The following is a 121,896-nucleotide window of genomic DNA, read 5'->3' on the forward strand; positions in this document are numbered from 1 at the left end:
GTATTTAACGCAATATAAATCACACCACAATTCATTTAATGAAACATACTCGTGATGCAAGAGTCAATTATTTATATATAACATAGAAACAGAATGCTGTTTTGCTGCAGCTGAACTCCATCTCCACCATTAACATTGTTTATTCTATTGTTCTATTCTTGCTTTTAAACTCATTTCATTTATCAGAAACACAAATCCCCACAGTGAAATATAAACACATCTACATCTCAGTTGAAATCAACAAAGCTTTCTGAACTCTATAAATATTTAAACAGTACTACAGTGTTGGTCACCGTCAGCCTTTTTACACACTTTCTCAGCTCATAAAAGTGCCACCGTGGCAAATTAGCCTAAAATATTCAGATATGCTGGAGTAAGGGTTTCGGAATTTGACACCGGTCCCTTCAAGGCTCAGCGGGCTGAAACCGTACAAAGGAACCGGGTGCTGCTTAGTAGAAGAAAGCTTCACCGGGTTTGGACCTTCCTGAAGGGTGGTGCTGCACTTCGGAGACCCGGAGAGCTCAGAAGGCACCACGTGAGTGAGACGCTATGGAGCAGGACTAAAGTGGCTATTATGCCTAAGGTCCTAAAGCAGCACAAAGGTTGTTGAGCTGCCTGGAAAATCTCGTATTAAGCTTAGTTTAGAAATAAAGGAAGGCTTTGGATGTGGAGAGACCATTTTAACAAGCTCATGTTTAAAAAAGATTGGAAACACACAGAAATGTGCTGGCACCGGTATTGAGATTTGAGCAACATCCAGCTTTAACATTTGGCCAAATGCTGCAAGTCTCGAGTCTCGTTAAAATACCCACATTTGAGCGTTAGGCTCCTCAGATTCAAGTATGTGTCTGCATATGTGTGAGTATTTGGGAAATGATCAGCAAACTAGAAAGTGGTTTTTTTTTTTTTTTTGTAAATGTCAGGATTGGAAACACGTATAACTCAACTTGATGCTTTGGGATCATTGCGTCAAATTCACAGGACATTGTTTGACTGTGTGTGATTTTGACACCATTCGCTACAAGCGACAATGTCCCCCGGTGGAGACAGAACTTGGACGTACCGTGCCGAAAAGTGCCCGCAGGCCGTAAACCCACTTAAAGGGACTGAAATCCCTGTTAGTTAAACCTCAGGACAGGGCTGCCTGGTGCAAACTGCCTTCTAATTGCATCCCTTTGCATTTGCTCCAAAGTGAATTAGCACGGGGTCACAGGAAATAGCAACTGACCACATGGCTCAGCTCTCAAGTAGGACAGATGGGAGTGCAGCTGGACAAACATGGGAAGGAGGAGAAAAATTTGTCCTTCATTCTGTATTTAGCAGTTTTTTTCTCAACATACTTAAACCTATCTGCTCCTAAAGCTGATAAGTAATGACCAGGGCCACAGGAAGACAGCAATACCTTGTCGCACACCTGTCTGATTGTCTACTGTACCTCTGCAGCTTTAAGTGATCTGTCAAAGGCAGAACCTCAGGTTTTAGTATGATATTCATTGGTTTGTGTGGCATGGCGGCACAGTGAGCAATGTTGTTGTCTCATAGTGCCTGCGTGGTACAGGAGGAGGTGGGTTCGATCTCTGCTTAGTCTGTGTGGAGTTTGCATGTTTGCCCGTTGTCCATGTGTGCTTCCTCTGGGTGCTCTGGTTTCCTCCCACAGTCCAAAGACATGCTGTTCAGGTTCCCTCACAGTGTGTGAGTGATGGAAAGAGTGTGTTACACTGATTTATGGATGAGTGACCCATTGTAAGTAGTGTATCTAGCAGTGTAAGTCACCTTGGTGAATAAGGTGTGTGGGCTGGTAACACTGTGTAGAGTTCGTTGGAAGTTGCTTCAGAGAAAAGCATCTGCTAAATAAATAAATGTAATTCAGTTAATGCTTTCCTCCAAAATGACTTAGAATGTGAGGTTTGTTTAATCTGTTATTTACACAGCTATCTAATATTAAATTTAGAGCAAGTATCTTGATCAACATGCTGCTGATTAGAAGGAAATATAAGATCTTGCATTTACATGTACATTTATTCATTTAGCAGACGTTTTTCTCCAAAGCAACATACATCTCAGAGAAAATACAATTAGTGCATTAGGAGAAAGACAGGCATAGTTGCAGAGATCTTTCTGCAGAGAGAATTCTTAAGTAAACCTAGTTAGTTTCTTTCCGCTTTATGCACCGATGTTCATTGCACGAGTAGGTGCACAAAACTCAGGATAGACTAATCTTGATCACTTTTCTACAATTTTCTTTAAAAGGTACACAAACAACCATTTACATACAATACAGGAGTAGCAGCTGTGTAAAGGCTTATCTGCGGATAATCATGAAGTTACGGTGCATGAACATTTACACCTCACATGAGCTTAAGAGATCATGGGTGAAGTGAGTCTGGAAGAGGTGAATTTTAAGACCCTTTTTAAAGCTGGACAGAGATTCAGCAGTTCTGAGTGAGAGGGGAAGGTCATTCCACCACAATGGAGCTAGAACTGAGAACCTCCGTGCTTTACTCTTCCTGCGCAGGACCACCAAGCAAGCAGAAGTAGATGAGCGAAGCAATCTGGTTGGGGTGTAGCAGTTGATCTAGTCTTGTAAATAGCTGTGGGCGGTTCTGTTGATGCATTTGTAGACAATGACCAGGGTCTTGAATTTGATCCGGGCAGCTGAGTTCAGTGATTAATTTCATCAGCAATGAGTAGGGCAGCTATAGGAAGCCAGTGCAGAGAAACAAGCAGAGGAGATAATGGGAAGACATCTTTCCTGTTGTCAAATCTGAATGCAGAATGAAGTCCAGAAAAAAAAAGATCAAGACAATCCTTGAATCCTTTTCCAGGCATGGGCAAGGACAAAAAAGTCACTACTGTGTGAATGTCACCCTGGCAGCACTTAAAATGTTTAATAAGAAAGAGATTTTACACATTGATCAGAAGCTTTTAATCCTTTATTCATTTGCTAAATCTTTTTATACACTTCAGTAAGCGTACATCTAAAGGGAGTGTGACATGAAATGTGGAGCTGTCTCTTACATTTGCCATTTCATGTTTTCACCAGTCTTCCAAAACCAACGCAGATGCATGTGCATAATTAATGACTACCAGATTTGAAATTTTTCATTTTAATTTCTCAGGCTTCGTCTCTGACGGGGATGTCTGTCGATAATGATAATAAAAAATATAATAAACAGAACTAGATTTAAAATTATGATTTAGTGTAACTGGTACCACTGGATATATCCTGCTGTACAGTTGTGAAGTACTGTGATTTAAAGTGTTGCGCAGATCTCTGAATAATAAAGACAACAAAAATGACCACAACTAAAACACTATTAATCCAATTTTTGTAGAACATGTCCTATACTTATTTGGCGTAGATGTAACCAGGCATAATTCCTGGCACTGATATAATATCACCAAAGTACCAATACCTGGTGAACTCATTGCATCATTTTGCACAGTAAAAACTCAGCTCTGTTGCGACCAGTGCTATCGAAAAATCAAATACGAGAGGTTGGTTGTTCTTTAATATTTCTAATAAAGATGGTCATTTATTTTTGATTCCATATTTAATTTTCACCGCTTTGACATTGCCAAAATAGCTTTATTCATTGTATTTAAATACAAATGCATAGATAATAGAATGTTAACATCAGCCCATTGTCCATACAAGATTTATGAGTAATCAAAGCGGTAAAATTGATGAAGAGCACAAATATTTGGGTTATACCTGCACTGACCCTCATAAAAATAAATACTGAATACGGATAAATACTGAATTTGCTTTTCTACATTTTTAAGGCTGAAATCGGCCTTGTTCATACGCGGTTACAGACTTGACATTGGCGAGCAGGCCTGCGCAGCTGTTGTGAGAGAATGCCAGTGATAGGAGAGTGTGTGGGTTGCAGGCTCTCGACTGCTCACAGAATGGAGCGAATCAGTGCAGCTGATCTGATAAGAAGGTAACAAGCACATATACTACATATACTAGCTGAGTTGGGTTCCAACGAGGCCCTGCTTTTACAGAGGCGAGGAATCAAAGAAACATCACAACTACATTCAAATTTTTCTCGTTCTTCAGAAAAAAATTACGATTTTCATCTCTTGGAAGTGCTATGCTTTGTTCAACGTTATAATAACATTCGGTCACAGGCAAACCATCATTTTTGGATATAACAAAGGCCAGCAGACAGCAAGTCTAAAGGGTTTAGATTCATTTAGCAGACACTTTTTTCCAAAGCAACTCCTAATGAACTCTATGTAGTATAATCAGGCCACACACCTTATTCACTGCGGTGACTTACACTGCTAGATACACTACTTACAATGGGTCACTCATCCAGACATCAGTGGAACACACACACTCTCTCTGTCACACACACACTATGGGGAACCTGACTAGCATGTCTTTGGACTGTGGGAGGAAACCAGAGCACCCGGGGGAAACCCATGCACACACGGGGAGAACATGCAAACAGGCGGTGTGAGAAAGCAGCGTTACTCGCTGTGCCATCATACTGCCTCATGAACTCTCAAATGAAATATTTCCATGTGTTTAGGAAGGAAGGAGCCTACATCAAAACACTCAGAATAGTGAGTTTATGCATTATGCAAGATGCATAACTTTATGCATGTGTGGGGAAAGGAACTATTTCCAGAATTATCAAATGTAGTGAGATTTAAAAGGACCTGTCGTCTCTTTTCCGACGACACAGTAACACCAATAATTCAGTGCTTTGTTTATCAGGCAGCAAGCCTAAATGAGGCTGAAAACACAGCCATTCAGCTGATAAAATCCAATAAATAAGATGAAATTTAATACCATGCCATTAAGATGTCATTTGAAAACCTCTCTTCCCTGACACAGCTGCTGCCACTGATCTAGAAAGTTCTGAGGTCCAGTTATTATGGTAGGATCACTGGGTTTTTGAAATTATATGGTTTATGACATATAATGATTAATTAATTTTTGTAGATGAATTAATCATTTTCACTGCTTCACCCTTGTGATGGATCAAGATCTATGATGAGCATAGCAAAGTGTGTAAGGACACAGCAATACACATACACAAACACAAAAGTGAAATCCTGTACAAATTTGACCATAATTCCGTCAAAACCTTGTTTTCAAAAAACCAAGTTTATTTCAGTACAGTTCATCATGCTGAGATGGCTGGTGATGAGATAAGCTTGTCATTATGGCTTACTTGTCAGCTGTTCTGGGACAAGTGAAAACTTTGTTTCTAAATACCATGGACAGTGGTTGGAAAATCATTTGCAATAACTTGTTCTGATTCTTACTAGAAACCTACACACGCATTGTCTGAAGCCACTTGTCCCAAGGGGGGTCACAGTGTGCTGGAGCCTAACCCAGCAACAAAGGGCACAAGGCTGGAGGGGGAGGAGACACACCCAGGACAGGATGCCAGTCCATCACAAGGCACCCCAAGCAGGACTCAAACCCCAGACCCACCGGAGAGCAGGACCTGGCTAAACCCGCTGCGCCACTGCGCCCCCCCCATACTAGAAACCTTAATTCTGAATTAGAAATCAAAGCATAATTTTGTATGCTTTCTATTTTCCTGAAATGGAAAAAAAACTAGTCATGTTAAAAACATGGAAAGATCATTATAACAACTTCATTTCATTTTTACCTGGGTAGCTGGTAGTGTACTGGTTAGAGCTGCTGTTTTTGGACCCAAAAACCGCAGGTTCAACTCCTATCTCTAGCTGTAGTACTCTTGAGCAATGTACCCTAAACTGCTCCAGTACAATTACCCAGCTGTATAAATGGGTAAATAATTCTAAGTAACTTAATTGTATAAGTCACTTTTAAAAAAGTGTCATGTAAATTCTGCAAAAAAAGAAAGTTTATTGGAAGCATTGATGCTATACTGAAATAGAGAGTTGACAGAATCTATGGCAGAATACACTAGAAAAATCTGAAATGTCTAATTCAAGTGTTTTGAATTGAATGGGTAAATAATTGTAAGTAGATTGACACTGTAACTTGCTTTGGAGAAAAGCATCAGCTAAATGAAAAAAAAAAAATCAGTGTATCTCATTACTACTGTTGAATTTCATAAAATATGTTACGCAATGAGACATATGTTCACCACACTGTGTTTTTCTTTTTCCAAAGCAAATTTTGCTAATTGTCATGACGTTGTCACAATGCTGCCAGAACCTCCATCCCTAAACACGTTACATTTCCTCTTCTGTTGCTAAAAGTTATTAGGCAAAGAAAAACACCTGAGTGCCTGAAGCGCATATTACGGCGTATCTGTTTCTAATTCGTGACTACTTGATGAAAGCTCTGTACACTTTCTATCATGAAACATGATAGTAAAATCTAGCACCAATGAACATGCCTGACACAGTGACATTGCATGTCACTTCTTCCTCTTTTATTTTAATGGCCAGTGTTGTTATACCAGAAGATGGGGTGTATAAAGAGGCCATGGACCACCAACTGCCTCAGGCTATACGGTTTGTTTAACAAAGTAAGAGTCACGTTTTTTACGGTCCTGTATCCAGGGAGGCTTCTGAGCCCTCATACTAGAATATGGAAGGTCTAATTCTAATATTGCTTCACTTTATTGGTACACTGATATTCATACGCAATTTTCTGAAACTGACATGGAAAGCGATGTTGGAAAAAAATTATGCAAGAAAAATCAGTTGTTTAAATCTACAAAAATCCAGTTTATTTTGTCACATTCTAATAGGTTTAACATAACAGAAGCAGTGCCCGTTTAGTTTCAGAAACTGACTGTTGAAAGAGTTCTTCTTGAGAAATAAGCTGTTCTATGACTTTGGAGAACAGTTGAATTTTCCAAACATAGATTACACTAATGCTTACAGATGGCAACTTCATAAAATGAAGATTAATGAGAGATATATCTAATACAAGCATGGGTGTGGTGAACATATGTCTCATTGCATAACATATTTTATGAAATGCAACAGTAGTAATGAGAGACACAGATTTTTTTTTTTTAATTTAGCTGATGCTTTTCTCCAAATAATGTGCTCTCTGATATTGCAATACGTATTTAATTAATCTCAGTTTTTTAGATAACATCAACGACTTGTAAAACAAAGTAGCTGAAATACATACATGCTAAAATAAGGAAAAAGTATATAATGATAAAAATGTAATAATAATTAAATGAAATGAACAAAATGATAGTCTACATGCTTGCATTCCCGAACCAAGATCCAGGGCACTGGGTATAATTTTGGAGTGAGCTAAAGTGATTTCCTCCCTCCTTTTATTAACACAGCAATAAAGAGTGTGTTGCCAGGAGGTCTTTCAGTGATTAAAGAGGGACAAAGCAATTGCCTGGTCTCTCCGTTGTACTCCCATTTCACCATATCTTACATCTTGGGATGCTCTTCAGTGGCAAGGAGTATAAATGGGATAATTCTGAGTTCTCGCTCAGCTATATTCCCCAGATATATGAGAAACGCTGGCAACTATATCAACACTTTCCTTGGATGTGTTGGGTGTTTGTTTGATCACGATTATTTTCAAGAGCTGCACCACTCCTCTGATGGGTGTTTAAACTGTTCGGCATGAGGAATAGCCGGACTTGTCCGCTAGTATATATTGGGGTGGCGAATACGTGCACCCTCGGGGATTTAGATCACAATGAGCATCTCAACAGAAAGAACATGTCACATCGACAGAAACCACCTGCAAGAGTCTGACCTTTAAGTCTTGGAGGTAAACTTTGTCATCAGCACAAAATCGGAGGAATTATAGGAGGCTTTAAAGCAAACAAATATCACATAAGCAAGCAAGGATAATGTTTTCAAGGAGATTAAAACAGCCAGACATGGTACCAAATGGTCATACCCACATTGAAAACCTCATAACGATGGATTATTCACCTGTTTTAACTGTATCATCCTGACTTAAAAATGCCGGGCCTCACGCAGGGATGAGCTCTGCCATCACAGCCGCAGACAAATCTGAGAAGAACCCGGTCGTTTTTCAGTTTCCCGAAGTCTGGAAAAATCACGTAGGTTTTAAATGGAAACCGGGTTTATTGTTTGCCTCTCCCTATGCAGGCAGCCTTCTTATAGTGAGGCAAAACCCAAAAGCAATTATTACTTATTCTTATACTGCTGTCTATTTTTTGTTTATTACGAATTATCATGCTGTCATTCCTTAACTGATGTTTTAATCCCCTTAATATAACTCCATATTTTATAACAATAGTTTTAGCTTAAAAGATAACTGGGCTTTGTTAAAACACATGTCTGATGTTTCAGAAATATTCTTTCAGGAGGGTTCAGACACTGGACCTCTCTTCCTGATGCTCCCCAGCAGTCCAGTTCAGTACACAGTCCTCTGTGAACAGTAAAGAATTACACAGAGTGGCATATATTTTTTCAAATTCAAAAAAGGCCAGTGAGATGATTTCAATACACTGAAGAATAAGTGGCGTGATTTACGGTATCCAAATAATGTTCTTAGGCACGTACCCATTTCTGAGACAATGCCCAAAGGATTCCAAATGTCACCATGGAATCGTCAACTGCTGTCATGTGACAGCTGCTTGTCCTTACAACCACTGGCATGATGGAAGCCTGAAGAAATGCCACGGGAAGAGATTTCAGATGAAAAATAGTTTGAAAAGTTCTTATTGCTGTAACTGTAGCATAATGTGAGTCATGTACAAAATGCGATTTACTCTTCTACTGAAATAGGTGACTGTGAGCCAGTAGTGTTTCCGTCAGGATCTTGCCATGTGTATTTTTAGTAATTGTTGTTTAAAAGAAATATACACACACACACACACAGTGTCTGAAACCACTTGTCCCAAACAGGGTCGCAGTGAACCAGAGCCTAACCCAGCAACACAGGGCACAAGGCTGGAAGGGGAGGGGACGCACCCAGGACGGGACGCCAGTCCACCACAAGGCACCCCAAACAGGACTCGAACCCCAGACCCACCGGAGAGCAGGACCCGGTCAAACCTGCTGCACCACCACACCCCCATTTTAAAGGAAATAGAATATCAAAATATTTACCACATTTTTCTTATATTTGATTGCAGTGAAGGTTTCAAAGAACACAGAATTCGAAACCTGTGCAACACTATGTATAAGTCTATAAAGTGTAATAAACTCTGAATGGTATAACACTGGTACTGGGATCAGTCCTGCTGAGCAAACCATCTTTCACTGCAGTGAGAACAACATTTCGAGTTTTTCAAATGGACGAAAATTGCTTTAGGCTCTTTCTGTAAAACGTCACATTTAACGTACAAATGCGCAAATAGCTAAATTAAATTGAACTAACAAGCAAAGCTGACAACCAACAGGACTGGTTCTTAGATTAAATCCTCTTAGTATTAAATCACTACAGATTGAGTTAGCAGGTTAGAGTGAGGTCTGTTTACCATGAAATCTGCCTTGCAGATGAACTGGCAAGGCGCTCGCCCTGGGTGCTTTTCAGAGTTTGTGTCGGTGTAAGAAGGCCACGTGGTGACCCCGCTGCTTCCCGTGACTCACTACGCCCGTGACGGCAAAGCCGAGCAGTTTATTACTTTACAAGGGATGACTAGATCAGATCAAGGTGATATTTCCTTTCTCATTCATATAACAAGCAATGCGCTCCTTCAGAATCATTTCAAACAGAGACCCTCCGTTGGTTTTCGGCAAACCACTCTGCTAGTCCAGCGTTTCCACGTGCTCGTTGCAATCCTACGAGAGCACGTATGCTACATTTGTGCAATTTATTGAGGTGAGATCAACGAATGGGCCGGTATTGCCTTACCTTAAGCGAGTGAGAGAAGAAAGTGTATCCAGTGTAGAGTAACTTTCCACTTCCAAATGTAAAAGCACAGATATTCTATGTCCATCCATTACAGTTACACTCAAACGTGATTTAGTGAGGAGCTGGCGCCACAAACAATTTGAAGGCTCTATGTAATTGGATTGTAGAGGCTGGAAAATACACGAAGTGAATTTGTTCTTCTCCCTCAATGTCTACGTCCACTTCCCAGTGGTAGATGTGTCTTATAAATAAAACAGCATCAAAAGTTCTGAAGGGTTATTTTGATGGCACTTAAACTTTGATTAATCTCTCAGAAAAGATGTGTGTGCGGAGGGTGCGGGTAGGAGGGAGAGGGGTACTTTAGAAAGTTTGCAGAAATAATTGATGGTGAGTGCATTAGCCGGGATGTGAGAATATCTCTTTCAGGCCCAGGCCGATGGACAATCACTCAAACGTCAGGTCTAAATTGTGCTTACAGGAAGATGTTACCTTTTCTCTTGGCAAACAGCCAACGTGCCATTTTAACATTTAAATATTTTATTACATTTATGGTAATGGCGGCGTTATGTTCTTTAGAACGTAATGCGCTTTAGAAGCGCTTTACACTGAAACTACTCTTCTGAGAGTGTATGGCAGTTTCACACCGAACTATTTACAAGCGTACGGATCTAATTCAATTAAACAAAATGATGTCGCAGAGGTCTTCTTTGTGGGAAGTGAGATATACAGAAAAATAAACATTTTATGAATAACCATGCACTTTAAAAAAAGACATTATTCGCCACGTTAGTGAAAGCAGCAGATTCCTGAATTCATTGTAATTTTGGCAGTAAATGATTATTATTACTTTCTGGCTGCGAAAAGTCTTTATGTAAGTTAATGATATCAAACAGCAGATGTATTACTCATCATTTGTCTCATATTAATTTAGTTGGGCTTTCATTATCATGTCCTGTGACTATTCTAGATCCTTTGCAATGTGGGCTGAACGTGATTTCGAAACTGAATATTAAACCGTTTGCATTTTCCAAGATTACAAACAGATCATTTAACTGGTAATCTATGTAGCACATCTGAATGCATATGCTGACACTGCACAATCGTTCGCCCAGTATTTGCACATTAAATATTTTTTGCTGCATTTCATTGACTGCGTATGAAATTGCTGTATTTGATTGACTGTAATATGAATTTATTCTTGACATCATGCATTTGTCTTAAACACAACAGCTGGATTTGTCAATAGTAATTTTCTGAGTGCTGAAGAAAAGTTTACGAAGTTCAGCCTGGTCTTTTGTCTTCTTTTTCTGTCTCCCTCTAAATAGGCCTCCTGTGCTCCGGAAGCGTGCTTAGGAAAAGAGCAAAAATACATCTAATGTAGGACTTGAGGCAGTTTCCATAGCAATTATCACACTGGGTTAGGTTTCTCTTCGAATGGATATAAACACAAAGATGTGAAATACCATTTCCAGTTCAGTGAAGAGGAAACCCCTGCAGCTCTACGGAACCCAGATCAATGTGTTTTTCATGGGGCTAAATTTAGACTGATGGCCAAAGCGCAGAAATACAGTCATCTTTCGCCTGTCACATGAATTCATTAAAGGTTTTACGTATTCGAGGGGCACTGAGCTATTTTAACAGACACATGCTTAGGAGTAAATATTTCAATGAGGTTTCAGAAAAAGAATGAAGTCAAGTTTTTATGAACATTGTACAGTATAATGCTCTACAGAGTGGTCTAATTTCTATCTACATCCTGTATAGCATATGGATTATATGAATTGAAGTACTGCTCTCATCTGCTGACCCTCGAGAAAATTGCAATAAAATATCTCTCATTGTGTGTGAGCCTTGAGGGTTATTGAGTGAATGAACAACACACTTTAGCATATATGGCCATTCAAAGTGATTCTACTGAATTGAACTCAAAAGCGTGGCATCCTAGTGCTCACCGTGAAATACCTCAGTGAGGAGGCGGAGTGTTGGGCAGGTCTGGGTGACCGTCAAATCTGAAGTTGAATTTCAGCACCACGGATAGCAGTCTGTTTACATGTATTCATTTAGCAGATGCTTTTCTCCAAAGCGACATACATCTCATAGAAAATACAATGTGTTCATTACATTAGTAGGAAGAGAGACATAATTGCAGATGTGTGATTTTTCAGTGCAGTTAGTTCTTACTTTCCGCCATTTCTGACTAACCGGGCGGCACGGTGGCACAGTGAGTTGCGCTGCTGTCTCACAGCCCTTGGCTGGTGTCAGAGGGTGTGGGTTTGAGCTCCACTCAGTCTGTGTGGAGTTTCCATGTTCTCCCTGTGACTGTGTGGGTTTCCTCTGGGTGCTCTGGTTTCCTCCCACACTCCAAAGACATGCTGTTCAGGTTCCCCCATAGTGTGTGTGTTCCACTGATGTATGGATGAGTGACCCGGTGTAGGTAGTGTATCTAGCAGTGTAAGTCACCTTGATGAATAAGGTGTGTGGGCTGATAACACTACATAGAGTTTGTTGGAAGTTGCTTTGGAGAGAAGTGTCTGCTAAATAAATGTAGATGTTATCCATGTCCATGATGCCTGAAATGCAGATCTGCAGTCTCCAAAGAGAACTACATACACTGGCTGAAAGCACTTGTCCTGAGGGGGGTTGTGATGAACCAGAGCCTCACCTGGCAAAGGAGGATGCAATGCTGGAGGGGAAGGGACACACCCAGGATGGGATGCCAGTCTGTTGCAAGGCACCCCAAGCAGGACTTGAGCCCCTGGCCAAGTCCAGTGTGCCACTGCATCCTCCCCCCCAAAAAGAACAAAGTGCTGGAAAATTCACAGTGATGATCAGAGTATTTTATAATTGCTTGATTTTCCTTCCTGCTCATAGTATAGTTGTCATTGGAAATTACAGCAGATGTCGATTATTTTAGTTGTTATCATTTTTATCCGTTGCACTGCAGGGAATATACAATTTAGCAATACAAGCGCAGGGGGTATGAGAATTCATCTAAGACAAAACTGGAATTGTAGAATAGTTTAAGCACTTTAAGAAAGCAGAACGTAAGAGCATTTTGAAAACAGTAGTATTAGTCCACAGTAAAATGAATATAAACAGGCTGTGTCACAGAATATTTAATACTGAATAATAAAAGTGGCACATTCATTTTCACTGTGCAAATAGTACAGCATAATATTGGGGTATCACACATGTGCGCAGCCCCTAGGCCAAAAAAAATGAGCCGCCTTCTCAAAAGTATGAAAAGTGGAGGTATCTGGGACAATTATGGCAATACTTATCTCCTAATAATTATAATTGCAGACATCCCATCTTTCTGAAACTTCCAGGTAAACCCATCTCATCCACCCCTCCTGAAACAATTTTTTCTTTTTCTACAGCAAGCCAGTGGAATGTAGTTTACGGTTCACCAGAACTGACTGACGTTGCTGACATTTAGCTTGACTCCACAATTTATAACAACGAGCGACTGTTAATTTATGATGTTTATGATGTTCTCCTTGAATTATGTTTTCAACAGAACGTGTACATGCTCATTTTTCCCTTCATAAATGCAGCTGTCTCTGCAGCACAAACATGGAACAACATTTATCTCTTCTTCTGTGAAAGAGCAAAACAAGAAAAAAAAAACGAAAAAGTGAGCAAACGGACGAAATGACAATTTGAAGCACTGTTGCAAGGATATCTTAGCCAAGAAAACAACCACACAAAGGGCACGGCAACATGCGCAACTCGTGGGCAATTTTGTCTCTGTGCTCTTGGTGTAGGTGAGACTGAGCTCAGGTGCATCGGGGCCGCTGCCAGATGCCTCTGCTGTCAAAACAAAAAATCACAGGACACCTGCTGCTGACATCTGCAAGAGCTTGGATTCTTCTCCCCTGACACTCAGCTTGGTTGGTTATGTAAAAAGACATAGTTAATGTGAAAACAAAAAATAATAACTGTGCACAGTAGACTAGGCTGTAAAGTACTGTCTACTGCATATCATATATATATTTATTTAACAGATGCTTTTTTCCAAAGCAACTTCCAATGAACTCTATGTGGTGTTATCAGCCCACACACCTTATTCACCACAGTGACTTACACTGCTAGATACACTACTTATAATGGGTCATTCATCCATACATCAGTGGAACACACTCAACCTGAACAGCATGTCTTTGGACTGTGGGAGGAAACCAGAGTACCCAGAGGAAGCTCACGGAGACATGAGGAGAACAAGCAAACTCTACACAGACTGAGCAGGGATCGAAGCCATGTCCTTTTGCGTCACCTAGGCGCTGTGAGACAGCAACACAACTCGCTGTGACACCATGTCGTCTTACACTTAGGGTATATGGCAGCATGGAGTGAACACATGCAGTATGGTGGTGCAGAGGGAAGCGCTGGACGTGGGTTCGGATGGTGCTTCAAATCCAGCTCACTCTGTTTGCATGTTCTCCCTTGTCCTAGTTGGTATCTTCTCAGTACTCCTGTTTCTAATATCAAAAAACAGAATATGCACTCAACTTGGTGTAAGAAGGAAGTTAACGGCTTGGATGCTCAGAACCCCCTGGTATATATGAAATTTTGGCAATGATGTACACCCAAGCTTACCAAAATTGTTTTATTTTTCATGATGAGATGGATGCATTTTTGGCAGGATTCCTTCACCTATCATACCTGTGCATTTTGCAAGCAATGGCTATGGTCAAATCTGAGATTATATAGCAGGAAGAAATATCATCGCTTTTAATTATTTTATCAGTTAAGATGGCAGATATGTTGCAGTAAAAAGTCTACAAACCAGCGTTGTGCAGTTTGTGGCATAGCTGATCCCTTCTCACCTCCCAGCTCTTTACACACTGTAATGTGTGAAATGAAAAGCTGTGACATTTATCACAACCTAGAGCAAACTGGAGCATTCAGAAAAAATGGGATCAGAAATAGTCCCTCGAGAGATGTTTAAGAGAAGCGCATGTATCAACAAACAGAAATAATCTATGTGGCACATGTCTTTATTTGTAAATTAGAACATAAACAAACAAGATTAAGCATTTAGTGCCAAAAGTAAATTCAATATTTTTTTTTAATCGCAGAAACTACATCTAAACCAAGCTGTCTATGTACCTATCTACAAGACGTGATCATCAGCTACACCCCAACCAGACCACTACATTCTTCCACAATTGCCTGCTTGGTGGTCCAATGCACAAAAGGTAAAGCACGTAGGTTCTCAGTTCTGTCTCCATTGTGGTGGAATGACCTCCGCCCATCACTCAGAACTGCTGAAACTCTCTCTACATTCAAGAAGGGTCTTTAAACTCACCTTAAGTTCATGTAAGGTGTGACTGTTCATGCTCTATGACTTGAAAAGCATGCCCAGATAAACCTTTTCACCGTTACTCCTGTAATGTAACGTAAATGTGTATATACACACATTTTCAGAACCGCTTGTCCCTTACGGGGTCACGGGGAACCGGAGCCTACCCGGCAACACAGGGCGTAAGGCCGGAGAGGGAAGGGGACACACCCAGGACGGGACGCCAGTCCGTCGCAAGGCACCCTAAGCGGGACTCGAACCCCAGACCCACCGGAGAGCAGGACTGCGGTCCAACCCACTGCGCCACCGCACCCCCTATGTGTATATACAGTATATATTAAAAAAATATTACTAGGAAGGTGATCAAGAATTCTGATAAAGTTTTATGCAGCTACTCGTGTGATGAACGTTGGTTCATATGGTGGAAAGAAACTAACTGCACTTGTAATCACACATCTGCATTTAAGTGTCTCTTTCTGCTAATGTAATGAACACATTATATTTTCTATGAGATGTACGTCGCTTTGGAGAAAAGTGCCTGCTAAATGGACACATCTAAATGTATATGAAGTTTAATCCAAAGTCAGACTGCCGTATGAGCCCCATCTGTTGGTCTACAGCCCAAAGATACATTTTCTGCTTGCTCAAGCAAAATGCTTAATATAGTCTCTCCATATTGCATAAGTATTTCTTAGGTATGCAGAAGTTTCTTCATGACAGAAGTTTCTGTCATGTTTCGAATGGTAAAGGCTTAAAAAGACGAAGATTAATAGAGTATAGTTTCAACAGAGTTAAATTTGCATATTTGCATATTAAATTTGCATATTCCATATCTGCATGTTAATTTAGCTAGTTCAGGAAGACCAGGGTGTGAACCAATATATATTTTTAATTGAGAAACTACATAATGTTAACAAACACAACGGGAAATTGTATACAGGCACACATTTATATTGCCTCCTTCCTGTCGCTAAAACTGAGTGCTTTTCACAGAAATTAAACACAAGGAAGTGTGGATCCACAACGATGTATTTCCCAAGACTTCCTCCAGTTAACAAACATCACAAAGTAACAATAGTACTCTTAAACCAATTCCTCTTTTTTGTACTCTCTCACAACAGGCTAAACCTTCAACCATTCCATTCATAAGATTAAAAACTAACAATTTAAAAAAATAAATTTGAAAAAAAAAAACCAAAATGCTTCCGTTAAGCACAAGACAGTAACGAAACAAACAAGAAATATTTTACAAAGACACAGTACTTTTTATTTTTTTTTATTTAATCCACTTTTATCCAATTTTTTTTTTTTTTAATTTTATCCAAATCAAAAATAAGAAGCTCCCACCATGGGCGGTAAAGAAGTCAAACTCCCATGAGAGGTTTTTGCCATCATTCCAGTCATGCTGCAATCTTGTCTCCAAGTAAAGTGTGTGCGGTTTCTTTCTTTAATACCAAATACATTTACTGTTACCATGTACACATTCTTACGAACAATACGTTTATTCATTTAGCTGACACTTTCCTCCAAAGCAATTTACAATCTTAAGGTTACAGTTATTACAAGCACACAATTACTTACTCATTTATACAGCTGAATAACTTTACTGGAGCAATTTAGGGTAAGTACCTTGCTCAAGGGTACTACAGCCAAAGGTGGGGATCAAACCTGCAACCTTCAGAGCTAAAGAGAGTAGCTCTAACCACTACGCTTCCAGCACATTTTCTACAACCATTCAAAGTCACTGTATAAATATTCTTACGACTATTTTTATCTTACTATCTCCATTTACATGCAACTGTTCCATCACAGTAGACATCAGATTACCCTTCAGCGAGCGTTTTGAAATAGAAAGGGTAAAACAAGCCCATTCGATTTTTAAGAGTCAATAAATTGTGAAAAAATGTTAAATCAGTATTAGAGGGGCTTTAAGAGTCCCTTCCCAGTGGCTGACAGGCTGTGTCCAATGGCTCTATAGCCATAGGCCCTGCCATTCTGTGCCAGTGAATTTCAGATCTATCAGGCGTAAAATCCTCCTAATTCACCGCAAACCACTTCAATTTGCAAATGGATGCCATCTGCTTTAGTGGGGCCACTTAAATTTTCCCATCATTGCATTTAACGATCCATTCCACCGGTCTGGTAATAAGGTGTCTCTCACTAATGTGGTTTACTCTAGTATTCATGTACATACAGTTCACCCTGTTTGCTCCAAGCATGACTGACGTTAAGCCTCTCGGAACGAAAACTTCAACATTAATATAAAGCTCTGCTAAATGTAAAATTAAGTAATGCAATAAAATGAAGACACTGGGGTAGCCAGGAAAATAGGAAATGGAAAGCAAACCAGCATCTGCCCTTCATTATAAGCAGCGGAAAAAATATTGTTGCTGTAAGATGCTTTCCATGGTGTCATACTGCTTCCTACGTCTAAAGGGTATTTAGTATCGATGTTTTCTTCCTGGTGGCGCAGTGGGTTGGACCGCAGTCCTGCTCTTTGGTGGGTCTGGGGTTCGAGTCCCGCTTGGGGTGCCTTGCGACGGACTGGCGTCCCGTCCTGGGTGTGTCCCCTTCCCCCTCCGGCCTTACGCCCTGTGTTGTCGGGTAGGCTCCGGTTTCCCGTGACCCCGTGAGGGACAAGCGGTTCTGAAAGTGTGTGTGTGTGTGTTTTCTTCCTGCCCTTTTATTGGCAAACAAATAAAATTAGAAATGACTTTCTGATCTGTCATAACTGTCTTTATATTACGACAAACTGTGACACAATGTAGCTCCTGTCATAACATGCGTCAATGAAAAGTGCCGCTCTAAATCATCCTGTTGTGTTCAGACAGGCATGACTCTTCATTAACACTGAAAACTTTCCATGTCTAATACTGGCCGCTGAATGTTATTGTTTCAGGCTTGAGCATTCCAGCATGTAAGTATGGAATACAAGGGATTTGAAACAGCTCAAATGGCAACATTCAAGAAGAAAAAATATGAGTGCTAAATAAATAAATAATAAAGGGTGGCACAGTGAGTAGTGCTGCTGTCTCACAGTGCCTGGGTGGTGCGGAAGGACATGGGTTCAATCCCCATTCTGTCTGTGTGGAATTTGCATGTTCTCTGCAAGGGTTTCCTCTGGGTGCTCTGGTTTCCTCCCACTGTCCAAAGACATGCTGTTCAGGCTCCCCCATAGTGTGTGTGTGTGTGTGTGTGTGTGTGTGTGTGTGTGTGTGTGTGTGTGTGTGTGTGTGTGTGTTCCACTGATGTATGAATGAGTGACCCAGTGGAAGTAGGGTATCTAGCAGCGTAAGTCACCATGGTGAATGAGGAGTGTGGGCTGATAACACCACATAGACTTCATTGGAAGTTGCTTTGGAAAAAAGAGTCTGCTAAACAAATAAAAGCTATTATAATGCACATGTTTACCTTTCTGCAGCTGCTGTGGCGAATTACTTCCTGGAGGGGTCATAAGGTCCCGCAGGGACGGCTGAGAGATGGCCAAGGGAGAGTCAACTGCTTCCTCAGATGGAGTCTTATCACTTCCTGGAGTGGTTTCTCTTTGTCTTTGTGTGTCGAATCCAAGCAATGAGAACGAGGCACCCGGGGTACACCTGCCTCAATGAATGTTCCACACCGTGTGGTTCACAAGCATAATCCTGGGCTTGCTTATCGCTCTACTTACAGCTGTATTTTTATATATATTTCTTTGCTTTTCTGTTTGTTACACATTAGCCTTGCAATCTACTTGATGTAATAAAGCTGCGGTCATGCTTTGTAGTGAACTGTGGCTGCTGCTACCATCCAATTATTTAAATGATACTATACACTAAGAATAGGAAGAGGGTGATGGATGGATATCACTGGCGCAGTAGTTATAACCAGCAATGTTGCAGTGATATCTGTACGGTAGGCCGTCTGTACTACTGTATGTGACCCGAGGACTTACATTATAATGCATGTTGTAACCACCAAATCTCTGCCTCTGCATTATTCTAAAAGTCACGGAAAGATAACAACGACAACCCCGTGGCCTAAGATCACTCCTTGGTCAAAGAGAGCTCCTGTCAAACTGAATAATTTGTGTTTCTCCACACTTTAACAGAGTTCAGTGTTTGATTCAACAGATCACTGATTTTCTTGGACAACAACAGACAGTCCTTTCCTTGGAAAGAATTACTAGTTTGTTAGGAAAGTACCATACTTCAGGAGTACTTTAATTATTCACTGGTCTGTGACAAAGTCCCGGAGGTCCATGTTTGGCCTGCTGCTCTCAAGGATATTAAAAATGGTTAGAAACGGTCAAGTTGATTTGCAGTGCAGTGTCTGGGATGCACTTTGTACCATTTCAGAAATACACAGATCTTTAAAATCAATTTAGTTCACAGACATACTATAAATGTCTGGAAATTGCAGAACTTTGTAGAGTTCTGATAAGACATAGGTGAGGGGCTCTATCTGCCTCCAGAAAGTTGCATAATTTAAATGGCCAGCAATCAGAGATGAAAGTATCCAGATAGGATCTGTGCCGGCATTTTAAAATTCTTTTTTATTTGTACAAATAAATGTCTTCAGTTATTTGCGACAGCTTGGTTTTTTTAGACATCTGGCACTGAAAGTAAGTGCAAGGAATAGCTTCAGCCACATTATAATAAATGATTATTGTCCAGTCACTGAAGCCAAACAGGAAGCTTTATCCTAACAAACATTTGTATCAGGACTGTTTTGGCAGAACATGGGAGAAAATTATCAACAAATGTCTTTTCTATGGCTGTGTAATTTTGTGTTCGGTTTAGAGTTACCACCTCTTAGCAGTATGTAACATTGGACTTTGTTTCTATGAGCCGTGTTCCAATTGGGCCCTTAGAGAGAATGTGTCTTGAGTCGCTTACAGACCCTAACTTGCTTACAACACTGAAGTACACAAAGTAAATAAGAGTCTTGGAGGAAATATCAGACACTAAGTGATTGAGCCCCAACAAGGCGCCATACTCGGGTTAATGAATCACCCATTTAGAAACAAAAAACAGCTGTTTTATTTCAGCCTCATTTCACAGTGGTTTTGAATGAGGCTAAATTTTAATCAAAAAAATTTTGATGGCATTTGTTTTAAAAAGCCAGTGGCGTCACTAGGGTTGGTGTCACCCAGTGCGGTAACTCATGGTGTCACTGCCCCCCATGGACCTCCTCCCGTACCAGACCAAATAGAATCCTTAGAAATGTTTTTTCTACTAATGTTACTCGTAAATCGTAATTTCCGTATATCACTCAATGTAGTGACAATAATAGTGACATCAACAACTAGTAAAATTAAAATTAAACCTTTAAATTACAATATCATATGCGCAGCCTAAATGTATTTACATTTGTATAGTTTCATGTGGTTAAAGTGAAAATTCAATAAGAAAACGATAGAATTCGAAGTAAAAACGTTTAAGAACGTAATTCAAAATTACGTTTATTTTAATGTTATTGATATAGGTTCACAAATACTAATGACCAGAATATTGTAGCTAAAACACCAGAAAATGTGACAAAATCAGCGACTATAAAAACAGCTGCGGCGATGAAAACAAGAGCACGTGTTTGTAGCGCGTGGAGACGAAACCACGTGATTCAAAGCGTCACTGTAATTGGGTAATAATAAGAGCCTTGAGTGGAGCACATTGGAAGGTTCGAAAAGTAAATGAGCACAGTTTTATCCTTGTAGGTATATTGATATATGTCAGCTGGGCTTTATTATGAAATTTCTTACGAAAAATGTTTCTGTTCTTATAACTAACTACAGGGATATTTTTATAAAAATAATACATTCCTGCTGAAACACTGCACAAAAATTTTGGTGTCACCTCCTCTGATGGTGTCACCCGGTACGGTCCGCACCCCTTGCACCCCCACAGTGACGCCACTGAGCACAGCTCTTGTTAATAGTTCAATGCTTATTCACTGGTATGTATTGTATGAGAACCACAATTAACTAGAAAAACTTGCATTACAACGACAACTTCCAGAAACTTCTTGAAAGGATATGTCACTGCTCCTGTTAGTACACAGCGATGAACACCATGCTTTGAAATTATCGGCAGAAAAAAGCAAAAACATCAACATTACCAAGATTTCTTCTGAAATCACTCCTTCTCTATGCTGACGTCTATTTTTTTTTTTTACTTTGCTTTAACCCCCAAACACAGGATCAATTAACACCCTTGAAATCCCATGTGCATGATGATATGATTTCTTGTTTTTAAAAGCCCCTTTAAAACATATGTCAGATTTACTAGGTCACCAGCGGTTTGCTGGGTAAGCTCTCTTCATGGTTGAACGAGCTTCGAGAGTCGGGAATCCAGGTGAGCGCTGAGACTTTGGCATGGAGCCCAACACCGAGTGCTGGCAAGGGAACCCGGGTTACAACAGAGAGGCACAAGGGGGATTTCCTTGCAGCCCTGTTTAACAAGCAGAGGTATTGCGCTTCATATCTGAATCATTTCAGCTGTGGTTAATGTCTTATTGTTATGTGGCCCCACCACCCTGGGAAAGTGCGTCTCACGCTCTCACTCCCTGGTGCAGGTGCAACGGCAAGGCTACCACATAGAAAAGACGTTTTATTCCTAGGAGAAGGTTTTCAGATGTAGCAGCAGTGGGTGTTTCTTTAGAACTTGTTCAATCACTGCCTGAAATACTGGACCCTGAAGTAAACAGTTTATTCCAAAGTAAAATATATAAGGCTATAAAAAGTGTAATTGTAACATATCGCTGAAGCTGTTGCTCGATTTCCATGCTTTTCAGAAGCAGAATTAATGTAATTATTGTCCTATAGCAAGTGAGGTTAATAAAGAGTAATTCGGAGAGGGCAAAAGCTCTGTAAGATCCATCTTCTTTCTCACTGCATTTTACCCTGCTGTGTATAGTTATTTAACGCTGTTGCACAAATCACACAAAAGGAAGCTGTGCAACATTCCCGAGCAATAAATTATGGACAATGTGGATAAAATATTTTTTAACATCAAACTGGAGAATGACAGATAGGTATGTTTACAGAAGACTTGAGCCAGGTGATGCCAAAGGAGTAACGATAGAAGATGTTTCAGGCCGCACTCTGGCAGTTACGGGTTCTGAGAATACTTAAATTACCTTGAGGCTCTAAGGCGAGATACCCTTTGTGAGATATTTTTCTCACTACCTGTAAGAGGTGCGGTGTGTAAAAAACTGGGAAACGTGATCTCACGAGAGTCGCACTGGGCCCACAGTCCGGGATTGCAGGGAACGAAGCGATTCTGACAGCGTGTTCCCCGGCTGTACTCGCCACAGCTCACCACTTTCCTCCTGTACCACAGAGTCGGATCGATGCGATGGGTGACGAGCCCTAGCGTTGCTGACAATGAAAGAGACAGGAAGGAATGTGGTCAAAGCCAAACCACTGGTTTAAGGCTTGTCCTGCAAAACTGAAAGCATGGTGTGCCAACACCAAGAACCATTTCCACCACAGGCACCGCAAGAGAAGCTCCGCAGCAGTGTTCCGGAAAATTGCGTGTGAACATTGCAAGGTCACGGGTTTACTTTAGGCTTCACCTGACCCAGAAAGACACAGCATAGTCTATCTATTTGAAGGGCACCATATAGTCAACCAAGGAGATGTGCAGAGAAAATGACAATAGTGGCCTTAAAGCAGGAGATCATGACCCCTCGTGAAAAATGTACACGTAATAAATCTAACCTTTTATTTACACAGAAGACCTTTCTTGCCTTAAAACAGGAATTTTATGTCTCGTGTTTCCAAAAAATAAAAACAATGGCCTGCTTGTTTCACTGCTGCAGGTGCTGTGCAATGTCAGTATAGAACCTTATTTTGTATCACATACATTTTTTTGATACTTGGAAATTTTTAGTTTTCCTCCAAAGTTTTTGTTTTTTGCCACAATGAAACATGTCACTGTAAACACCCTAACTGGTATCTCACACCGAGCCTCAGTGTGCACCCACTAGGGGGCAATGCTTTTTGCAGCCGGGGGCTCAGTGCCAGAATTCTTGTGTGTGATGCCTATAGGGCATAGTGTGCAATCTTTCATAAAATATAATGAAACTAATAATAAAATATTCACCCAGAACACGGTGATAAATTACCATTACCCTCTCCGATTTGTTCCTGCCTAAAGTAGAATTGACGCAGAGAATAATGGCCATAGTAACAGTGTGTTTTTGGAGCAGAACATGTATCAATCTAAATTTAAATAATGATCTTTTACCATTTCATCTCCCTGCATTTCTAAAACAATATCGCTCAGCAATACGGTGTAAATGTTCATGCACCGTAACTTCGCGAGCATCACCAGATAAAGCCTTTAATCAGCTACTACTCCGGCATTCTATTTGCTTGCTTGTGTATCTCATAATATTTTAAAAAAAAAAGAAAAAATTGGTCGGAGGGTATCAGGATTTGTCTATCCTGTGTCTTATGCACCTGTTTGAACGATGAACCTCGGTGCAGCAAGTGGTAGGGAACAAACTAGGTTTGCTTGAGACTTTCATGTCTGCAGCTATGTCTCCTTCCCTCAATTTAATGCATAAATTGTACTTTTGCTGAAATGTATGTCGCTTTGGACAAAAGCGTCTGCTAAATGAATAAATGTAAATGTCGATCCATACATCAGTGGAACACGCTCTCTCTGTCACTCGCATACTATGGGGGAATCTGAACAGCATGTCTTTGGACTGCGGGAGGAAACCAGAGCACCCGGAGACAGGCACCCACACAGACACAGGGAGGACATGCAAACTCCACACAGACTGTAAATGTAAATGCAATACAGAGACGCAAAGAACAGGAATCACATTAAAACTCTGTAGTAAATAGAGTATGTGAACCATGGGTTCACTCTAATTCCTTTAAACAGGACATTAAGAATGTTCTTCTGTGAGTGTCATTCCACTTAAAGGGTCTTATCTCTCAAAGGATGGAAAATCATAAATCAGCAGATCTGACAGTGTCCTCATTGTGCAGGGATGAACTGTGTTCAGCAGTGTGTGCCAAGGGGTTGGGACCTTATTGCAATGGCAAGGAAGTCCCCTTTGGCTTCCTCCAAACTTTTGTTTTCCCAGGGATGTTGCATTCCTGCAAGGCCAGTCTGGGCATGACATGAGGCCAACTTACTGGAAGCGGAAGGAAAGACATATAAAGTACAATTAAGTGCTTACCAACTATTATACGTCTTCCAGCCCTTCCCAACAGTAGTCGGAACTCTGCTGCTTGCTTAATGCTGCTCTGCTGTTTTCTCGGGGCAAAGCTCAGGTGCTCACGGTGAACAGGTGAATGGAGCACTGGCCTCAGACCCAGAATATAAACACATTTGACACTGCCAAGCCAAGCTTATTAGGGCTTCAGGTAACAAAGTGCTTGGAGAGGGATCTCATCAAAATTGCTTTAGTAAGAATGTTCACCACTATTCATAAAATGTAATTTTTTGATCAGCTACCAAGTGAGGAGAGTTTCCCTCAATTTTTTACATTTACATTTATTAATTTAATAGATGCTTTTATCGAAAGTGGTGTGAAATTCAACGAAAACAAAAGTGCATTTCACCAACGGACAGAGAGACATTACTGCAGACACATGATTCTCTAAGTGCAGTCAGTTTGTGTGATATTAAACTGGCTTACATTGTATGGGCATCTAAATGTAAAATTGCTAGAGTACAAATTCTTAAAACAGGTAACATTAATTAGTAGTATATGGAGCTGATACCAAGTACAAAGGTGGTTGTGTCAAAAGTCATAATGTAAATTCTTGTAGTAGATAAGTGATATGGAGAGAAGTGACTCTGAAAGAGATGTGTTTTGAGAAACTTCTTGAATGTTGAGAGGGATTCAGCAATTCTGAGGGAAAGTAGAAGATCAATTCACCACATGGGAGGCAGAACCAAGAAACCACGCTGTTGATTTTGTGCCTCTTGCACATATGACCACCAAGTAGCCAGAGACTGAGAAGCACAGCAAGCAATTAAATCCTGTAGGTGTTGGAGAGTTGATCCATTCAATGTCTTCTAGGCCATAACGAGAGTCTTGAACTTGATATAAGTAGCTACAGAAAGCCAATGGAGGAAGGCAAGGGGGGGAGACACATGGGAATACTTTTTTATGTCAAACACAACTCATGCTCCAGCATTTTGTACCAACTACTTTTGATGGCAGATGCCAGAAGACCAGGAAGGAGAGAGTTGCAGTAGAAGCTGTGTAGAGTTTGTTGCACGATAAGGGTGGATCTGGCGGATGTTATGCAGGACATGCTTGCAGAGCCAGGTAATGACATCAATGTGTTGAGCGATGCTGCGGATCCTTACTCCCAGGTCCTTAACTGAAACAGGTAAAGCAAGCTTGATTACCAGATTTATGGACAACACCCTATGTTGTGGTCAGCAAGTAGTGTAGTGGTTACAGCTGCCTCCTTGCATTCCAAGGACTGAGGTTTGGATCCTGTGAGGGTATGGACGACAGATGGAAGCAGCAGTGGAGAATTGTAGTAGTGGACCAAAAGGTTTATTTTCCTTTACTAAAAAGTATTCTTCAAAACACATTAACCCTCAACCAAGTACAAAACAAACATTGTTATAAAAAAAAAAACATGAGGCCTATGAGCCATGGGCTTAACCCCTTATATCAACATTAATGCATAACTCTCCTATTCACTGCATGAGAGTGTCTACATAAGTTTGCATCAATCTCCCTCACTAGTGCCCTAATACAAACCTATATAGTAATAGCTCCGCCCCCTGATTATACCATAACAGCCTCAATTTCTTTCAAAATACATACACACACACACACACACACACACACACACACACACACACACACACACACTTTCAGAACCGCTTGTCCCATACGGGGTCACGGGGAACCGGAGCCTAACCCGGCAACTCAGGGCGTAAGGTCAGAAGGGGAGGGGACACACCCAGGACGGGACGCCAGTCCGTCGCAAGGCACCCCAAGCGGGACTCGAACCCCAGACCCACCGAAGAACAGGACAGCGGTCCAACCCACTGCGCCACCGCACCCCCTCCTTTCAAAATACATTTCCCCCAAAATTACATCTAAAATAAATACTAAAACATACAAACAATACTAAACATTTTTTACTATAAAAATCCCTACATACATCTTATAAAAACATTTCACACTACACAGTAAAACACCCCTACCTAGTTGGTTGTGCCCAAGGACTCCCCCCTAGATATACCCCAAATAGTTGACTCCATCGGCTTTACAACACAAGGCACCAAACACAACAGAACACCAGACAGCTACATGGTAAGGAAAAGTCTACAGAAATGTTCTTCTAAAAACAATAAATACATTCACTCTCCACACAGTTACATATACCTGCCATATCTTTATAAAAGAAATATTAGTTAATGACAACCAGACAGATACCGGTAGGCCTTTCCCGGCACCCAATCTAGTTCAAACAAACAGTGTTAAATGGAATACGAAACCAGAACAAACAATATAACAATACAAGATAAAATGCATGCGACAGGCAACAGCAACAAGGTTCAGCGTTACATTGATGGTACTTTGCCGGCATCTTGCTGATTCCTTGGAACCAACTTGCCTGTCACAGCTCAGTCTGTGACAGATCCCATCTGCTGCTGCTGTAGCACCCTTGATTAAGGTGCTTATCCTGAACTGACACAGTAAAAACTACCCTTCTGTAGAAATGGGTAAATCACTGAAAGCACCTAAAAATGTCAGTGATACAGCCAGAGTGGGAACTGTGACCTAAACCACAGTGACCAGCCTGTATTCATTGCTCTTATGCCAACTGAGCCACTTCTCAACTTCTACTGGACATGAAAAAAATATGTAGACTGCTCCACTAAGTGCAGATGCTCAAAGACTGCAGAATTCAAATGTACATTGAATATCTTAAAATTGTTTAAAGCATTAAATGCAACAACTCTATATTCATTGATAAACCATTTGTCCAGTGTAGGGTCAAGCCTATCCCAGATACATAGAGGATGAGGTTGGTAAGTGCGACTCACGCGGAGTCTCAGTGGAGTTCGCCTAGCATTCAGTGAGTCTGGGTTAGGGTTATACTCCCTGAACTACTGTCGCCTTGACAAGGTCAAGCAGTTGCAGAAAGTGGGTGAATGGTCATAAAGCTGTTCAGTTGTCTGACATTTAGCATAGTGTTTGGAGGTGCTGCAAGCACTTGAAAAGACCAAGGTTTGAACCCACCTGAAGCTGTTGCACCCTTGAGCAAGGTACTTAGCCTCAATTGCTCCAGTAAAAGTTGCCCAGCAGTTTAAATGAGGAAATAACTGCAAGTCCTTTCAGAAGAAAAAAAAGCATATGTAAACTTAACAAATGCAAAGCTGCTCATGTAACATTTTCAATTGGTTTGAGTGAAGTAGTCAGTTAAATGAAGGTTAATATTGATAACAAGCAGCCAGCAATAAGTTCTTAGGACTGTAGATGCTTTGCCTGAAGGACTCCTACCCAGTTTCGAGTGAAGAAGTGGTATCTATGTAATTTCACAAGAATTCTGATAGTTATCAATTGTGTAGAGTTTTCTGGAAAAATCTCCAGCAGCAGTTGCCTAACCAGATTGGCAGTAAGCAACAGTAAAACTTGACATAGCCAGTTATGAGAATATCAGATGAGCCCATTAAGCCAATAACAGTAAAGCAGAAATTCAGACTTGACTGACACTGGTATCTGATGATACAATCTACCTATAGATCTGATGATGATTCTCATGCAGATAATAATGATTTTTATTATCGACTTCTAGTGTTCTTGATCGTAAAACACTGCCTAGTTTCCAAACATATAGACAAAAGCAAAGATAAGGAGCAGCTGTGGAAAACAATAGGAGTGTGACAAGTTTGATTTATGCAACAATAAAAAAATGAATAAACATTAAAAGAAAGGTTTCTGTAAAGCGTGTTGTTCCTCCTAGACAAGATGAGGCATGTTCTTCTCACTGTCACAAAGGTTTCAGTGAAAGCTGGAAAGTACCCACCAGCACTGCGTAAAATGTTGATAAGAAGCAGAACTTTACCCTTGACATACTTCTGCACTAGAAGGGGACTCCAATATCTGAACACATAGCAACACAGAAATGCACACGCCTCTGAGTTTGGTTATGCAAAAAGCAGGAAAGCAAAACTTTCAACTCCAACTCCAGTAATCCAGTAATTGCTTCCAACTCCGACTCCACAGCACTGCCCAAAAGTTGCACATTGTTTTAGGGGTAGACTGATCCGGCGAATATAGGCCTCAACCTATATTACACCTCTAATTTTTGGGCGTTGACTTTTATGCCTCATATACGGTGCATTTAGTCGGAGTTGGTAGATTTTTACCAACTCCGGCTCCAGTAACCCAATAATTGCTTCCGATTTTGAATCCGACTCCACGAATCCGACTCCAGTAACCCAATAACTGCTTCCGACTCCACCGCACTGCCGAAAAGTTGCACATTACTTTGTGGGTTGACTCATCCAGCAAATACGGGCCTAAACCTATAGTACATCAACATTTTTTGGGGTCAACTTCTACGCTAGATTGACTTATATGCCATTTAGTTGGAGTTGGTACTTTTTTACCGACTCCAGTAACCCAATAATTGCTTCCGACTCCGACCCTACAGCACCGTCCAAAAGTTGCACATTATTTTGGGGGTTGACTTATCCGGCGAATATAGGCCTCAACCTCAACTGGGGGTCTACTTATAGGCCAGATCGACTTATACATCAGAAAATACGGTACACTTAGTCAGAGTTGGAGTCGGTAAATTTTTAGTTACTTACTCCAGCAATAGCTGCTTCCGACTCCGACTCCACGACTCCAACTCCACATCTGCAAAAAAGAAAAAAAAAAAATTGATTTAAGTATGAAAGAAAAAACAGGTGGTGGGGAGAGTTCTGGGATTTGTTTTATTTGTCCTTTATCTCACCGATGACAAACATTTGGAGGAAATATAAAAGATAACCAAAGGTGAGGTGCACATAGCCAACTACAGACGACATAATCACAAAGTTGATTGCGAGTGGATTATTCCCATATCGTTGCAAAACCACAGAGCCATACTGACAAGGCTAGATAATGTCAGGGTTTTTCCTCGGTTCTGCCTGGACAAAGACAAGGTGAAAATGCACAGGCAATAGTTTTGTTTTGACTGCTTAAAGCACAAAATTACACCAGTGTTAATCTGCTAAGGAATATTTACCAGAGGTAAGAATTATAGGTCTTATTTTTGAACCACCCATCTTAGGGACTGGTTTCTCAGAAGAAATAATGCGCATTTCTCCAAGGAAATCTGCTGTAAGAATTTCTTTGCGAGTTTTGCTCACCTCTTTTCATCTACAAAGGAAATAGGATTATGACATTTGCCTTGGGAAGAGAAGGGAGCCAGCAACTAGAACACAGATTGCTAGACTTTCCGTAAAGAGGATGACAACTGAAGCCCCTGTACTCCTAGAGGAGTCCCAGCAGTGTCCAAGAGTTATCTTTGTTATGATGAGGGGCTTCCCGCCTCGGTCTTCAACCCCAGGCAATTTCCCAGATCATAAAGCTCAGGCGACCGGGTCTGGAGTTTTCAAGGTCTGTGCCAGGTGACCTCTGGCCCGGAGCTTTAGAGTGATATGAAATATGGCCTTGCTGTGTGTTAGAAAGACAAGAGGGGAATTCCACACATTTGAGCCACGTGACCATCAGCAGCACCATGTGAAATCGTGGACCTCAATGACATGTCGCAAGAAAAAAAAAAAGATCGTTTTTCAGGGGTATTGGCAAACAACCTGTAAGTGGTAAGCTGCTAGACATGTCAGTCTGACAAATTATGAAGGCAAAGAAAATTAGAATCGCAACACAAGCCTTAGATAGTATAAGAATTTTACAGTAGCATTACTTTTGCTTTCATTAATGTGGCTGATGCTTTTCTCTAATATGACTTGTAGTGTTCTGCTACTCACAATGATTTACCTATTCATACAGTTGGTAACTTATGGCATCTAATGTGTAGTGTTTTTTGTGTGTATCTATTTTGTCTTCTGTTACAGGTCAGCACAGTGGGTAGCGCCTGGCGCATCCCACTCCGTGTGGAGTTTGCATGTTACCACTGTGTCTGCAGGAGTTTCCTGTGGGTCCTCTGGTGTCCTCCCAGAGTCCATAGATGTGTTCCTGGGGTAGCACAGTGGTACAACGAGTAGCGCTACTGTCTTACAGCGCCTGGGTGGTGCGAGAGGAAGTGGGTTTGATCCCCACTCAGTCAGTGTGGAGTTCTCATATTCTCCCCATGTCCGCCTGGGTTTCCTCCGGGTGCTCTGGTTTCCTCCCACACTCTAAAGACAAGCTGCTGAGGTTCACCCATAGTGTGTGAGTGACAGAGAGAAAGTGTGTGTTCCACTGATGTATGGATGAGTGACTCAGTGTAAGTAGTGTATCTAGCAGTGTAAGTCACTGCGGTGAATAAGGTGTGTGGGCTGATAACACTACATAGAGTTCGTTGGAAGTCTCATTGGAGAAAAATGTCTGCTACATACATAAATGCAAATGTTTCATATGAATCAGCAACTTTAAAGTGTGTGTGTGTGTGTGTGCCTACCCTGTCATGGACTGTTGTCCCAACCAGGATATACTCCTCCTAGCCTAGAGCTTAGTGATTTCAGGATAGGCTCCAAACCACTGTGACCCACACACACACACATTCTCAGAACTGCTTGTCCCATACAGGGTCGCGGGGAACCGGAGCCTATCCGGTAACACAGGGCATAAGGCCAGAGGGGGAGGGGACACACCCAGGACGGGACGCCAGTCCACCGCAAGGCACCCCAAGCGGGACTCGAACCCCAGACCCACTGGAAAGCAGGACCCAGTCCAACCCACTGCACCACCGCGCCCCCTTATCACTGCAACCCAGTTAAAGAAAAGTAGTCAGTGAAATTAAATGAGTGTTTTATCTGCTATTATATTGTTTTTATCACTTCATCTGAGTGTGACACAATCTTCTGCATTTTGTCTTTTAGTACTGCAGCCACCCTACAGCTGAATGAAATGATCAAATGACATGTGCAGTGAGGACGTGACTTCGCACAGGACATCGTCACAGTGGTTAAGTTGCTGTCCTAGCTTTAGATGACAGGTAAGGCACAGTGCAGATGAATTCCCACACCTCGCTGCATTCTTGTTCGTGCCGCTACATTTACACACGTGGCTCCCTCTCTCTGGAGACTCCGACCAGGGAAGACCTGCTTAGCCACTCTGAGACTTCAGTGTGAGGTAGCAAGGTTGAATTACACCAGCAACCAAAGGGAATGGGAATGGCAGTAAAGACAACTACCACATATTCACACCAAGAGGGACCTGTGGGGCCGAGATGCTTCAGCACAACCAGGGTATCTTAAGTGGCTGCTGTAAAAGAATCCGCGGTTGTAAACAACTCGTCTTCATGTTCGTAGATTCTGAGTACAATAATTTCCTTAACTGAGTGTTTTAGTAATTGGGGAAATCTGGTACTTTACTAGACTAATCTACAGGTGGTATGGACCTGATTTTAAGAATTACAGGATACATCGAGCTCAGTTTAAATAGCATTTTCCCCAGGAAAGCTTTCTGACGGCATTTAATTTTACGATCTCATGAGAAATGTACTGAGAAGATGTAAACAGCATTAACAATAATAATGGACAGGCACAAAAGCCATTTCAAAATGTTAGGGCGCAAATACCGTGTATTAGTCTTCTTGTGGGATCTATTTCACTCGAGTTTCTGACCTGCCTCAAGATTTCAGTTAAAAGTGACATGGAGTTGGCCTGTCATACGAAATGAACTTAAAAATGATTAGAAGGTGAGTGGTACATCCAGCAAATGTAGATCCTGTTGCTGAAGGACAGGGGTATCCATCAGTTGATCAGGGTATCTCAGGTAGCCTTGGCACTTGCAGGTTCTCGGGTGTCAGAAAAGGCAGTTATGTTACTCCTTCTGATGGTAATTTACCCTCCTCCTCGAAGAGTTTGCCAAGTAGCATGACAAGAAAGCGAGTGAATTTGTGGGGAGAGTGTTTTAGGAGTGTACCCAGCACCTTCAGGGAATTCAGTGAGAAGCGCTTGGGGGCAGAGCGAGGTGTGGCAGCCAGCCAGGCCTAATGTGAACGGCGGGGTGGGGTGGTGGGGGTGGTGGGGGTGGTGGGGGTGGCAAGTTCAAACAAGTGTAAACAGATCAGATGAGCAATAGGGATATCCTTATTTAAGAGGTTCACTGAATATCTGGCATACATCCATTTCAAGCATTATGTTATTTTCAGATTAATTGAGCAAATCATTATTTTTCAAGGATGTGCCCCACTGCTGAAGTGAGGGCTCTACTTTCACGCTGAAATGACGGCATTATGGTGTCATTGTCATTATTATTATTGTTTTAAATTTACATTTACATGTATTCATTTAGCAGGGGGTGCGGTGGCGCAGTGGGTTGAACCACAGTCCTGCTCTCCGGTGGGTCTGGGGTTCGAGTCCTGCTTGGGGTGCCTTGTGATGGACTGGTGTCCCGTCCTGGGTATGTCCCCTCCCCCTCTGGCCTTATGCCCTGTGTTACCGGGTTAGGCTCTGGTTCCCTGTGACCCTGTATGGGACAAGTGGTTCTGAAAATGTGTGTGTGTGTGTGTGTGTATTCATTTAGCAGAAGCTTTTCTCCAAAGCGACGCACATCTCCTAGAAAATACACACACACACACACACACACACACACACACACACACACACACACACATTTTCTGAACCGCTTGTCCCATACGGGGTCGCGGGGAACCGGAGCCTACCCGGTAACACAGGGCGTAAGGCCAGAGGGGGAGGGGACACACCCAGGACGGGACGCCAGTCCATCGCAGGGCACCCCAAGCGGGACTCGAACCCCAGACCCACTGGAGAGCAGGACCCGGTCCAACCCACTGCGCCACCGCGCCCCCTATTCTAGAAAATACAATTTGTGCATTACATTGGCAGGAAGAGACACTTAGATGCAGACGTGTGATACCTAAGTGCATGTATTTTCTTTCCACCATATGAACAAATGTTCATCACATGAGTAGCTGCATAGAACTTTATCAGAATATCCACGATTCCTGATCACCTTCCTAGTAATATATTTTTTTTTAAATACATATAAACATTTGCGCTACATTACAGGAGTAGCTGTGTAAAGGTTTATCAAGGCATGATCTTAGTTATTGCACATGAACATTTACACCTTACACGAACTTAAGAGATCATTGGCGAGGTGAGTCTGGAAGATGTGAGTTTTCAGGCCCTTTTTAAATGTGGGCAAAGATTCAGCAGTTCTGAGTGAGAGGGGGAGGCTTTTTTTTATGAAGAATAATACACACACACACACATTTTCTGAACCGCTTGTCCCATACGGGGTCACGGGGAACCAGAGCCTACCCGGCAACACAGGGCATAAGGCCGGAGGGGGAGGGGACACACCCAGGACGGGACGCCAGTCCGTCACAAGGCACCCAAGCGGGACTCGAACCCCAGACCCACTGGAGAGCAGGACCCGCTCCAACCCACTGAAGAATAATAAATAACTTCTAAAAAAATATTATTATTATTATTGTTATTTTTATTATTATTATTATTATTGTTGCAAATGAAGAAGAAGCAAAGGTAATAAAATCAGTGGGGACAGTGAAAAATATATGACAACATCTGTCAATACCACCTTATTAATTATTTCTTGTTGATGTCATTGAGTGAAACCTGACCCATAGTGACCACCCATGTGGTTTTCATGGTAGGTGAAGAAGAAAGGATGGTTGCTAGTGCCGTTGTCTGTGTGTGGGGGGAAGCACACGGAGCTGTCGGACACCCCGAGCAGGACTTGAACCCCATACCTGCCAAACAGTGAGGTATGGGTGAAACCCACCACGCTGCCATGCCACCACACCCCCCCCCCCCCACCTTACTAATTTAGCAGCTAAAAAGTAGTTGGGCAATAAAAATGCACAAATGGCAGTTTCTCCCACCCTCTTGAGTAGTTGCAGCTGTGTGGTGGGTAATTCCTGGCAGAAACATCATCAGTTTCAGATCTGTGGGAAGATTTGGCTGAGATTTGTACCATACTCATAAACTGTGAGCCAATTTTACAACAGCCTTCATGCACTCTGTCAGCGTGTGGGAAAAGAAACAAATTAATCAGGAAAAAGGGCCATCTGCACTCATAGCACATGTTTCATATCTATGTACTGCCTCAGAAAGCATCATGGAAAATTAGGAAAGACTTCAAAGGGAACTGTCAGTGCAGAAGGCAGGGGACTGGGGAGTTGGTGTGGACCCAATCGTATGATCTTTACTGGAGACACACCAGGAGCAGGCAAGAGACGCGGTCGGGGACAGGCGTGGGTCGGTCGAGGAGCGCACGTTGCTTTCGGGGCTAAACTGGAGACGAGGTCGAAGAAGCGAAGCCGGAGTCGGGAATCGTGGACATCTGGGACAAGGAACGAGGGACGGGCAAGGACTAAGGTCGGGGACAGACGGGTAGGCAGGTAATGGTCTTCTTCAGAGCGCAGGCAAAGCAGGTGTTCCGGATGAGATTCCGCAACGAGGGGTGCTGGAACAACTTCTTTATACCCTGCTGCTCTGATTTGGGGCAGGCATGGGTGGTTGGAGCGAGGTCGTGGGCGTGACAGGAACCCTGAGATTGCGGTAACCAAGAGATGAGGTAAGAAAGCTGGCATTTTGGACTCGCGCATTAGACACGAAGGGCCCATTCGTGACCGAAGAAAAAAGTACACAGATTCTACTGACGTTGTCATTGATTCCCTTAAACCAGCTGGCTTGGAACTACAGCTCTTGTGTTCTAGGTTATACTGGCCTTTTTGATATTAGTTGAGTTTAACCCGATATGAAGCATGTGTTCAATTATGAATTTTGTCAAATGTAATTAATTGCTTGCACAAGAACTGTCTTCTGTATAAATTAGTGATTGTGCTTGGGACTGGTATAAGCCATGCACATATTCCTGTGTGAGCTGAGCTTGTGTTTCAATACATACTTCCTATTTCCAAGCTTCTTCCAAACTTCCAGTTTCCCAGCTCTTGCATCATCAGCTCTTGCGCAAAAGTCAGCCAAAAAAAACAGTTTCCAAACTGATAAATCCACTATGCATTATCTCATGGTATCCATGTCATTAGAATCATTTAATGTACCAGTTAGCACAGGCTGCAGAGGGAAAAGCTTTCAGAAACAAAAGCATCAACTAAATATGAGATCTGTCTGTCAGCAGAGACTGCAGCGCTTTTAGTGGGGACCTTTCTTTTTGTTAATCTAAGGATTTATGGCAAAATGAAGCCGTATGGGTTTAGAGGGCTGTCGTGCCAGTACCACACCCCCGGCACCTGATCCCACTCAGCCCAACCAGGTATAAAGCGAGCTTCTCCACCACTGTGTCTTTGCAGAAACTCATTTGAAACAACCGTCCCCTCTGTGCCAACGATACCACCGTGTTCCATGTCCCGTTTCCCTTTGCCCTCGCATCCTGTTCTTCATTTCCTGGCTCCCGATCACTCGCCTCGTCTCCCGACCTCGACTTCGGATCCTTGATCTCATCCTGAGTGCAGATCGCCTGACCATTCGCCTGTCCCCCACTACGATTTCCCGCCCTGCCCTTCAGATTCTAATAAAGAAACCTGCACTTGCGTCCAGCCGCCGTTGTGTCCTCTGTTCAGCCTGACAAGGGCACATAACATCTGCAAGGGCTTTGTTTATTTTATGTGCAGCACACATGGATGTTTTCGTTCATAGTCTATTCCCAGCAACATATATACAGTACGGCCAGAAGATCACTAGATCTTCACTAGACTCATGCACTTGCTCGAAACCACACTTTCTTAGGCCAAAATCATGGAAACTGGAGAAAAGCAGAAGTCAGTCTTATTGACTGATGAGTGAAAATTTAACATATTTATGAACTTATCCAGGATTGAGAGTTGGTTCATTATTCGATGAATTCATAAGTGGAATGTGACATGGAATGAGTGAAGGGATCCTCATCAGTTCTACATGTACATACTCATGTTATGTGGCAGAAATGGTGGTATTGGACTAAGTGGCTGTACTTCAAGGATTGTGTGTCTGCTAAATGAATAAATGTCAAGAGCCTGGTAAGCTCCATTACAGAATAAACTACAGGGTTTTTCAGATGGGAAGAGAGCAGCACAACCCAAAGTTTGACTCTTTTTCTCAGCCTGGATGGCTTGTGCAGAACCCTGAGTGTTTTGGTTCCCCCGGCAGGAGTATTTACAACATGTTGTAAATAAGAAAGGACGATATAGAGAGGTGCCAAGAGCTAAACCAGATTGTTGGTGTTTATCTGCCACTCCAGCATCCCTCTATGACCGCACACATCAAAAGAAATTTGCTAATACCCAGTACAAACGTAATAATAAGAAACAGAAGCATTGTTACAAGAAATTTAAAAAACAGCATAAATTGTGTGTCATTTATTTTGAAGTTCAGACAACAATTGTGCACCAACTCAGAGCTGGAGGCACCACATGGAGGTGGAGGGTGGCAGGGTGCTGGCACTTCATTGACAGCTCAAAACTAGTTGATGTAGAAGCCATAGGATCATCTACAGCTTGTTCACCTTCTGTTTGTTTCCCTATTCCTTTGAAAAACGCAAGGCAGTGTTTACCGTTCATGACCGTTTACTGGCACATGATTTCAATTGGTATATTTGTTCTCTATGAAAATAAATGCAGAATACTTCTCCTGAAAAGTTTGTACTTGTAAGAAGTTTGCTACTTCAATGTTTATAACACCCACTGGACTCAGGGGCTAGATACTTGTAAGAGCAAGAGTTGATGAGTGCATGAGTGTCTGTGTGGTTCGTGCTGTCCAGCATGGAAGAGCCAGTGTCATGGTCTGGGGTTGCTTTGCTGGTCGTAGTGTTGGTGATCTTTGCCAACTCCATAGCATTCTCACCTACCATTGCTGTCATAGCAAACTTCGTAGGCATCCCATTCCACCGGGGTTAGAGTTAGTCGGGCAGTCCTTCATTCTTCAGCATGAAAAGAACTCAGAACACACCTCAAAGCTGTGCAAAAGCTCTCTGGCAAAAAGGGAGTATGGAGGACAAGTGAAACTAATAACCTGGACTTAAGAAGTTGCCAGTTATGAGAAAAACTAGTTTTCAAAACTAGTTTTAGGCTTTTGACTGGCAATAATTACTAACTGAGAGAGGTTAAGAGCTCAGCTGGTGTCCTGTGGCCCAAAGCTGGTAACATCCATCCATCTATTGTCAACAGCCGCTTGTCCTGAGTTGGGCCGCAGCAAGCCGGAGCCTACGCTTTGATTGACAAGTGAAGATGTCCGTGTGTAAAACTTTTGTAAAAAAAAGAGAAATTTGTTGTGCTCTGGTTTTTTTTCGTGCATTGTGGTCTTTCCAAATTGTTTGTAGTAGGAGTGTGTTCTGCACATATGGATTATAATGCTGAGAATCGGTGTGAACCTGCTTGTTCCTGGCTCAGTTCAGTTTTTGCTCCAGTACAAGCTTCCAGTTTCCCAGCCCTTACCTCATCAGCCCTTGTACTGAAATCAGCCAGAAGCAGTATTTCCCAACGGGTTAATTGGCTATTTAGTGTTTCATTGTGCCAACGTCATTATCGTCATTTAGGTTATCTGTCGGAACAGGCTGGAGAGCGAAAAGCTGTTGGAGATGAAGAACCATGAAAAGGAGATGTGTGCCAGGACAGTAGTGGTGAAGGTGAAGAGAACGTGTGACACCCCTGGGCACCTTCTTCAACGTATTAGAAATGCACACGCTTCCACGCACACTGAAAAACAGGCTGAGTCATTCACCGCGGTAGAGTGCATAACGGGAACGTGGAGACACATATAAGGGAATGTGCCAGTAACATCTCACACAAACTCTGTGTGATGAACTCAAGTGCTGCTTTAACATTTCCAAGAAATGTAACTCTTTTATTCCATAAATGATGCTTCGCACATTCCCTTCAGGCACCGCAATTCAGATACGCGCTGCCGGCATTAGAACAACCTTTAACCTTGGAAATGTTATCTATCAACAGGCATCTCGAGGTTTCTCTCAGGACTGTTATTTGAGGGAAAGAGAAGCGTGATCCAGTGTTATACAAACTCATACAGCACAAATCCTATGAGCTGTGAATATTACACACATTTCAGTAACATTAGATCTGTTTTTTTTCAACAAAATGAATTTTATCCCATTAAATCTGTTATGTAGAGCTACGTAATGTAAAGGCTGCACATGCAATGCCTGCTTGATGAGCTGTGATATTAAACCTTGCATACTTGTTCAAAAGTAACACCTAGGTAATGCTTAACATTATGGGATAAGCTTTAGCATGGGGGGAGCTGAGAGTGTAGTGTTTAGAGCTGCTGGCGTTAGATCCACACATCGCAGGATTGAATCCCACCTCCAGTTGTTTTGTGATGCAGTACCCTTGAGCAAGGTACTTACCATAAATTGCTGCAGTAAAATTTCCCAGCTGTACAGATGGGCAAATAATTGTAAGCAGTACAGCTGTAAGTCCCTTTGACAAAAAAGTGCCGGCTAAAGATGTCAACACCTTCTCGTACATGACTCCTCTGGCCTCCATCGTGTCAGACCATTAACGCTGTCGCTGACACTTGTTATTGACGTTGCAATAAGCGTGAATACATCTTTCAATTTCCCAAAACCTCTGCAGGTTGCTGCAACCGATAAGAGAGGCAGAAAAGTTTTGCGGTCATTATCGCGGGTTATCGGCATGCCGCAGGGAAAGTATGCTTTTATCTCCTCTGATCCCTGGAAAAACAATAAAGCACAGGTGAAATGTGACACAATAATGTATGCTGGGGGAGTGTTTTTACGGGAGCAGGCAGTGGCAGCTTGTTTTATGACTCACCGTGAAAGTGAAAGTGTCGCACGTAGGTATATATACCTGTGCTGCCGACCTGGGTCTGGCAGGTGTGAAGACCTGCAAAGAAGGCAAGAGAGCAGAGCAGAGCAGAGCAGAGCAAAGCAGAGCAGAGCAGAGGAACAGCGGAACAGCATGGCACTCAAAATTGCATCTCTCCTCCTGTTGGCTTTGGTCCTGTGCAGCTACGCTTCAGGTAAGCCTGGGTACGAACGGGAGCTGTGTTGCGGGCGGATGTTTCAGCACCTCTTGCGTGTCGTCTTTAAAGACGAGGCATGGCCAGCTGAAGCCCGCAAGGCGTGCAACCGTTATTCATTTATAACACGGCCACTGACAGAGATGAAAGATGCGATCATATGCACGGGGAACGTGCGTCTTTGCAGGCCTGGCAAGCCAGACAGGAAACCATTAGTCCGTGTTTCCTCGCAACCAGCGGGACGGAACATAATGAGGCCTCATTGGGTCGATCGCATCTGGGATTAAAACTCTGCCTCTCTTTGTTTGTGTTTCAAAGCCTTTACAGAAGAAGCCGTGGACTGCTGCCTGACAACCAGCAACAAGCAAATCCCCCGCAAAGTCGTGAAGGCCTACCGCGAGCAGACGACAAACGGCGGTTGCGCAATAGCGGCCACTCAGTAAGCGTCCTTAATCGGGGACAGGGGGCTCGAAAACGGACGCACACCAGTCGCTCGTTCATGCAAACGTGATGAAAGCCAGATGTTTCCATCAGGCGTCTATCCTTGGCGTATCGCTGGCGACTAAACCAATATAACTTTGTCTGCAGATTCATCACTGTGAAGGACAAGACGCTGTGCGCGCCTCCTCCGGGCCGTAATGACTGGGTTGCCAAACTCATCAGACGACTGAAGACGAAGGGACAAGAGTAAAGAAGGCCGAGGTGCGGGTAGACCCCGTCTCGTCGTGCGTTTCACGCGTGTTTCAGCAACACCACCGGAGTCACAATTCATCCATCAGTCCTCAAATGACCACAGTCAGTGATAAAAAAAACAAGTGAGAATTACTGCTGTACTTTCCCAGCTTTACGAAACACAACGACCTTCCTGTAACATTTGCGTGAGACACAGGGAAGCGATCCATAACATCTGTGCCCGATGTCTGTTTCCCAACAGGAGGCAATAAAAAAAACACTAAACTCATTAAAGTGCATCGAGGAGCTGGAAATGGAGAAGATGTGGAATCGGTCTGATATGGATCATCCAGCTGCAGACACTGCTGTTGTTAATGTCCCACTTTTCTGTCCAATAACTTAAAATCGACGTTATGCTTATTCTGGACCGTAAAAAAAATCCCCGTTTTGGTTGCTCTCATTTCCCTTTTGTTTGCATTAAATTAGACAGTGATCACTTCACCTTTTTGTACAGGATTTTGAACATCACAATGGTTTGTTACTGAAAAACTGTATATATTGTACATAATGAGGTTCACCAGTGTTACAACAGTTGTTATCAATAAAACATTAAAATCAATCAGTGTCGCTTTAATATGTCAATAAGTAGATGCCTGGGATGACCGTAAAAGACAGTTTTTGTCTCATACTGTAACAGATCAATATGAATTTACAAAATACTTCCAAAAAAACTGCGTGTTACTCAGTGAACTTCAGTGATTTAATATTCATGCTAATATCTGTATTCAATTTGAAAAACAATATAAAACTGGGCACTGAGTCAAGATTTTGGTTTTTCACTTGCCACGGTTAGCAAGAGTGCTCCTGGGGCTGCTGCCTCACAGCGCCTGGGTGGTGTGAGGGGACGTGGGTTCGATCCCCGCTCAGTCTGTGCGGAGTTTGCATGTTCTCTGCGTGAGTTTCCTCCGGGTGCTCTGGTTTCCTCCCACAGTCCAAAGACATGCTGTTGAGGTCCCCCCATAGTGTGTGAGTGACAGATAGAGTGTGTGTGTTCCACTGATGTGTGGATGAGTGACCCAGTGTATCTAGCAGTGTAAGTCACCACGGTGAATAAGGTGTGTGGGTTGATAACACTACATAGAGTTCATTGGAGGTCGCTTTGGAGAAAAGTGTCTCCTAGATAAATAAAGGTAAACGCAATGATCCTGAGACTGACTGCTGTGAGTGTGCTTCGTAACACACACCTTCCAGAGACACGTTACGTCCTCGCCCAGCGAACACACTCCTTCCACCTCCGCGTGATAGTAAAAACAGCTGTAAAGTTCGCTACCTTTGAGATGAGTCTACGTGTGAACACCAAGAGCACACTTTACAGTGCGGAAAAGGCTGTTTCCTCTCCAACGCGTGTAAATGCGGCATCGGCATCGGCACCTGCACACGCTCGCGCGCAATGCTGGACTCGGGGCTGCGTCCGTACCTTCTCGGACTACGTGACAATTTCGGGACGGTTGCACCTCCAAACCACGGAGCGAAACCAGACAACCCAAGAAACGCTCTCGAGGTCAGAGCTGCTCGCCGGAGGCATCTTAAAACATTTTCATACGCATGTTGAGTGAGAAAGTGAGTCGGTTCGGCAGAGGCTGCAGGACGTGGTGAGAATGGCAGCGGCACACGTGAGGCCCCCCCGACTTTCTGACAACAGGAAGTGCTTTTGGCAGAAGCAGTGAGACCCGCAGGCTCGTATGGAAAGCCCCTGGCTCGACTTCAGCTTATATAAGCATGTTTCTCTCTTTTTTCTTTTGTTTGTTTTTTTTTTTATGTCAGTTCAGTATATTGACCATTCCAGAGGAGTGTTGCGAGATACGTTTTCAGACATCGTTTGCTGAAAAACACCCCGCATCACAATGTTGTCATTGTACCTACTAGCAGGAAGTTATTAAAATATAATAGTTTATTCCAGTAAGTGCTGAAGAAGCATGGGTGGGGGGTGGGGGGTGGAATGAGACCTACGTATCATTTCGTAAAATGCAACCTTCATAGTTCTTGTCCCAGGAAAAGGAAACTTAACAAGCAGCTTTAAGAGGTCTTCCTCTTAGCCTAGGTATGAATATCTTTCTATTTATGATGTATGATCGTGCAATATTGTGTGAATAAGTGGATCCAGCCTCTGCAATATATAGCAATAAGAGCTGTAAAAATGCAGTAACAAAAACCGTCATAAACCACACCGGAATCGATGCCTCACAATGTGTTTGCGGAGGAGAAAAGGCAAAGCCGTAGCGGTAACATCAGCAAGCGTAATGTTGTGTCGTAGATCCCTCTTCCGTACGAGGTCGCAGCTGGGGGGCAGGGGGCGCCGAGGCGATGCGGTCGAGTCACGCCGGCACCTCGCAGGTCCCGGCCTGCGGCTCGATCCCAGCCGAGGTTCCAGATGCATGGAATCTGCATGCTGCCTCTGTGTTTTCTGGGTTTCCTCCCACAGTTTCAAGAAACCGTGGTTCAGCGGAACCGATGAGTAAATTGTTCTTGGGATTGTGTTGCATATGTAAGAGAGCTTCTAGGAGCTTGCTGGGATCCGTGCCAGCCTGTACGATGCCTTGTAGAGGGCACTTTTGCGGAAGCACCTCAAGGTCACCAGATTACTGCTGGGACAAGAGCAGACCCCCCACCGGCCCGTGATTTGCGACTCCCCCGCGCTTGCAGAGCTGAGCTGAAACACAGCAAAAATCACCGTAGATGTCTGTTAATGCGTTCCAAATGCTCCAAAAGCAACACTGGGCCTCTTTCTCAACTCCTGTACTCCCACTGCGTGTCGTGCGTTTCGTGTTTATTGCAGCGGGCTTAACTTTTTGTTCGTCTCGGAGAGTAGCGCGCGGCGTCCATCCAAAAACGGTGTCGAAAACTTCATAAGGCGCGAGGCCACCTGAAGGAATAAATGAAAGGAGCTCAACGAAGAACCAAGACGAGAATGATATGATGATGACGATGTGGAACAACGCACTGTAATATTTGTTTTGTATCAGCGCACAACATCTGCATTACAATGGGGCAGCCGTCGTCCCCGAGCGCTTCTTGCACGTGCGTGTTACACATGGAGTCATCTTCCTCGGAGACCACCTGTAGGACTTTTTTTTTTGAAATTTGTGGGATTTGTGGGAACTGAAACCGTCTTCTGAGACTCAGAGTTTGGACTGTGTCCACTCCTCCGTCGGGGGCAGTGCAGGGTGCGAATGAGCGAAAGTGAAACTGAGACGTGTGTGTGTATAAAGACGGTGCCGGTGCGCCGGAGCCGCAGAGCCACCGAGCAGGTTCCAAGAAAGAGCGGGAGCAAGAGAACCAGCATCAGCAGCACACTTAGAAAGGAGCCTCCAGCACAGACACTGAGTGGCAACATGACTTCTGGAAACATCCTCACCCTCTGCCTGTGGATCTGCCTCCTCTACTGCTGCTACACAGGTACGCTCCACCTATACACGCCGAACTTAGAGCTCTCTTTCCGTACGCACGTTTTATATATGCATAACACACACATCATTAGTACATTTACATCTATTCATTTAGCTGACACTTTTCTTCAACAATTATTTACCCGTTTATATAGTTGAGTATTTTACTGGAGGACTTCAGAAGCAGTTGGGCGGCTCATAATGTAGTGATCAGTCACTGTAATTGGACCTGAAGGTTACAGGTTTGAACCTCACCCACTGCTGCAAGGCACTTTCCCTAAATTGCTCCAGTAAAGTTACCAAGCCGTATAAACGTGCAAATAATTGCGAGATGCTCTGGAGAAAAGTGTCGGCGAAAGGAGTAAATGTAGGGTAAGTACTTCTCTCGAGGTTTGCTTCAGGCAGAGGTGGGATGTTGAGCTGTGGGTCCAAAGGCAGGGGCTCTGAGCAATATGCTGCCAGCTGCCTCTACAGATATATAGAATATCCCACATATTAATAGTGCCTCTATTTGTCGGTCGGTACCCGTACGTGAATTTTCTTGTCACTTGCACTGGTAAAGAGCACAGAAATGCTGGGTGTCTCATGTAATTACTTACACTTACATTACAAGCACTTGCATTGCTTTACCGCGAAATCTCAACAAGTGAAGCTCGTCCATCAGCTGGATACCAAACCTTTAATTCATACCTTGCTGTCTTATCTTACACACACACACACACACACACACACACTCAGACAATATGTTCAAGGCATGTGCAGCACTAGAAGGGCACACTGAGACAGAATGAATATTAACATTGAAAAACTGTTTAAAAAAAAAAAAACCATACATACATTCAGTTGTTGATTTAAAAAAAAAAAAAGAAAACAAAAATGTTATTTATGTTTCTGGATCTTCGGTGTTTCTCACCGCACTGGTCTTCGGAGTTCCTTCCTCCTCAGCCGCAGCTTCTGGCTTTTCTCCCCCCAAACACGGCAGGCTCAGAGGACCGCAGACCTGCCGCCAGCGTGCGCCGTGTCTTAGGAAGACAATAAAACACAGCTGCCCTTCGCTGCGCCTCATTTGAGTCCCCCAGCCGCACGAGCCTCTGCTCCGCAGCATCCCGTAGTTGCGCATTCTCACCACAAGAGATCACAAGCGATCCAGCACCGGGCCGCTGTCCAAGTCGCCCACACGGCCCGCCATCGCGCGTCCCGAGAAACGGCCTCGATGCGAACGCACGCAGCCCTTCGGCACCGCGTGTGGACGCTCAACCTCCCCCGGTTACTCTGACCAAGCGAAATCCTTTCTTTCAGTGACTCAGGGGGAGCTGGCGGTGGACTGCTGCTTGTCGGTGAGCTACAAACCAATACCTGCGCAAGTGGTGAGAGGCTACATGCGACAGGATAAGGGCAACGGGTGCGACCACAGCGCCGTTGTGTGAGTACCTCCTTCGCTCGTTGTGCGTCTGAGGAGAAGGTGACGCTACATGCGAGAAGCAACAGGATGGTTGCGGGCGAAGCCCAGGAGACCGCAGCACTGGGTGGCAAACTGAAAATTATCTGCAAAGCAGAGGAAAGCAAGAAGGGGCAGCTGGTATCATACTGCTTAGAGCCGCAGCCTTGTACGGAGAGGTTCGAATCCCACCTCCAGCTGTAGTGCCCTTGAGCAAGGTACTTGCTCTAAAACTGCTCCAGTAAAAAACACCCAGTGTATAAATATGGGATCAATAGTTATTGATCAACGGATCTGTTATAATTGTGAGAAACAACACTGTCGGTTAGATGAGGAAATGTAAGAAAAAATCCAGACGTCGTAATGTAGGTTGAAGTGTCAAGTGCGAAAGTTCCCACCGAGACGCGGAATGAAGTCACTGTTACGATCCTGTAGGAACTGTGTTCTAACAGGAGGCGGTTGTGTGTGTGTTTCAGCTTCATCACCAGGAAGAACATCAGACTGTGCGCCCCCCCTGAAGCAGCCTGGGTCAAGAACCTCATAAGCAACCTGAACAACCTGCTGAAGAAATGCAAAGCCAAAAAATTCCAGGTCAGTCCCTGTACATTTCAGTCCCCGGGATGGCTGGTAGCGTAGTGGTTCGAGCTGCTGCCTTTGGATCCAAAGGTTGTAGATTTGATCCCCGCCTCTGGCTGTAGAAGCTTTGAGCAAGGTACTTACCCTAAATTGCTCCAGTATTTACCCAGCTGTATAAATGGGTAAATAACTGTAACCCTAATACTGTAAATTGCTTTGGAGAAAAGCATCAGCTAAATGAATAAATGAACGGCTGCGCCGAACCCGGATCGCTTGAGCAGTAGGGAAGATGCAAACTTGGTGCCTTGAAGAAGCTTCCTGTAGGATTCCTGTTATGCTAACACACGTTTCTTTGCCTTCACAGGGACGGAAGTGTGACGAGCTGAAATCCGTCATGTTCGGGAACAGCGTGCAGTGAAGAGGCCTTTCCGTGCCCCTCTGTGCACGTGACGCGGATGCGACGTGGGCTCCTTGGCCACGATAGAAATCCTTGTTTCTGGTCTGTTACTCCTAACGGCTCTCATTCAACTTTCTGCTCTCAGTGCTTTGCACCATCCTCAAGGGACAATACTGGACATCTCACAATGGGTCTGTGTGTGTCTACTAGTGTGCTTATAAGTCATAGCGCAACTGATTTCTCAACAATCCATCAGTATGTAAACACTCTGTAACTCGTTTGCTGAATGAGGAAACACACTGATGGCTATTTCAAAACTCTTTTTTTGATATAACCTCGAAAGCAGGGAAACTTTTTTAAAATAGGTATTTTTTTAACAAAATATTCATGTGCTGCAATGCCGGTGGAAAAACATAACAGTAAGGAATTGTAATGTGTTTTAAGTGAATGCTGAACAATATAGTTTAGCTAATCAGAATTTGAAGGATTAACTTGATCTAACTGTACAATGGGAGAGTGTCGTGTGCTGCATACAATCTGTATGGCTGCAGTTTACATCGTCAAATAAAGGTGGTGAAGAAAGACATTACGGGAGTAAATCACTGCGTTCCATTGCAAAACACAGCAGCTTGGACTGCAGCGACATCCCATCTGTCACTTCGGAGGGAGGTGTGTGTTAACACCTGAGCCGTGGGATCCGGTGCGTGGGTTTGCTGCCCGTTCAGTCCGTGTGGGGGACGCCGCGTTTTCCGATCCCCCGGTCCAAACTGCATCTCCGATGGATCCGTGACCGAATCGCTCGACCCGTGTCTCTGTGTGACATCTGCCCTCTGACAGAGACGCAAAAACCCAAACGAGGCTTTTCGTGGAGGATATATATTTTTTATAAATGTTTGCAAATTATACAACAAAAGACAAGACATATCTCAGCTGTGTTCACATGAGCACCTCGTTATAAATAATCTTATTACATAGCTATGGTCACCCACATCATAGAGCATGAAAAAGACTTCGGCGCCACTTGAAGTATGTACAGTACAAGCAGGGGTAAGAAGAGTACAGCTGGATCTGAGCAACATAATAAGAGCAACGCACTGCAAAACAGCCCGACTCTCTGCGCCCCCCCCCCCCCCACGCGCCCCCTCCAGACACACGTTTGTTCCCCCTTCGCACTTCTCGCCCCCTCACTCCTCCCGCACAGACAAACGGTAACTGTACAGTATTAATACCTCCTGGCAAACCTTCAAAGAATAAATAAGTAAATACACCGAGCGTAACTGAAAGGTGGCTGCGGGCGCAAGGAAGAGATCGGAGCGTCTCTGGAAGTCGCACCTCGGCCAAAAGGAAAGGGGACACTTTGTGAACTCCGTCACCACGAGGCGTGTGGCTGCGACGCACAGTGTCGAATGCCGTTTCCTTCTGTTCACGCTGCTCGGCGCCACCGGAAGAAAAAGCACGAAGCGCCACAGTCGATAAGCACCGACGAGGGAGCCCGCGGACTTGGACCGGACTCCGTAATGAACTGTCAGCCCCCTCCCCCCAGTAAGACCACCTCTGGGAAGTGCAACATGCATGGCAAGCCGGCACGGAAAATAACGCAATTATGTTTTTCCTCGTGAACATGTTAACTGCGAAAAATTAACACATTCCTTTCAGATCCCCTCTTCCTCCAAGTGCAATTAAATAAACTAAATATATATACACGTTTTTGTTAATAAAATATTAAATTATTTAGTCTTTACACCAAAATGATATCAAAAATAATGTAGTTCTACAACCTGCTGGAAAAAAAAAATTAAACACAATACATAAAAAAAAAAAAAAAACAACAACAAAAAAAAACACTGGCAGAGGTTTCCCACACAAAGTGAGTAAAATAAAATCAAGTGTTTCTGCTCGAAATCATATACCTTCATAGTTACCGTCAATCAAAGTTCACCTTCACAGGGCACGGAGTCAGCGTCCTCTCTTAAAAACACCACTTGGTTTAAAGGTACCTGTCGTGGATCGTGGACGGTTCCAGAAACACAAGGAAAGCACGCAGCGTCTGCTCTCCACCCGGACTCCGAAAATCAAGCGTCACTTATACTGCAATCCAGCAGCTTCCTCATCAAATATCCAGACGCAGCAGTCGAACCTGCCGCCGCACAAGAACTCAGCCCCGCGTCATTTTGAGGCCGTCACCAAATGCGGAGAGTACCAAAGGTCAGCATCGAAAACTAGGCCTACTGCATCCACTGCCGAAAAGTGAGTTTCCCGCGCTTACGATTTGGCACCAGAAAGCAGTGCATCGCGCCAACTCAGTTTTTGTGCAAGGGCTCGGAGGGAGCACTCATGGTACGGGCGTGTGCCGCACGGTCCACGCGGAGACGGAGACGGGAAGGACTGGACCGATCCGGCTGTGTGCGGTGAACCCTGCCCTCCCGCCCGCCTCTCCCCCCACACATCCACGCTCCTTTCACAAGCCCATGAAGCAAAGCGTCGTACCCTTACTAAACAGCAAGACAACATGCAACCGCGAAGGATAAATAGCAATAATCGTCAGCAGATTAACTGAGCAACGCGTAATTTAAATACGCGCGTGATCGTGGCTCGCTCGCGCGTGTTCTTTTGGGTGCTGAGGGCACCGGGCGCGCACGACAAGAGGAGGAGCGGCGCGTGGGTGAAGGACGGGAGCGCTCGACCCCGGAACACGTGCGGTGACGGCGGCCGTCTGCTTCCCCCTCTGCGACGAGCCCCCTCCCGGCTGGCCGGCCAGGAACGACGCTGCGGCAGCAGGGGGCGGTCAAGGGACACGAGGCAGGACTCGCGGGTCACTCTCTCTTCCCACACACGCTTGGTTTTGCCAAACGCACACGTCTATGTCCACATTTACTTTCACAGCCCAAGAACAAAGGGGCTCCGAGAGTCCAAAACGGGCCGGTGCGAAACAAAGGTAGAGTCAGGGTGCTCTTTGAACAAGTCTACGGGAAATCTGGCCCAGGCCTCTTTCACTCACATACACACACACACACTCTTTCAGCTACACTCAGCTCGTTCCTGACGACTTTTCAAACTTGAGAGACTCAAAAACTGCCTTCATTATAGTGGGATGTTATCAGGAGCCACGAAAGCAGCTGTGTTTTCAATAAATACAGACGTGACTAAACCGCTACCCTGTAAAACCCTGCAAAAAGTCCATCGAAGAGATCAATGTACATAGAGGAGGAGTGAAGAGTTGGCACTGCGGAGAAACCCCCCGACTAAAAAACTAGATACTGACGGTACAGATACACACAGACATATATTTCGAGTGTTTGCCTCACGTTCATAGTGTTAGTTAGCCATCACCGTGAACTAACCAGTAGTCCAGACCGCCTGGCCTCGTGCACACTGCCACTAAATCCGTGGCCAGCTCTCCGTCTCAGCTTGGCTTTTTCTGAGTTGGTCTTGTGCTTTCTTTCTACAGATTTCACCAGAGAAACTCATCAGGATGTTAAAAGCACAAGAAAACACGGCAAAGAATGTGTACCTCTTACCAGCACACGGTAAACCACGGTAAGAGTCATATCCCTTTACTGGTATAGTACAGGTGTCCCTTTCCAGTTGCCCTGTTCTTGTCCTGGCATCTTGATGCTCATGCGCTGTAATAACAAACACAAAGACCCTGGCAGACTGCACACCGTTGGACCGAACTGTGGATTTTCGTATCTGTGAACACGTGTTTATATGCGTTTTGTACGAGGATGTTTGACTCTCCGAGCCGTAGAGACAACGGGCCCTGTAAGACCAGCGGGATTTAATTTTTCCCATCATACTTAAGGTAGCTTTACTTCTTTTTTAAACAACTAATTGTTCAAAAAATGTTTGGTTCAATTTCATAGCAAAACTGAAGGCAAAGGCTGAGAGTTTGCAAGTTGATGATTGAGGGCCTTGGATTCGTTGTTTGTGTGGGATTCTCTCTGTGTGTGTGTGTGTGTGTGTGTGTGTGTGTGTGTGTGTGTGCCTGTGCCTGTCAGTTTGTACATCGGTCTGTCCGTGCATTCAGTGGGGCCTCTGGGGCCCCTGCGGGTCCTCGATCAGCGTGACGTAGATAATGGGCACCAGACCAGCGAGGTCTCCCAGAGCGCAGCGCAGCCAGTCGGGTTCGGCGCGGCCCAGCACCTGCAGCACGTCCCCTTTGTTGAAGCTCAGGTGTCCAGGTTCGGTGGCAATATGGTGACACAGGGCGCGCACCTCCCTGGGACCCCAAGCAAGACAGAGACAAAGAGGAAGCAGCTGTTTGAGCAGGAGGAATCACTGAGTCTCCTCCCCACAGACACAAAAAAACACCAACACCTGTATTCACTACTAACTCACACTTTTCTCAAAAGCAACGTATGACGTTTTATACATCTCGAATTGTATTAACTGGAATAACTGATTCAAACTACTGTCCTCCACATGGAAGGCAGTAGCTATAACCACTACAGTACATCTTGCATTTCACACACCCCTGGTTATACTATTTGTGTTACTACACACACACACACTGTCTGAACCGCCTGTACCATACGGGGTCGCGGGGAGCCGGAGCCTAACCCAGCAACAGAAGGCAAAAGGCTAGAGAGGGAGGGGATGCACCTAGGACAGGATGCCAGTTTGTCGCAAGGCACCCCAAGCGGGACTCAAACCCAGACCCACCGGAGAGTAGGATCCGGTCCAACTCACTGCGCCACCGCATCCCCTGCCAGTTGCGTTACTACATTATCCTTATACTATGTACCACAACAGGTGAGGGTGGAAGGAAGCGTTGCGATTAAGGAATCAAAACTGAGATTAAGTCTGCCAGCAAGAGGGATCTTTGATCGTCCCCTTACACACAGAGCCAGGATGTGGACTGTCCCTTCAGACATTTTCATTTAATTCTTTTAGCTGACGCTTTCCCCAAAGCGACTTATACTTTAAGGCTACAATTATTTACCCATTTATACTGCTGGGTAATTTTACTGGAGCAATTTAAGGTTAAGTACCTTGCTCAAGGGTACTACAGCCGGAGCCGGGGAGCGAACCTGCATCCGAAGGCAGTACGGACCAGGGAACTTAACACGAATTGCTCCATTAAAGAATACTGTTATCGGCTTAACAAAGTGATAACAACCATGAAGTGTGCTGCTGAGTGGCGGCTGCTTGCGTCTCTTGCACCGTGGAGACGAGGCGGGTCTGAGAAGCGGGAGGGGCGTCTGGACGCCTGGCAGCCCCCACAGTCTGAGCCATGAGGCCCAGCACTGATTTGTCCAGACTCAGCCACCCTGATGGCAACCTGGAAGGAACAAGCACAGCGGGTCACGTTTAAGTAAAAGCACACGTTGACATTACAGTCGAAAGTAACAACAGTTTTTTACCTATTCTTTGCAGATCTGCTGAATCCCGGCTCTTCCTTGTCTGTCCTGACAGCGTTTCCCACGGTGGCTCCAAACAGCCTGCCCCATCGCATTGCCGGTGAAGGCCCCTCGTCCGGTCCTCCTGGGGCAGCAGACCGACGCTCCGGCTCCTTAAGCTCATTCCCCCTTGACTCTGCGTGACCTCCCATCGACGAAGGCCTCCCTTTGGCCTTGCAGTCACCTCCTTTACTACAGCGCTCACCATCAGCTTCCTTCGGCACATCTTCCGCCTGGCTGGCTTCCGCCCCCTCCACCACACCCTCTCTTGGCGGAGGCTGGCTGAACCTGCACCTTGCCTCTGCGTCCTCGGCTCCATTTCCCGGGGCCCTGGCTGTAGACTTCTTCCTCTTCTCCCATTTGACAAACTTTGAGCCTTCGGTGGAGTTGTCGATGTAAACTTGGGAGCTCTGCATCAGCTGGTACCACCAGCCCGCCTGCCTGTCCTTCAGCTTGGGCCCTTCCGCTCTCTGTGGCTCCCCGCTCTTCCTGCCATCCTTTTCCTGGGGGCCTTCTGCCTGCTGAAGCTCCCCGTTGGTCCCGATGTCTGACTTACCCTCCCCATCCAGATCTACTCTGGCACCAGTCACCCTCAGCACTTCACCACCACCCACTGCTCTTTCTTCCACACCACATTCAGCTGACTGTCTAGCTTCTGCCCCAGCCACTTTTAATTCTTTGTCCCTCCCCTCGCTCTGTGTCCGCACAGGGTGTTCCAGTCCCTCTCTGCTATCCTTCGATGTTTCATCCTCCAGTAACACATCTCCCTGACGTTGCTTGATTTTCAGTTGGTTCAGTCCCAGCTCCTCTGCTTTCGTGTCTGCCTCCTCTCTCTTGGTGGCTGTCCCACCTTTGCTAAACCCCCTCATCAGCTGGAACGTGGATCGTGCAGAATGCTCGAGGCGCAGTCCAGCAGAACACAGCTGCTCTTTGCGGCGGATATGTTCTTGACCCTTCTGCAGAAGACGGGGCTCGAACAGAAGGTCTAGATCAAAGGGCAGCAACGATAGGGGTTGCAGCAGCAGAAGAAGCTCCTCAAACAGAGGTCTGCATGCTCCTTGGGACAGGGGAAGGAAGCCCCAAGGATGGTAGTGCGCTGAAACAATGTCTACGGACAGCGAGAAGTGAAGCTCCATTAGCACTAGCAGGTTTAACGGGGACTGGAGAACCGGAACATGCATTGTTCATGCTTTTAACGTGCTCATACCTTCATGAGTAAAGAGGTGATTGAACCAAAATTCCAGGGATCGTGAACTACAGGAGAGAGAACAAGCCTGTCATTTTCTCCACTGTGCTCAAGGCAGAATTACAGCTAAGAAAAAAACAGCAGCTCTTGAAACCAAATACTTGAAATGTGATGACAGCCGTTGTTATGAGACACTAGACAATAAGTAGCAGAAGCAGTCCTCCGCAATAATGCAATAGTTGCTTAAAGAGAAACGGCAAAGGTTAATTTAATCACAAATTCCAATCCTTGAGTCTGAAAATAAAAATCTGCCATTGTTTTTTATTTCCATACGGGAGAATTTGAAAATAAAGTTCGTAGAAAGGAATCAGTGTGGATCTGATACACAATACCACTTCGGCAACACACAGGCTCCGTATGCTGTGAACACAACTGGGACTGAGAAGCTGTTGCTAATTTCTTTATTCCACGTTTATTCCTGTTCCAAAGTCACCTGTACTACACTTTAGTGTGGATACTTTTTGACACACTCCCGCACATTAAAATCAGAATACCTTTTGCTGTAAACTCTTATTTAATACTGATTGTTTACAGTGTAAGTTAGATTTCCCCCACATTACCCCAAAAGCCAAGGCTACGTTACCATTAGAAAAACTACAATAAAGGACTTCGAAGTTTCAATCTAACAATTACTTTATGTACAAACCTTATTTTTAATACCCACCTCCGGGTGTAGAGCTCTTGAGCAAGGTACTTACCCTAAATTGCTCCAGTAAAATTAACCAGCTGTATAAATGGGTAAATAATTGTAACCTTAACATTGTAAGTTGCTTTGGAGAAAAGCATCAGCAAAATAAATAAATGTAAATGTTATTTATTTATTTATCTATCTTTCTATCTAAACTCTTCTTTCTTTCTGCTGCTGTTGTTCTAAGGGCTGCCACACAAAATTTCACTGTATTCCACACAACAGTAAAGTACACACACACACACCCCCCCCCCCATACAGAGTCATGGGGAACCAGAGCCTAACCCGGCACCACAGGGCATAAGGCCGGAAGGGGAGGGGACACACCCAGGACAGGATGCCAGTCCATCGCAAGGCACCCCAAGCAGGACTTGAACCCCAGACCCACTGGAGAGTAGGACCCGGTCCAACCCACTGCACCACTGCACCACCACACCCCCTGACACTAAAGTATCTCATCTCATCTCATTTGCTTTGCTGCCAACAGAAATTTTGTAAAGTATATACACAAGGAAACTCCATTTTAAAAGAAGTAAAGAAACTGGAAAACATTTGAATTGTTGATAATTCTTAACTCGACCATTTCTAACACAAGAAGCCAGTTTACAATTAAAAACCACATTTACTTAGCAGATGCTTTTCTCTAAAGCAACTTACAATATGAGATTACAATTACTTACTCATTTATACAGCTAGGTAATTTTGCTGGAGTAATTTAGGGTAAGCACCTCACCCAAGGGTACTACAGCCAGAGATGAGGATTGAACCTGCAACCTTCAGAGCCAAAGGCAACAGCTCTAACCACTATACTACCAACTATCCCCACAGTATGTAGCTGAACTGAAAACAAGACGGCAGTAGGACAGTGAAAAAAAAGAGAATTGGGTGGCAAGTGAACAGTACTTACTTGAGTAAGCCAAAGATGAAAGCATTTAGTCTCATGCTGTGACTGGTGAGCTCAGAGTACTGGCTCACCTTGGAAAACAAGCCATGGAGGACACGGGTCGATGGACCTGGGAATAAAAGCGATTCATGGAACATATTCAAGCCCACAAACCTCAACCACAACTCAATATACTGTTAACACCTATGAAAGAATCACTGATATCTAAAATATCGAAGTCAGCACCAGCACCGATGACCTCACTCATGTTGGCATACCCAGTACTATCACTCTGCCAAATCATATCAGTCAGAAATGTCATCATCATCATCCTCAGCAGAAACAGAATCAACATTATCATCATTGCTACCAGCAACTTTATCATCATTGCTATAACCACCATCGTTATCATCGCCATTGAACACAACATCATGATCAGTATCACAGTCTTCATCACAACGGACCCAGCTGCGTTGAGGCCTCCACAATGGTCCAGGGGTGGTTTCGCCGTTGTCCGATTATCAGGTCCAGCACATAGCCCCGGAGTCCATCTTGAAGGACGTTCCGAATGGCTGGACACAAGTACTTCAGAATCAGGTGGCCAACGTTGGGGCTGACAGAACTATTTCCCAGTTTGGCCTGAAGAGAAAGAGAAAAAAGAAAGAGGGTGCAGGATTTTTGTTACCACACTATTTATTTAGTAGGCATATACCTTCGCATAAAACAATTTCAGAAGGAGGAAAGGTCACTTTGCTTGTTTTCACCCAAAGCCCAGAGGGATTTCAAGTCTAGCTGCACATGTGGTGAATGAAGGAAAATGAAGGAAACTTATTTAGTTCTTAATAAAGAACTAAAGTCCTCGATTAAAAGGAAAGAGCAACATTTCAATGACTTCATTTAAACACTGTTCTCACTATGGAGTCAAAGACAAACTACTGACAGCTTTTCTGAGGTCCAAAAATCAATGTGCACTCCAGCAATATATATATATATTCTGGATCCTGCGAGGAGGTGAAAATTTAGCAGAACATGTGAACAGTCCACATCGCGGCCCTTCTCTTAAGTTTTCAAGAAAAGCTCCGTAAGTGAACGATAAGAAAACACTGATTCAAAGAACCACGTGACACCAGTAAAAACAGTGATCAATGACAGCGGCACTAAAGGGAGCACATCTTTGGTCATAGGTCTGTGTCATTAACTCCCATGCAGCCTCCAGTACAGACTACCAACGTTTCATCAATTGGCTCTACCTGTACCTTCACTCCAGGGTCCCGGGTGGTGCCAAAGTGAGCCACTATTAAATCGACTGCCATGTTGATGGCTTTCACCAGATCTAAGAGACACAGGAAGAAGAATGTTGGCATTTACTTTCCGGTTTACAAAGATTTAAGTGTTATTTGTCATGTTATGGTTCAACAAACTGAAAGCCTGTATCAGGATAGTTTTATGAAAAAAGCAAACAGTGCAGAGACATCATCAAAGCTCTGCCTGGAGCATCTGAAGTTTCCAAGAGATCAACAGTGACCCTGTGTGGATGCCACAAGGAAAGTTCATCTGGCAGAGTGGTGTTCTCCGCCCGACAGCATGAAGGCTCACCCTTCTTCTGCAGCAGATCGATTGACACGGACTCAGAAGTAGCGTCAGGTGACAAGCAGAACTCCTCCGGCGGTTTCTCGGCCAGTGAGAAGTAGTCCGGCAACTCGCTGTGGTGATGCTGGACAGGTTTCGGGGCTTGACCTTCAGGGAAGAGAACCATACAATCACATGCTATGACTACAACAGTCCTATCTCTCCTTTAACAGTGACAAACCTCCATCCCTGAACATTCCCTTCCAAACCAATTCCTTTACTATACTCAAGAGTTTCCTTCTTTTGAGCTAACAACTGAGCTGATGCTCTAATGACTGTGTAAATGACTGTGTAAAGGCACTGAATTAAGTCTTTAACAATGCCTCCAGGCCCCCCAAGGGACATCCGAGGAGCAGCACCGTGTTGCCACGAGTTGGAGAGCCCAGAAGATGCTGGGAAATTGAAGACGTTGCGTCGGGGGAGCCTGCCTTCTCCCCTTTTGGCACTCAGGCCGTTATGCAGCGAGGAGGAGTCCTCGAGCCCCAGAGGATTCCTTCGGCGATACTCCCGCCATTTAAGAGCCTGTGGGGAGAGGTGGTGCACTGGGGGAAGAGAGAGACAGGAGAGAAAAGCAGAGCTAGAAATAGCCCCAGACAAAGCCCACAGATACAGCGACAGCCGAGGAAGTAAAATAAGGGAAGAAACAAGAGAAGAACAGCAGAAAGTGTTGTACTTGGAGCCACCAGCTTGCACATGCGGGACCCCGAATTGAACCCTCGCTCTCGGTGCAGTCCTTTTCAGCAAGATGCTTATCCTGAACGACTTCAGTAAAAACTGCCTGCTGTACAAATGGACAAGGAATTTAAACCCCTTGGACAAAGGAATCTAAATAAATATATAAGAAAAGGAATCAAAAATTGGAAGCTTTATTATGAAGGAAGTAAGACAGGTGAAACAATTGTCAACAATTGTGTTCCCTGCTCACGGAATATAACAGAGAAATGTTATTTACCATAATAAGATTATGGATTAGAATTCAACAAACTGAGAAGTAAATGAACGGTGGGAAAAATGGTACAGGCAACCCTCTACTTACGCAAATTCGATTTGCATAAATCCGGGTTTATGTAAAAAATTCCCGGCATACACATTATTTACGGATAGCGCTTTTATTTTACGCAAAACTTCCGAAATACGTTAAGTGCAAGTCGGCGTAACCAGACAAGGCAGAAAGCTGCATCTTCCCAGGTCCTGCGTGTTTTGAGCTGTGAACGTGAAACATTTCATTATTCATACTGCCCGGTGGTAAAGGTGCACTTGAAGGAAAACGAGAACCGTCTCGGAAGAGTACAGCAGTCAGTACAGTACAATACCGTACGCATACCGTATGTAGTAGTCTTTTTTTATCAAATTTATGCTTTATAGAAAGGTATAAATTTATTTAATTGACCAGGCCTATCTTATTACAGTATTTAAGATGTCCGATATTTACTAGAGAATTATATTGTGTCATTTTTTTTATACCCGCGTTTGCAACAGATGCCTAGGCTAGGCTAGGGTAGGAAATCTGACATGCGCAACTTTTGACTTACATAAGGGGTTGAAGAGCGGTCTATTTGCGTAAGTCAAGGTGTGTCTGTATTTTTGTATTCATTTTCTTTAAAAGTAAATGTCTGTGGTTTTATTTTATGGAATTGACTACTTTACATTATGTCTCCTTTTCTGTTGTGAAAAAGAAGCAATACACTCGTGCTCCCTTACTCGGTCTTCTGATATCTGGTTTTTAACGCACTGGATTTGGGATTATTAAGGTCACTTATTATTACACTGGTCAGACTGCCATTTGTACGGTCTGCTGCTTCCGGAGGGGGCCTGCAACTCCGGGATCATAACCTGAGGTCACATTTTAAAACTACGACAGGGGACTGTGTGAGCGAGACTGTGAGATGCGATGCATCGTGGGAACCATGTAGCCCATCTCTACCTTCATCTTGATCAAAGTAGTGCATGCACACTATTTTATGAAATTGTTTGTTGAGGTGTTGAGGTGGCTCGGGCATCTGTTCCGGATGCGTCCTGGACGCCTCCCTGGGGAGGTGTTCCGGGCACGTCCCACTGGGAGGAGGCCTCGGGGCAGACCCAGGACACGTTGGAGAGACTACGTCTCCCGGCTGGCCTGGGAACGCCTTGGGGTTTCCCCAGAGGAACTGGAGGAGGTGTGCGGAGAGAGGGAAGTCTGGGGGGCTCTGCTTAGACTACTGCCCCCGCGACCCGGTCCAGGATAGGTGGAGGAAGATGGATGGTTTGTTTTTAGATCATTCTATACACAATAGAGCCTTTGTGAATGAAAGCTCTCAGGTACCCTATAGACTCACAATGTGCAACAATAAGGGGGCCAACAAAAAAGTAGCTATAAAACATCAAAGAACAAATCTTTTAACGAATTCCTGTATTTATTCAAAATTTGCAACGTGTGGCATAAGAAAACGAAGGAAATTAAGTGAACGAAGACACAAAAGGGATGAGAGCTGATGGCATTTCAGACTTCAAGACATTAACGCTTGAGTTGACGGACTGGGATGGCAAGTTTGCTGAATTAAACTCTTCCTTGGCTCCTAAGTAGTTTATCAAAGTTGCAACTTGGATCCATATATCAAGAAACCTCAGAAGGAGTTTAAGCACTCAGCCAGATGCTTATTTAAATTTATCGTCAAAAACATTCACGAACACACGAGGACGTCTGAAGTAAGTTGACTGCTGAAGACAAAAGTGTGGACGTTCCTCAGCCAAATAAACACATCGAACAACAATCCAGACAGAGATCGCTTAGACTGTGAAACGCAAAAGGCGATGGAGACACCTACTTTTTGGAGGCCGTTGTCCGGTACAGTTTACAGCTGACACTTCAAGCCCTTTGCCGCTGCCATAGCTGCGAACGTGCTCCAGGTGGTCCACTGGGCTGAGGACACCGGTGTTCATGGTGGGAAAGGAGCTGCGTTTGACATAGTCAGGTGGTGCAGCAGCAAGTGGGGACGCTGGTTGCTTCTCCTTCAAAGGAAGCGAACCAGGGGAGGGAGAACCGTGTTCCTTTTCAAGACTGAGGCTCTGCACCTGGTTAGGCTGCAGTGAGCTCCAGGATGAGGGCCAAGGAGGCAAGGAGCCATCTGCAGCAGGACAGGAGAGGCTGCGTGGAGCCTGCGGGCCGCTCCGGCAGCGCCCTGGGCTGGGGCTGCAGGTGGAGCAGGTTCCCGAGCTAGGGAGGTCCTGCTGGCGTACTGGGGAGTAGCTTCCTAGCGGGGAGGGCCGGACAGAGTCTGGGAGGGTAGCCGGGCTCCCCGTGGGTCCCTCCGCAGCCTCCTGGCCCCCTTGACTGGCGGGCTGGCCCCTGGCCCGGCCCTGCATCTGGCTGATGTACTCGCTGAGAAGAGGTCGCAGGAACTGGCTCTGTGGCTTGCCCAACTGGTGCTGGAACATGAAGGGCTGGATGGGCAGCGAGGTGGGCCTCTGCTCCTTGCTGTAGCGCACGACTGCAGAGATGCCTTCGCAAGGTGAAGACAAACCCCCTGGAAGAGGAGAGAGAAAAGGTGGAATACAACAGAGTCAGTAGGAAGAAGCAGCTGGACAAGTAACGAAGTGACACGGTACTGTTCACTTACTTACGTGTAATGCTCACGATTCAGACAACGCTGTCTGGGTCATTCATACTAATCATCTGATCTCTGGAAGTTCAGATACAAATCAGAGGAATCCACCCCGAAAAACGATGAAAGAAACCAAAAGACTTGCACACGGATGAATCCACTAACTGTATCACCCAACACCCCCAACAGAAGGAAACGTCAGACTTGCTCCACACTTGCAGCCATAGAAAAACACCCCAGATAAAAGCGGAGAGAAGCGCAGAGTACAAACCGGCACAAACTGTTTGTAAGCTCAGAAACCTTAGCAATGTAGTCCCACAGTTCACCACAGAGCAGTGGGCCCACAGCGATTGCGCAATCTGTTTGTCTCACATGCTCATGTCATGTCCTGTTTCGCAATGACCCCTTCCCTCCACAGGGGGAAGTATTGAGCCGCCTTGGAGACAGAGCTTCGGAGCACTGCTGAGCGTGCAAGCGATGATCGGTACAGTATACACTGAGGCATGCCATCTCCTCCCTGCTCCTCCTCTACATTCTGTACAGGAAATGAGTTCTGTAATCTGCCGCCAGAGTGAAAGTGATCTCTCCAGGTTCTCCACGAGCGGCTTCATATCTCAGATCGGTCCATGTTTCCCTGTACTGATTGGTCTGCCGACGGCGCAGGTGCCGTGCTGGCAGCGGACGGCAGCGCGGTGCTCTGACAACGCTGTCTGCGGCGAGGCTCCGCCCGCACCGCTGACGAGTGCCAAAAACAGGCCCTATCAGGACAAACCCCGCTGCGCTATGACCAAACCAGCACCCCACCCGTTCGCGTTCTCGCTGATCGCAGCCGCGACAAGAGGGTGTGGTGAGACGCTGGCCTGGAAAAACACGACAGCCTGTACTGTAAAAAACGCAACTTTCTTTCAGCGCAAAATTTACACACATAGAAGTGTCTACACCAACACACCACTTACTGCACAAAGAACACACAACACAATGTGACCGCTAGCCTTTCTTACATTTACATTCATTTATGTAGCAGACACTTTTCTCCAAAGTGACTTCCAACAAACTCTATGTAGTGTTACCAGCCCACACACCTTATTCACCGTAGTGACTTACACTGCTAGATACACTACTTACAATGGGTCACTCATCCACACATCAGTGGAACACACACACACACACACACACACACACACACACACACACTCTCTCTCTCTCTCTCTGTCACTCACACACTATGGGGGAACCTGAACAGCATGTCTTTGGACTGTGGGAGGAAACCAGAGCACCCGGAGGAAACCCACGCAGACACTGGGAGAACAAGCAAACTCCACACAGACTGAGCAGGGATGAAACCAATGTCCTCTTGGACCACCCAGGCACTGAGAGACAGCAGCGCTACTCGCTGCGCCACCCTTCTCTCTCTGAGCAACTGCATCCATGTCCCTCAGCATCTGCACTGTCTCCAATGATATGAGGAGGTCTATCCTGTGCAGAAGAATTTATTTACATCTCAGAAAACAGTTTCCAAAACACAGACTGGCTGTATTGTTAGTTACTCATTTAGTTCCAACTCAGCTTACAATACCTTTGTTTCGGAGGTCCTTTACTGTGATCGGTGTCTCTCAGGGGCCTCCAACCTGCAATCTTTAGGCCAAAAGGCCAGTGGCAGGAACTCTATACCAGTCACTTTCCTGCTGGAATGGCCTTACCATACAGGCCTGGCTCCTCCATCCCGCTCCCACACTGTCGCTCGTTAAATTCCGCACAGATTCCGAGTCTCTTTCCCTCAGGAACAGCTGCACACTCAAGGCCTTTCTGCACTCCACATCCTGGGGTTATATCACAGGAATCCAAAGAATTTCACACTTGTAAACATCCAAGGGATAACATACCAACTGCAACCCAGGACTGAGTTCTTTTCAGACTTATACAACGGTGTGCAGGGAGCAGCTGAAAGTTACAATACAAAAACTCGGTACAATAGGGCGCTGGAAGCAGCGCATGAACGAAAGTTAAAAAAAACAGCAGGGGGTGTACTAGTTTGAGCCGCCATCTCTAGACTCAGAGGTCGCTGGTTCAAATCCCATCTGCTACTATAATATAGTTGAGCATGGTACTTACCATTAACTGCAGCAGCAAAAAATTAACCAGCTATATAAATGTGTAGGTTGCTTTGTATAAAAGTATCAGCTAACTGAATACATGTAAAATGCTGCCTCTCCGTGTCACAAACAGTAAAGACATAAACATTTTCCAGTTTATTTATGCAGTCATGCACCGCTTAACGATGTTTCGCTTAACGACTAACCACATATACGACGGTGGTCCCATAAGATTATATAATGGAGCTGAAAAATTCCTATCGATAGTGATGCTGTAATAGGGGTGCGGTGGTGCAGTGGGTTGGACCGGGTCCTCCTCTCTGGTGGGTCTGGGGTTCGAGTCCCGCTTGGGGTGCCTTGCGGTGGACTAGCGTCCCGTCCTGGGTGTGTCCCCTCCCCCTCCGGCCTTATGCCCTGTGTTGCCGGGTAGGCTCCGGTTCCCCGCGACCCCGTATGGGACAAGTGGTTCAGACAAGGTGTGTGTGGTGACATTGTAGCGCAAAGTGTTACTCATGTTTGTGGTGGTGCTAGTGTAAACAAATCTACTGCGCTGCCAGTTGTATAAAAGTATAGCACATGCAATTATGTACAGTAAATAATTGACTGATAACTGGTTTATGTATTTACTGTACTTTTTATTGTTATTTTACAGTGTACTCTTTCTACTTATAAAAAAAGTTCACTGTAAAACAGTATGCTGTGTTATGCCGGCAGCAGCATCAAAAATCTCATGTTTACTGCATCTCTTGACTGCATCAAGGCTATACCATCTAGGTTTGTATAAAAACACTATGATCGAGGCTATAGCATCTAGGTGTGTATAAGCACACTATGATGTTTGCACCATGACGAAATCACCCAACAACACATTTCTCAGAACGTATCTCTGTCATTAAGTGACGCATGTCTGTATTTTAAATGTATCTTCTTTTTTTATAGGTTCTGGAATGAGCGCATACATATTTTTACACTCTACCAAAATTTGCAAGAAAAATGTGCTGAAACAGACAAAGAGTGTGGGGCTTACAATTCAGCTCACTTCACTGTTTAAAGCTCATGTCTGGTGTTTGTCAGTGTCAGGGTCCAATAACAAGGTGACAACACTTTACCTGTTTATGGGATGACACTGCATCTTGCACATGTGCAAAGTTATTTACCTTACTAACCCTTCATTAACTGTCACGGTAAGTGAGACTTATGAGACAGAGACTAAACAAATGACAAACGTCTCCTTCTGGCCCCAGTTGTGTTCATAAGCTGAGGATATTTCCAGTATACAGCAGTCCCCCCTTATCCACAGGTTCGCTTTCTGCGGCTTCAGTAACCCGGAGTCAACCACGGTGCGAAAATACTAAATGGAAAATTCCAGAAATAAACAATTCATAAGTTTTAAATTGCGCGCCACTCTGAGTAGCGTGATGATCTCGCACCGTTGTGAATCATCTCTTTGTCCAGTGTATCCACACTGTATACGCTACCCACCCGTCAGTCACTTGGTAGCTGTCTCAGTTATCACATCGACCGTTGTGGTATTGCACTGCTTGTATTCAAGTAAGCTTTTTTTTAATTTAATTTTATTTTTTTTATTAAAAAGGGGGGCGTGGTGGCGCAGTGGGTTGGCCCGAGTCCTACTCTCGGGTGGGTCTGGGGTTCGAATCCCGCTAGGGGTGCCTAGTGACAGACTGGCGTCCTGTCCTGGGTGTGTCCCCTCCCCCTCCAGCCTTACGCCCTGTGTTGCCGGGTAGGCTCCGGTTCCCCGCAACCCCGTATGGGACAAGCGGTTCAGAAAATGTGTGTGTGTGTGTGTGTGTATTAAAAAACTTACAAAATCAGTACTTATGAGGACCTGGGCACTGGTCCGTAATTTTCTTTCTTCTTCTTCTGTATGGGAAAAAACAGCACATATAGGGTTCGGTACTATCTGCGGTTTCAGGCATCCGCTGGGGGTCTTGGAATACATCCCCCGCGGATAAGGGGGGACCACTTATACTGAAATGTACACAGTTAAATATACTGTATACGTATACACGGAATATACCAGGAACGTACTCTCCCCACAAAGGTAAAGAACGTAAAAGTCTAGGTAAGAACAAGTCTGAACTAGATTCCATTAAACATATACTTTCAGTTTCGCTTTTCCATAAGATACTCTCTCGCGCACGACACCCGCACCTGCCTCTCACCAAGGAGGCACGTTACGAAGAGACCGGGACTCCACGCCGGCTTGCGGAACCTCGTTTAGAGCAACCGCAACTCCCATGTGTTTCACGTTCTTCATTCTCTCCTGTTGTTGGATTTCTGGTTTCCAACCCTTGCTGTTCCTTCTTGACCACGTCCCTCGTCTCGTCCTATGAAACCCCGCTCGCTCATCGCCCGCCCCTTTGACTTTGTTGTTAATAAAAGAACCCACGATTGGGTCCAACTCTCCAACTCCTCGGCTTCCCTTCTTCCGGCTTGACAAACACAAACATACAAAATGCATAGGACAGCATGCAGACCACACAGCACACGAGCACAGCGGCAATGAACGTGGCTAAAGGAAATTACGCGCTTTTCCACTTGTTGATATGCTCACATCTATCGCAGATCTTGTTAGCTTGCTCTTTCCAACATTTGTCATCATTTTTGTCATTATTAATTTCAAGTTTCCAGAATACAGAGCAAACATAAAAGAAATTACTGGCTTCAATATCAACAACTTATGCGGAATTCTTGTATAACTGAAAAGGAATACCACGAGCCTTGTCGGGGTCCAAATGGTATTTCGCCACCAGTTCAGTGTTCGTTCCTGCTGTACTGCAGGACGGCGATCAGAGTGCTTCGCCTTCACCCAGTCATTCAGTTCAGCGTCTGTGTGCTGCCCTTTGATCCCATCATACAGGAAGCACTTTGCAAAAGAATTCTTATCAACGACTCTCAGCCACTGAACAATGCATACCTCTCCTATACACAGTAAAAAATAAAAAACAAGTGACAGGTATGGAAGTGGAACCCACCCAATTAATGTACTGTACTGTAAATCACAGACACCCCTCAGCTTACAATACGTAAATCTATATTTACATTAAAATTCCCAGCATACACATTATTTACGGATGGCGCTTACGCAAAACATCTGAAATACGTTAAGCGCAAGTCGACGTACCGGACAAGGCAGGAATCTGTTTCTTCCCAGTTCCCGCATGTTTTGAGTCGTGAACACATTTCTTCTCGTTAGTGTAGTGCTTTTTTCCCATATTTTTTACCCATTTCATTTTTCACACTGCCAGGGGGTAAATGTGGAACTGAAGAAAAACGAGAACTGTTTCGCAAGCGTACAGCAATCGATTTGGAGATGAAACTGAAAATAATTAGGACGTATGAAGGTGGACAAAGATTATTGTCTGTAGCACGGGAACCTGGTTTAGCCGCATCGACTGTGAATACGATAGTGAAGGATGCTGCACGTATAAAGCAGCACGTGAAAGGAACAGCTGCCATGAAAACAAGAACAACGAAGAAACGCCGAGGTGCAATAACCGAGATGGAAAAATGTTAACTTATGCAACAACAGCACCCTCTTGTGTGCCAGCATACTACGAGATACATGGTAAACACGCATAGTACAATACTGCACACGTACCATATGCATTAGTCTATTTTCTTAATTAAATTTATGCTTTACGGAACTGTCAAAATTTCATTGACTAGGCCTATGTCATATTACACATTTACTTGAGAATTATACTGTGTAATTTTTTATACCCGTGTTTAGGGGAATGTAACATACATAAATTTTGACTTACTTAAGGGGATGAAGAACGGTCCATTTGCGCAAATCGAGGGGTGCCTGTACAATGTAGGTTCATGCGATACCATCAATTACATGCACTTTGATTCTAACCGGGGGCTGTTGAAAGATGAAAAGAATGAGTTCACTCTGACATGCAGCCTCACTGGCCGTGCTCTACCTTCAGCTTTGGTGCGTGCCTCACAGCTCTGGTTGACACTTGGGCGCAGCTGCAGCCGTGGTGACATGTCGCAGCTCCCCTGACTGCGGCACCGTATCAGCGGCTGCGAGGCTAACTCCAGAGAGGACTGCGAGCGGGTAGAGGAGGCCTCTGTGCCAGGCAGCAGTGCCGTGCACCTCCTCCTGCTCCGGGCGATCTCCGCAAACGAAGTGACGCGGGGTGGGGGCGGAGCCAGCGGCAGTGTCGGACAGCGGGAGCCGCTCTCGCTGAGACGCATGGGGCAGCTGAGCATGCGCTCCAGAGAAGGATACACATCTAGGTTGCGATCGTAGCTACGTGAGCGCGGCCTCCCATCTACGCAACCCCGGGAGTGGCCGCCCACAGCGGGGGTGATGTTCACGTACACCTGCCCCTCCAACATGTTCACAGGACTTTCACACCCCCTCTGCTCCACCTTCTTTGCCCCATCCTCCTCTTCCCCTCGTTGCTGCAAAATAAAACAAACGGGGGTGTTCAGTGACACAGAAATCACAAAGGTCACACTGCACAACCGTTAGTCTTGCTGCAAATTTCTATTATTCTCATTATAGAAGACTATTCTTTTGATTGCCCTTAAGCTCTTAAAACTGGCTGCCTGCAACACCTCTACCTTGCAGGTGTGATGCACTTGAAGGCACAAAGGACACATTTCCATGCCATGTACACATGGCCGCACTCAGAAAAGTGGGTGATCTGACTGCTGGAGCAGTTTGCCCACAGCCAACTAGACCCTCCTCTCCCTTCGGCACGACACCAGTTGTGTTAATTTGGCCATCGGCTCAGCCCAGATTCGAACCAGTATCTAGGACATAGGACCGAGTTTGAATTTATGGTGGCTGTCTTTAAGCAAAGCCATTCAGGAGTAATTAAACATAAATTAATTGCAAAAATGAAAACAATTGACAAAACAACAGGGGAAGCTACAATTACGAAAAGAGAAATAACTGGAAAAACATGGATGTAAAAAATGTCAACAGTGTTGGAGTACAGCTGGACTTTCTTAAATTGTAGATATAATAAGAAAAATTTGTAAGCACCTATTATACAGTATCTTGGTATTACTTGCATGACCAGTTTTAACCAGTGAAGCAGCTGAATATTAAATATGATGAACAGCAATATTTTTAAGTTACTGTCCACTCAAAAATGAATGAAAATGATTTTTTGCCTTTACAAGTATGTCATTAAAATATTAAATACAGCTCAGAAAAGTTGACATCGAAAGAGTCTCCAGGCATCTCTAAAACCTAACCCCAAGGAAAATTGAGTCACTGGTGTGTCTCCTACCCTTGATAGCTCCTCATCCTCAACTTCCTCCTTGTCCTCCTCCATCTCCGCCTCTTCCCTGGGTCTCCTGAAGAGAAAGTACTCAGTTGGCTGGTCAGGGCTGCCCACATTGTGGTCCTCAGAGCAGCTGGTGGTCGATGAGCCAGCAGGACTTGGAGAGGACTGAGATGACAGGTCGCAGGTCACCAGTTTGTAGTAGTTCTGCGTGGCCATGGCCAGCCTGGCCTGGCTTTGGACACAGGAAGACATGTCCGTGACCTCAGAAGATGGCAGGTCCTCACACTGTAGGGCGTACGAATTACAGTTGGCATCTACAGTTGGTGGGGACCTGCGCAGATAGGGCGTGTTTTCATTTGCATCTTGTGATGAACAGTTCCCGAGGGGCTCAGTGGGCGACGTCTGCAGATCAAGGTAGAAGGCGCCACCCGGCTCCGAGGAGGAGGAAGAGCAGGACCGCCCAGAAGAGCCGTTGAGGTTGAGCGGCTTTGCAGGCACACCATTGTTCGTCTTGCTGTAGATGGCACTGAAGCTAACCAGCACGCCATCTGAGCTATTGCCAGAGGAGTCACTGCCATAGCACAGCTGGTTCCTGGAACGGCTGAAGCAGCAGTGGCCAGAAGAAGGTAGGGTCACCTCGGGGGTGGAGCAGCAGCTACAAGCCTGGCTGCTTGGCCCATTGCTCATACGGTGGTCTTCCTCCTCCTCCTCCTCTTCTTCCTCCTCCCAGTCCATGGACAGTGGGGAGCAATTGCTCCCATGGGGCTCCTCATCATCAGGCTGAGAGTGCTGAATGGCTCTAAATTTGTGCCCCTGCTGACTTTCTGTGATCCCCATGCAACCGCCCTCTGTACACCAGACCTGGCCCAGGCTATCATGAAGCATAAATGGCTCTGAGGTGTACCCAAGTCCATCCAAGCTGAAAGAAGACATATCTGGCACTTTGCTGATGGTCGTGTTGGTGTTGCCATGCAAGTGAAAGGAGGAGTCCTCCAGATACCCATTCAAGTTGTTTCCTTCATCATCCCCATCTTCATCGTCTTCGTCATCATTTGTTTTAGGAAGGAAAGGGTTGCGGCGCAGTGGGCTACTCTTGTTCTTTGACTTGGCCAAGGTAGGTAGCTGGACGGGCTCTTCTGAGTCACAGGAATGGAAGAAATCTGTTCCCAGATTACGTTGCGCTCCTCCAGCATGATGTCCCTCTGAGACAGTAGAGCTCCCACTGCTGCTAGAAGTCTGGATGAGGCTGCTGTAGACCAGCGCTTCTTGGGGCAAGAGGTCCCGCTCAGGCAGAGAGGTGGTGCGTGTCAGGCCCAAGTTGTCAGGTGGGCAGAAGGGGTTAGGGTGCTTGACCGGTCCACAGCATTGGCGGCCTTGGATCTGGCAGTGCACCAGGGGAATATGGTGCACTACGATGGTCTCCCCTAACAGTTTGGGCGGGCTGTCCATTGTCTCCGAGCAGGAGCACAGAAACGCACAAGAAAGAAACTAGCAGAGAATAGTAAGATGGCTTACTTTAGAAGTTTAATATCAGGACCCATAAAAGGCCCTAGGAATGATGAGATTTTGAAGATCAGGTTAGAATAAGCATTCCAGTGGTCAAGAAGAAACATCTGCAAAAGAAGAAGCAAGAAAGACTTTTTAGTTGCATCTGAAATATTTAAATTCTCTCTAATTCCACACAAGACAGCCATTATATCACAGCAACTACTATTTAAGATGTATGTCTGACAAGAAGAAAATATTTTATTCAGAGAAAACATCCAGCCATTCGCCAATCAGAAGTCACCAATAACACCTTTTCCAGCACAGATAATCCAGAGACTATTCCAGAAAAAGCGTATGTGGCAGGGTACGCCTGGGATGCAAAAAGCCATGACAGGGCAATCATGCACATTCAATCTCTCAAACAAACACACACTGTGGGCAACTTTAGAGTTACTAATTCACCCGAAAAACATGTCTGTGGAATGTGGGAGGAAATAGTTAGGAAATATTTATCCATTTATACAGCTGAGAATTTTACTGGAGCTATTTACCTTGCAGTAGATGATACTGAAACTACAGTACACACTTATTTCCCCTGACAGCTCTGCACTAATAATGTCACGCCCTCGCCTACCCGCCCATTGGCGACACCTGCGGGCCATCAAGGGAACGCCTTCCATGTGCAACCTCTTTCTAGAGGTGGCAAAGTGGCACAGCAGCACAGCGAGTAGCACTGGTGTCTCACAGTGCCTAGGTGGTGTGAGAGGATGTGGGTTTGATCCCTGCTCAGTCTGTGTGGAGTTTGCATGTTCTCCCTGTGTCTGCATGGGTTTCTTCTGGGTGCTCTGGTTTCTTCCCAAAGACATGCTGTACAGGTTCACCCATAGTGTGTGAGTGACAGAGAGTGTGTTCCACTGATGTATGGATGAGTGACCTAGTGTATCCAGCAGTGTAAGTCACCTTGGTGAATAAGGAGTGTGGGCTGGTAACACTACATAGAGTTCATTGGAAGTCGCTTTGGAGAAAAGTGTCTGCTAAATAAATGTAATTGTAGAGCAATGCTCCGTTCATGTTTCATGATTCCCTTTGTGCTTGCTTCTCTCATTCTGGACCCCTTGCCTGTTTTGTACTCATCACGATTCCTGTCACATCCTTTGGACAACGTTTGCTTTGACCCTTGCCTGTTTTTATTTTTTTTTTTTGACTACTCTTACCTAATCCCTCGGACCTTTAAAGGATTTTAAGCCCCACTCTTGAGTCTGTCGCTCTATTCCTTCCAGCACCATAACACTTCGAGGTAGTTAACCGCAATGTCAAATATAGAGCGGAAAATATTTTATCCCTGTATTACAATCCCTATTGATGATAACCTATTAGTTTTGTAGATATAAACATTAAGCTGCATAAAATATATTAATTGCTGACTGGCCATGTCTCATGGAAATATTGACACTCATACTGCTGTTAAAAGGGAACTTCCTCTTGGATGCAAAAAGGGACACAACGCTTTTGGAAAACGAGGAGTCACTCAGCTTGAAAAACCAAGTGTTCTAAAACACCAGCGTTGAACTCTCCAACAAACTATTTAACTTTCATCACATCAAAAAGCTATTAAACAAAGATCACCAAAATTAGAGCAAAGACCAGTAAAAACTGAAGGTATGCAAAGCGAGAGCGTTTTAAAACCCCAGCCCTATCAACGCTAAAGACAAAAAGACAACCGGCACCACACCCAAAAATAAACATGTTTCATGTCTATAAACAGACTTGGATGCCCTTTGCCAATTTGTCATGCTGGGTTCTAGTGTGTCTTACCTTAGCTGGTGTTGGCCTTCCCACACCAGGGGACAGAAGTGAGGAAACATGCTGATAGGAGATAGCAAGGAGCCCTCACACACCCTACCACATAAGTGTGTTGTTTCCCAGCCACTCCTGATGTTTGTACAGGAAGTAGGAGCTGCGACAACATAATCGTCTTACATAATCTACCTACAAGGATGGAAATATGACAAAGGTGTTCTCCCTGTCTTTAAATTGCTGCTCAGTTTCTATCTCCAGATCTTTCTACATCACATTCACGTTCGGTTTCAGTATAAACGTAGTGTAAACCTAAGCGTTGGACAACAGGTGAGCGCTGTGAGGCTGTTAATGGCCTAGAGCCCAGGTTGAGTGCTCAGGTCCTCACAATCCTCCATATGGTTCTAAATTCCACACAACACACAACATTCAAGATACAAAGGACAAGATGTCATATGCCATGAGTATATTACAGCAGTTGTACACAAAGACCCAGTCCAACCAACATCACCATGAAGCCATAGAGAACAACCTTCAGCACTGCCAACATATATCTCCATGACTCGAGACCAAGAAGCTTACCTTCCTTCTCTAACTAACCAACCAACCAACCAACCAACCTACCAACACAACCACAGGGTACCAACATGAGTATGTCATCAAGGTTGTCAAGTGGGCACCTCCCTTCATCGGCTTTGTTGAATTGGGCCCACGATACCTCCAGAAGGCCCCACAGTGCAGTCTGGCGTCCCAGACCCACCCCCTTCCACACACATATTAATGCCCTTCACTCTAAACAAATACTGCAACTCCATAAGCTTAACAACCAGTTGAGAAATAATATTTTTTATGATGTTTTTACAAAAGCTTTCACATAAATGCTCAGTAACTAGAGTAAAACAATTTTAAGTACCTGAGTAAATGAGGCCCGTCCTGGGTGTGTCCCCTCCCCCTCCAGCCTTATGCCCTGAGTTGCCGGGTTAGGCTCCAGTTTCCCGCGACCCCGTATGGGACCCGCGGTTCCGAAAATGTGTGTGTGTGTGTGTGTGTGAGTAAATGAGGCTTTACCAGATTGACTTTACAGGATTATTTAAATTTAAAATGTTTTACAGTTTGTCTTCTATTACTTTGTATTTTATTTGTGTAACGTCTACCTTTGTGTATTCTCCTTGTGTTTTTTTTCTGTATAATCCATTATTGGAGCACCACATACCATGGGAAGTTGCACTCTTCTCTTAACTGAACCACAGACATCGTCAGATTTATTTTTGAGGGATGGGGAAAACTAGCAAATCAGTGGACTCACACGTACAGTGACATTAAATACCTATGACTATTATGACTACGGCAGGGCAGCAGAGTGTAGTGCTTGGAGATGCTACTTCTGGAGTTAGACTTTGCAAGTCTGTGTCCCACCTCTGGCTATAATAACCCTGAGCAAGGTACTTTGAGTTGTTACACTAAAATTATGCAGCTGTGTAAATGGGGAAATTAGTGAAATCTGCTTTGGAGAAGCCAAGGGTTCAAAAGGCCCATCTTGAGACGTACTACTGATGTGTCTTCAGCCACAATACAGTCTGCTTAAAATAAGCCTAATGTACTATGACCAAAAACAAACTATTCACATTGGAATTATATGATATATACAGCTGTCTGGGTCCCTCAACAAATTTGCCATCTCTCCTTATCATTTGCAACGCTTTGCCTCTCTTAATGTAATATTGTCCTTTTGCTCAGATATTACAGTCCTTCAAGTAGTTCTTGGCATTCCGCCTTTTCTTCTTCTTGCTGATGTCCATCTGAGGGCACCCTTTGGGAAATGTTGCTGGTCCATTGTTAGTACGGGCCCAAGCCATCGCATCTGCTGACACTTTATCTCTTGAACCACACTATAGCATTTTGTGTTCTTATAGAGTTCTTCATCAGATATCTTTACTGGTCAGAACATACCACAAATTCTTCTGAGGCAGTTATCTTGGAATGTCTCCAGTTTCTTCATGTCACTGTGGACCACTCTCCAAAATTCAGAGCCATATAACAAGACAAACTTTACGTTGCTGTTATAAATTCTGACTTTAGTTCGTAAAGCTGTACTGTTTGGGCCCCCAGATGGGCTGGAGTATATTGAAGGCATTTCGGGGTTTGCCAGGGCATGCACCAGTATCTTTGCTGACAGCATTATCAGAATTGACCAGACTTCCCAGATAAGTAAATTCATCCACCTTTTCAAGTGGGGCACCATTTACCATCACTGGTGTATTTATAATACGGTTGATGGACATGACTTTAGTCTTGGAGACAGTGATATTTAGACCAGTCTTTTTGACATATCTATTCAGCCCATCAGTCTTTTATTGCAGGTGTACATGCTTGGAGGAGAGTACAGCCAGATCATCTGCAAAATTTAGGTCTTCTAGTTGAGAGAACGAAGCCCACTGGATACCTGGACTGTCAGCTGTTGTCCCCCGCATGAACCAGTCCAACTAGGGATAGAATTGGAGAAGCGTTGCGGCCTGGGCGTACACTTGATTCTACAGGGAACCACTCTGTTAGCAGTGTGATGCCTCGCCAGTAATCACAAACTTACAGGTTTTCTTTCTGTGGAAGTTTGACAATAAGTCCCTTAGACCAGTTATCAGGGATTGCATCTTTTTCCCATATATTTCGGAAGAGGTCTGTGAGTATATTTGTTGAAGTATTTAGGTTGGCCTTTAGCATCTCTGCATGAATGCTGTCAGTGCCACAGGCTTTTCCATGTTTTAACTCTAATGGCACGTTTGACTTCAGCTTCTGTTGGGGGACCGGGATCAATGTCCAAATCATCTTGAGCTGATGGTCAATTTGCAGGGTCTTCTGGTTCTGGTCTACTTAATGCTTCACAGAAATGTTGTTCCCATCTTGCTGCTTGTTCATGCTCTGTTTTAAGGTTGTTTCCATATTTATTTTTACAGGGGTAGACTGCTTGCTGTTTCTACCACAGAGCTTTTCAGTGATCTTGTAAACAGTGTTCATTTCTCCTCACCCAACTGCCTAGTCAGCTCTTTTTCCAGTTCCTCCACAAATAATCTCATCTCTTTTGACACTCTTCTTCACCTCTCTATCTTGTAAGTGTGCTGTATCTGTTGCTGTGACTTTTTGTGTTCAAGATCTTGTTTTCAACTGTTTTCTCTCTTCAATCAACTGCTATGTTCCAAAGCTGTTTTGTAGGACAGCAAAGCGTCATAGAAAACCTTCTCGTCTTTTTAGCTTCATAATCCCTTCAACACACAGGAAGGCAGTAATTGGCAGTAAGACACAGCGACTGGCACTCCAAAACATCTTTCGAACTCCAGAAGCCCCGCTTTTTGGTCCTTTTAAAAGACAGGACCCTTTTTGTAATTCCAGAGCAGACCTTTTATAGAGTGATGGAGCTTCCAGAAAAGGTTTGATCTGGAGTATACACTAACACAGAGAAAGGGACCCAAACTTGCAAGACCAAGTGAAGTAGCCACCAAGTGAAAGAGTGGCAAAGTTAACATACTAAAGCAGAGACAACAATCAAGCTCTACTGCAAATTACTACATTACTTCAGAGTGACACTAACCCTTTTGGTGGAAGGTAACCTAAATTTAACAGCATATCTTTTTTGTGTCTATTGCTGCCATGTTTTTCCTAGTACGTCACCTAAGAAGGGGCTCCTCATGTTACAAATTTTCAAGCGATTCATTTTCAGTTATTTTCCATTTTTTTATTGACTGAAGTCTCCTCTTGCCCTGTTAAAAGCAACTTTCGATTTTGAAACAAATCAGTTCGCAATTAGCCAACAGGGCCCAATGGTGACTGTAAGCAAAAGAGCAAGGCCACTTGGAATCTTTCTGGAGTTTTCCTAAGAGCTGTACAACACAAAACAGGATATAATCCCAGTTTTTGGCCTCTTACACCATCCCAGACATTTTTACAGTCCATCTGACTTTGCTGTCTGGACAAGCCAACACACTGTGTGCATGGATTGCTGCAGACTTAGTGAAAACAAGTCGATGCCCGCAGCATCCCAGCACATCCTTAAGTGCATCCATCTGTGGATTACAAGTGTGACTCCCATATTAATTGCTATGAACAAGGTTATTCTTAGCCGATCCCTTAACCATACACATCCGACACACTAAATGTGATTACAAACTTAATATTCTGTGAAATCTTTTGTAGTGTGCTAAAGGGCCGGCTGTCCCGCGTTCTGTACATGTTCTGTAAACGCAACTTTAAATGTTCCATTATAGTCCCTTTACACAATTCACAGAAAAAAATTAGACATGCATGTAAGGAAGAAGCGCCGGCACAGTCACGAGGGTTGCGAGAAAGGGGGGTTTATTCAGAGTCGTGTGGGTCAACAGACAGGGGAAAGGGGGGAAATGGGGGCACAGGGAACTGGTAGGTCGTGGGGGCACTCGGAAGGGAGGGTTGCGTTCGGGGTCGGGGTCGTGCCCTGATTCGCCGACGTCTCGGGGTCGTCTCCGGCATCGGTTTCTCAGTCGCTCTCTCTCTCACTGGCCGGGCCAGGGAAAGAAATAGGGGCATTGATTAAGTTCAGCTGCTGTCATTCCATCCCCGGGTCCGCCCCCCCCCTCAGACCACCCCGGCATGCTACACCGCACTATAGTGAAAGAAAAAAAAGATTTCTGTATTGCTAAATTTAAGGTAGTGCAAACAAGCAAGAAAAGGAATCTTCAAGGCTGTCCTCTTCTTTCCAGCCACACTGATGGCATATATTAAACAGGAAACCAAAATCCAGAACACACACTTAAACACACACTGTAAACATGTACCACGATCTACCCAGAAACTTCAAAAAGCCATAAATCAAGAGAAACCATTCATTTATTACGATGAGAAAACTGCCAACATAAATATCCTGCCACGTTATTTACACTATCATTATGTTCTCAATCTTCTCAAGAAACCAAACAGAAACTGAAGCTTCTATGGCTCATAAAGCTTTGGCTATAAAATGTCAAACTATTTTAATACTGCACATATTTCATAAAATTACAAATGTATTTTGTTTTTTTTTTTTTTTTAATTTTATAGCGCAGTGGGTTGGACCACAGTCCTGCTCTCCAGTGGGTCTGGGGTTCGAGTCCCGCTTGGGGTGCCTTGAGACGGACTGGCGTCCCGTCCTGGGTGTGTCCCCTTCCCCCTCCGGCCTTACGCCCTGTGTTACCGGGTTGGCTCCGGTTCCCCGTGACCCCGTATGGGACAAGCGGTTCTGAAAATGTGTGTGTGTGTGTGTATTTTGTTTTTTTTTTTTAATTTTATGAGCGTGCGCACACACACACACACACACACACACACACACACAGAAACATAGACATACAGCTAAAATCAGCCAAACAACTGAATTATTCGAAATTACTAGTGTGGATATCAGACTTGGTATAATTCTTCAGAGACATGATCACTACAGTACTTCATAAAATCTTTTTTTTCTGTGAGAAGAACTACAGTAGACCATACCAATCTAGCACTATCACCATTCTCTAAACCCCTTGTGACCTCATTTCTGAACCTTAAAGTCAGTCTGCAACTCCCAAAAGCCATCATCACAGAAGACATAGCTGAAGACCTTGAGACATCCATCATGTCGCAAAGGCGCCACTTTTTCCTGAAATTGATCTCAGAAAGAAAAGGACTAACAAGTCTCGAGTTGTGCAGCCATGTTGTTTGCTTTCAGTTTCTCAGCCACTGGGGGGGGATGGGAGGGAGTTACATAAGAGCTAAGACAGAAAGCTTCTGTCGGCCTGCCCAACTATTCGCGGATAGGGACGGGGCCTGTGAGCGCGTGCACGCACGCACACACACACACACACACACACACACACACACACACACACACACAGAGGCAATCTCAGAAATGCAGACAAAAGTACCAAAGAGCAGGCAAAAATCACATACATTTTCAGACACACCCCAAATAAGACGACAAAAATCATTGTAAATCTCAGGCAAAACTTGTCCACATGTGGCCACTTTTAGTTCCTAGAACAATATTAAGAGATATTTTACTTGACAGAGCACCGATATATAAAAAGAAAGGAAAGCTGTCGTCTTTGAACCAAGACTAAATTCTCAGAGGCACCACCATGAGAGCATGAATATTATAAAAAATAATTATTTCAGTTCAGATTCCATGTCTTAAGATATGAATCAATCAATCTATCATGATTCAATATTCAGTATCTGCTTATCCAGTTAAGGTCATGTCAGAACACAAAAAACGTAATCTCCATGTAGACATTCAACATCTAATTTTACGTGTTTCATTTTATTATGTCTGTGTGGAGTTTGCTTGTTCTCCCCATGTCTCTGCGAGTTTCCTCCGGGTGCTCTGGTTTCCTCCCACAGTCCAAAGGCATGCTGTTCAGGTTCCCCCATAGTGTATGAGTGACACAGGGAGAGAGTGTGTGTGTTCCACTGATGTATGGATGAGTGACCCAGTGTAAGTAGTGTGTCTAGCAGTGTAAGTCACTGCGGTGAATAAGGTGTGTGGGCTGATAACACTACATAGAGTCCATGGGAAGTCACTTCGGAGGAAACGTCTATGTAGCAAGCCGAGGCGGTGGGGAAGGGGGGCAGAGCCCAAGGTAAGACAGTCGCAGCTGGGACTGATTGCTGTCTCTATTTCTTCCCCCGGACCTGCCAGTGAAGAAAGAGAGAGGAGAGAGAGAGACACAAACCCCAAGAGACCCTGACCGACACAAACCCTGTCCCCAAGCACAGGCACGCCCTAAGGCCCGATCCCCCGGACGACACAGCCGTCCCCGGATCGCTGCCCCAACCCATCCGTTCCCGGTTCCCCTGTTCCCTCCCCCTTTGTCTTCTCCTGTGCACTTCTGTAAATAAACACCGGCGGTAGCCGTGCACCGACCTGGGTCCGCCTCCGTCTGTTGCAGTCTATGAAATTAGTCAATGTAAATTTGGAGATTACTGTAGAATTAGTTTCCGCCATTTTGTCCTCAAACAGTGACAGCTGCTGTAATGCTGATGTGTAGTTTCCTGTGAGAAAGGTCCAACATTTTGGGCAGGACAGCAAAACGGAAGGAAACAGGCATGACCACACCGTCAGACACTGTTTCCAAGGAACAAGGGTGGGGTCTCCCGCTGTCTGCCCCTGGAAGGGACTGCCAGAATTGACTCCTTCCTTGGCTGGGAAAGAGGAAACCGCGCCAAGCCTCCCTCTGCTCTGGAAACATGTGGCCTGCGAAGCTGAGAACGAGCTCCATTCAGCCCAAAAACGAGCACTGTGTGAGCAGCAAGTATGCACGTGAAAGAAAAGAAAAAAAAAAAAAACTGCGCACACGCACACACACACACACGTACAAAGTATTCTGTGACAGACACATTTTGAGCCACACTTACTGTTACCTTTTTTCAATCCCTTACACAGAGCTATTTTCTTGCTTATACAAACCACCCTACTGGGAAAACCTGAATTCCAGATTTTGCTAGAAAATCAAAAAAGACACACACTGGTCTGCTGGAAGAAAAATATTCCAAACAGGTTTCTGAAGCCCAAGTGTCCACAGTATCATGAAAAGACATTATTTCCTCAATGCTGTACCGTTATTTTCAAAACTGGTTGGGATTTCAGCGAGAGAAAAGACACACCCAGAGAGATTTCTGATCAAATCCACCCTTCCTTCAAATGAAAAATGCCCTTCTGTTCAAAGTTAAGTTAAAATCACTAAGAGAAGGTCTATCATGACAGAGTGGGGCCTTATGAGAAAAATGATTCCACAGCAGTGTCTGTTGGGCATATAGGGTGTGTTATTTAATTGAATGATTGCAGAGAAGGCAGAGCAATCACTGGGAAAAAATTTAACTGATGGTTTTTCAAGTATGTTTGTGCATTTTGGCAACATTGCGCAGTTTTAGAAAGTTGTTCACAATAAACACGACATGCTCAGTGGATCCCCGCTCGGTTCATTACTCATCCTTCAGAGAACTGGTCAATTAAAAAGAAAATCATGAATTATTTGCTCCTCTTGTGGTCAGTTAATTTGAGGATTTACTGTGTAAAGTATAACCACTTCCTTCGCCAGCTGAGGAAGTTCAACCTGCCACAGGAGCTACTGATGCAATTCTACTCCGCAGTCATCGAGTCTGTCCTCTGCACTTCTATAACTGTCTGGTTCGGCTCAGCTACGAAATCAGACATCAGAAGGTTACAGCGGATAGTTCGGACTGCTGGAGGAATCATCGGCACATCCCCCCCAGCTCTCCAAAAACTGTACTCGTCCAGAGTCAGTAAAAGGGCTAGCAAAATCATTGTAGACCCCTCGCATCCAGGCCACTTCCTCTTCGAACCTTTGCCATCTGGCCGGCGCTACAGAGCACTGAGCACCAGGACAGCCAGGCACAAGAAAAGTTTCTTTCCTCAGGCCATCTACCTCCTGAACAGCTAAATCCCCCCTAGAGAGTAAACCAGTGCAATACATAACGCTGTTTATATTTATATCTATTTATCACATCATATGTCTTACTCACATTCCCTTGCATTTGTATAGAACATACATATAATGTCTAGTGACTATTTTTTTGTATATTGTGTACTTTATATTTTTTAATCCTTTATTCACATATTCTATCTTCTCATCTGTGTCTTGTCACTGTCATTCTGTCTGTGCTGTGGAAGTTTCTGTCACCAGGACAAATTCCTTGTATGTGTGTACATACTTGGCAGTAAAGCTCGTGCTGATTCTGATTCTGATAAAGGCCAGAGGAAAGGCTGGAGTTGCCATTGTATGTAGTGTATCTAGCAGTGTAAGTCACCTTGGTGAACGAAGCGTGTGGGCTCATAATACTACAGAGAGCTTGTTGAACGTCGCTTTAGAAAAAAGCATCTGCTAAATGAATAAATGTAAATGTCGTAAATGAAAATGCAAATAAAAATCTAGCTGCCATTTTCCTTTTTGCAATTATTGGCACAGTAGGACTGCAGGTGACAATGATGCATCCCAGCTCTAGTGCTTATTTAGGTGTAGGTTTGAATCCAGCTCCAGGTTTGAGTGTACCGAGTGTGAATGTTTGCAATTCAAAGACAAAAAAACAACTTTCGCAGCCTCTCTTTCCACGAAAACCATGAGTTGAATTCTACTCCACAGCACTTGCCCCAAACCTTAAAAGGAACTGTGCAGAACTTGGAAGCACCGATACTCAGAAGATAAAGAGATTCTTGAGATGCTGTACAATGACTAGTGACAGAGTCCCAATGGGCTTCTGAGGCAACTACTTATGTTTTTTTATTTGAGAAGGACTTTGTCGGGGTGGGGGGGGCATGGTGACGCGGCAGGTTTGACTGGGTCCTGCTCTCTGGCGGGTCTGGGGTTCAAGTCTTGTGACAGCCTGGCGTCCCGCCTTGGGTGCGTCCCCTCTCCCTCCAGCCTCACGCCCTGTGCTGCCGGGTTAGGCTCTGGCTCGCCGCGACTCCGCATGGGACAAGCGGTTTCAGTCAATGTGTGTGTGAGACTTTGTCAAGATTTTCCCGAGAAAAAGACCATGTGAAGTAATATGATACAAGTGAAATCAGGTTATTATATTAAGAAATTAAAATAGTTTACAGCTGATCTTTCAACATTACTGGTTTTCTTTTCATGCATCTATCATCTGGAAAAGCCTATTTTGTTTTATGGTGGCATGACGGCTACATCAGGTAGCACTGAGGGCCGGTGTGCAGTGTGTAACTCCCACACCGAAAGTGAGTCGCATGCCTGCCCTGGCAGCAGATAGCATAGTGGTTGGAACTGCCATCTTCCACTCCAATGATTCAGGTATGAATGTCACTCCTATTGCAGCACCCTTGAGGAGGATATTTATCCTGAACTGTGCCAGCGAAAATTACCCACCTATGGAAAGGGGTAAATCACTGTAAGTAGTGCAACACTGTAACTCTCTTTGAAGAAGCATCAGGTAAATGAAGAAATGAGTTCACATTATATTATTATATATGCAACTAAATTCATGGTTCAAATAACAAACAGCTCACCATAATATTTTACAGAAGGCATGTTATTTTCTCAATCATTTCTTAAAGGTGTTTAGAAAAGATACAGGAAGCAGGAGACTAAAAAATACGTACTTTTTTTGCTGAACTTAGAACCCAGGCACAAAAATGTAAATGGGATTTTAAAGGGTTCGTTTCTGCCTACCAGCCTTTGTTTGCAAAGTCTTTGTCTGTTCGCTGTGGCACAATGCGTGACCCAGGAGAGAGGGTGGCAGTACCCAGAGGACAGCAGCAGGGACGTGACCAGCCTGCTAAAGCCTGACAATAAGCCACCTCAGGATGGGGAAAGTCATGTGACTGCAAGGATGTCTGTGCTGAGAAACACAAATCACGTATTGAATATTGAACCCTGATAAGAGAAAATAATTCCATTTGTAAAAGGGTCACTTAGGAAATAAGAGTTGCGGCCTCAAAACTCAAGTCCCAAGACTATGTCAAACAATGTACTGTTTCTACTGTGCTTTTCAGTTCTGTATCTGCTAATAGAGTGGTCCCCCCTTATCCGCAGGTTCGCCTTCCGCAGTTTCAGTTACCCTTAAAATATTACGTGGAAAATTCCAGAAATAAACAATTCATATATGTGGTGGCGTGGTGGCACAGTGAGTAGCGCTGCTGTCTCACAGCACCTGGGTGGTGCGAGAGAATGTGGGTTTGATCCCCGCTCAGTCTGTGTGGAGTTTGCATGTTTCCTCCGTGTCTGTGTGGGTTTCCTCTGGGTGCTCTGGTTTCCTCCCACAGGCCAAAGACCTGCTGTTCAGGTTCCCCCATAGTGTGTGAGTGTTTCACTGATGCATGGATGAGTAACCCCTTGTAAGTAGTGTATCTAGCAGTGTAAGTCACCGCAGTGAATAAGGTGTGTGGGATGGTAACACTACATAGTATCTGTCCCAAAGTCACTTTGGACAAAGGCATCTGCTAAGTGAATAAATATAAATGTAAATTGCACACCATTCTGAGTAGCGTGATGAAAGCTAATGCTGTACCGCCTGGGATGTGAATAATCCTTTTGTCCAGCATATCCACACTGTATACGCTACCTACCCATTAGTCACTTAGTAGCTGTCTCACAAATTGACTATCATGGTATGGCATTGCTTGTGTTCAAGTAATTCTCTTTTTTTTTTTAAAAAAAAAAAAAAAGAAAAAACTATGTTAAAAAAATCAATACTTATGAGGACCTGGGCATTGGTGTTTAGTTTTCTTTCTTCTTCTTCTGCATAGGAAAAATCATAGTACATACAGGGTTCGGTACTATCCACGGTTTCAGGCATCCGCTGGGGGTCTTGGAACATATCCCCCGCAGATAAGAGGGAACTACTGTACTGTAATCTCAAAGAATACAGGCAATAGATTTTGAAGCATTCATAAACATGTCATGGTAAAAAAAAGAGTAGTGTGCTATTAAACATTTTGCGGATTGCTCTTTTCTAACTAAGCCCTCTATGCACCCAAACATCATCTCAGACTGTTATACAGCCAATCCAGCCAGAACATGTGGATGTGCACCAGCTTCTATCTCTCACCAGTCTGAGGAACCTTGGCTTCGAATATAATCCAAAAAGTTACTGCTGCGGATGACAAATTCAACTAATTTAAGATGCAATTAATCGATTTCATTTTCTGTACATTTTTCCGTACCTTTAAAACTGCATTCATTCATTTTTCATTTACAATGGAAAAAAACGGTTTAAAATTCTTCGAACCCAACAAAAGAGCTGTCACTTGCTTTAACGAACTGCCGGCTGCCTTCATCTAAATTTCATTTGCATGTCTTAAAGCTTTTCTGCTTCCACAGAAAATCCACAGCATGAAGTTCATGTGTGAAGACCACAATGCAACCAGATTCTCACCTTCTCAATAAAAACATTTATTTTACATTCCTGATGCAACTTTCTTTGCTTCTTTATTATCCAACAAAAAATGAACCATGGAATTTTATATTGCTTAAGGTTAATACACAGCTCTGAAGAAAAAATACCCTGTATAACAAACGCTCCTTTTACGACAATTCGGATTTAACAGCAAATTTATTTTGTGTAATAAAATGCATATAACAAGCAATCAACTCACACTTAGAAACACGTAACACTCAGTATCGCTCGCTTTCATTAACCACTTGACCAAGCGAGGGTCGCAGCGGTTCAGAGTCCATCCCAGAAGCACTGGATGCCAGGCTAGTTGAGGCTACACCTTGGATGGAACACCAGTCCTCTGCAGATTAGAAATAAACGCAGTCACTCACACACACACACACTACAAACAGCGCAGAGTGACCAGTTCCCCAGAAACACGTGGCCCTGGCCTGCAGAAAGAAAGCAGAGCACCTATAGAAAACCCACACAGACAGAGGAAGAGCCTGAGCTGGATTTGAACCTACACCCAAACAGACCGGATACAGTGACAGCCACACGACCCACTGCCCATTGTGCCACTCTAAAACCTAACATGAACAGAAATTTCCATTCAAAACCCAGGCCTTGGTGATGTCCAGCACCACACAAGGCGGTCACTCACATGGAAATATTACCCTGTGCGTAGTAATAATAATCTTTATTTAACTTAGCTCATCTTGTTTGATGGTTACTAATCACACAAATCAAGGAATCATAACCCGTACAAAAATGAACCATGGCTTTATTTTCAATTTTGAAATGCAAAGCATGATATGTTATTGTTCACTTGATTCCATTTTTCTGACTAAAAAACAATTACTCGAGTACTCACCAAAATTATCGTCTGATTACTCGATTACCAAAATAATCGATAGTAAGACTCGATTACTCGCCAAAAGAATTGTCCGATTACTCAATTACCAAAATAATGAATAGTGATAACCCTACTTTATTTACAGTGTTTGCAGGAGACCTCAGCTGTGACCATAAAGAAAAGTATTTTTGACGGCGCTTTTGAGCGAATGCGAGCGACTGCCAGAGACACCAGCTTTACGCAGTTCCGCTCAGCAATCAGGCAGCGAATTGCAGGCTGTTTCCCCCAGAGAATGTATGATACCCCCACCCCCCCATCCCAGGCCCTTAAAGGGAGGCCATTAGCAAGAGTCACGATGTTAAAATGGACTTGGAAACTCCTCTGTGGATCGCAGGGGCACTTTGTATAGAGACGCAGTCATGGATGCGTGCATTGGTTTGCATTTCCCTAAACAGGAAACCATCACAATCAACATCTAGATAAGAGGCTCAAAAATCAGAGAGGCAAATAAAGCAATGCTGCAAAGCAACATGCTCGCTCCCTCCTCAAAAAAAAGAATTTGCTATAGAAAATACACACACACACACACACACACACACACACACACACACACACACACACACACACACACACACACATTTCCGGAACCGCTAGTCCCATATGGGGTCGCGGGGAACCGGAGCCTACCCGGCAACAGAGGGTGGAAGGCCGGAGGGGGAGGGGACACACCCAGGACGGGACGCCAGTCCATCACAAGGCACCCCAAGCGGGACTCGAACCCCAGACCCACCAGAGAGCAGGACCAGGTCCAACCCGCTGCGCCACCGCGCCCCAAAATACATACAGTATTTTGAAATATGAGGAAAATATTTTAAATCTCAGTCAAAATCACGGATGACTTCTGACATACTCGGAGATGGTCCACAGGCAGCTGTTAGTGTACTGGTTAGAACTGCTGCCTTTGGACCCAAAGGCTGGAGGTTCAAATCTCACCTCTAGCTGTAGTACCCTTAAGCAAAGTACTTACTCTGAAGTGCTCCAGTAAAATTACCCAGCAGTTTGTGACTTGATAAAGTAAACCCTCTGACAGTGTTGCATGTAGAAGAACCTAGGAGAACTTTCAAGGAGTGCTGGAGAGGAGCATCTGCCCTGTCCTCCAGGGAAACAATCACAGCATTGGTGCCAGTTTCTACAGTGTACAGCCAAAAAGCAAATGATGACATTAAAGGTTTCAAAGGAAACTGGCACAACCATGCATGTGAATATTCAACTGGGGTTCTAGAGAGCCGGATTCAATTTATTATCTTCACTGAACCTATTTAACTCCCACTCCAAGCTCTTAACCTTGAAAGAAATAAGGTAAAAGACAAGACTGAAATAAAAAGATGACAATCTAAGGCACAGTTACACAAAAAAATCTAAAATGTCTAATTCAAGAAATACTTGGACGTTCAGAGAGAGGATAAAAGTTTTTTGCCAAAAGACAAAAATGTTGCCAGTAAATTCTGCCATTTTCCTCTTTGCAATTATTGGCACAGTGGCACAGCAGGTAACAATGATGCCTCCTAGCATATTATTTACAGCTAATTCTGCGTTCACGTGTTATTACTATGAAGTTATTTGAGAATACAACAATTAGTACCTTACCAAAACCTTAAACCTTCCTTTAGGAGCTTAAAACGGAGAGAGTACAAGGGTGGTGATACTTACGGCTAAGTGGATATACTGAGCCAAGGGAATACACACAAACTGATTAAAGGACAAAGACAGATTATGATTTACGAAATCAAATAGCAGCTCAACACACTGCTGACGATCAACGCGGAAGTGCCGACAGTTTAACGTGGTTACTGACAACGGGAGTACAGAAGCATCACCAAGAATGCACACCAAAGAAAAACTGCACTCTAACGCCAAATACATTGCAATACCCCAACGTCGCTGTCCATGGCGAGCGTCTAAGAACAGAGCGAGTGTTAGGTTTTGTAGCTGACGAAAAGCGAAAGCACGATTTCATTATCACCAAAAAGGCATGCGTGATGTGCATGTGCACGAATGGCTCTTTCAGTTTTGGGGACATTCTGCACTTTGAGGCCTGTTGAAATGTTTTTCCCTTTAAACTGGTGCATCAGAAAGACTGCCTGCTATGCTGCACAGCATGCAAGTATAGCACTGAAGCAGCATTAAACAGTACGTTCCATGCATAGGTAATGAGACGGAAAATAAAACGGATCAGAACTTCACGTGAGGCTTTCTGTTGCATTTTGTCAGGGATGAGTATGTTTAGAAGCAGCAGCCGGTCGAGGACAGTGCACTGGTTTTGTTAACCGATGGGATGTCGGAGTTGGCAGGGACACCGATTCACTGGACTGGTAACAGGCACAGTTGTGCTCTCCCAACTCATCCATCTCTTCGGCAGGAAGCAAGGGATTGATGGGGAGGGGGGTATCAGCATCATCCGGACTCAGCTGGAACAGAGCTGAAACACTGTACCGGCAAACCCCCATGGGCTTTCAAAATTGCTGTGGCAGGCTGCAAAGCACCAAAAGGATAACAAACCATTAATGCTATTTTTCCTGAGATGGGAGCTGTCAGAAGCGTGGGACTGATGAAAGCAGGAGGGAAGGAGGGACAGAAGGAGAGTTAGAAAGAAATGGGGAAGGATGTAGAAAAAGGACAAGAGAGCGCAAGCAAGACATGATGAACGGAGGTCTCATACTTCACAGGCAAGCGTAACATGGAGAGGGAGGGAATCAGACATCGCTTATCAACCTGGCCTCTCAGGGCATGCTGTGTGTTTGTCACGGTTCAGTTGGCTGAGCCTCCTTTCATTTTCAAGTCAAGAAATGGCTGCTTCTTCAGCAAAGCAACCTTGAAAATAAAGTCGACCCCTTCTCTCCGCACCTGCCTTGACTGAGAAAATAGACATGTGCCGCATAACGACGAGGATACGTTCTGAGAAATGCGTTGATAGGCGATTTCATCGCTGTGCAAATATAGTATAGTATAGCCTCGATCATAGAGGGTACTTATACAAACCTAGATGGTATAGCCTCGATCACAGAGTGTACTTATACAAACCTGGATGGTATAGCCTCGATCACAGAATGTACTTGTACAAACATATATGGTATAGCCTCGATCATAAAGTGTACTTATACACACCTAGATGGTACAGCCTCGATCATAGGGTGTACTAGTACAAACCTGGGTGGTATAGCCTCGATGCAGTCAAGAGATGCGGTAAACAGGAGATTTATGATGCTGCTGCCAGCATAACACAGCATACTGTTTTACAGTAAACTTTTATCTACAGTAAACTTTTTTTATAAGTAGAAAAAGTACCCTGTAAAATAATGATAAAACGTACAGTATAGTAAACACATAAACAAGTAACAAGTGTTTATTGTCATTATAAAGTATTATGTATTGTACATAACTGTATGTGCTATACTTTATATGTCTGGCAGCACAGTAGATTTGTTTACATCAGCACCACTACAAACCCGTGAGGAACACGCTGCGCTATGACGTCACTAGTCGATCGGAATCAGGTCCATTATAACCTGATGGGACCACCATCATACACGCAGTCAGTCGTTAAGCGGTGCATGACTGGACTATCATTACAGTATATTGACAACATGGTTATCCAAAGCAGAATGTGATTTGTACAGCTGGATATTTTGCTTGATCAAAATAGATCACGGTCCCTTTCATGTTGCAAAAAAAAAGCATTACCACAATGCAACCCACTGCTTCTAGAACATTTGTACCTTGTGGAAAGCACTGGGAGGAAGAAAGCAGTCCTTAGCACTCTGGATGGTGATACACAGTCCAAGCCCTGCTGATGTGGTCTCCAAGTGTGCGATCAGTGTGTGGAATGCTGTCATCCCATGGCAAACAGCCCCTCTGGGACAAAGGGGAGCAGTGTGTAAAGGGAAGCAGTAGAGCATGGAAAATTTCCTTCCTTTCTTCGTCAAGGCTCACATGAGGAACATTACAGTGCAGACTCAACCCACAGCTAGGGCTTCACACTAGCGAACACAAAACCAGTGCCGCGGAGTCAGAGTTGGACGCAATTACTGCATTACTGGAGTCGGAGTCTAACATTTTGTGTACCGACTCCACGGCCCTGCACTGAACACTGCATCATTCCCTCAACGGCTGAGAAACAGCGACTCCGGACAACTCAGACAGCGCACTGATAAAATATCCTTTCTTACAGTGCACTACTCTCTAACACAGAAACAGCATTTTAGAACATATTACAAAAAGATTATTCAGATGGTAAATATGAGTATGACAGGGGTTGCAAAGAACAAGGACTGCAACAAGCATGTCTGCAGACAGGCCTTCAGATCACATGGATCCCTAAACACTAAAGCCAACATGTAGCGCAAGTCTGCACCAATTTATGGTCTTTCCAAATTGAAATTACTGTTTCCCCAGCTTGTACCACACGGCGAAGTGCTGGCCTCAGAGAAAGCAAACAAAAAACAACGATGACAACTGGTAGCGTAGTGGTTAGTGCTACAGCCTTTAGCTCTAAAGGTTGTAGGTTTAATGCCCACCTCTGACTGTAGTACTCTTGAGAAAGGTACTTCTTCTAAATTGCTCAAGTAAAAATGACCTAGTTGGGTAAATAATTGTAACCTTAATATTGTAAGCTGGTGTGGAGAAAAGTGTCAGACGTAAAACGTTACTATTTATGATCCATGTATTTCGGAAAAACAAATACAGAGACTAAATTTATCTGGCAGCACAGCTGTTAGAGCTGCTGTCTTTGGATCTGAATGTTGTTGGTTCACATGGTACCTCCTGCTGTAGGACCCTTGAGCAATAGACTTACCCTAAATTGTCCCAGTAAAACAAAAAAATTCCCTGCAGTATTTTAAAAGGGTAAATCACTCTTAAGTATCTTAAAACTGTCAGTTGCTTTGGAGACAAGTGTCAGCTAAATGAATAAATGTAAACTGAAAAAAATGTCACAGTTGGTAGTAAAAAAAAAAACAAAAAACTTTGACATACATTCAAACTTTGGAAAAGTTCAAGGAACATCACAGTTTAAACATCCCTCCAAGAGGGAAACTGAAAACAAAGGATATGGTTTATTCTGCCACACTTCGCAGGAGGAAAATCACAAGACCCTGACTGCTCCTGACTAATGCTACAAGGACTGTGTCTGACTAGCAGGTGGAAAGGGTTAGTCGTTTCCTTTGATGGGTCACATTCCAGGTTTTTTTCTTGGATTTTCACGCCATGTTATTTCTGAAGATGTGCTGACTGATGTACCAGTGTACGTATATATATATATATACACACACACACACAGACACACACACAGACACACACACACACTCTGTAAAGTTAATAGTACATGATAAGTGATTTGTATTTCAAGGAGAAACTTGGTCTTGCACTGCAAAGAAATAAACAATGGTTCTGTTCCTCACAACATCTGTTAGTTCTTTTAAGACTCCTTGAGTCGAATGAGTGTGTGTAGGCATGTAGAGTCTTACAGAAATGCAGAATTCCAGTTTGAAGGGTATGTATTCTGTATTATATATAAGTCCAGAGACTTGCTGTTCAGGTTCACTCATAGTGTGTGAGTGGCAGAGAGAGTGTGTGTGTTCCACTGAGGTATGGATGAGTGACCAAGTGTTAGTAGCAAATCTAGCAGTGTAAGATATCTTGGTAAATTTGGTGTGTGGGCTGATAACACTACATAGAGTTTGTTGGAAGTTGCTTTGGAGAAACGTGTCTGCTTAATAAATACATGTAAATGTATTATCCCCAGACAAAACCCATCAATATGAAGAAAATCATACAGAATGTCCCCATAATAAAAGGTAAGAAATAAGCCAACCAGCTAAAGTCAGTTTTCTGGCGCTGTCAGTTTCTGAGCACAATTTGTGCCCATTTGTACAGCAGGGTATTCTTATTGTACAATTCATGGTAAGCACAGTGCCTGGATGAAAGGTACCGGAGCAGGAGTGTGTTTCGAAGCGGGAACCTTCATGGGAAGATCTCGAAACGACACGGCACGTGCTTCCCGCCAACGTTAATAAAAACGAAGGACGATTTCATTTCAATCCCATGATTCCAGGCGCGCGAGCGGAGGCCCGCAGCGGCGGTTAAAGCGGGCGACCCGTCCAGGTGATTGCGGCGAGTCCACGTCGGCAGCGCTAAGTGACACTCAGCGACACTGGGGGCCGATGACACGAGTCTCGGGCTCATGTTTCCTCACAGCTCATTTTCGCTTCTCTGGTGTCATATTAATTTAAGGCGTTAAACTGCCAACCGACCGCTGCGGCGTCTTACGTAAACCCGCATGGCGGGGGGTGAAGAGGGAGCCGCGATGCGTCCGTTAACATCACCGCGGCCTTAATGTGGTTAACGTGCACAGACAGAGCGGCCCGACTTAGACCGTCATGTGTTACTTGTAATACTACAACGCTCAGTTTGCGTTAATAAGCGCCACGCAGTGACGCGTCTCTCCCGGTTCCGCATCGGAAAGCAGGATCATCGACGGGAGAGCAGCAGCGGTGGCATCAGCTCCCCGCCGGAGCGCTTCGGTGGCTCGCACCGCGCTTCGGGAGACACGGCGGCGCAGCTCACCGCGCGACAAAAAACACACAGCAACACACACACACACACACACAGCGCACAGTGTAAAAATACTGCGTAACCCGGCGTCGCGGCTCCGGGAATCTGGTGCTCACGGGACCGAGCGCACCCCGGGGGTGACAGCGCAATCCATGCGAATGTGTGTGTGTGTGTGTGTGTCTGTGCGCGCGCGCCCCTCTGTCTTTGTGTCTAACCTTGATGGAGGCCGTTCCATGGAAACCACACGACGCAGCCTACACGTTCTCTTCACGCGCTCCGCAAGTGGATGGAGGAGCGAGCCCGTTCGGCCGACGCGCCGTTTTACTAGCAGCGAGGGGTCTAACACGAGTAAAATAGCCCACAACGGTGGAGGCAGAAAAAGAAATGCCCACTCAGCAGGCTCGGCGCAGAAACAAACACAAAGGCCGGCGGTAGGGAGGGGAGGGACCTGCAGCCCGTCGGACTCGACTCGAGAACCACGGCAGCGGCGCCTTGCCTTCTGCTGCTTTCAGCTTTGGGCACAATAATGGATGAATGGAGCGCAGCCCCTGCGCCGCTTCTCACACACACGACAGACAACACAGCCATACTCACAGTGGACCTCAGGTCACTATCTTCTGTGCGAAATGAAACCCACATGTCCGTGGAACTAGCGCTCCGGCTCTCGGCGTGGCTGTCCCGCGCGACGGCAATCCAGCAGTTCGAGCGCGAGCGGGGTGGGTGGCGCCGCGAGACGGCGGAGGAGACGGACAGGCTGCGTCACCGGGAAGACGGGGCGCGCGCCCTCATCCCCCCCTCCCCTTCCCCGCACGCGACACGCCGCTAAGCGTCCTAACAATATCTCCTTACGCGTTTCGTTCTTTTGTCATTACATAAGCGACATGTTTTCTGTGTGCACCGGGACGCGGTGTGTCACACTTAAAACCATCCGTTCCATCCAGCCACCTTCAGTATCTTCCAGATCCATCCATGTAGTAAACCTAAATATACGTTTTCCCAGGTCTTTGGGTATAATTCTTCTTATATTACAAAGATATTTATATATCTGTACTATGAATAGAATTTGCCACGTTTAAAATGTTTTTTTTCCTGAAATCAAAATTTTAATGTAACCATTTTAACATGTCCAATAGAAGCGCCTTCATCATGACGAAAAAAAGATAAAAATGATTATTCTGAAAAATAGAAAAAATGAATCTTCATGTATTATTTGCAGTTATATTTTTTCTATAAAATAAATTTAATTTTAGCCCTACATATTGAGTGCTCCCTGAAAGTATGTAAACCCTATAGGGATGGTCATTATTATTATTGTACAAAATATTGAAATGCATCAACTCTAAATGCTGAATCTTAATATAAAGCTATAAAATGAAAAAATAATGTTGATCTTCACACCTGATTCTGCTTACCTACTTGCTTTAACCAATTTCACTTATTTTTCCACCTGCGTTCTACTGTAAAGCAACATATTGAACTGGTCATTACACACCTATTACGTCAGACGGGAACAACTGCTTGTCATTGAATAACCACACACACACACACACACACACACACATTTTCCGAACCGCTTGTCCCATACGGGGTCGCGGGGAACCTTTTGTGGTAAAATTAAAGGACACAAGGAGTTAGGGTTAGAAAACTGACCTAGTTGACTTTCAAGAATCACTGTATGTCTGTGGGTGTGTAGCTACCTCCACAGGTTCTTGTACCGTGTTCTGTTCTCACTGGGAGTCTAAAGGAATCTTTTCTTTGGTTCCCACCACACCTCTGGTCATCTCAGCTCGCTCAGCAGCATTCAGCCTGATGCCCGTATGGGATGTTTCCTGTAAAAGCGCTCGGAACACAAAACCCAGCGAAACAAAGAGTAATAGAAAGTAAAATCCAGTTTGTCATGTATCTTAAAACATTTATACAAAGGTAACATTGAAACCATAAAAAGGGCATTATTCTTACTCTCAATTGTGAACATTGAAGTTCACAAACATGATAACAGTGACACCAGTGTAAATCAAAAAATATTGTCACCTGCATTTTAGTACTGTATCTGATTGCTGTTGCAGCGATCAACCTTTTAAAAGTCAGATCCTTTCATTTATATTTACATGTATTCATTTAGCAGATGTTTTTCTCCAAAGCGACGTACATCTCATAGATAATACAACGTATGCATTACATTAGCAGGAAGAGACACTTAGATGCAGATGTGTGATTCTTAAGTACAGTTAATTTGTTTCTTTCATGTATCCAAAACACAGTAAAGCCTCCCTATTACGAAGAATTTCTGGGGTATTCAAGTTACATTCAACTATCTGCACTGAAAATGATAATTCACATGCTCCTTGATAGTGTGCTTGTAATTTTGTGGTAACATAAGTTGATGATTTAGAGCACAGCACATCTGATAAACACTGTAGGGGAAAAAAAAATTGAAGAATGCTGTACAGTAACAAAATACCTAAACACCCCATTGCCATTTACTTGGGATTAATAAGTAAGCAGCCTGACCTGCCTGAGTTTTGCTTTTCATTACATGTACTGGAGCAAAATTTAAAACTAAAATGAAATGCCTTGTCATGTTGAACGCAAAACCAGAAAAAGTTAATCCTATACACATGTAGCCATGTACGGAAAAAAACAGACAATGCTAAAATAAGAGACCTTTGGATTTTTTCACCAGGCACAATTTCTTCGGTTTGAATCCAGCATATTGTATCCAAGTTTAGAACAGACAACAGTTCAGTTCAAACACATATAACTTTACCTAAAAACTGTCTGTATTGAAAAAATGGACATTCTGAGATTTTCAGTGGTTTACAATTTTAAAACTTTGGTTGGAATCCACCATTAGTGCCTGCCATCTGACAGGCATGGATCTTTAACTTCACATGGACTGAACATTCAGAAATGTTGGGCCAAGGAGACATGTGTAACACTCACGGTATGCACATACATGACAGCAATAACTGAGGATGGCTGGGCAAGCCCAGTCTGGAATGCACCAACATGTCCGGCATAGCAGAGGTGTGTCTGTCTGCGAGCTTGTGCGCACATGTCCAAGTGTGTCTCCTGGGCCTTGATTTTGTAAACAAAAACGTTTTGCTTCAAGTCCTCCTCTTGGGCTCAGATCTGAGGATCCTTGACGGCCCGGTACATTTGGAGTGAAGTCTCATCCTGTCTGAGGTTTGACTGGCGCCCCGTGGGGCTGTACCCTGCCGAGCGGCCAGTGGGCAGAAACTTGCCTGGGGAGCGAGCCGTGGGGCTGAACGCAGTCGACCGGCTCACAGGAGCACGCCGTAGGAACCTCCTGGAGGTCACTAGATCCCCGTAGCCCTGAGCATGTGAGAAGGCGTAGCCGGAGCGGCGGGAGCTGGTGCGTCTGATCCGGGCACGTCGAGGGGGAGGTGGCGGAGAGGCTTTTGTCTGCCTCACCTTGAACCTCACCTGGGCGCGTAAAGGGAGAGGAATCAGTGCAGTCTTTTCACTTTATCTCAAGTCTGACAGTTTAGAATTAATGCAGAATATCTGAATTCAGTTGGTTATGGTTCACAATTTATTTCAGGGGTAGGTGGATAACTAACTGGATAATTAGTATGTACCCTTAAGCAGTCCTCTACTTTGTGCCTTTTTGTCTGGGTTGTGGGATATTATGACTAACCCTAACCCTAAGTCCTCATTTATCATTATAGTGTCAGTTTTTTTGTTTTTGGTTTAATTCTTCCATTGCTTACTCTTGTGGGTTTTTTTTTTTTTTATATATATATATATATATATATATAATATATATATATATATATATTATGTGTTTCTGTGTGTGTCTTTTGTGCCATCCAGGAGCACCAAGGCCCCCCGCACACCTTGTCGTTAATGGTGGGTCTCAGCTGCATGAGAAGGAAGCGGTAGGCCACCACAGGCAGTACACACAGGATGGTGGTGAGCAGGATGGTGAGCCACACATTGGCCTGGTTCAGGGTGTTCCTGGCCACGCCTGGCATGCACACAGACACACACACAAGGCACACAGATATCAATTCACTCGCGCTCATAGTACCTCCTGTCTGACCGTACAGCTTTGCCACATGCAATCGGAACTGTATCATGCATGTTGAGCTGTGACAAGCGCTCCAGAAGAGCTGAACGGGAAGCCCCACATTACACATAAGTGCCACAAGAAATGACAAAACACCAAAGACGTGTCCCATCGATACTCGGGATGCAATCATGAGTGGTGAATGAAATGAGGAGCTGCTCACCGATGAAAGGGAAGGAGCTGGTGAAGATGAGGAATATGCCATTGCTGTAAATGGCGAAGGTGATGGCGAAGTACACAGCCAGGCTACCCCACACAAAGAACTGGTTTACTGCTGTCCAGTAGGCCATGTCCAGACCCAGCTATTTGCATTTGCAGGATAACAGAGAGACACTAGTTCAGTCTCCAGCGTACAGATGACCCAGCAAACCTATATCTACCGAACCATTTCTCTAATGATCATTCCAAGTCAAGTGCCATTAACAAGACTGTCAATCAATGTACGTACATTGTCATAATCATAATGCTCTCAGTGGTGCAAGCTGACATGCACTGTACCAGAACAGTCCACTATTCACTGTTGCTCTTTATATGAACTGGGGTGATATTAGATGCCTGAGAAAGATCCCAGACCTGGATGCAGACAGCAATGAGCAGACAGGTCTGTGCCAGCAAGGCAAAAGACTGGTAGTCAGCGACGTCCTTGCCGTTGTCCCGCACCGTGTTGTACATGGCAGCGTAGGGAATGAAGAAGACCACGAGAGAGCTGTAGCCGCTGTGCAGAACGCACTTGGCGAAGATGGTCTTGCTGAAGTACATATTGAGCTGGCCAGGGACGTACAGCTGAGGATACTGGAAACTCCAACGGTCGTTCACATCCTGTGGAGGGACACACATTCAACCACACACTGACACAGTTATAAACATATATTTCTGAGGCCGCATCTGTACTTTTATTTCTTCTCTAAAAATCATATTTTCACCTACCCACCCTTACCTGGTCAAACAGACTCATCCCCAGCACTGGGAGAGCAGTGTACACCAAGTTGTAGAGGGTGATGAACCACTCGTCATACACTGTCTGCAAAGTGGGCCAAGAAAGAAACCAAAAGTCTTTCTCTGTGCACAGATTGACAAGTAAAGAAGTCAAGGAGAGGTTGGAATAAATATTCACCAAAACATGGTGTCAGTGATGCTATGTGCAGAACAATGCAGAAATGGCATAGTAAATTTGAAGGCGCAATCTGACTTTCAACATAAAATGGTTAAGCTAAGGAATAAAGCAAAAGAAATAAATCTAAAGTGTTGCACACGGTACAGGAAAACAATTTTCTTAAAATATTTTAACACTAGACCACTTTCACAGATAAAACTTCATTTTTCAGAAGTAGGAGTAGCATAATACAAGCCATTGCTATGTAGAGAAACAGTTATTGAAATAGCCATTAGCTATTCACCTAATGTTTTTCTCCAAAGCAACTTACAGTTATTTACCCATTTATACAGCTGGGTGATTTTTTTACTGGAGCAATTTAGGGTAAGTACCTTGCTCAAGGATACTACAGCCGCAAGTGGAGATCAAACCCGAGACCTTTGGATCCAAAGGCAGCAGCTCTAACCACTATGCTACCAGGAGTGTTATTCAGGTTTAAGAAATTAACATCTTCTCCAAAACATGTTTACATCCCCAATGAAATGAGGAGACAGATGAATGAAAACTTCTCTCACCTGAGCAGAAAAGCCGCAGAAGAACGCATACCAGAAGTGGACAAAGGTGAACGTGAAGTTCTTGTAGAAGAAGTAGCACAGGAACTTGCACATACGCAGGTAGGACCAGCGGCCGTGTACCAGCAGGAGGCGCTGCAGGTAGCGGAACTGGGCAAACGAGTAATCGCTGGACAGCACTGCTTGCATGCCTTCCTGCCCACTGATGCCCACACCGATGTGGGCGGCTACAGAAGGAAATTGGTGGCGTGGAGACACACAACATCCAGGATGGATGAGTACATGAGACGAGAGCAGAGATGGAGGAAGAAATGATTTCGTGACAAAGTTGGAAGACAGGTAATAGAAAAAAGGTGTACAAGAGATGTAAAGACTGTTTGCAGCAGTTTGGGTAAAGAGAATACACCGTCAGGACTAGCAGAAAAAGCTCAATACTGTGCAAAACCCTGGCTGTCACATTCCCTTGGGGATAAGCAAACAATCGCACTGATGGCAAAGGACATTCTAAAGGTCATGTGGCTCCCCCTCGTATCATAGTGCCTCAGCATTAAACTCTCTCAGACTTTATGTCGCTCACGCTTCCCAGGTAATTCAAATAAATTCTTGACGCATCTGTGAATGCAACATATGTGTATTTTCCATTTACTGATCTTCAAAGTGGTGACATACGGGTGTTTTAGCTGTGCTTAGTAGAAGTAATCAGCATTGTGCCTCTCAGCACTCTCAGCGTAAACACTAAAAAAGCATGCGGAGAACGTGTATGTGTCAACATTCAGCCTGCCGCAGCCGCCGCAACGATTTCGCCTCTTCAGCACGTCACAGTCATTTACCCTTGATCATGCTGACATCATTGGCCCCATCCCCGATGGCCAGAGTGACTGCCCTCTTATACTTTTTGACCAGCTCCACCACCTGGGCCTTCTGCAGGGGTGTGACCCTGCAGCAGATGACCGTCTTGCACATGCAGGCCGTCCTCAGGAGCTCCAGCTCCATCGTCTTATCCAGAGCGTAGGCCTGAAAAGCCAGAGTGAGAAAAATCCAAGGCACAGAGGCAAGTCAGAGTGGCTTCTTTGTTAAAGCAATACATTTTATATTGCTTTTATACTGTTACCCATTTCTGCATTTTATCATAGTGAAAATAAAAAGCAAGGAAGCTTGGAGCTCCTGTTGAGTAAAGAAAAGATTTTGGAACATTACTCCTGAACATTTTGTTCCTCACCAAACTGTGTCCGTTGATGACGAGTCCATACTCTCCATTCACAGCTTCATCTTGGACAAGCTTTGACTTTTTGCCCAAAATTTCTCCTTCGCCTTCGATTGTCACGTTGCCCTCTCCTGTCTCAGGTTTCATTTTGATGCGAGCGGTTCTGGTTGTGAAAAGTTCATAATCAGATATTATATAAACTTTGCTCGATTTTTAGAGGAGTAGCAGCACATGGATTCTCAAACACAGACCGTTGTTATTTCTTTTTGCGCCAGGAGAGGTACGCAAAGGGTGATTAATGTAGAATTTATGACTCAGTTCCTCTAACCTTAGCTCTTGTCTCACTTCTTCAGGTGACGTTCCTGCCACAGTGAAAACCTCACTCATCTCCTCTCGAAGCAAATTGCAGGAGTACCCAATGTTCTCCGCCGTCTCTGAGATTGGAGGTTGAGGGAACAAAGCACTAGCAAGCATCTCTCGTAAGCAAAATGTGTTTAAAGTTTTGAAGTTAACAGCATCACGGTAGCCCACGGCTGTGACAGGAAATGAGGTTGCTGGGGGTCTCACCCTGCTTATCACCAGTCAGCACCCAGATCTTAATGTCTGCCCTGGAGAGCTGCTCTATAGTGTGGGAAACTCCATCCTGCAGTTTGTCTTCAATGCCAGTGGCCCCCAGCAGCTTAGTGAAAAGAGAAACAAGAGTAGCATATATATTAGCACACTACTTAATCCTTTTTCATTTGCATCTTCTGCATTTAAGGTAAATATCCTTGAAAAAACACTAAATTAGTTAATTAGGCTGGTTATTAGTTTAGGGCTGGATTAGGCTGCATATCTGGGGGGGAACTAAGACGAGTGAGAAGAACAGCAGAAGGAGGATGCAGTTGTTTCCAGACTCACACACCAACATGTTCTTCTCTATCTCCTCATACAGCTCATCCAGCTTGTCCTCTCTGTCATCCAGAGCTGTGCTGGCCTCATGGTGGCGCTGTCTCCAGCTTTCAAAGTAACTCTCGTCTAAATCTTTGTATGCCAAGGCCAGTGTGCGCAGCCCATCCCCCGCAAACTCCTGCAACAGATGTTTAATACATGAATACACGCAGAAAAATATGCAATCATATTACAACTGACAAACAAATGTTGTCTTCCAAGGGTACCAGAAATATTGCCACTGTCTGCCATACACACACAGACGCCCACACACTTACACTGAGGTGTTCAGTGGTGACCTCCATCAGCTTGCTGCAGGATGGGTGAAGTCTCTCATACACCACTGTGTCGGCTCCCTTACAGTACAGAGAGAGCTTTCCCTCTGGACTGCGCACTGCCAGTGAAGAGGCATCACAGACTTTTCACTCATTCATTGCTGCTCTGCTCACACTTTAATGCCATTTCTGCATTGGCTGAATGAACCAGACATAGCTACTCCCAACACAGGCCAAATGAAATACACTAGAATGTCCAGGAACGGTGTGCAGCCACTGGTACTTATTTTTCTCCAGTTTCTTTGGTTTGGGAGCTTTTTGTTTTCATCTCCTCAATTACAGATGCCTTTCTTATACATTGATTGCGAAGCCCTGTCTTTGTCTCTGTCTTCATTCATTACTTCTTTATAAATTCTGTTGTTCGGCACTCTGTGCCACTCTGCTGAGAAGGGCACTTCATCCAAATAAACTGGAATGGAATTGAATTGAACTGAATTGAATTGGATTTGAGCCATAGCTACTGGTGTGACTGCTGCTTTGAGATGATATACAGTAGCTATCACAGAAATAGCATTGCTGTGGTCACTTTACATTTTGGAGTAGGAAGAATATGTTAGAAAAACAACTGGTAAAAAAACTGGTATAAACTAAGCCATGCAAAGTCGAAACAATATATGCAGGACCGTTGTTCTGGTCTTCACCTATGACAGACATCCGCTTTCGGACATTGTTGAAGTCTAGGATCGTCAGCAGCTCGTAGTTCCTCTGGATGCCCATCTCCACAATACTGATGGTCTCGGGTGTGCGGGAGCGAAACACGAAGCCAAAATTACGAGCCGCTGTGACCAGGGCGCCCTCATCTGGGGATTGGGCCTGGTACAGAAGTTCTCCTGTGGGGAGGGGGGATGCCCAGGTCAAACATCACTCTACCACTTTCCATAGGCTCACCATCACAGCAGTATTTTTATGAATGTATTCCTCCATTCATAATTTTTTATATTACGACAACAGAAAATTCTGGAAAGCATCGGGTTAAATTACGCTTCTTTTATCACGCTTACGGAGTGATAAATGACACCGGTGCCTGGACACAAAGTGGACACTTCCAGAACCAACACGAACTAAGATAGGACATGAAATGCAGCTGTACGAATGTGAGAAGTGCCAATGAAATCTTCCAAATAAAGATTAAAAAAGGACACACCACAGGCACACAGAAAACACTGACACACTATCAGTTTTTAAAACCGCAAGAAAAAACACTACGTTGCACGATATGATGGGAAGACTGCTGGATTATACACAGAGCAGAAGTTCATCTTTTGGTTACGTTTTATGAAAAAATACCGAATGTGTGTGTATAAATGTGTTTAATGCTGTTACAACGTAAACACAATATTCTGAACAATGTCTCTGTGCAGTCATGTGGACGTTCCCCGAAGAGGTCGCTCACCTTCGGTCTTCTCCTCAGCCATGGCGGTGTGGCAAAGGGCCAGCAGCCGGAAGAAGGCGTGCACCTCGGGGTTCTCCAGCTTCACCGCCTCCACCAAGCTGTGGTCGTGGAAGGAGAACTTGGGGTCGGCTAGAGGGTTGTAGGAGAAGTCCACTTTCTCTGTCTCCTGCAGGGCGGCCACAGATATTAATTTGTGTAACCATGACACATTGACAACCACATGCTCTCCCATGCTATCCCGCAACAAACTGCATTCATACTGGACCGTCTTACCTCAGTCATTTCTAGCCTCTGACCACTGTAATCAAACACATCCCCTGGAAGAAAGCAGAAACAGAAAAAAAACAAAAAAAACTGAAAAATATCTGCTAAATGTACTCATTTAGAAGACGCTTTTTCTCCAAAGCAACATACATCTTATAGAAAATACAATTTGTTCATTACATTAGCAGACAGAGAGACTTGGATCCAGACGCATGTTTCTTTCCACCATATGAACCAAAAAGTTGAACCCAACTAGATCATTTACATATATTTATTTGGTTGCCTCTTTTCTCTAAAGTGACTTAGTGTTAAGCTGCTTACAATTATTTAGCCACCTATACAGATGGGTAATTTTACTGGAGTAATTTAGGGTACGTACCTTACGCAAGGGTAATACAGCTGGAGATGAGATTCAAGCCTATGGCCTTTGGATCCAAAGGCAGCAGCTATAACCACCATGCTACCAGCAGACCCTTAATAATACTATGATAGCTATGTTAGTTACAAGCTACGTTAATCATCTCAGTGATTAACATAGCTCACAAATGTACTTTTTTCACCTTGCTTATGTTGCTCTGTACCGAGTGAGGCAAGTTTTGAAACTGCTGACCCTGAATGGAACTGCAGCAGTTCTCCAGCTGAGACGTGAAAAAATGACCCCTCGGTCACAAGTCCAGTTCCCAAACACTGCAGAATATTCCATGCCATGAAGATTACTATGCTTTACAGTGTTTTGGTGCATGCTGTTTTTTTCCCCTCACTGTACCATAGCACTTTCCATTGATGGAGCACTTGTTGAAGGTCATGATGTTCTGGGTGAGGGTGCCAGTCTTGTCGGAGAAGATGTATTTGATCTGACCCAGTTCCTCATTGAGGGTGGTTGTCCGTGCTACAGCGGGTGTGTCACTGCGGGCGTAGTACATCTTTCTGTCCCAGTCAATGTAGAAGCTGTTACCCAGTCGAATGATCTCCACACTGCCGCACACAAAAGGAAAGAAAACTGGGCCATCAGAGGCAAATTATCTGCACTGACCACTAATATGACTATTTCTTGTAAGTGGGGCTTGTTTTCTATCCCGATCTTATGAAAGTCATTATTTATTTAGTTCAGCAAGCTGCCGCAAGAATGTTAACCAAAACTAAAAACCCAACACATAAAAAAAAAAAAAAATACAGAAAGTTCAAATTGCTAGAAATGGCAGAGAAGATTGATGGTGTTCGTAGCTTGGGTTGTTGATCTGGATATCCAGGTGCCGAGCTTGGCATTCAGGCTGCAAACGTTTCATCACCAGTCGAGGTGAAATCATCATGATGGCATCATGTTCAGGTGACATCATCATGATGTCACCTCGACTGATGATGAAACATTTGCTCGGTGAACCCCTAGACATCTGGACAGAACAGCTAACATGAGGAAAACCACAGAAATTAAAGTGTCAATACATTCACACTTGATGGAATGCAATTGTCAAGCACAACTAGGGGGTACTTTGCTAAAGGATGGGACAGATCCATATTTTTGTCCAGTTCTACTTAAAAAAGCGATGGGATGTACTTACCTGACATAAAGGGAGATGGGAACCACTGTGTTCAGAATGATGACGTAAGACCAGAAGGTAAGGAAACCTGAGAAGGCAGCATTCACCCCATCCTGCCTGGGGAGAAAGGTGGTGAAGTCCCCCTGCTGCTGCTCCCAGATGCTGTTGCCGATGGCCAGGACAGTGCACATGAACACCAAGAAGACAAAGATCTACCAATGCAGCAATCGTAGAAAAAAAAAAAAAATGTTTTTAGAGAAAAACAAACTAAAATGTTAGCTGAGACAATGAGGCTCAGCCAGGAACAAAAGATATGTTTGTGCATTGGGACTCACGCAGAGCACTAGTGCGTTCATCATCCGGTCAATACTGGTACGTTTGAATGTAGTCCTCCCAGAGTTCTGCATCAGCTTGGTCTCCGGACCTGTAAAGAAAAAGTTTTGGTTCTGGTTCTCGGTTCTGGCTCCGTTGTAGAGGAACGCCCTCCCCCCTCACTCAGAACTGCTGAAACTTTGTCCACATTTAAAAATGGTTTTAAAACTCACCTCTTCCAGACTCACTTCGCCCATGATCTCTTAAGTTCATGTAAGGTATAAATGTTAATGCACTATAACTTTAAGATCATGCCCAGATAAACCATTACACAGCTACTCCTGTAACATACATACATACACACACACACACACACAATGTCTACAACCACTTGTCCCAAGAGGGGCTGCGGGGAACCAGAGCCTAACCCGGCAACACGGGGCACAAGGCTGGAGGGGGAGGGCACACACCCTGGGCAGGACGCCAGTCCGTCGCAAGGCGCCCCAAGCAGGGCTCAAACTCCAGACCTGCCACACAAAGGGCACTGGCCAAAACCACTGTGCCACCACACCCCCCTCCTGTACACACACACACACACACACACATTTTCTGAACCGCCTGTCCCATACGGGGTCACGGGGAACCGGAGCCTAACCCGGCAACTCAGGGCGTAAGGCTGGGGGGGGGGACACACCCAGGACGGGACGCCAGTCCGTCGCAAGGCACCCCAAGCGGGACTCGAACCCCAGACCCACCAGAGAGCAGGACCCGGTCCAACCCACTGCACCACCGCACCCCCATCCCCCCCTCCTGTAATGTAATGTAATGTAAATGTTTATATATACATACAGTATTTCTCAAAAAGCTACTCGTGTGATGAACATTGGTTCATATGGTGGAAAGAAACAAACTAACTGTACTTAAGAATCACACGTCTGCATCTAAGTGTCTCTTCCTGCTAATGTAATGAACACATGATTGTATTTTCTATGAAATGTACGCCGCTTGGGAGAAAAGCATCTCCTAAATGAATAAATTAAATGTAGAAAAAAATCGTTGTTTTTATCATGAGTATGTTTTCACTTATGATATTTAATACACGTTTTGAACAAAGCATTAAGAAATGTATAAATCCCCACTGTGTGCAGATGAAATAACGGCTCCTGGCGACAAATAGACAGCAGGAGGCGAGTCTCTGGCTCTCGCTATACCACAGGCGACCAGCAGAGGGCGCCAGACAACAGACGGTGGCGCACTGAGGCTCACCAGCGAAGATGACGAGGCCGAAGCACCACTCGGTGTTCCGCAGTGTACATCCGCGAAGGAGGACCTTCTCATTGTCCAGGGAGAACTTCTGTCCCTGGAACATGAGTGTCCCTGTGAAGCGGTCCAGCCGGTTGTTTGGAGGTTCACATCGCAGTTCCCCTTTTGAAAAACAACACACTCGCTTAGACAATCTGTCGGGCCTAAGGAACTACAGGGAGAGGTGTGTCACATCTCCAACGCACGTCCATGCCATGGCACTACATCCCAAACCCCAATTTCCTCTGGTTTTCTTTTGTAAAATGAACTCCCTACTTCATTGTTTGTGTAAAAATATAAGTGGTGCTCGTCTCCCCTTTCTCACCGTCGAAGGCAGACAGCATCTCCAGGTTGTGTCCCATGTCTCCAGTGATGGTGAGCGCCTGCCTCACCTTCAGGTTCGTCTCTCTGTGGGACACCGACAGGTGGAGGCCTTCGCTTTAGAGCTCAACAACCGTTCGCTTCGCTTCCGCAGTTGCAGTTTTACCAGAGAGACAAGTTGGAGTAGCATAGTGGTTCAGGTTGCTGCTTCTACACCCAAAAGGTCACAGGTTTAAGTGCAGCTGTACAGTGCCCTCACTAGGGTATGTCACCACCCAGTGCGGTAATTCATGCCGTGTTCTCCTCTCGTACCAGACCACAGACTCTATAATAATGTTTTTTTTTCTACTGTTACTTGTAAATTGTAATTCCCACATATATCACTGAACGTAATGGAAAAGCAGTGACAGACAACTGGCAAAATTAAAATTACACCTTTAAATTAAATAAATTACAATATCATACGCACAGCCTTGTGTTTATATCATACTCCTCCTGTGGTGAAAGTGAAAATTCGGTAAGAAAACAATGGAATTCGAAGTGAAAACGTTTAAGAACTACATCAAAATTACGTTTATTTTTAACGTTATTGATACAGGTTCACGAATACTAATTAACACAAAAAGTGTTATGTAGCTAAAACACCGGAAATTATGACAAAATCAGCGACTATAAAAACAGCTGAGGCAACGAAAACAAGAGCGCGTGCATGTAGCGCGTGGAAAACAAACCACGTGATTCGAAGCTTCACTGTAATTGGGTAATAATGAGAGCTCTGAGCGGAGCGCATTGGAAGGTTCGAAAAGTAAATAGTATATTGATACATGTCAGCTGGGCTTTATTACGAAAAAATTTTTGCTCTTATAACTAACTACAGGGATTTTTTTTATAAAAAATAATACATTTTTGCTGAAACACTGCACAAAAATTTTATAGACAGTCGTTTTGGTGTCACCCCCTCTGACGGTGCCGTTCGCACCCCCCACCCCCACAGTGATGCGACTGCTGCTGTAGTACCCTTGAGCAAGGTACTTAACCTTAAAATGCGCCACAAAAACTTATTCAGCTGTATAAATAACTGTAGCTTTAACACTGTCAGTCACTTTAGAGAAAGCATCTCACACACACACATACATACATACACACTGGCTGAGGCTGCTTTCCCTGAGCAGGGTTGCAGCAAGCCAGGGTCTAGCCCAGCAATGCAGGGCAAGGGGCTGGAGGGGGAGGGGACACACCCAGGGTGGGACGCCACTCCGTCACAGGGCACCCTAAGCGGGACTCGAACCCCAGACCCACCCAAGAGCAGGACCTGGTTCAACCCACTGCACCACCGCACCACCGCACCCCCCCGTTGGGAAACAATGCTGGTAAATTGACTTTGTTAAGATGCTTAGCATTCGGCCAACCGTGTATTTTGTTTACTAATTTAGGGTTACTAGTGCTTCAGGTACGTCTTTAAGCCAAACTCTTGCTTTTCCTTCGTTGTTGGAGTGCAGTAATTAACAAAAAAAAAAGCTTTTGTATTGGGCTTTTGGTGAAAAAACATTGTTTTTTGGTGACACACCCACAAATGTCTACAGAATTTCCTACACACACACATTTTCAGAACCGCTTGTCCCTTACGGGGTCACGGGGAACCGGAGCCTACCCGGCAACACAGGGCGTAAGGCCGGAGGGGGAAGGGGACACACCCAGGACGGGACGCCAGTCCGTCACAAGGCACCCCAAGCGGGACTCGAACCCCAGACCCACCGGAGAGTAGGACTGCGGTCCAACCCACTGCGCCACCGCACCCCCCACACACACACAGAGATGTCCAATTCGTGAATCTTAGTGCACACAATCTGTAGGGCTTATTTTTTTGCATTCCCAAACAAAAACACACACTCCTGCACAAACACACACAGCGACTGACCCGTCTAGCTCGGCAGTCTCAATATACACCAAGTTGAGGGGTTCACTGCTGGAGAGCAGCAGCAGATCTGCCTGCAAAAACAGAAACAAAGATGAAATCTTCATGACATCCACGGAAGCTGCAACGAGTCTGAAGTGTAATGTCAGAAACACTGTAGTTTTTACCGTGACAAAGTGATTGTTTTCCAGTTTGATGATGTCACCTACTTGAACATCCATCCATTTTTCAGTCCTTAGTCTATTAAAAGAGAATATTAATTTGTTGTTCACAAAACTGACTTCATTCTTGTAAATCAGTTCAAGCCAATACATTTACATTTACTTATTTATCAGACACTTTACTCTAAAGTGACTTCCAGTGAACTCTATGTAGTTTTACCAGCCCACACACCTTATTCACCATGGTGACTTACATTGCTAGATACACTACTTACACTGGGTCACTCATCCATCCATCAGTGGAACACACTCTCTCTGCCACTCACACACTATGGGTGAACCTCAACAGCATGTCTTTGGCGTGTGGGAGGAAACCAGAGCACCTGGAGGAAACCCATGCCAATACACTGAATAAAATAAGATGGGCAATTTCGTTCAAAACAAAATAACATTTAATTCATGAAATTACTGATATTCTTGTATCAGTGTTGCTGCTGATGAGCATATTTTTATGATGTATAAACTGTACACCTGATAGTGGACACCCCACACTTATTTAACTGAGACTCCTCTCAAGTCTTCTTCCCCTTTACTTTCACAAGTGTCTTTTACCCTCCATAACCTTTTCACGTGGTAAGAATGCAGAGAACAGTATAAAGTCAAAGTCAACTTTATTCTCACTTCCATAATAGTGGTAGTGCAAAAAATGTCAGTTTTTTTTGTGCAATAATTGTTTGGAAAAGAGGGGTGACCTAATGTGACCTAGTGTGACCTAATGTAGGCCGATGTGGAGTGTACTGAAGAAATACAGCAGCTACACTTGGGATGGACACAAATTTAAGTGAGGTTTCAGCAGATACTGTCAGGGACCTGAGAGGACAATCTCCGCAGACCATATAAGAGTGGCTACAGTCCTTCTGGATTGGGGGGTTGGTTGGTTTCAGTGATCAATAAAGGTACGATAAAGTGACGGGTCTGTTTTCAGTGGCTGTCGCAATCCATAGAGGTCTTGTGTATTTGATGTGTTCTGGTGGGACATTCAGTGTGACAGCATCACTAGTGAAGGAAATGAAGCAAGCAGGCAGTCCTGCAGATGCGTCCTGGATTGACGGAAGTCCTCGGTCCGTGTGCCTGGAATAGCTCTCTCGCTGAATGCTTCTAGTGAATGCTGGGAGGAAACCTAGTGAGATGATGGCTCTGGGCAGAATTCACATGGGAAATGATGTCTTGAATGAGTTGACCTGAGTACTATTGTAAATCCTAAAAATTTGTATTGGCAAATTTCCAAATCATTTTATACAAAAATGTGAAACTCATTCAGAAACATAAATTAACGGTCATGTGTATCACTCTTACGAAAGCCTGCTATTTCCGTTTTGTGCAATGTCATTTCTTCTTATTTTCGGGAGATTTTGGGAAGACCACGTAGGCCTATCAATAACTATTTAAGGGTAGAAAAAAGTTTGAACTTACTCTCCATTTAAGAGGACTTTGACTTTGCGGTTGTTCACTTGCCTGTCGCTTTTGTGACGGTTCTGGAAATACAAGAAGAGGTTAGATAGACACACACACACAGAGTATATACAAACTATTGTCAGCTCTATGTGAGCACAAGAAGAACTGCAAACATAACTAGAAGCAAAGTATCCTTGCCCCCCCCCACCACATACACAACACTTTTGTACCATTACACTCAAATATTTTCCAAACTGGACTGGATATTGGAAATTTAATCTCATGGTACTAAGTAGGCTGTTTATTATAGTAAGGCCTCTTAAAATATTTTTGTTAAAGTTTTTATTTTCTCTTTTAAGTCAGAAGGCACTGATGAACCACTTCTGTTCCCTCCCTTACTGAGAAATTCACACAAATAGGCACTATGAGTCAGATTTGACATCTTGGCACTTCACTTCCACCTATCCTTCACTAATCACTTTTGATAACCTTGTCAAGGTCACAGAGGTCCACAGCATATCCCAGAATCCCCGAGCACTAGACTAGGAGGGAACACCTTGGCCAGAACACCGGTCCATCTCAGGGTAATCACACAAGTGCTCACACAGTCCCAACCTATGGGTAGTACAGAGCATTGAGTGACCAGTTAATCTAAACTGCATGTCATTGGACTGTGGAGGAAACCAGAGCAACCAGAGGAAACTTAGACAAAGATGCCAGAATGCATGAACTCCACACAGACTGAGCTGGATTTGAACCTACACCCAAACAGTCCAGGTGCTGTGGGGTGGCTGCACCCGGGAGGGGCACACCCGGGGGGGGCACACCCAGGGGGACACACCCAGGGGGGACACACCCAGGAGGGAACATGCCGGTCCATCGCAAAGCACTCCAAGCGAGGCTTGAACCCCAGACCCACCAGAGAGCAGGACTCGGTCAAACCTGCTGTGCCGCCGCACCCCCTCCATCCTTAATACTCTTATTCAATTTCAATTTCTTTATACAATTGTTAAATAAATATTTTTTGCTGTAATACAGCTTACTTTTTTGTTAGACCTAAGTTACATATTCAGCTTTAAATATATGTTTAAAGAGTGTGTTTGTGTGTTATGTTGCATGTAGCTGCAGTGTGTGTGAATTTCCCTGCAGGGAGTAAAAAAAAAGTATTATCTTTATCTCAGTCATATTTTTAGTTTTGACAATAAATGCAATTTAAAGAAAAATAAGAATTTAATAAATAAATGCATGGTTACATGCTTCCAGTGGGTGACATAAGAGGAATGTATGTATTGTACTTACAATATCATCACTGCCATCTTTGGCTGCTGACACTGCAAGCACAAGGACGAGAGGAACTACCGTGGTAAACCAGGAGAGAGAAGAGATGGCCGGGATCACCTGTAACACAAATTCAGATGTACTCATATAACATTTACATTGATTTATATAGCAGATGCTTTTCTCCAAAGCAACTTCCAATGAATTCTACGTAGTGTTATCAGCACACACACCTTATTCACCAAGGTGACTTACACTGTTAGATACACTAGGTCACTCATCCATACATCAGTGGAACACACTCTGTCACTCACTCACTATGGGGGAACCTGAACAGCGTGCCATTGGAATGTGGGAGGAAACCAGAGCACCCGGAGGAAACCCACGCAGACACGGGGAAAACATTCAGACTCCACACAGACTGAGCAGGAATCAAACTCACGTCCTCTCATACCACCCAGGCACTGTGAGACAGCAGTGCTACTCGCTGTGCCACCCATGTACTCATATAACATACGTAAATCAGTCCATTAACATCACGCTCTACATGCCAAATGTGAAAAAGACACATGAGTCAATCCCATCACCTGCAGAATGAGCAGGAAAAGAAAGTAGGCATTGGCTATCCTCTGGAACTGCTCAAACAAGTTGAGCGGCAGGAAGGAGAACATGTTGTACTTGGAGGTTTTGATGGCATTTGTCTGGAGGAAACACGTGGAAAAAGAAACATTTAAGTGCCACCAACCAGTACTTGCAATTTCCAAGACTTCGTAAACAAAGTTGTCGGGGTGCAGTTTATTGTAAGGACCAGAAATGCACTATATACCTTAAATACCTTCAAAATCGAGGGCAGATTAAAAAAGTAATGAGGATTTTTGCTAAAAACTCTTGCAGATACTTTTCGACTCACCCTCGTAGTTACAAGCACCCGAGCAGGTTGCAGAAGGCTTTATTTGCAAGTGAACTTCATGGCTCATTTTATGAGGTGATATACATTAACAGTTTCAAAGGTTAGGGCACTACTCTGCTCCAGCTGTAACACAGACAGTCCCCGGGTTACAAACGTCTGACTTACGTACAACCCGTAGTTACAAACCATCCCCCCGTACAGCCCACTATACTAAAAATTCAAGTTATATACAATGATTCGTAATAACAAACGGGCACTGCTTTGCGATGCACAATAAAACATTGCGCGTCTACAGCGGTTCGTTGGTTCGTGAGCCCGAGGTAGGAGACCTAAGACTTCCTTCTTTCTTTACAGTCAGACCACGTTTTCTCGTGTGTTACTGTATTCGGCTTTAATTTGTTTTGGTTTTACCCTCCTAACCATGGTACTAAAGTGTAAATGTGATGCAAGTGATGGTGATGCATCAAAGAAAAGGAAAGCAATCATGACTGAAATTAAAGTAGGACTAATAAAGTGATCAGAAAAATGTGAAACGCCAACGAACACTGGAAAAGCAAACAAAGTTTCTTTAATGTTTTTTATACCTACACACACACACACACACACAGAGTCTCTCTCCTCATCCTCTCTCTCGCTCTCTCTATTATCAATACTGTAGTAACATTTACTATTATTATTATCTCTTTCTATGTCTCTCTCTATTATTAATACTGTACATAGTTACATTTATTATTGTTATCATTATTATTTTTACGGGGGTGCGGTGGCGCAGTGGGTTGGACCAGGTCCTGCTCTCCAGTGGGTCTGGGGTTCGAGTCCCGCTTGGGGTGCCTTGCTACAGACTGGCATCCCGTCCTGGGTGTGTCCCCTCCCCCTCCGGCCTTACGCCCTGTGTTGCTGGGTTAGGCTCTGGCTCCCCGCAACCCCCTATAGGACAAGCGGTTCTGAAAATGTGTGTGTGTGTGTTATTTTTACATTGTTACATGTTATTATTATTATTATTATTATTATTACCGATTTTAAAGATATGTAAAGAGTGTATCCAGAAGTGTTTCCTTGATGTTTTTTTGTAGAAAGGTACACTATACACAATGCACTAAAACAAACATGTGACTAACCGACGTCAGATACGAACCGTTCCGACTTACATACAAATCCGACTTACAGACAGACTTAGGAAGGGAACTCGTCCGTAATCCGGAGACCGCCTGTATTTTGCTGGAAATCGAATTCCGAAACGCACATCGCGAGTTCTTCACTCACCGCATACTTGTGCAGTTGGTTATACTCCCTGTTATTCGCCCTGATCCGCCGCTCCTCCTCTGGAAGACAGCACGGAATTGATGAGCGAGAAGACAGAATGACCCTGAGCTCCGCACAGACCATCCTTTGCCATTGACTGGAAGACTTACAGGTTTTCAGTTTTCTGTACTGAAGATTCATTGTGACTAATATTAAGAACTTCATTCGGGGATATTGTTTGTTAATAATTTATTCTTCTATATTTTGGTTACACTTGGTACCTTTCTCCTTCCCCTTCAGGCAGTGCAGTCCAAACAGCGACATCTGTGAGCCCATCCTTTACTCTATGATTCCATGATGTTTCTAAAGGAGAATAAAGAAATTAAAGAAATTAAACTACAACATAGTTAAAAATCCAAGTGTACCTCTGAAGAAACTATTAGTTTAGTATTGGTTTTAAATGTTTTAAATGATATAGATGTATGAAATTTTATGTTATTTTCTACTCGAACAGTAGTTTATGCAAACATTTTATTGGCATTGTAAAATACACACACACATACACACACACAATCCAAACCACTTGTCCCATATGGGGGGTCACGGTGAGCCAGAGCCTAACCTGGCAACACAGGGCGCAAGGCTGGAGGGGGGAGGGGACCCACCGGGAGGGGACGCACCCAGGACGGGACGCCAGTCCATCACAAGGCACTCCAAGCGGGACTCAAACCCCAGACCCACCGGAGAGCAGGACCCGGTCCAACCCGCTGTGCCACCGCACCCCCCGCATTGTAAAATGATTATATCAAAACACATTTTTACATTAACATTAAATATATTAAACAGCATTATACACAATTAAAACAGACAAGTCAGTAATATAAATTAGTCTTGTATTACTGAGTATTTCTTTAAGAAATTGACATTTTAGGAAAAAGTGTCATCTGATGAAACTACTGACTTTTAAATCTTTTACAGGATCTTTTGTAAGAGATGATGTTTAAATTCAATAAGTGGAAAAAAAAATATAATGCATCTAGAAACATTTTGCTGCTTCAGAAAAAATCCTTCTAACTTGAAATTTTTTATTGTTACTTTTTATTACTGCTAGTTTTATTAACTATCTTGAAACTTTGCATGTCTGGCGCACTGTAGCATTCAGTGGCCTTTATACAAAGCGGACATTAAAAAAGTCAGATACCTTCCATGTGATGTAATGTTGAATCAGAATTCGCCTTTCTTTTCGAAAATGTGTTTAAAAAAGTGGTCCTCCTGTGGTCCACAGTGTTATAGAAAGAACAACAAGCGGACAATTGGTGTCAGGGAGCAAAGTACAGCAGAAAACACACGGGAGATGATTAATGTGCAGCAGATTCCCACCATCATAAACACATTTGTAGGAGCAGAGATGCACCATTAATTCTCACTCAGTAATTACATGTAACAACTTAACAACATATTCAGTTAATGCTATATAATTATAATTATTTACACTCCACAATTGTAACCTTGAATACACACACACACACACACACACTGTAGATCTGAATGCTGTGCTCTGGAGCTATTTTACTCGAGAGGTCTGGATGATGCAGTGGCGTTCTAGTTCAGGAAGCAGCTGTATTGCCCTCCCGCTTGGCCTGCGTTCTATAATGACTTGAGCTGCTGCTATTTATAGAAACTCTACACGTGTTAAAAATGTTTAAAAAGGAAAATCTAGCCATGCCGCTGCATCAGTCCCCTTTATTCTCTGCACTACGTGTCATTCACATTTGTTTGTTCGGCTGACACTCCGAAGCACCTCACAGTGCTAAGTTGCTCGTAAGAATTTGCCCATTCAAACACACACTTTCTGAACCGCTTGTCCCATACGGGGTCACGGGCAACCGGAGCCTAACCCGGCAACTCAGGGCATAAGGCTGGAGGGGGAGGGGACACACCCAGGACGGGACGCCAGTCCATCGCAAGGCACCCCAAGCGGGACACGAACCGCAGATCCACCGGAGAGCAGGATCCGGTCCAACCCACTGTGCCACCACATCCCTCCCCATTCAAACAGATGGGTAATTTTTACTGTCTCTACTGAGGGTAAGTACGTTGCTCAGAGGTACTGCAGCAGGATGGGTTAGAGCCTGGTTCCTTCGAGTGGCAACCAGCAGCTCTATCCACTAACCAGAAGGTGGCTTCTTACAGAGTAAAGATGCTCTACATCTAATGATGGGGTTATGCTCTAATGAACCCATCGTAAGTGGAAAAATCGTAAGTAGAATACATACAGTACCGCACCTACCGAACATCATAGCCTGGCCTACTTTAAATGTGCTCAAAACACTTACCATATCCTACAGCTGGGCAAATTTAAGCAGGAGACACACATGGGCGTTAGTAGACATGACGGGATGTGAAAAAACTAAATAAAAAAACGCTTTAAACACATTATCGGTCGTTTACACTCGTTGGCGTTCGTTACGGAGACTGCGAACGTCGTTGAGTGGATGCTGCGGCTCGCTGCCATCGCCCAGCATCGGGACAGAGTATCGTACCGCGTATCGCAAGCACGGGAACAGATCGAAATTCAAAATTCAAAGTCCGCATACTACCGAATGCGTACCGCTATCGTACCATCGTAACTTCGAAAAATCGTAAGTCGAACCACCGTAAGTAGAGGAGCATCTGTGATTGGAAGAAGTGGTGGTAAGACCAGTCCAGTGACCAGCAGTTTTCCTACTTCAATCCCATTTGCAGGCCTGCATGTCCTGCTTTCTTAGCCTGAAACAGCTGTATCACCCAGCCTCAGAACTGTAAATAATAGCAATTTCACGCCAAATAAACACTTTCTTTGGAATGGTTATACTGCGGTCATTTTTAAAAATCATTTCCTTTGCATTCTTGTCTGATAAACATTGATTTCCCCACGACGCAGTGCACCTTTGTTTGTGGGAAAAACCAGAAGAAAGCAAATTGTTGCGTTTCTCGAACTTCCTGGCTGCGGCATGTTGGCGTAGTTTTGCAGAACTAAAACAACAAGCTTTAAACGAGTGTGTGCCATGCCCGTGTGTGTGCATATACCGCAACACTTAATTTTCTGCTGAAATGAGTTCAACTGGCAGTTTATAAACCTGCACATATTTCAAACAATATTTTACGTAGAGCTGAAGTTGCATAGATATACAGTTTGTAACCCGGTGTGATTTTCACTACAGGACTACAGCTGCCAGGAAAATCACATTCTGATTTTGGCAAAACAGAGTTAAAAACAGTTCCTTTCCTTGCTTTCCATTATGATACCGTGTATTTGTTATATTAGTCATAGTAAACAGAATTGTTCCTCCGGGGCAGGAAATGTCTGGGTGTAAAATCTGCGCATAAAACAATACGAAAGAATTTACTCAGTGTATTGAAGTGCAACGCACAAGAAACCCCTCCAAATGGATATTTTGAGCGTCTCATTCTTACTTCTAGTACCTTTAAATTCAGAACATTTGGAGGCGTTCAGCTGTATCAAATGTTAATGCTTAACTTGTGAATGGTTGACATGTGGTTGCTATTTACAGAGAGTCTTTGAAGGTTTATTTCCTATTGGCATTTTCTTCTTCTTCTTCTCTTAGGCCATTCAGTCTTAGAGGGAATAACTTTTCTGTTACCCACAGAACACCAAAAATCACTGTTCAGTAAATCACAAAAGTCATATTCATTCAGTTCACACGTAGGTCATTGTGATTTTCCGTTGCCATTCACAGATTATAGATGCATCGTTCTTACAAACATCGCTTTACTTTTACCACTAACTGGTTTATAAGCAAAAAAGAGCTTGGCAAAAAGTGCTAAACAAAACAAAGGGTTGCAAAATATTTGAGGAGGATTATGAAACTTTTTCCTAAACTCTTTTATCTGCAATCAAACAGAGCTCTGAACTGCAATACATTCACAGTAGTAATATAGATGTTCCTCGACTAACGATGGGATTACGTTCCGATAAACCCATCATAAGCGAAAAATTGTAAGTCGAAAAAAAATACAGTACCGCACCTACTGAACATCATAGCCTAGTCTACCTTAAACGTGTTCAAAACACTTACCATAGCCTACAGCTGGGCAAATTTGAGCAGGAAACACATATGAGGGTCTAGTAGATATGATGGGATGCGAAAACACAAAATAAAAAAACGCCTTAAACACAGTATCGCTTGTTTACACTCGTTGGCGTGATCGCTACGGAGACCGTGAGCGTCGTTGAGTGGATGCTGCAGCTCACTGCCGTCGCCCAGCATCGGGGGAGAGTATCATACCGCATATCGCAAGCACGGGAACAGATCAAAATTCAAAATTCGAAGTACGGATTCTACCGAATGCGTAACGCTATCGTAACTTCGAAAAATCGTAAGTTGAGCCATCGTAAGTAGAGGAGCATCAGTACATAAACGTAACCTTGAAGCAACGGTACCCAGTGTGTGACAGGCTGGATTTGCCCCAGCACACAACAACGTTCTAGTTATCAGTTGGTCTCCCGATGCTGGGCGCCACATTTCACTTACATACGCCTGCGCGTTTTGGAAATGTCATTTGCAGCAGAAGTTGGGAAAGAAGCTTTTAGAGAAACAGCTACATTCAAGATACACAAAACATACACCCCATGCGTATATTACAACATACAACATATATCTCCATGACTCAAGACCAAGAAGCTTACCTTCCTTCTCTAATCAACCAACCAACCAACCAACACAACCACAGGGTACCAACATGAGTATGTCATTGAGGTTGTCAAGTGGGCATCTCCCTTCATCAGTGTTTCATTGAATTAGGCCCACGACACCTCCGGAAGGCTCAACAGTGCAGTCTGGCTTCCCACCCCACCCCACATGTTAGATGCCCTTCACGCTTAACAAATACTGCAACTCTACACACTCAACTAGCCCAGTTAAACCACAACTCCATACATACATGCATACCTTTAAAACACCACCTTCACAGATTACCTCCATACCTTACAATTATATTTATTTATTTAGCAGACACTTTTCTCCAAAGCGACTTCCAACAAACTCCATGTAGTATCATCAGCTCACACACCTCATTTACCAAGGTAACTTACACTGCTAGATACACTACTTACACTGCCACTGGGTCACTCATCCATACATCAGTGGAACACACACACTCTGTCTGTCATTCACACACTATGGGTGAACCTCAACAGCATGTCTTTGGACTGTGGGAGGAAACCCACCGAAACTCCACACAGTCTGGGTGAATCCACGTCGAACCCACATCCTCTTGCACCGCCCAGGTGCTATGAGACAGCAGTGCTACTCATTGTGCCACCCCACCATCCAGCAAAAAACTGCAAGTGCACAGCTCCACAAACTTAAACTAACCTAAAAGACAGAAACAGTATAGTGTTCGGCACAATTTTGACTGAACGCAGTGAGCTGCCGGTTCTGGGTTCATTAATGAAAATCTGAGCAAAGAAAGAGGAAGCCTGCTTTGTAAATTTGGCTTTTACGTACATGGAAAATGGACCTCTCCCTTACTCCTTCTGAGTTCCACAAAAAGAACATCTAAGTTTACTTGCGCTTGGCACGCGGTCAGGAGGATGGGAAATATTTGTTTGGTTCTCGGCGTTTGTGTGTGTTAACGTGATCCAGAGCTGTACGCGTCCGTAGGCTTCCAGGGGCCCGTCTGCGTGGCGGGATACGGCGGAGGGGGTCTGCTCTGCTCTTTGGGAGCAGGCAGTTTGAAGAGGCTCGAAGGAAATGTGATAAGCGCAGAAAAGGCATTCGGGTCTCGCAAACACAGATCTCCTGAGCCTTAAATGGAAGTTTTCCTTGCTTAGCATTCTAGGTGTCGTCAGAGGTTGGGGGTTAATCCTTGCTTCACAGATAAGAGTCAATTGACAGTAATTTTATAGCACTTGTGCCAGAAAAAAAGATCCAGATGGTGAGTGAAGGTTAAAAAAAAAAAAAACAACAGACAAATCAAAAGCCTATAAATCCATTATCATCTCATTTCTTTTCAGGAGCCACTTATTTACTCAGCAGCGTCAAGTAAGGTGGCACGGGAAGTAGCGCTGCTATCTCACAGCACTGGGGTGGTACGAGAAGACACGGGTTTGATCCCCTGCTTAGGCTATGTGGAGTTTGCATGTTCTCCTTGTGTCTGCGTGGGTTTACTCAGGGTGCTCTGGTTTCCTCCCACCATCCAAAGACATGCTGTTCAGGTTCCCCCATAGTGTGTGTGTGTTCCACTGAGGTATGGATGAGTGACCCAGTGTAAGTAGTGTATCTAGCACTGTAAGTCACTTTGGTGACTAAGGGGTGTGGGCTGATGATACTACATGGAGTTTGTTGGAAGTCACTTTGGAGAAAAGCATCTGCTAAATAAATAAATGTAAATGTAGGGAACCTCTATACTGCTGACCATCGAGTGGGATAATCATATAAATTCAACAGTTGTGTGTGAGAAGTGTTTTCTGGCTGCTTCAAGTCATCTGAGAAGTGGGAGGGACCCTGTGTACCCAGAGGAAAACCGTGGAGAACAGAGAATGACCATGCTGTGACCATGCCAGCTCCAGGCGGAGTAAAAGCCTGTAAAACAAACAAGAAAAAAAAAAAAAACTCCAGACTGCAGTAGTCTTCTGGCAGGAGGTGGGGGGTGTTTGTTGGGGCAGCGCACTTCTCCAGCTGTGGCAGCGACGCGGTGCTTGTGTTTCGAACATCATCCCAGTTCTCAGATTTCACGTCGGAGACCTTAACGTCCTCTCTTCCAGAGCGTTGCGGAAACTGCGAGCTCTCGGTTCTCCAGAAATTCTGCAGGTTCTATGGAACATCTCGGTAAATCCCGGAGCACAGTGTCCTGAAATGCTCTCCGGTGACTCGCAGCGCTCACATGATTTTATTAGCTTCCAAAAACAACGCAGTACTGGGACACACATGGGTAACAACTTCCAATTCAAGACGACCAATTAATTGATTATGATCCTACAGTTGGAAGAACCACACTGTATATAAAGTAGACAATAAAAGTGGAAAAAGACTATTCTTAGCAATGTTCCACCAAACCATGAAGCTACGCTTCTTCTGAGGTTTTCGTACATCGTGTCCCATAGTCTACTTTTTATGTTACACCTCTCCATTTAGTCCACACTTCTCTCCAAGGCGACTCACAGCGTTCATCTCCCTACAGTTATTTACCCATTCATACGGCCGAGTAATTTTACTGGAGCAACTTTATGGTAAGTACCTTGCTCAAGGGTAAGTGAGATTCAGACCCGTGACCTTCAGATCTGAAGGGAGTAGCGCTATCCATTACACTCCCAGCTGTCCAAATTCAGTGTAAATATTGTTTCTTCCCATTACTTTGTGGTTCACTCTCTCGCTATCAATCTACAGTAAAGTTTCTGTTCAGAATCATAACTGTTGATGAACAGGTAAACCTTCACTGAGCTGCTCGTGTAATGTAAATAAATAAAATGATTAGGAATTGTCGATATTCGGATAAAGTTTTATGCAGCTACTCCTGAAATGTAACGTAAATGTTAATATGCATTGCAAAAAAATATTATTAGGAAGGTGATCAGGAATCGTGGCTATTCTGATAAAGTTTTATGCAGCTACTCGTGTGATGAACATTGGTTCGTATGTATGGTGGAAAGAAACAAACTAACTGTACTTAAGAATTACTCATTTGCATCTAAGTGCCTCTTTCCGTTAATGTAATGAACACATTGCATTTTCTATGAGATGTACGTCGCTTTGGAGAAAACACACACACAGTCTGACTCATTTCACCCATGATCTCTTAAGTTCATGCAAGGTGTAAATGTTCATGCACTATAACTTTAAGATCATGCCCGGATAAACCTTTACACAGCTACTCCTGTAACATACAATGTCTACAACGGCTTGTCCCAAGAGGGGTCGCAGCAAACCGGAGCCTAACCTGGCAACACAGGGCGCAAGGCTGGATGGGGAGGGGACACACCCAGGACGGGATGCCAGTCCATCACAAGGCACCCCAAGCGGGACTCGAACCCCAGACCCACCCGAGAGCAGGACCCGGCCAAACTCACCACATCACCACGCCACCGCACCCCCCGTGCTTTGGAGAAAAGCATCTGCTTAATGAATACATGTAAAAGTTTGTATATAATTACGAAACTATTTGTTTTAAGATGAAGCACGATCAAGTTACAAATGACTCCAACAAATTTGTCTATAAAGTACAACTTAACATGGTTCAGAGCACTTTGGAATGGGCTTGAAAGTTGAGATCAAGCAGCAGTTCTGTGTCCAAGAGGAAAGGATCTCTTGTTGCTCTTGCACTCCCAGGCATCACTGGGGGAACCAAAACATTATAAGTGGAGCTATCAGAGCTATTTACATGTTGGGGGGACTGGTGGGGTGAATAAACCCCAGAAATGCAAAACAAAAAAGGCACCAACCCAAACTCGGACATTCGATCCCATACAAATCCTACTTAAATGCTTTGCGGGACACAAGTTTCCTGCGGTGTCAATGCTGTGCATTGTAGTTAAAGATAAAAATGAAAAGACTGATAGAAAGGTTTCTAACGCAGTTTAGTGTGTAATAATGCCGTCCAGTAACAGTGAAGCAATTTGGCATATTGTTTCAAAGAGAGAATGGAACAGCAAAAAAGGACAAAAGTTTCATCAATTATTCAGCCAACCTTTAGAAGAAGGCATTCAATATCTCAAAGCCTGAGAGTGTTATTGTTTCTCAACTTACGAGATAAATTTATAACAATTTCAGTAGGTTGTGCATTATTCATGGATAAATAAGTATCAGTTCATCCGTATAATAATTCTGCTAAAGAATTCTGACAAGAGCACTGTATGTAATTACTGCATAATTCATGTCTTCATTCAAGAATAGGAGTCGAAGGCTCCATCAATGACCTGACCAGGTTAGAGTCACAATGGCTTACGATGGTTATCAGTTTTACAGCGAACCTACATGGCGAGGTGCGTTTCCTTCCTTGAGCAGAGCAAAAAACACATATCGGTGTGGCGCCTACTCCGAAACAGAAAACTCCGTGCAAGAAAGACAGAGAGAGGGAGTCATCCAAGGCATTTGCGGAAATGAAAGAAAAAAAAAAAGTACATCTCCGATAGCAGACACATGGTAGAAACATGAAAAAATGTTTTAAAAAAAAAAAATAGATGTAACAATTTACCCAAAAATAGATGTAACCTGAAATCTGAATCTAATCTGAAGGTCACTCTGTGCTTCATTTAAAGAAACCAATTATCCTCGATCTTTAAGTTCAGATTCAAGGTATCTTATCTGCTTGACTGGTGTGTTCTACTGTTTTAGACCTCAGCGGGTTCAGAGGCACCTTAGTCCTCGGGTTCCAGCAACAACTTTCCTTCATTAGTTCAGGTGAATTCGCCTTACTTCACACACCGAGACGTTCACCTAAAACAGCAACGGTAATTCATCAGTACCCAACGTAGACCTTCTTCTGAAGCATCCTACTACGTTGTGTCCTCCAGGTTCAGACCAAACACATTATCACAAATTAACTGTAAATATATAGACTTGAACATCTTCAACTCCGTAAGCTACTATTAATTATTACAATTCAAAGAGTTTTGTATAGCTATAAGGAGACATTCCTTCAGCCAAGAGTTAGATTTAATCAACTGAAATAGTTAGGATCTTACGTGCATGAAGCTTGTTTCCACTCAAAACATTACTGAGAACCTTTGGTTTTATTGAAGTCAGAAAATAGTACAAGAAAACAGCTATAAAGGTACAAGTTCAGTCCTGCTTCTCCAGCAAGTTGATTTTTTTTTGCAAAGCCTGAAATGTTTAGTTTGCGTAACCCGAAAACTTTTTTCCACTGAAAGTCTATATACTGCTGCACTGTTTCTCAGTCTCGCTGAAACAAGGCGATGGAGTTCTATCTTCTATCTGCTCACTCCTCTATTCACTATTCTGTTTTCAGCACGGTTTCCAGGTTTACGCAGTCAGATCAGCACCTCTTCCCTTCATCTTTCAGAGCCAGACAGGAATATCGCCCTGATGATGAGGAGACTTGCTTTTCCCCAGATCCAGCTACCTCCATGCGCGAACATCTCCCTGCCGTCACCCCCCCCCTCTGCTCCCCGGAAGGGCTACAGCACCCGGACAAACCCCTTACCGGCTCCTTCGAACCGTCTCTTCCCGCAGTGGGTGTTGGCCAGCCTGGCGTCCTTCAACACTGAGGTAGCGAGCAGCCTGAAAACGTTTCCCAGCCCCTCTCTCCTCCCCCCTTCCCCTCCCTCGTCATTCCACACGTAGGACTGGCCGTCACCAGCTGGAAACAAGGAGGCTGGACTGCGGCCCTGTAGCAGCTCCGGCACTTACAGTACACACTGGACAAACAACACGGCAAGGCGGGCTGCCTCTCTCTGCCGCTGAGTCCTTCCACACCGTGGTAACTCTCCTCCTCCTCATCCCCTGCCCTTAGACTTTGCCTTTCACTACTGTGTCCTTTTCAGTTTAGTCACTGGTACAACTTCCACATTTCGCCAACTTATCAGTTTCCCACATGCAAAAAGGAAGAGCCCCCCCCACCACCACCACCACCACCCCCACCCCTTCCTTTTTTCCAGCCCCTTCTTCAAACTGAGACCATACGTTAACTGTTACGATTTCATCCACACCCCCCCACCCACACACGAAGAGTAAAGACACAGGCGTATTTCTAGGGAAAAGAAGAGGAAGAAAAAAAAAACTTCTGAACTGATTCCAGTGTAAAAAAGTAAAAGTATTAACGGAGACATGTGCTTCAGTCACATGACAAAGAGAATCGCTACTTTAGCTATTCCAACATTTCGGAAATCTTTACGTTGCTTTGCCCAGACCAAAATATACGTATTTTCGTATTCTCTTGCATAAGCGTACATGTGTACTTTTTTAAAATGCTCTCTATGGTCACTTCCAACTCACAGATATAAAACGCCTTTAAAATAGTGGATCAGGCGCCATGAAAAAATCCAGATGAGGTCTTAGTTGGCCTTTGACTAAGGCGTGTATCCTGACCAGACCATCGAAAATTCAGTCACATTTTATGCTGGAAACTCGCAGGGAGTGCGGGAAGCAAGCAGTCTGCTGTAACTGTCTGTCTGGTGCTGGGAAAGTGTTTCTTCAACACTCACTCCAAGGGTGGGCGATGTGCGACTTGTTAAGTAGTAAAGTGAAACGAGAAGGTGGCGGTGAAAACCGCAATCATTTTTTCAGGTTGCTGAACATATGATGCAAATTTGTAACAGGTCTGTTTGACATCTCCTCTTGTGTTATTTTATAGCAGGTCCTAAAATAATAAACTAATTTACAGAAGTCATAGGGCCGGGAAGAAGCGTTTCGATTTTTTCGCTCACTCCTCAAAGATACTCAGTTGTTCTTCAGCTCTGCTTATGTTCAAACATAATAACTACCTTCATGATGGCCTGTCATGTACAGAACAGTGATCTATGAAAAATGAAACACTGTACTTAGCTGTGATTTTTCTTTACATCACTTACAAATGTTTTAAAGTCAAAACACATTTTGAACATTGATCCTCGTGTGAAACGGAAGTCATCTCCATACATCGTTAGAGCTAAAGAAAGTAAAAGAAAAATAAACTCATTATACCTTAGTGTGAAGATGTAGACATTTCTCCCTTGGGAGGCTGAACAAGGTCAACAGGAAGCAGCTGCTCGGCGATCAGAAGGTGTGGTCGTGAAGTTTCTCTCCTCTTAACTCTTCCAAAGTCTTGCCCTGTTACTGTGACCACACATAAAGGAGCGCGGTAAACGGTCCGTCCTGATCTACCTTCACTGAGAGACACACAAACACATGTGAGCAGATCTACCAGAGTGACGTCTAGAGAAGCACGGTCAGGTGGATGGCTACGCCGGTCGCCCACTGGTTATACAGAGCTTTCCAAGAGAAGCCAGGTGCCTGTGAGAGTGACTCAACACTCTGGCCCTGTTGAGAGAAGGCTAAGTAAACACCAAAGTGATCTTTGGACCCAACACCCTCCTCCATTAAATCATGTTTTCCATAACGCATTAAGCTTATAAAAAAAGACCCCGATTCATTATGGCAATATTCAGTAAACCGTGATAGACTTTCGTATTATTTGGAAGCGTTGTACATTGGAGTCCCACACTAATGGCCTAATGAAAAATACAAATGTTGAGTTTTGAAATCACAGTTTTCTTTTTCTGATAATTTCAGCAGCGGTGCTCATTTCCAAATGTATAAAAGTGAAACAAGTACCTTCTTCATAGATTGTGCTTTCGTGGAATACTTCCAGGTTTCTGATGAATCAGATGATTAGTCCAACATCTGTAATCACACTGCCCTTTGCTGAAATGTGATGTTTGAAAAAGAAATCTGCGTAACTCTGTAATAATGGTGTGATTTTGC

General features: G+C 44.2%; 4 protein-coding genes across 12 annotated transcripts; 2 read left to right on the top strand and 2 right to left on the bottom strand.

Moving 5' to 3' along the window:
* Positions 1-34,191: 34,191 nt before the first annotated feature.
* LOC108938942 (C-C motif chemokine 19-like) lies at positions 34,192-40,397 on the top strand. Of its 4 annotated transcripts, XM_029259316.1 has the most exons (6): positions 34,530-34,605; positions 34,714-34,781; positions 39,054-39,199; positions 39,518-39,638; positions 39,788-39,901; positions 40,134-40,397. In XM_029259316.1, exons 2-5 carry the CDS (start codon positions 34,777-34,779, stop codon positions 39,888-39,890), a joined length of 375 nt encoding a protein of 124 aa, XP_029115149.1. In that variant the 5' UTR covers positions 34,530-34,605; positions 34,714-34,776; the 3' UTR covers positions 39,891-39,901; positions 40,134-40,397. The 4 variants fall into 4 exon arrangements, with proteins under 4 accessions (XP_029115147.1, XP_029115148.1, XP_029115149.1 ...); XM_029259314.1 differs by lacking the exon at positions 34,714-34,781 and having other exon boundaries at positions 34,192-34,605; XM_029259315.1 differs by having other exon boundaries at positions 34,529-34,781.
* A 2,664-nt stretch (positions 40,398-43,061) lies between these two features.
* On the top strand, positions 43,062-46,483 carry ccl19a.1 (chemokine (C-C motif) ligand 19a, tandem duplicate 1). The gene is made up of 4 exons (XM_018760027.2): positions 43,062-43,327; positions 44,617-44,740; positions 45,232-45,346; positions 45,696-46,483. The coding sequence occupies exons 1-4, from the start codon at positions 43,102-43,104 to the stop codon at positions 45,747-45,749; spliced, it is 519 nt and encodes a 172-aa protein (XP_018615543.1). The 5' UTR covers positions 43,062-43,101; the 3' UTR covers positions 45,750-46,483.
* Positions 46,484-46,598: 115 nt separating this feature from the next.
* rusc2 (RUN and SH3 domain containing 2) lies at positions 46,599-90,042 on the bottom strand. 4 transcript variants are annotated; one of them, XM_018760051.2, is made up of 14 exons: positions 89,751-90,042; positions 86,324-86,459; positions 66,524-68,133; positions 65,198-65,684; positions 58,378-59,076; positions 55,933-56,115; positions 55,541-55,681; positions 55,201-55,277; positions 54,409-54,583; positions 53,969-54,074; positions 52,335-52,381; positions 51,092-52,235; positions 50,848-51,009; positions 46,599-49,947 (listed from the first exon to the last, which is right to left on the bottom strand). In XM_018760051.2, exons 3-14 carry the CDS (start codon positions 67,967-67,969, stop codon positions 49,752-49,754), a joined length of 4,863 nt encoding a protein of 1,620 aa, XP_018615567.2. In that variant the 5' UTR covers positions 67,970-68,133; positions 86,324-86,459; positions 89,751-90,042; the 3' UTR covers positions 46,599-49,751. The 4 variants fall into 4 exon arrangements, with proteins under 4 accessions (XP_018615567.2, XP_018615568.2, XP_018615565.2 ...); XM_018760052.2 differs by lacking the exon at positions 86,324-86,459 and having other exon boundaries at positions 89,794-90,042; XM_018760049.2 differs by lacking the exon at positions 86,324-86,459.
* Positions 90,043-91,345: 1,303 nt separating this feature from the next.
* Positions 91,346-121,414, bottom strand: LOC108939018 (probable phospholipid-transporting ATPase IM). 3 transcript variants are annotated; one of them, XM_018760097.1, is made up of 29 exons: positions 121,337-121,414; positions 121,117-121,248; positions 109,756-109,837; positions 109,496-109,554; positions 107,910-108,023; positions 107,344-107,442; positions 106,063-106,124; positions 104,596-104,668; positions 104,432-104,502; positions 102,518-102,600; positions 102,157-102,315; positions 100,914-101,002; positions 100,600-100,790; positions 99,807-100,015; positions 99,050-99,093; positions 98,777-98,942; positions 98,025-98,213; positions 97,327-97,442; positions 97,023-97,187; positions 96,686-96,797; positions 96,447-96,552; positions 96,134-96,281; positions 95,745-95,928; positions 94,918-95,141; positions 94,187-94,270; positions 93,823-94,068; positions 93,413-93,551; positions 93,017-93,147; positions 91,346-92,603 (listed from the first exon to the last, which is right to left on the bottom strand). In XM_018760097.1, exons 3-29 carry the CDS (start codon positions 109,808-109,810, stop codon positions 92,283-92,285), a joined length of 3,639 nt encoding a protein of 1,212 aa, XP_018615613.1. In that variant the 5' UTR covers positions 109,811-109,837; positions 121,117-121,248; positions 121,337-121,414; the 3' UTR covers positions 91,346-92,282. The 3 variants fall into 3 exon arrangements, with proteins under 3 accessions (XP_018615613.1, XP_018615615.1, XP_018615612.1); XM_018760099.1 differs by lacking the exons at positions 121,117-121,248; positions 121,337-121,414 and adding an exon at positions 119,639-119,754 and having other exon boundaries at positions 93,910-94,068; XM_018760096.1 differs by lacking the exons at positions 121,117-121,248; positions 121,337-121,414 and adding an exon at positions 119,639-119,753.
* Between the last annotated feature and the right edge of the window lie 482 nt (positions 121,415-121,896).

This window comes from Scleropages formosus, chromosome 17 (assembly GCF_900964775.1).
Source record: "Scleropages formosus chromosome 17, fSclFor1.1, whole genome shotgun sequence".
NCBI lineage: Eukaryota > Metazoa > Chordata > Actinopteri > Osteoglossiformes > Osteoglossidae > Scleropages > Scleropages formosus.

Excerpts from the sequence above, each read along its gene's own strand:
- LOC108938942 (XM_029259314.1), top strand. The coding sequence starts at position 34,301 with ATGTACTGCCTCAGAAAGCATCATGGAAAATTAGGAAAGACTTCAAAG. Across the intron at positions 34,606-39,053 it reads GGGGACAGACGGGTAGGCAG|GTGTGAAGACCTGCAAAGAA; the intron begins GTAATGGTCTTC and ends TGGGTCTGGCAG. Across the intron at positions 39,200-39,517 it reads CCTGTGCAGCTACGCTTCAG|CCTTTACAGAAGAAGCCGTG; the intron begins GTAAGCCTGGGT and ends TGTGTTTCAAAG.
- ccl19a.1 (XM_018760027.2), top strand. The coding sequence starts at position 43,102 with ATGAGCGAAAGTGAAACTGAGACGTGTGTGTGTATAAAGACGGTGCCG. Across the intron at positions 44,741-45,231 it reads TGCGACCACAGCGCCGTTGT|CTTCATCACCAGGAAGAACA; the intron begins GTGAGTACCTCC and ends TGTGTGTTTCAG. Across the intron at positions 45,347-45,695 it reads GCAAAGCCAAAAAATTCCAG|GGACGGAAGTGTGACGAGCT; the intron begins GTCAGTCCCTGT and ends TTGCCTTCACAG.
- rusc2 (XM_018760052.2), bottom strand. The coding sequence starts at position 67,969 with ATGGACAGCCCGCCCAAACTGTTAGGGGAGACCATCGTAGTGCACCAT. Across the intron at positions 56,116-58,377 it reads CGGACAACGGCCTCCAAAAA|TGCACCACCTCTCCCCACAG; the intron begins GTAGGTGTCTCC and ends CTCTTCCCCCAG. Across the intron at positions 55,682-55,932 it reads CTCCAACTCGTGGCAACACG|GTCAAGCCCCGAAACCTGTC; the intron begins GTGCTGCTCCTC and ends TCTTCCCTGAAG.
- LOC108939018 (XM_018760097.1), bottom strand. The coding sequence starts at position 109,810 with ATGGGCTCACAGATGTCGCTGTTTGGACTGCACTGCCTGAAGGGGAAG. Across the intron at positions 97,443-98,024 it reads AAAGCGGATGTCTGTCATAG|TGCGCAGTCCAGAGGGAAAG; the intron begins GTGAAGACCAGA and ends CTTCACTGGCAG. Across the intron at positions 97,188-97,326 it reads TCACCACTGAACACCTCAGT|GAGTTTGCGGGGGATGGGCT; the intron begins GTAAGTGTGTGG and ends CATCTGTTGCAG.